The following is a 144,179-nucleotide window of genomic DNA, read 5'->3' as shown; positions in this document are numbered from 1 at the left end:
GAATGGCCTTTCAGAGCCTGCCCCACATGAGGCCCATATATTTACAGCCACCAAAACTATGTAAGATTGATGAAGCTAAAAAATGCATGCTGAAAGGGACCGGATATAGATCGCTCCTGAGAGACATTTCAAGAGCATGTCCAATATAGAGGTCAGTACTAGCAGCAAACCACTGAACTGAGAACAGGACGCCCTTGGGGGAAGTTAGAGGAAGTATTGAAAGGGTTGAAGGAGCTTGCAACACCATAAAAACAACAAAGCCAATACACCAGAGCTTCCAGAGACTAAACCACTACTGAAAGACTATACATGGACTGACCCAGGGCTACAACTGCATGTATAGCGGAGAACAGCCTTATTGGGGCACCAGGGGAAGGGGAAGCCATTGGTCCTGGCAAGGTTGGAACCCCAATGCAGGGGAATATGTGGATGGGGGCAATATGGAGGATGTATAGAGGGAATACCTCTATGGGGGAGGGGGAGTAGAGGAGATGACAGGAAACTCAGATAGGGAATAACATTTGAAATGTAAGTAAAGAAATGTGTCTAATAAAAAATTTTTAAAAAGAAACTAGTGAAGGCGTTTAAAAAGAAATTTGCTTGCAATTGTACTGTAATTGAACATGTAGAATATGGAGAAATAATTCAGCTACAAGATGACCAATGCAAGAATATATGCCAGTTCCTGATAGAAATTGGACTGGCTAAGGACGATCAGCTGAAGATTCATGGATTTTAAGTGCTTGTAGCTCTCTGAAACTTAAGTGAGGATTTCCGTCCAATGAGTAGAATTTCCCTGGTGTCCCTTGTCACAAGTTTAGAAACCTTACAGCTTGTCTAATGTACTCATTTAGGGTCCACTTTTACCTGGAGTAGTGTAACTCCTTCATGCAATAAACTGAAAAAAGCCAGGTCTTGAACCTCATTTACACAGGTTAAGCAATAATCCCTGACAGTTTCTACCCTGAAACAAAGCAATAACAGGGTTTCAGGCAAGACAAGAACCCCCAAATCACAGCTGTGTAATGGGTATGTGTGACCAGAAGTTCCTTGGGACTCCCTTGAGAGAGACCCCAACCCTAGAACAGTATCACCATTTGAACAGCTCAGGTGACTAAGAGTATGGGTAACTAACACGGCTATGTCACTATATAGAGTCTCTGGCCATAAAAAGAACCCCTGGTGTCTGACCAGGTAGGCAAAATTCAGAAAGGGCCACCTTTCCAGAGAAGTCATGGACACTAGCTCACCACTAGGGCATTATATTTAGGCAGATCTATACTAACGAAGGGATGCTGAAACATGAAAGGTAAGACCAGCCTGATATCAGTTAAACTTACAACGAGGAAGCAAAAATCAAGCTGGTGCCATTAACCTTGTGGCTAACTGTAGAGATTTCAACTCAAAACAAGTTGCAGCCCAGTTCCATGTAAACGAACAAACTGGTCTTTTGGTTTTCTTTTCCCTTCCAGTTTCAATGTTATGTAATTTATTTAAATTCTTATTTAAATACAACTGTTTTCAGAAATAATAATAATAATAATAAAAATAGTAATAATAATGACTGTTTCAAAAGATAAAGCAGATGCAGTTCTGCAGTTCTGCTGGTCACATTACATACTACTATTCAGACAGTATCAAAATTATTAACACAAATGCAAAAATATACTGTAATAATGGTTGTGTATTTTGGAGGGCTAAGTGTGTACAGATGAATATTTAAGTACATGCTTTTTCAAGAGATTTCTCTGATGGATTGCCTGGTAAAATTTTCACTCAATACCCATTCATTTATTCTCTATTTCCAAATCTGGGTATTAAGCCCGGAATAATCTCTGGGTGGTTTGTTGTCTGAATAGATTCACTAGTTCACTTGAGTCTTAAAAGGGAACATCTTGTCTTCTTTTGAACAGTATAGACTCATTCTGTATATTTGACAAAGTACCATCTCAGAAAAGGTCAGGGGTAACTCACTTCAGGCCAGATATGAAAGCCCTGTGTAGGATTTCTGATTCTGATCCCGGAGATAGGGGACCACTTGAAACCAATTAGCAAAGTCAGGTGGTAAAGGAGGGAACAATCAGAAGTGATAGGGGAAATCTAACACAGCCTCACAAGCCGAGGCCACCATATGAGAGTGCTCTTAACAACCATTAGTGAATTGCAGATAGGCTCAATGACAATACTCTTCTATCCTTTCATGGAGTAATTGGCAGATTCTTGTGAGAGATATAGATGAAATTTGATTGTGTGTCTATCAAATAAGCCCCACCAGGTTTCAATGAATAATTTGTAACATGTGAATGATAAGACAATCAAAATTAAAAGGTTAAGCATATATTAATAATAAGAAAATCCATGAATGTTGAAGGGGACTTGTATATACGTTAGAAAGGTGACAGGAATTTGAAGTTGAAGAGCAGTTAGAAAACAACAATATACAAAAGTCAGTTTATGTAGTATCTAGATTGCTAGGCCTGACCATCTGTTCTTCAAATATATCTGTAGAAATGGGAGATAAAGGAAATTTTTCTCTTGGTTTCATATTATTATCAGAAAGCCTACTCTGAGAAAACAAACCTTGCTTTGATGTATGTCTGGATGTTGATAGATAGGGTAGATATGCCAATAGGGGTTCTAATTCTTCTCAACATGAACTCAGTCTGCTCTCTTCCTTTGTCATGGAATATAGTGATTTGGTTTTACAGGAACATTTTGAAATTTCGCAGGATACTCAGAAAACTTTACTACCTTTAGGGGACAAATATTACCTGATGCCGGGCTTCAGTAAATAAGGCAGACATGAAAAACTGTTAGGTTGTTGATAAAAAGATGCATAGTGATGGATAAAATACTGCAGAATTCTTTATTTGGCACATGGCAGACACTCCTCTCTTGAAATCAGGAATCTTTGCTGACCCACTGGAGACCTTACACAAGCAAAATCACTCTAGCAGAATAATGAGCCTAGGTTGCATATCACTTTAAGTATAGCAGCAGACGCACAGCCTATGAGGATCTATAAGAGCTCTCTTCTTCAACACTTGATATGACTTTTAGAATTTTGATACAAATATTCCCTCATGGAAAGTGAAGAACATTTTCTTGGTAAACTATGACTGAAAAACTCTCCAAAGTTAGGATGAATATGACAAAGAATGTTCATTAAACAGTTCCTAGCTGTGATGCAAAGACAAGTCAGAAACAGAAAACAAATTCTTCATGTCATATTAATGCAGATGTGAAGGATTAGTCCATTTATCCTATATGGATTTTTCTATTTACCTATCAGTTGTAGACAAAGTTCTGAAAAGGAGATCCAACTATATGTTTACTCATCAACACACGGTACATTTCTGGAAACACCAGAACTTAATGAAAAGCATTAGAATTTTTCAACAAAATAATCAAGAGCCAGAGGTACTGCTGACATTCACTATTAAGTGTAAAATATTACCAACATCATTGATGTCAATATCCAGTGCAAAATATTAAAACAAATGTTCTGAAAGAAAACTCAGATGTAAAAGAGGAGACACTTCAGGTAGAATCTCTTATACAGAGTAATGTAAATTTTATGATTTAACCTACTGATAGTACCTTGAATCATACACTAGAAAGAGAAACAATCATAAATAGAATTAGATTAATACTTTGAATAGTAAACATACATGAATAATAACATACATGAAGATAATTGTGAGAGAAAAAATTGATTTGAGAAATTTTTCCATATACAAGACCTGAGTATATGAGTAAATGGAAAGAGATTTTTGTTTGTGATTGTGTGTACTGAGATCTCCAGAGTAAATTTAATATTACCTGTACAAACAATTTGCTTACAGTGTATAGATGCAACCTTATGTGCAATGAACATCAAAATATAAGGTGAAATTAACAACACATGAAAGATTTTCCGACTTTACAAATCTGGAAAAATAATATGTATATGTCTTTCAGAACACTCCATATTGTTTCATTTATACACTTATATGAAATGGTCAGTAAGATACTGTATGAGAATTATATAATTTTCATCTATTGACAATCAAAATATGTGGCTAAAGGTAATAATAAGCCTTTCTGTCTCTAATTTCTCTGTGGTTTTGTCTTAACAATGAGGGAAGAAACTAAGGTAGAAAATAAGTAGTAAGATAGAAGTTGTAGTTACATTGGTATGATAACTATGAGTACCTGATTCTCAGTCTTTTAAATTTTGTCTATTGACGATATCTGAAGGAGTTTTGAGCTGAAGAATAGAAAAATCATCAGATGCTGTAAAGTGAACTAAATGGTTCATCCTGGAAGCACTTAGTAAAATCTGAATTGTCAGAGAATTATGACCAGTTTAAGACTGGCTCATGGAATATCAAAGCACAAACAGTGTAATATTGAGAAATATTTTAGAGGTAACAATGGCAGAAATATTGTTACAAAAATATTGCTCCATTTTTCTAGGTCCTAGGAATTTTAAAGAAATTGATATTACATGTAATGAATTAATGTGTTAGGCAGAGAAAATATTCATATAAAATATCATTAATTCTATAGCATGGTATTTGTCTGTCACCATTATCCTTGAATTCTACACTGAGAAGGAACAAGAAGAGGTTGAATCATAAAATATGAGATGATTTGTGCTTATTTTTTAAATTTTCAAGAGTGTGGCAATGTAAAACCAAAGCGTGTTCTTGAAGATAAGTGACAAGTACTCCAACAAAACCCCATATTCTGCAGCTGGATCCATGTTAGGTTTTAAGAAGACTCACTAAACAAGGACTTTAATGAAGAAAGTGTGAATGTCTTAGCAAGGAGAGAGATGAAACTGGAAATTCAGCTGCACAGGTTTCTTTCTCAAACAAATAACTACAGAAAATATTTCCAATGATTCAGATCTAAAGGAAAGAGATAATACTGCCACTTTGGCTCAAAAGAGCCAGACAGGAGAAGGACAAGTGTTGTTAGATATAAAGACATGAAAGATATACACTTCAAATATTTTGGTGGTATTTCAGAGAGGAATCAAATAGCTGAATTAGAGCCTAGAAAACTGTTATTAATATGTGAAGAAAAGGCCAAAAAATTACCTACCTATGGTTAAAAGAAGCAAAATCAGAAACAGAAAAAGATTTTTCTCCCATGATCATCATTTCATCATGTATATTATGCAGTTTGTTTCCTCCATTTAGATGATAATTGGTTCCTCTCTATGAAGGTTAGACCAAGCTCCAGAAAAAATAAGATTCACTAATGTGTAACTTTTTCCATCGGCAAAATATTTGGCAAAAATATACATTGTATTGACAATCATTGGGATGTATCTAAGGATAACCAATATTGAGAGCTTTATCTGACTTTTCAATATTAATGATAAGATTTTACAAATGTCAATAAAGTCAATACAACATTACAGTATTTAAATAGCTGTGAGTCGAAATGTTCATGCAATGCTGGTATATATTTAAGTACATATTGTTTCAGGTAAAATCTATATTACATTCCTGATAGATTGTTATTTGAAGCACAAAAATATTCTCCATCTCCAAGTTCTTAGTATTATAGTCTAGACAAACACTGAGAACTGTTGACTAAATGGATTGAACATTGCTCATGATGCATGAAAGTGGAACAAGGTTTCTTTTTCTACCATAGATGATCTCAGTTGATTTGAAAAAGAAATTTCTGTGACAATGGAGAATGCAACTCCCTCCAGCACTGAAATACCTGCACTGCGAAGGACAGGTTATCTTAATCCCAGAGTCAAATGTCAGATCTAAAAATTCAGGACCATACACATTAAAGATAATCTGGGCATATCTTTTCAGGAAGAACACAGCAAGGTTATGTGTGTTTGTGGAAAAAAGATAAAATTGTCATGTTTTAGGAAGCCCAGTCACTTGACAATGTCATATTGAGAATAACCTTAATATTTACAGGAAAGTATAAACTGAAGAATCACAAAAAAGTCAGGAATATTCCAAGGAACAGCATTAATGGAAGGGTTATTTGAGTATTGAAGGATATGTAGAAAGGTTAAAGACACAATGTAGGGGAACAAGAAAGAAAAGTATATTTGAAGGATGGAGCCAGGCTTGCCCAGCGGAATATGGTACAGAATGACCATTCTTCCTTTTCTTGGATCTTCAATCTGTTGTTCTTCTGAAGCTCCAGCTCTGTCTGTGTACAAATCATGACAAAAGTATTTCGAATATCACTGTTATTGTTGGATGCCTTGCTCTGGTTTTGAAATTTTGCAGCCAGAAGTGTACAATATAGACCCATGAGTACCAGAACTGAGAAAAGCCAGAATGAAGGACAAAAGCAGGATATTCTCTAGACCATAGAGACAAAAAGTTAAGACTAAGACCACACTGAAGAAAACTAGACAATAATAATCATGATTTTTACTCAGAAATACCAGTCATCATTACAAACAGATATTACTTCAATAAAAGAATTTGTGAAACTGAGCCCAAGTAAGCTTATATTAATTCATACCATGTAATAGATAAAATTAAGAGCCTGGACCCAGGAAGATTTCAAAAATGTTGCATTCACATTTTTCTTTTATCACCATGTCTTAGATGTTGTACACAAACCTTTAAATTCCTACTGACCTGATAATTCCTTCTAAACATAAAACATTTTTCTCCCTACCTCAGTTGCTGCTTCATCTCTCTAACACCAATAGACTGCATCCTTGTTTGTCTGTTGGACATGATAACAGTTGTATGAATACACTAATGAGTAATACCTATATAAGAAAGGGGTCTTAAGACATTCAGGTGCGCATTGCCTTGTATAAGATAGGCAATCTATAGGAGAAGGATTGTAGGAGAAGTTGACCTGGAAGGGGGCAGTGAGTTAGCTATAAACTGAATAAGTAAAAAGAAAATTAAATTATATAATGTAATATTCAAGAAAAAAGGTATACAATGTAACCTGATGAGGCTCTTCTGAGGTAGCTACTTTTTCTCAGGAAAAATAGTACCATAAGAACAGGGTGCAGAGCCATAATCTCCTAAATTATCCTCTGTCTTACAGGTAAATTGAATCAAAGCAAAGGTGGGATATCATCTTGTCCCATCTTGTCATTTTCCTTAGAAAAGAAATTAAACATGAAAAAGAGCCCATATTATATCTAGAGAAAAGACTCAATAAACCTACACAAATTGATACTCATGGGAAATGTAAGATGGTGAAGGAAAAGAAATTCAGATGTTACTGAACATAGTATAATCTATAACACATGGGAATGTAAATTCTCAGGGGCCATCTAGGAGAGGATAAAGGCTAGCAGGTGATTTTCCAGATATACTTTAACCATGGAATGTGGGCTATGAAGAATGTGATTCTCCTGGAATGAATCAAGAAATGATATTTCCTAATTTGATTCCTGCTACTTTATGCCATTCCTGTCAATATTAAATTAATGTAGAATCTGTCCTCAGCAATCTGCTATATTCTGCTTGCTGGAATTCAATTCTCTCTCTACCAACCTTGATCAGACCTGTGGATCCTGAAGCATATAGGAAAGCTTCCCTTCCCTCATTCATAATAACTACTCACTCAAATCATTAGGATATGCCAAGTTTCCCTGAGATTGCTGATATCCCAGGGGGACCTTCATTCTCCAGCCACATCTCACCCCTCATTCATTAAAAGTGTGATTCTGACTCATACAGATTATCTTCCCTTTTGCCACCCATCTCACCTGCTCTCTGAGTAATTTGGTACACTCCAAGATGCCTTCAGCAGTCTGCTGATACCAGTAAACATTCAGTTTCCTCTTATCACCATGCTAACTTTATCTCATCTGGGAGCCTTAAGCTTTAATATTAGCTTTTCTATCATCACCAAGCTATCTTTTACTTTGAGCCACCCTAAGTGGCTCTGAGTAGTCTACTCTACAAGTAGGACATTCTTTCTGCCACCATTTCTCTGAACACATTCATCAGACCTGCAGAACCTGTACTATAGAAACATGGAGATTAGGAATGACACACTGTAAGGATCTCCATCTGAGGAAGGCCACACATGGACTTCTGGGCTAACTCCTCTTACAATACCTACTAATAGGTACAATAGTAACAGTCTGGGGCAACGGTGATACACATGGCAAAGGCCCTGAAAATAACACAATCTATAACAGCTATGGCCATATAACTACTTCAGTGCAAAGCTATTCTACTACAGCATCCCTGAATAACCTAAAACAACTGAAGAACAAGAAAATGATATTAAATGCAACTAACAAAGATGATGTATGCCTTTTAAGAGCCGATGTATTAAACCCTTAAAGAAATTGAAGAGCTTGTAAAGGTCTTTAAAAAGCAACACACAAAGCCCTTAAATATATATAGGAAAAACAATAAAAACGGAAAAAAATGTATAACACTTAAGTGATGTGAAAATGGAAATAGAAGCAATAAAGAAAACAAAAACTAAGGGAATCCTAAAGATGGCAATCCTAGGGAAGTGAACAGGAACAAAAAATGCAAGCATCAGGAATATAATACAATATATGGAAGAGAGATATTCAGGCATAGAAGATAAAATAGAAAATAAACTATAAATGGTGAATCTAAAAACCATTACACAAACTAAGCAGGAAATCTGGAATACCATGAAAAGACCTAACTTAAAAATGATAGAAGTTGGCAAAAGTGAAGTATTCCAGTCCCAAGGCACAGAAAATGTTTTCAACAAAACCATACAAAAAAACTTTCTCAGTATAAAGAAAAAAATAGTATAAGCATACAAAAAACTTATAGAACACCAGTTAGACTGGGCCACATAATAATCAAAACAGAAAATCTTAAGACCAAAGAAAGAATATTAAAATCAGTGAGGGATAATGGTAAGGTAACATCAAGAGAAGGCCTATAAGAATTACAGCTAATTTCACAAATATTTTCTAAAAGCTAAAAGACCCGGTCAGATATCTTGCATCCTCTAAATACAAAACAAAACAAAACAAAAACACAAATGCCACATAGACTAATACACCGAACCAAATCTCAATCACCATAGAGAAAATGAAAAATTTAAAGACAAGTACAAATTCAAACAATATCAGTCAACAATCCAAGCCCCACATAAAATATTAAATAAAACTACAACCCCAGAAGGATAATTTCTTTAAGAAGACACCTAATTTTATGAACTTTCCTGTTAGCACTGCTATCACTGTGCCAGCATAAAATTGGGTATGTTGTGCCTTCCTTTTCAGTGAATTCTAGAAAGACTTTAGTTTCTATCTTTGTTTCTCCCTGATGCAGAGATTCGAGCAAACACAGGAAATAAGCAATTCCATACCCTGGCAAACAAGGGAAGCACCCACAAACACACATACATAAACACACCCAAATACATTATCCATGATGCATCTGCAATATTTATTGATGAGCAAGTCCTTTAAAGGCCAGTAGAAAGGCCAGTGCTTTCAAAAATGGTATGATATCTGCATATGAGTAAATATATAAAGAAATCATTTAGTTTTTAATAATGGATCATATAGCAACCTTATAAGCAGTATTGATATTTTTATATGTCAGTTATCAAAACAGATCCTTCTCTGTGAACAGCAACACAACTGTCTTCACATAAAAGTGTAGGAAGGGCAGGCTCATCATGATGGAATGAATCTGGCCTTTAGAAATGTTTCTGAACACTACATTGAAAATACAACTGAGTCTCTGACATAATTGTTGGACGAGAACATTAATTAGAGCATATATACCAATAAAGTAACTCAAATGGTTACTAATATAAGCAAAACATCCTTCCCTAAAAAATACTTAGGTATGATGGCTGTAAATTGAATATTACTTAAATCTCTTTAAGCGTGGTTCTTTGAACTCCACAAATTAACTTTCCCATAGTAGATACAAACCTATACTGAGGCTCCCAAACCCCATGGGAGAGAGAGTTCACCACCCAGACAGGTGGGCACTTCTGAGACTACAGAGCAGGAGAGACCACCAATACTGCCCACCCCTGCCCACATCCCTGGTCCAAGAGGAAACAATATAGGGCCTCTGGAAACCGGAAGACAGGGGCACTGGAACAGCAGGTCCCACTCAGTCTGGACACTGCCCAGACGTGAAGGGACTGGATCAACAGTTCTCTGCACCCAAATCTCGTGGGAGGGAGAGCTAAACCTTCAGAAGTGCAGACACACCTGGGAAGCCAGAAGAGACTACACTCTGCCCACATTTCTGACTCCAGAGCTTCCTCCTAATGCCATCTGGTACCCCAGTGCACAGGGGCTCCTGGAAAAGGATGCGCAGGCCATCCTGGTTGCCTCACGGAGAGCTCAAAAGCAGTCCCCCAGGAGCAACTTGAGCCACGGGACCACAGATAAAACAAACTATTCTGCTCCAAACGACCTGCCAGGTCGACTCAGAATACAGGCCCAGAGGAACAGCTGAAGACCAGTAGACAGGAAAGACTACACACCCAAAAGCAGAACACTCTGTTCCTATAACTAACTGAAAGAAAACAGGAAAACAGGTCTAGAGCACTCCTCACACACAGTCCTATAGGACGGTCTAGCCACTGTCAGAAATAGCAGAACAAAGTAACACCAGAGAAAATCTGATGGCGAGAGGCAAGCACAGAAACCCAAGCAACAGAAACCAAGACTACATGGCATGATCAGAGCCCAATTCTCCCACCAAAGCAAACACGGAATATCCAAACACACCTGAAGAGCAAGCTCTAGATTTAAAATCATATTTGATCATGATACTGGAGGAGTTCAACAAAGACATGAAGAACTCCCTTAGAGAAATGCAGGAGAACATAAATAAACAAGTAGAAGCCTATAGAGAGGAATCAGAAAAATCCCTGAAAGAATTCCAGTAAAACACAATCAAACAGTTGAAGGAATTAAAAATGGAAATAGAAGCAATGAAGAAAGTACACAGGGAAACAACACTGGATATAGAAAACCAAAGGAAGAGCCAAGGAGCCGTAGATACAAGAATCACCAAAAGAATTCAAGAGATAGAAGAGAGAATCCCAGGAGCAGAAGATTCCATAGAAATAATCGACACAACTGTCAAAGATGATGTAAAACGGAAAAAGCTACTGGTCCAAAACATACAGGAAATCCAGGACTCAATGAGAAGATCAAACATAAGGATAATAGGTATAGAAGAGAGTGAAGACTCCCAGCTCAAAGGACCAGTAAATATGTAAAACAAAATCATACAATAAAACTTCCCTAAACTAAAGAAAGAGATGCCCATAAACATATAGGAAGCCTACAGAACTCCAAATAGATTGGACCAGAAAAGAAACTCCTCCCGTCCTATAATAATCGAAACATAAAATGCACAAAATAAAGAAAGAATATTAAAAGCAGTAAGAGAAAACGTTCAGGAAACATAAAAAGGCAGAGCTATCAGAATCACACCAGACTTCTCGCCAGAGACTATGAGAGCCAGAAGATCCTGGACAGGTGTCATACGGACCCGAAGAGAACACAAATGCCAGCCCAGGTTACTGTATCCTGCAAAACTCTCAATTAACATAGATGGAGAAACCCAAGATATTCCATGACAAAACCAAATTTACAAAATATCTTTCTACAAATCCAGCCCTAAAAAGGATAATAAATGGTAAAGCCCAACATAAGGAGGCAAGCTACACCCTAGAAAAAGCAAGAAACTAATCGTCTTGGCAACAAAACAAAGAGAAGAAAAGTACATAAACATAACCTCACATCAAAATATGAATATAACAGGAAGCAATAATCACTATTCCTTAATATCTCTCAACATCAATGGCCTCAACTCCTCAAAAAAATGACATAGATTAACAAACTGGATATGCAGTGAGGACCCTGCATTCTGCTCCCTACAGGAAACACGCCTCAGAGACAAAGACAGACACTACCTCAGAGTGAAAGCCTGGAAAACAATTTTCCAAGCAAATGGTAGGAAGAAGCAAGCTTGAGTATCCTTCTAATATTGAATAAAATTGATTTTCAACTAAAATTCATCAAAAAAGATTAGGAAGGACACTTCGTATTCATCAAAGGAAAAATCCACCAAGATGAACTCTCAATCCTAAATATCTATGCTCCAAATACAAGGGCACCTACATACATAAAAGAAACCTTCCTAAACCTCAAAACACACGTTGCACCTCACAAAATAATAGTAGCAGATTTCAACACCCCATTCTCATCAATGGCCAGGTGATGGAAACAGAAATTAAACAGAGATGTAGACAGACTAAGAGAAATAATGAACCAAATGGACTTAACAGATATTTATAGAACATTCTATCCTAAAGCAAAAGGATATACATTCTTCTTAGCTCCTCATGGTACTTTCTCCAAAATTGACCATATAATTGGTCAAAAAAGGGCCTCAACACGTACAGAAAGATAGAAATAATCCCATGTGTGCTATCAGACAACCATGGCCTAAAGCTGGTCTTCAATAACAATAACGGAAGAACGCCCACATATACATGGAAGTTGAACAATGCTCTACTCAATGATAACCTGGTCAAGGAAGAAATAAAGATAGAAATTAAAGACTTCTTAAAATTTAATGAAAATGAAGGTACAAAATACCCAAACTTATGGGACACAATGAAAACTGTACTAAGAGGAAAACTCATAGCTCTGAGTTCCTGCAGAAAGAAACAGGAGAGAGCGTATGTCAGCAGCTTGACACCACACCTAAAAGCTATAGAACAAAAGGAAGCAAATAGACCCAGGAGGAGTAGGAGGCAGGAAATAATCAAACTCAGAGATCAAATCAACCAAGTGAAAGCAAAAGGACCATAGAAAGTATCAACAGAACCAAAAGTTGGTTCTTTGAGAAAATCAACAAGATTGATAAACCCTTAGCCAAACTAACGAGAGGACATAGAGAGTGTGTATTAATTAACAAAATCAGAAATGAAAAGGGAGACATAACTACAGAATGAGAGGAAATTCAAAAAATCATCAGATCCTACTACACAAGCCTATATTCAACAAAACTTGAAAATCTGCAGGAAATGGACAATTTCCTAGACACATACCAGGTACCAAAGTTAAATCAGGAAAAGATAAACCATTTATACCACCCCATAATTCCTAATGAAATAGAAACAGTCACTAAAGGACTCCCAACCAAAAAGAGCACAGATCCAGATAGGTTTAGTGCAGAATTCTATCAGAACTTCATAGAAGACCTCATACCAATACTATCCAAACTATTCCACAAAATTGAAACAGATGGAGTATTAACGAATTCCTTCTATGAAGCCACAATTACTCATAACAAAACCACACAAAGACCCAACAAAGAAAGAGAACTTCAGACCAATTTCCCTTATGAATATCGATGAAAAAATACTCAATAAAATTCTGGCAAACCGAGTCCAAGAGCACATCAAAACAATCACCCACCATGATCAAGTAGGCTTCATCACAAGCATACAGGGATGGGTTAATATACAGAAAACCATCAACATGATTCATTATATAAACAAAGTAAAAGAACAAAACCATATGATCATTTCATTAGATGCTGAGAAAGCATATGACAAAATTCAACACCCCTTCATGATAAAAGTCCTGGAAAGAATAGAAATTCAAGGCCCATATCTAAACATAGTAAAAGCCATATACAGCAAACCAGTCGCTAACATTAAACTAAATGGAGAGAAACTTGAAGCAATCCCACTAAAATCAGGGACTAAACAAGGCTGCACACTATCTCCCTACTTATTCAATATAGTTCTTGAAGTTCTAGCCAGAGCAATCAGACAACAAGAGGAGGTCAAGGGGATACAGATTGGAAAAGAAGAAGTCAAAATATCACTATTTGCAGATGATATGATAGTATATTTAAGTGATCCCAAAAGTTCCATTCGAGAACTACTAAACCTGAAAAACAACTTCAGCAAAGTGGCTGGGTATAAAATTAACTCAAATAAATAAATAGGCTTCCTCTACACAAAACAGAAACAAGACCAGAAAGAAATTAGGGACAGGACACCCTTCATAATAGTCCCAAATAATATAAAATCACTCAGTGTGACTAACCAAGAAATTAAAAGATCTGTACAATAAGATCTTCAAGCCTCTGAAGAAAGAAATTGAAGAAGACCTCAGAAGATGAAAAGATCTCCAATGCTCATGGATTGGCAGGATTAAGAGAGTAAAAATGGCCATTTTACCAAAAACGAACTAGAGATTCAATGCAATCTCCATCAAAATGCCAATCCATTTCTTCAAAGAGTTAGACACAACAATTTCCAAATTCATCTGGAATAACAAAAAACCCATGATAGCTAAAAGTATCCTGAACAATTAAAGGACTTCTGGAGGAATCACTATCTCTGAACTCAAGCAGTATTACGGAGCAATAGTGATGAAAAACTGCATGGTATTGGTACAGAGACAGACAGATAGACCAGTGGAATAGAATTGAAGACCCAGAAATGAAACCACACAACTATGGTCATTTGATTTTTGAAAAAGGAGCCAAAACCATCCAATGGAAAAAAAATATAGCATTTTCAGCAAATGGTGCTGGTTCAACTGGAGGTCAACATGTTGAAGAATGCAGATTGATCCACGCTTATCACCCTGTACAAAGCTTAAGTTCAAATGGAACAAGGACCTCCATATCTAACCATATACACTCAAACTAATAATAGAAAAAGTGGGGAAGCATCTCGAACACATGGGCACTGGAGAAAATTTCCTGAACAAAACACCAGTGGCTTCTGCTGTAAAATCAAGAATCGACAAATGTGATCACATAAAACTGCAAAGCTTCTGTAAGGCAAAGGACACTCTGGTTAGGACAAAACGGCAACCAACAGATTGGGAAAAGATCTTAACAAATCCTACAACAGATAGAGGCCTTATATCCAAAATATACAAAGAACTCAAGAAGGTAGACCACAGGGAGACAAATAACCCTATTAAAAATGGGTTCAAAGCTAAACAAAGAATTCGCAGCTGAGGAATGACGAATGGCTGAGAAACACTTAAAGAAATGTTCAACATCTTTGGTCATAAGGGAAATGCAAATCAAAACAACCCTGAGATTTCACCACACCAGTGAGAATGGCTAAGATCAAAAACTCAGGTGACAGCAAATGCTGGCGTGGATGTGGAGAAAGAGGAACACTCCTCCATTGTTGTTGGGATTGCAGACTGGTATAAAGATTATGGAAATCAGTCTGGGGGTTCCTCAGAAAATTGGACATTGAACTACCTGAGGACCCAGCTGTACCTCTCTTGGGCATATACCCAAAAGATGCCCCACCATATAACAAAGACATATGCTCCACTATTTTCATAGCAGCCTTCTTTATAATAGCCAGGAGCTGGAAAAAAAACAGATGACCTTCAACAGAGGAATGGATACAGAATATATGGTACATCTACAGAATGGACTATTACTCAGCTATCAAATACAATGACTTTATGAAATTCATAGGGAAAGGAATATAATTGGAAAATATCATCCTAGGTGAGGTAACCCAATCACAAAAAAAAAAACACACATGGTATGCATTCATTAATAAGTGGCTATTTGCCCAAATGCTTGAATTGCCCTAGATGCACAGAACACATGAAACTCAAGAGGGATGACCAAAATGTGAATTCTTCATTCCTTCTTTAAAGTGGAACAAGAACACCCTTGGCAGAGAATAGGGAGGCAAAGTTTAGAACAGAGGCAGAAGGAACACCCATTCAGAGCCTACCCCACATTTGGCCCATACTTATACAACCACCCAATTAGATGAAATTGATGAAGCAAAGAAGTGCAGGCTGATAGGAACCGGATGTAGATCTCTCCTGAGAGTCACAGCCAGAATACAGCAAATACATAGGTGAATGCCAGCAGCAAACCACTGAACTGAGAACAGGACCGCTGTTGAAGGAATCAGAGAAAGGACTGGAAGAGCTTGAAGGGACTCAAGACCCCATATGAACAACAATGCCAAGCAACCAGAGCTTCCAGGGACTAAGTAAGCCATTACCCAAAGACTATACATGGACTGACCCTGGACTCCAACCTCATAGGTAGCAATTAATAGCCTAGTAAGAGCACCAGTGGAAGGGGAGCCCTTGTTCCTGCCAAGACTGAACACCTAATGAACGTGATTGTTGGGGGGAGGGTGGTAATGGGGGAGGATGGGGAGAGGAAGACCACATAGAAGGGGAGGGGTAGGGGTTAGGGGGATGTTGGCCCAGAAACTGGGAAGGGGAATAACAATCAAAATGTAAATAAGAAATACTCAAATTAATAAAGATAAAAATAATTAAAAATATCAAAGAGTTAGAAAAAAAGAATACATGGTATTAATAGCATCCAAAAGGGATTATCAGGAATCATGGGTATGTTAAGTAGTTTTAGATGCTATGGAAAGAGAATGTATGGTAAAAACTAATGGTATCCACTGGTTCAAATAATAAAAGTCTTCTAAGTTTGAAAAAAAAATCCAATACTGAATAAAACAAGAAAATCTGGATGAATGCACTATTTTCTAAACAGATACCAAGTACCAAAATTAAATCAGGATCAGAGAACAATCTAAATATTCACATAACCCTTAAAGAAGTACAAGCAGTCATGAAATCTCCTAACCAAAAAATCCAAAGTCCAGTCAGGTTTGGTGCAGAATTCTATCAGACCTTCAAAGAATATCTAATACTAATATATATCAAGCTAGTCCACAAAATAAAGAGGGAACAATACCCAATTCAATCCATGAAGTCACATTTAGGCCTATACCTTAAACACACAAGAACCAACAAAGAAGAAGAACTTCAGACCAATTTTCATATGAATATCAATGGAAAACTACTTAATAAAGTTCTCAAAAACTGATTCTGAGAACATACACAATGATCAAGTAAGCTTCATCCTAGGGATGTAGGGATGGTTCTACATATGGAAATCCATTAACACTATCCACTATATAAACAAACTCATACTAAAAACCTAAATACTCATCTCATTAGATGCTGAGAAAGCATTTGACAAAATCCAGCGCCCATTCATGATGAAAGTTTTGGAAAGAACAGTAATGCAAGCCCGTATCTAAACATAGTAAAAGCAATATATACTAAAAGAGTAGCCAACAACAAACTGAATGGGAAGAAACTTAAAGTAATCCCAGTAAAATCAGGGAGTAGAAAGGATTCCCCCTCTCTCCCTACTTATCCAATATAGGGCTCAAATTTTCTATACAGAGCATTTGGACAACAAAAGGAGCTGAAAGCATCCAGTGGGGAAAAGATAGCATTTAACAAATGGTGTGGTTCAACTAGAACTAAACATGTACAATACTGCAAATTGATCCATTCTTATTGCTTTGTACAAAGTTCAGGGCCAAGTGGCTCAAGGACCTACACCAGATACACTGAAACTAAAAGAAGAGATTGTGGGGCCTTCCAGTTTCTGCCTCCACCTGGAGCTGACCCAGTCCCACAGCTCTCAGTACCCAGATCCAGTGAGGGAGAACTTTCCTCTTGTGACAAGAGTTGACCCTGTGACAGAGCTCTCTGTACCCAGATCCCACTGGCAGGAAGGTGGTCTCCAAAAGTGCTGACACAGGCTTACAGGAGGGTCAAGCAACTCTCAGAGACAGCAAGACCACCTAACACCAGATATAACCAAATGGTGAGAGGTCAGAATAGGAACCTAAGCAACAGAAACCACGACTACTTGGCACCATCAGAGCCCAGTTCTCCAACTAAATCAAGTGCTGGATATCCCAACACAACAAGAAAAGCAAGATTTGTGTTTATATTGACACTTCTTGATGATGATAGAGGACTGTAAGAAGAACGTAAATAGTCCCCTCTAAGAAATACAGAACACAAGTAAACAAATAGAAATCCTTAAAGAGAATACATAAGAACATCTTAAGGACAAAACACAAACACAACCAAAAAACATGAATGAACTGAACAAACCATCAAGGATGCAAGAATGGAAATAGAAAAAATAAATAAATCACAAAGGGAGACAACCTTCGAATTAGAAATCCTAGGAAAGAGATTAGGAGTCATAGATACAATCATTACCAACAGAATACAAGAGATAGAACAGAATCTCAGGGGCAAAATATAAAATAGAAAACATTGAAACAACTGTCAAAGAAAATGTAAAAGTCAAAAACCACCTTACCAAAAACATCAAGGAAATCCAGGCCTTCTGGAGGTCCCTGGTAGACCCCCATAAGGAAACATGTGATTAGCTTTTTTCTTAGCTCAGGTATTGGGTGTATGGCTGCTTGGATGTGTATTATCTTGCTGGTGTTTGAAATAATAGCCTATGACACCTCATTGTCTTATGAGAACCAAGTTATATTTTTAGATGTTTTAGGAACTGAGGGATCCCAGGACATGAGTCAGCAGACATTGACCTCGGTGCCCTCAACCGCAGCATCTGAAGCTACTCCAGGAATAGAATTACAAATAGAGAAGTAATTGTGCTACAATTACTAGAAATGTGATTTTGCCAGCAAATAGTCGCCTGGGAGCATAACTGCTGATTCAAATGTTGTAAACTATTAATGAGACATTTGGGAAAATTATGGACATTTTCACAGAAACTTAGATTAGGATTACAGGGAATTTCTAGAAAGAAAATATCGGAGAAACAGAAGATAAGGATGAATTAGACCAGGAAATGGAGGATTTACAGAATATGGGATTAATTGTTAAGAGGAAGAATGACTCGATAGAGTTTCTTGTGCAAGGAACATGGTGGCAGTCCCCTAGATGGAAAGGCCCTTACAAGTATGATCCTACAGATGCACCTTTACCTTGGACAGGAATTTATGACAATAATTTCGATAGATGAGTGGTGGTTAATGATAAGAGAGTCAAGTGTGGTTCTCTATCTCCCTGGGGGAGGATCAGGCGAGCTCGAGCTCCCTGGTGTGTTCTCTCAGAGGATCAGCAATGACAGCTGAGGTGATAAGTATATAAATTTCTTATTTTTGAAAAAGATGATTCCTTTTATGGGAGAAATATATGAGATCACCAGAGATCCAAAGAAGAAATATTAAGATTATTAATATGGGAAGTTTAGAGAGAGGTTGTGTTGGTTAATAATGAAACTAGTAAATCAGATGTCTGGCAGCATAACCACAGGCAAGCATAAAATAGAAATTCTTTTCCTGTTTAGTCTGTGCTTTAAGCTTCTATATCATGGTGTGATGATTTCTGAATGAGATTGTAATCATTTGAACCTGTGGCAAAGCCCTTGAAATAAATGTATATATACCCTGATGCTCTTAAGTAAAATTTGCAGCAGTACCGAACCTCTCTCGTGTGTTTGACTCTGTCTGTCTCACCGAATTCGTTCCTGACCTGAATATCGGAGCCTGGTCTCTCTGCAGTACGCCAGACCCCTGAGCAGTCTGCAGCACTCCACATCCTCCAAAATGTGTTGTCACCTGAGGTTTTGACCTAAGTCCTTCTGACTGGTGTAAGGTGGACTCTCTGGGTCATTTGGATTTGCAATACTTGAATCATCAAATAACCCTTTCTAAAATGGGGTACAGAATTAAACAAAGAATTCACCACTCAGAAATATGGAATGCCAAGAAGCACCTGAAGAAATGTTCAATATCCTTAATTATCAGGTAATTGAGAATCAAAACAACTCTGAAGGAGGGGAGCAGAGTGTAGAATGTAAATTAAATAAGTTAAAATATAATAAAATCAAGAAAGAAGAAACTGCAAACTTTATATTGGGAGCATAATAAACCTGTTCTGAGGAGAATACTGCATCTAATCAAGACTTCAATAGGGAATGTGTTTGTTTTTTGGAAATAAAGGAACTGAATTTTTAATGTCATTTTGGAGGTTCTCATGTCAAACAACAGGGAAATATATCTGTTGAGTCAAAACAGAAGTGTATACAGTGGATGTTACAGCTTAGGTCCAAGGGATCAATGTTCCACGCAGACATGGCAGTAGAACTAAAAAATATTGTGCATGTTATACTGATGTTAAAGGTACATAGGTGGCAGTTTAATGACATGCTTATCTGTGGTTTTAATTAGTATGAGAGGAAAGGAGTATTGGGTTCCCTGGAAGAAAGCTTCCAGAATTCATTATGTGAAGCTGTGCATGTGAAACATAATTAACTCTGAAGTCTTAGCTGGAAACAATGAATGGTTGTAAACATAAAACAAGTAAAGGTACTGAAAATAAATGATATATGGGTGTCTATTCATATCAGAATCTGTATGGTATGGTAGCCACACAATGGAAATGGGAGGAGAAAGAATGAATGAGTGTGAAGATAAGAAATCATCTGCCAATTATGTCTTTCAGGCAGTACTTAAGATTTCTAAACCTTTCAAAGACGACTAACGTTTGTCTCACAGTTTCAGGATATGCAGACCTTAGACATTTTTCATTTTATTTTTCTTAGATATTTTATGTATTTACATTTCATACACCCCCTGCCCCTCTGTTTCATACCTCCTTTCCCTCCATCAGCTTTTATGAGGAAGTACCTACTCACACACACCCCATCCAACCTTAATGCCCTGGCATTAACCTGCATTGGGGAGACAAGCCTTCACAGGAATGAGGGCTTTTCCTCCTATTGATGCTGGACAATGCGATTCTCTGCTACACATGTGGCTGGAGTCATGGTTTCCTCCATGTACACTCATTGGTTTGTGGTTTAGTCCCTGGGAACTCTGGCAGTGTCTGGTTGCTTGATACTTTTTTGTTCTTCCTATGATATGGCAAACTCCTTCAGTGCCTTCAGTTTGTTCTCTAACTCCTCCATTTGAGTCCCTTTGTTATGTCCAATGGTTAGCTGCAACAAAACGCATCTGTATCAGTAGGCATTTGGCAGAGTCTCTCAGGAGAAACATGTATCTGGCTCCTGTCATCAAGCACTTCTTGGCATCAACAATAGTGACTGCATTTGGTGGCTGCATATGGGATGGATTCCCATGTGGGGCAGTCTCTGGATCAACTTTTCTTCAGTCCCTGCTTCATTCTGTGAGAATTAGTGCTCCTATTACATACCAATATTAAAGTATTCTCAACATCAATATAAAACCTGGAGTACTATACTAAATCTGTGATTTTGAATATTCCAGGTCTATGGGTAAATATTATTTACATATATTTTCAATAATTTAAATTTTAAATGATATCCTCCTTATCAATTACCCCTCTAGTCACAAGCCTTCTCAACATCCCTCACCCTCCTCCCTTTGCCTCTGTGAGAGTGCTCCTCCACCCATTTTTCTAGTCCTGTTTCACTCCTCTAGCATCCCTCTGTGCTTGGGTATCAAGCCTCCCTCCACTACCATTGATGTCAGATAAGGCCATAGTCTGCTACATATCTATTTGGAGTCATGGCTCCCTCCATGTATACTCTTTGTTTGGTGGATTAGACTATAGGAGATCTGGGTGGTCATATTGTTGATATTGTTCTTCTTATAAGGTTGCAATCCCCTTCAGTTCCTTCTGTCCTTCCACTACTTCTTCCACTGGGGTTCCTGGGCTCAGTCCAATATATGCTTGTAAATATCTTTGTCTGTATTGATCAGGTGCTGGTAGAATCTATTGGAACAGCAATAACAGTCTCCTATCAAAAAGTGATTATTGTTATCAGCAATAATGTGGGATTCTCTTGTCTGCAGATGGGATGGATCCCTATTTGTGGTGGTTTCTGGATAGCCTTTCCTTCAGTCTCTGTTCAGTTTCTTGTCTCTGTCTTTCTTTTGGACGGGAATATTTCTGGGTTTAAAATTTTCAGATGTGTGGGGTCCCCATTCCTCAACTGGGGTCCATGTTTATATAATGGAAGTAGTGTCTATAAGTTGTATCTCCCATTTGTTGGTATTTCACTTAAAGCCATTGCCATTGGTTACTAGAAACCTCTCACTTCCCTGGAGCCTGGGATTTTTCTAGTGGCTCCCCCAGTTCCTCATCCCCCACTGCTACCTGTTTTTCTCTTCAATCTCCTGATCCTCTATACTTCTCTCAGGTTCTTTACAAAACCTGTTCTTGCCCCCTTTTTTCTCTTTCTCCTCCCTTCCCCTAACTCCTTTGATTTTTTTGTTCCATGTTCTATGTAGAATTAAAGAATCTATAATTTGTTCTGCCTTCTTCTTATGCTTCACATGGTTTATGGACTGTATCAAGGATATTTTGAGCTTTTAGACTAAGCAACTCATCAGTGAATACATACCTTGTGGGTTCTTTTCTGTATGAGGGATTTCAGGATGATATTTTATATTTTCATCCATTTCCCTGAGAATTTCATAAAGTCATTGTTTTAATGGCTGAGTAGTACTCCATTGTATAAATGTACCGAAACCTCTGTATCCATTATCCTTTTAGGGGACATCTGGGTTTTTTCTAGGTTCTGTATAATATAAATAAGGCTGCTTTAAACATAGTGGAGCATGTGTCCCTATTATTCTTGGAGCATCATTTGGGTATATGCTCAGTAGTGGTACAGCTTCAGGTAGAACTATTTGATTTTCCGAGGAAACACCAAAAGGATTTCCAAAGTGGTTTTAAAAGATTGTGGTCCGAACCTGTGCTCCAACTGCATAGGTAGCAATGAATAGCCTAGTAAGGGCACCAGTGGAAGGGGGGCCCTTAGTCCTGCCAAGACTGAACCCCTAGTGAACAGAATTGTTTGGGGGAGGGCAGTAATGGGGGGAGGATGAGGAGGGGAATACCCATATAGAAGGAGAAGGGAAGGGGTTAGGGGGATGTTGACCTGGACACCAGGAAAGGGAATAACAATTGAAATGTAAATAAGAAATACCCAATTAAATAACGATGGAGAAAAAAAAGATTGCAATCCTCCTAGGAAAGAATGAGTGTCCCTCTTTCTCCAAATCCTTGCCATCATGCGCTATTGTCTGACTTTTTGATCATAGTCATTCTGCTTGGTTTGAAGTGGATCTCAGTTTTGATTTGCATAACACTGATGAATAAGGATGTTGAACATTTCTTTAGGAGATTCTCAGCCATTTCAGATTCTTCAGTTGAGAACTCTTTATCTCTGAATACCACTTTAATAGGGTTATTTGGTTCTCTATAATTTAACTTCTCAAGTACTTTCTATAATTTAGATATTAGCCCGCTATCAGATGTAGGATTAGTAAAGATCTTTTTCCACTGAGAGAGTTTTCATTTTATTTCATTGACAGTGTCCTTTGCCTTGAAGAAGCTTTTCAACTTTATGAGGTCCCATTTGTCAATTACTGTTCTTAGACCACAAGCCATTAGCTTCAGTTCAGGGAATTTTCCTCTGTGCCCAAATATTGACATTCATCCCCAGTTTCTCTTCTATGAGATTCAGTGTATTTGGTTTCATGTGGATGTACTTGATCCTTTGTACAGGGAGATAAGAATGGATCATTTTGAATTCTTCTACTGGCCTAACAAAAATTAAACCAGAGCCATTGGTTGCAAATGCTGTTTTTTTTTTTTTTCCGCAACTGGCTGGTTTTTGCTTCTTTGTCAAATATCAAGAGATGTCAGTTTTATGAGTGGGAAAACAACCAGGAAAGGGGATAACCTTTGAAACATAAATAAAAATATCCAATAAAACATTCTCTTCCATTGATCCACCAGTATGTCTCTCTACCAATACCAAGATGTTTTTTATTGCTATTGCTCTGTAATAGAACTAGAAGCCAAGGATGGTGATTCCCCCATAGGTTCTTTTATTGTGCAGAATTGTTTTCACTCTCCTGGGTTTTTTGTTACTATAGTAGGATTTGAGAATTGTTCTGTCTATCCCTGTGAAGAATTGAGTTTGGATTTCGATGGGGATTGCAATAAATCTGTAGACTCTTTTTGGTAAGATGGCCATGTGTACTGTGTTAATCCTGCCAATCTGTGGGCAGAGGAGAATTTTCCATCTTCTGAGATTTTATTCAATTCATTCTTCAGAGACTTGAAGTTCTTGTCATACAGATCTTTCATTTGCTTTGATAGAGTCACACCAAGAAATTTTATATTATTTGGGACTATTGTGAAGGGTGTCATTTCCCTAATTACTTTCTCAGTCCATTTATCCTTTGAGGAGAGGAAGGCTACTGGTTTCTTTGAGTTAATGTTATATCCAGGCATCTTGCTAAAGTTCTTTATTAGTTGTAGGAGTTCTCTCCTGGATTTATTTTGGCTTTTTCATAAATAATATCCTATCATCTGAAAATAGTGATATTTTGACTTCTTCCTTTACAAATTTTATCCCTTTGAACTGCTCTTCTTACTAATTGCTCTGGCTAGAACTTGGAGTACTATATTGAATAGATGAAAAGACTGAGCATCATTGTTTTGCCCCTAATTTGAGATTGTGTCAAGTTTCTCTCCATTAAGTTTGATGTTGCCTATTGGTTTGCTTGATATTGTTTTTCTTAAGTTTACCTATGAACTTTGAATTGCTAATCTCTCAAATGTTTTTAACATGAAGGGGTATTTTTCAAAGGCTTTTACAGCATTTAACAAGATGATCTTATGTTTATTTTTTCCCTTCACTTTGTTTATGTAATGGATTAAGTTGATAGACTTCCATATATTGAACCATCCCTGTATCGCTAGGATGAAGCCTAACTATTTTATAATGGGGAATGATCATTTTGATATATTCCTAAATTCAGTTTGTGAGGAATTTATTGAGTATATTTGCATCAATATTCATGAGTAAAATTGTTCTGTAGTGTCCTTTATTTGTGGGTCTTTGTGATTTAGGTAACAGTATAAGTTTAGCTTTATAGAAAGTATTGGGTAGTATTCCTTCTGTTTCCCATTGATGGAATAGTTTGACAGGTATTGGTATTAGGTCTTCTTTAAAGGTCTGAAAGAAATCAGCACAAATACCATATGGTTCTGTGCTTTTTTGGTTGGGAGACTTTTAATGACAGCTTCTATTTCTTTAGGAGTTATGGGGTTGTTTAGGTGGTATATCTGATCCTAATTTAACTTGGATACCTAATATTGGTCTAGAAAATCATCCATTTCACCTAGATTTTCCACTATCATGGAGTATATGCTTTTGCAGTAGGATCTGATTTTTTTTTAATTTCTTCAGTTCTGATTTATGTCTTTAGTTACAGTTCTGATTTTATCAATTTGTATATTGTCTCTATGTACTCTACTTAGTTTGACTAATGGCTTATCTTGTTGATTTTCTTCAAGAACCAGCTCCTGGTTTTGTTGATTCTTTGTATAGTTCTAATTGTTTCTTTTTTTTTTCATCAAAATTATGAACTTTTTTTTTATTAACTTGAGTATTTCTTATATACATTTCGAGTGTTATTCCCTTTCCCGGTATCCGGGCAAACATCCCACTCCCCCCTCCCCTTCCTTATGGGTGTTCCCCTCCCAAACCTCCCCCCATTGCCGCCCTCCCCCCACCAGTCTAGTTCACTGGGGGTTCAGTCTTAGCAGGACCAAGGGCTTCCCCTTCCACTGGTGCTCTTACTAGGATATTCATTGCTACCTATGAGGTCAGAGTCCAGGGTCAGTCCATGTATAATCTTTAGGTAGTGGCTTAGTCCCTGGAAGCTCTGGTTGCTTGGCATTGTTGTCTCGAGCCCCTTCAAGCTCTTCCAGTTCTTTCTCTGATTCCTTCAACGGGGGTTCTATTCTCAGTTCAGTGGTTTGCTGCTGGCATTCGCCTCTGTATTTGCTGTATTCTGGCTGTGTCTCTCAGGAGCGATCTACATCCGGCTCCTGTTGGTCTGTACTTCTTTGCTTCATCCATCTTGTCTAATTGGGTGGCTGTATATGTATGGGCCACATGTGGGGCAGGCTCTTGAATGGGTGTTCCTTCAGTCTCTGTTTCAATCTTTGCCTCTCTCTTCCCTGCCAAGGGTATTCTTGTTCCCCTTTTAAAGAAGGAGTGAAGCATTCACATTTTGATCATCCGTCTTGAGTTTCATTTGTTCTAGGCATCTAGGGTAATTCAAGCATTTGGGCTAATAGCCACTTATCAATGAGTGCATCCAGCCACGAGTTTGATTACCTGCCATCTACTCCTCTTGGATGTATTTGATCTTTTTTTCTTCTAAAGATTTCAGATCTATGTCTTCTGGAGTGTGTGGATTAGAGTCCATTGATGTTGAAAGATATTAAGGACCAAAGATTGTTGATTCTTGTTAATATTGTTGTTAGAGGTACAATTATGTTTTTGTAGTTATTTTTGTTCCTTGTCAGAAGTCTAATTTCTTACATATTCTTCTGGGTAGTTCCCCTCCTTGTATTGGACTTTTAGTTCTGTTTATTTTCTGTATGACTGTATTAACAAAGGAAATATATTGTTTAAATTTGGATTTGTCATGGAATATCTTGTTTCTCTATCTGTGATGATTGAAAGTTTTGCTGGGTATACTGGCCTGAGCCTGCATTTGTCTTCTCTTAGGGTCTGTATGACATCTGCCTAAGTTCTTCTGGTTTTTAGAATCTCTGTTTAGAAGTCAGCTGCAATTCTGTAATGTCTGCTTTTATATGTTACTTGATCTTTTTTCCTTACCACTTTCAATAGTCTTTCTTTGTTCTGTTCATTTGGTGTTTTTGTCCTGAGTATGTCAGATTTCCTGTGAGTCATGCTGCCTATGAGATCCTATTATTCTGGTGTGTTTGAGTTACCAGGAGTCAAGCTTCCTCTAAGTTTTATACGAATTGGTGAGGACCCAAATCCCTGGGAACACTCCAGGCACAGCTGCAAACCAGAAGGGATGCATGCCTCTGATTAGGCAATATTCCTGCGTTCTCCATGTCGCAGAGGGACCAAGTTAGACCCAGTATTGGTACAGACGTTGTGGTGTCACCTGTGATCTTGGTGTGTCACAGTACCTGGGGGTCAAGCTTATTCTGGATGCTGTTGTAGTAGGTAGGGAGCAGGAGACCTAGGTTTAATCTGGGCACAAGTGCAAATTGGAAGGAGGGGTAAATATTAATTACTAATTGCTTCAGGTAATATTTCTAGGCGTAATATTTGTGATACCCTCAGATGACCTTCCCTAAGGGCATTAACTGGGGCTGGTATACTCATATTAAGGTTTTTTATTCACCATATTCTCTAAAGTCTTAAGTTAATAGTATAAAACTAATGATAAGATAATTAAGTTTAATTTAAGTAAATTAACCTTTAACTCTCAGATTCTAAACAGGCAAACTATTGTAAAGAATTCGTGAATGAAGGATAATTTAAGTTAAATGAATAAATGAAAATAAAATTTCATTTTTACCACTATGCAAAGCACAACCATTTGAAATTATTCAAAGACATTCCCAGGTGGAGAGCTGATTCTGGTATTATATATTAATATTTTAATATTGTGGACACTATTCCAAACATTATAATATGAAAATAGTTCTATGTTTTAAAATCTCAAGTGCCAAGTTTTAAATAGAAATTACAGGTTTCAAGCAGTGTGTCCTTGGGACTCCCTGATACAATATACCCCAGGGTCTATCATTAGATCCCAGATCTTTGCCCTAGACATATCCTTTAGGACCTTGTGACCTTTGTAATCTAAATTCATAGGGGTCTTTTAGGAGTCCTGCAAAACTAACACTGTAAGCTTTCTACAATAATAGCTACCACAGTAGTTTTAGCAAACAAAATACTTCTCCAGAAATTTGAGAATGAAATCCCTACAGCACATGACAGAAGAGCCAAGGCAGGAATACCAGATATTAAACAAGGGCTCAAAAGTACCCATGAACTATGGTGAAACAGGTAACTCAAAAATGCCATTTAGAATGTTCCAAGGAAAATAAAAATTTAATTTCTACTTTGATATCCAGGTCCAATAAATGTTTTACCACTCGGGATAACAAAAAAAATCAATATTGGAAAGCAGAGGAGGAGAGCCAGGTCTAGTGATGGGAAGGTCTAAGCTGAGAAGTCAGACAAGTGGCAGAAATCCTAAATGGATATACATGAGGTAACAAGTGTACTAGAGGGATTGAAGTTGGCAAGAATCAGGATAGTGAGGTAAACAAAAAGAGGATTCCATTTGGAAGGTGAGGCTAAATAGGAGGTTCAGCATTTAAGATAAAAGAAGTGTACTTACTTCCCAGGCATCTTGAAACCTCTTCCATTCTGAAGCTCCCCTTTCATATCTGAGAAGAAAATGTGCAAAACCCTATGTGGAACACTGCTCCTACTGGCCATCTTTGTACTGTTTCTAAACTTCAGTCATGCAACTGCAAAAAGTACCATGGGAGGTAGGGAATATTTTAAAGGAAACATCATGAAAAAAAAACAAACTAAATGATGTATATGATGTCTTCAAATTTCTGTACAATAAGTACAGTGATGACACATATCTCAGCAACATAAAAAATCAATCATTCATCATGAACATATGGGTAAGTACTTTACCCAGGGTGAGAGACAGTGTTGATTTGTCCATGTGTAGCACTATCCTTTTTTTTTTAGTCTATTACTACAGTCTTTTCTGTAACCATGCTTGCTTATCTCCAATATACAATATTCATTTTCTGAAACAGATGGCTCATGGAAGGTCTTATCACACTACAGATAGAATGACGCATTCTTAGTACTGAAATGCCTTCTCAGAATTGCATTATTCTACCTGATTTCAAAGAACTCCTAAGAGATAGTATCCACACACAGACCAGAAATCCTGTAAAACAAAAAATGCTAGCATACGGTGGGAGCTCTACATCTTATTCTGTTTAAATTTGCTGGAAGTAAATAGGAAACAATATTTTTCTATTTCACAGTTAACATAAGGTGTCCTCTAATTTGGCTAAATGATATTAAACACCAGATGGAAATGTACACTGTTTAATGAAGGACCATACAATAGGACAAACAGAGACACAAACATTTATTATTGAAGAAGGAATGTTTTCATACTCTTTCAAGTATCTCAGTTATGTGTGTGTGTGTGTGTGTGTGTGTGTGTGTGTGTGTGTGTGTGTGTGTGCATCTTTCTGCATGTGTACGCGAGTGTGTGTGTGTCTGTACATGTGTATTGTTTGGAGCCAGTATGTCACTGTATATATGGAAGTCATAGATGCCTTTGGTTAATTAAATATCTTTTTACATTGATGGGAGAACAGGAACAAACTTGGTATTTCTGCCTTATTAATTGCATCTTTCCTTACTGCAATCTCTAGATAGCCTAATTCTAAGTATTATTATGGGAAATGAAGTTTCCCTCATACTACTCATTATGAGTTCACAGCATCCTTGTTGATCCTGCCTCCTTTCTGTCCAGTGTTACATGTGGCCATGTTTGCTTCATCCTCCTCACTGTCATGTAGTGCAAGGGGCTTCTGGTATGTGGGTTTATGTCAATATGTTTTTTCCAAATCTCATGATAATAACTATTTGTGTACTTCAGCAAACTATGGAATTTTCTATATAGTAAATATTTCTTTCTGGAAAATGAAGAGTCATTGTACTTGCTCTGATAATATCATACTTATTTCCTTCTTGTATATGACCACTGACATCGACAACCAGGGCAGACTATGGCTCCCACATTCTCTGTTCAGCTGTGCTTTACATACAGAACCTGAGAAAGTTTTCTAATATAGATATTGAGTAAGATTCTATTCCACAGTGGAAAATGGCCATTTCTTCTAGGCTAGATGCAGATGCTATTAACCCAAAGTTGATTGACAATGGCAAGACACAAAGAATGATACCACTCAGTGATGCTGTAGACTTCTTAGATATTAAATGTGCTAGGTGAGAACCTACAGAAAAAAAACTTAAGGGTATATTTCAAAAGGTGCATGTGTGCCCTTTATAAAAATTCACCATGCGGTCGACACCTCTGTCTCCTGTGCAGGATACGTGTTGGCCCGGAGATCCCCGTAATAGATCTCCATAATAAACCTCGCCTTTGCTTATTATATCCAAAATGGTCTCTCTGTGTCTGGGGTCCACGATTTCCCAAGACTTGAATAAGGGTCTCTCTTCGGGGATCTTTCATTTGGGGACTCGTCCGGGATTGGTGTTTTCTGGGGCGCACCATCCTGAGACTCGAGCTAGGATCTTTCATTTGGGAGCTCGTCTGGGATCTTCGCGACCACCCCAGACTCTGAAGACCCCTTGGAGGTGAGTTGGATGTTTGTCTGAGTGTTTCTGTGTGAGCAGTGCCGCATTGGTCAATCTGTGTCTGTCTGTTTTGGTTCTGCCGTGTGTGTATATGTGTGTGTCTTAGTACCAGTCAGTGTTAAGAGGATGGATGGATATTCCTGCCCTGTGCTGAGAGGGTGGATGGGTATTCCTGCCCTGTGCTAAGAGGGTAGATGTGTATTCCTGCCCTGAGCTAGGAGAGTGGATGTGTATCCCCACTCGGTGCAGCTGCCTTTGAGGTCTGTGAGGATCCTCTGGCTCCCGCAAGCTGAAGCCCCTGGAAGACGTTCCATGGGAGGAGAGCAGTTGGGAGAGCCCGACTGTGGGCAGTCAGGAGGACCTGACTGTGGTTTTCTGAAACAAAGGAAATGGAGTGCTCCTTTTACCTAGGCGGGAGTGGATGAGGAATCCCACTCCGTCAGAGGTCACGTTCGGCTGCCTATTTAAGTATAGGTGCGGACAAGTGTGCTTGGACGTGTTAGTGTCTGTTGTCTGTATTCTGTTTCTGTGTTTGGTGTTCTTTTTCTTTGCCATGGGGCAGACTGTGACAACCCCTTTGTCTTTGATGGTGGACCATTGGACGGACGTTAGGTCAAGAGGACACTCTGGAATCCTCTTGGGAGGTGGAATCAGATGGTCCATTTCATCCCAGAAGTGGCTAAGGTTAAACTGCAGTTTGGGCCAGGTACTGAAGGTACCAGGCATCTGTGGAAATTGGTTATAGGATGCTTTGTCTTGGACTTGTTTGTCTGGTTTGTTTTCTGTGGTATTGTCGAGTGTCTTTTTGGCTTTTGTTTTGTTTTTGAATTTGGACTGACGACTGTGTTTAAAATCTTGGACTGACGACTGTGTTTGAAATCATGGAACTGTTTGCTTTGTTTGTCAAAGAGTTTTACTTGGTCCTCTTGGTGCTTAAGTTAAAAGCTGAAAATAATTTGCTTGAGAGAATTTGTTTTCTGCCAGGAGTTTTATCTTTCTCTCTTGAGCCTCCTCCCCAAGGAGAGATGCTCCAGGTTGGGGGGCAGAGAAGCCCCTAAAATAGTTTCAAAAAGAATCTACAACAAACTGTGAAGAACTTTGTTTTGCCAGTCAAAATTCAGAATTCAGGCTTTGGCTGTGGCCAAAGTCAGGATTAATGTTTTCTTTTCCATGGGCCTTTAGCCAAGTGAGACAGCTTGGTGAAGGACTACTACTGCAGTCCTGGTATTCAGAGACACGGGGAGAGCTATAGTTTTGTTTCGTTTTTTATTAAAGGTTGGTACTATAGTATTAACAATCTCTTTATTAGATGTAAGAGACAGGAAGCCCCAGGTGAACTGGTTACAATTCTTTTGTCAGCTGCTTAGTATCTAGCACCCAGTTTCTAACCATCCCTCCATCCTTTTGTTATTAGTTGTTACTAGAAGCCTAGTGTCATTTGGAGGCTGGTTTACTTGAGAGGCAAAGCCACCAAGCTGACACTGAAGAGAGGTACTCCTTAAGGGAAAATCTAAGTCCAGAGAGACAGCCGGTAACAGATAGGCTACCCCTCTGCTCGCCTTTCTGTTTCATAGACAAAGCTTGTGCTTATATTTACAATGGCCTTTTTGTCCACAAAAGGCCTCCTGGTTTAGCGGTGTGACTAAATGCTATTTGTCCTTTTCAGTGGACCTCTATTCTCTAGATTCCCTTCTTGTTTTCTCACCATCCCACTTGAGAACTGTTACAGGTCTTCTTTACCACTGAGGAAAGACAAAATCCTACTAGAGGCCAGAAAGAATGTTCCAGACATGGATGGAAGGCCCTCACTCCTGACTGTTGACTTCAATACCCCTGAAGGTAGGGAGTGCTCCGGGTCTGCCCCCAGGCTCCAAGGGTGGATCTCCAAGGGGCTGGAAAAAGCCCCACCAATCTGGCTAAGATAAGGAAAGGATATGAAGAGAAAGTTACAGAAATTTAAAGGGTTAAGCTAAGTTGCTGAGAGTTAGTATAAGTTACAGAGAAAGTAAGTTTGAACAGAGAGACTGAGAAAGAGAAAGAAAAAAAGATGAAAAGAACAGGAAGCTAGGGAAAAGAGACAAAAAGAAGAGGAAGTTAGAGAGATAAAGAGAGATAAAAGACAAGAGAGGAACATATACTGGCCACAGTAGTTAGGGACCTAGGAAGAAAGTAGAGAAGAGAATTCCTGGCTAAAGATCAGTGTGCCTAATGCAAAGAAAAAGTACACTGGGTCAAGGACTGCCACAGGAAGAACAAGAGGGGCCTCTCCAGTGACTCCAAAGGCAAGCCTCTTGGTCCTAGAGTGCTGACTATGCACAAAGATGGAAGGAAAGCCTGCCCAGTTGTTTTGTGAATGCAGAGGGCCTAACACTCTGTGCTCCTATGTCCAAATGGACTAGTGTCCAGCAAAAGACCATGAGTACAGGGGACTACCAACAACAAATGATACTTATGGACTGCCCGAAGAACAGTGGACCTTTGCGTGAGCCGGGTAACCCACTAGTTCATGGTCATCCCTGACTGCCCCTATCCCTTGCTCATAAGAAATTTGCTCTCCAAAATGGCTTGTGTGGGCTGAATTGGCTGGGTGAGGCCATGTGTATGCATATCTGCAGACTGTGTATGTGGAGCTTAAGACCTGTCTCAGTGCACCAGTACCTGATGCTGGGAGATGTGTGGCTTAGTGCTGTTCTGCCTGGAACACATCACTCCTGCCAGCCTGGCACTAACAATTATCACCCAATCCAGGACTTAAACTGTGATAGAGTGGCTGATGTTTTGCCTTTGAATAAAATGTCCCAGAGGATGGGACCACTGGTCAGCTGCCATGGACTAGATTCTCCACTGGTTGGGGACAATCTGGTCACCTTGCTGCCCAATCCAGACCTGGAGCCACCATAGCACGAGTGTCAAGTACTGGCAGAAGCCCATAGGTGGAAGAAAAACCTCTGCGACTGGCTAATTGACCCCTGCTGAAAGCCAAGGACCTTGTTCACAGACGGAAACAGTTCTCTTCATGAAGGTCAGAGATAAGTGGGTGCTGCCATGGTGGACAACACAATGTCATCTGGAATGGCCGAACCCCAACCCCCCAGCACATAAGTGCCGCAGATGTCTTTGCCATCTCTTGGATGCCTTGATGAAGCCAACAACCGTGAGTATTATTCATTGCTCAGGATATCAGGAGGGAAGAGATTCAGTGACATGGGGCAGTAACAAAGCAGATCAAGTGGCTCAAGAAATGGCTATGCAGGAGCCTATCCTGGTTACAGGCCTGCAGGAGACAGCCACTGGGAACTGGGATTGGACTAAGGGATGGCCTCACTTATAATGTACAACAGAAAAAAAGGCCCAAATTGCTTAAATGAAAAAAAAAAAGACAATGGCACACTTGAGGGGAAAGCTATACTCCCCAGAGAACAAAAAAAAAAAGACTCACTTTGCCAAATACAGAAATGGACTCACTTAGATAAAAAGTTTGTCCAAATAGTTAAGGTGTATGTAATAGACTTTAAGATTTTAGCCAGAGAGACAGTAAAAAGTATAAGGTATGTCAATAAGTGAATGCGTAGCAAGCAAACAGGGCAAAGAGACCTAGAGAGTTTAGTGAAAAGTCGAAGTGAACTTCACTGAGATAAAACCAGGAAAATATGATCACAAGTATCTCCTAGTGCTTGTAGATACTTTTTTAGGAATAGATAGAAGCCTTCCTCACCAAGCAAGAGATGGCCTCGGCAGTCATCAAGAAGATACTGGAAGAAATCTTCCCCAGGTCTGGAGTGCCCAAGGTAATCTGGTCAGACAACGGCCCGACTTTCGTTGCCAAGGTAAGCCAGGGTTTGGCCAAGTATTTAGAGGTCGATTGGAAATTACATTGTATCTACAGACCTCAAAGTTCAGGACAGGTAGAGTAAATAAATAAAACTCTAAAAGAGACCCTGACCAAATTGACCATGGAGACTGGCGCAGACTGGGTGGCACTCCTTCCCTCTTGCTCTCTTCAGAGCAAGAAATATCCCTTCCAGATTCAGCCTTACCCCCTTTGAGATCTTATATGGGGCCTCAGCTGTATTAGATGATGTTATTGAACCAACATGTCATAGTAATAATGATTTGTATGCCAGGCTAAAAGACCTACAGGTGATACAGAAAGAAGTCTGGTCACAGCTGGCAACAGCCTATACCCCAGGGACCCCTGAGACATCTCATCAGTTCCAGGTCGGAGACTCAGCTACATACGATGACACAGAGCCCAGACACTTGAGCCTCACTAGAAAGGATCGTACCTGGTGCTGCTGACCACTCTGACAGCCGTCAATTCTCAGCCCTCACCAGCCGCATACTAGCTGTTGGGGCTGAGAGCTGGGACCTAGAGGGACACTCAACATGTTTGCCCTGGGTGGTTGATAGGTGGGATAGGTGTGGGAATAGGCTTGACTCCTACAAAAAGATAGAGACACTTAACAAGGTTGGTTTGAGTCTTGGTTCACTCGGTCTCCTTGGATGACTACCCTACTCTCTGCTATGGCTGGCCCATTACTAATAATTTTCTTGGTTTTAGTTTTTGGCCCCTGCATGACAAACACGTTAATTGCTTTTGTTAAATATCGAGTGGGTACTGTTCAGTTGATGGTTCTGAGACAACAGTACCAGTCAATTAGGACAACTGGTGAGACCAAATACGAGACTTGATATCAAAATTCTGAGATTAGAATTACTTAGTAGAAGAAGAGGAGAATGAAAGGAAAATTATACAGATTTAAGTTTTAAAAATATGAAGTTAAAAGAATAAGTTTCAAAATTCACAGACTCAGGGCTAAACACTGTGAAACACAAGTCCAGGCAGCCCCACCCGGACTAACAGACCATAAAGATAAAGAAAAGGAATGCAGGAACCAGCCCGAGTTATTGGGACTGACTCATAAACCATTTGACAGGAGGGCACCTCCCCAAGCTTACTCAGAGCCACACTTTAACCAGATGTCCTTCAAACTCTGATAAGCCCCTGGCTTCTAAAATCGAATGCCCCAGTCAGCACGTACTCTTCTGCTGTGCTGTAATCTCACTGCTATGTTTGAATGAGCCAATCACTTATAGCCGAGCCGACTCTCCCCATCCCCCTGTTCCTCACCCTATAAAAATCCCTTGCTTCTAAAAGTCCAGGTCGACACCTCTGTCTCCTGCACGGGATATGTGTCAGCCTGGATATCCCCGTAATAGATCTCCGTAATAAACCTCACCTGTGTTTATTACATCCAAAAAAAAAAAATTCACCATGCACAATGAGCCAAATTTCAAATTGTATGGAGACCTCTAAAGGACAGGTAAAGTCATCTGAGCAATTCCAAGCATGGAATTTGTAGGCTTGTATTTTCAAATTAACCTGGAGATTATACATCCTTTTTCCTAGTGACCTTGGAATGATCCTGGAGCAGCACTTAGGAACTAGAGTCCTAATTTTGCAAAAAAAAAAAAATACATTAGGACCTATGACCGATGCAACTAGTAACCAACTGTGAAAGATGACCACCTTGTACACTATATCATTCAGCAATGTAGAGTCAACCCCTGAAACATACTACACTCAGCCAATTTGTTAGTCAAGGCACAAATACTAGACTTTCCAAAAACCTGAGTAAATGTTAAAATTATAAAATTACAAAAAAGGAAAATGTGCAATCCAAACACATAACAAAGATGCCTATTGTTCAGTGTATACCTGAGTCGAAATGTAGACACAGGATGAGCATCATTCCAGGGAAGATTGTCCTTACTCATGGTTTCAGAGGACAAATTCTATTATTTTAGCTTGGTTTCTTCCAGGAAATGTATCTGAGATCCCCTCCGCAATGAATATGTAAGTGCCAATTTGTTAACTGCACAAGTGACTAAAATGCCATGAGATATGTTAGTATCAATGATCAAATTTAGAATTGAGACACTCACAGGCTCTATTTATTTGTGATGAAGTTTCCCCTTGTGTGTAGCATTCCAAATTCTCCTGTCCACTGAAGGAACTATAATTAGAAACCAAATGAAAGGGATGCTCTGTGTTAAATGTAGGTACTAATGGTGATCATTAGGTGAACAAACCAACCTGAAACCTTGTTAGAGGTGCAAAGTGTGACTACCTTTTCTCCTGAAATTAATAGGATCATTCAATTCATGCTGCATTCTAAAGCCTTCCCTCCTTCTCAGAGCAGATCATGTATTGGGAATGGTTCTTACCTGTCCTTTTGGTTTCTATTCCAGGCTGGTTCTACCTTATTAACAATATTGAAAAATGTTAGTCACAGACTTCCAACGTTGATGTCCTATTTCTTCTATTTCTTAGAGTAAAGATGTACACAGAAAAAGGTCCTGAAAATCATTCTGTTGGAAGTAGTTTGTGTGTGTGTTCAGATGGCAATAATATTGACATGGATCCAAAATAAAAGTGTTAGCTACAAAAGTAAATTAAAGCATACATGTAAATAAAAATACAGAACTACAAAACAATTGTGCTCCTTTCTTCATAGGAAATTGGAGACATTGAAATGGTTAAAACCACATGTAAAAAGACTGAGTCTGACTTCCACCAATGTCATTTAGAGAGGGAATTCTATGCCATAAAGGTGTGTATTTGGTAATGCCTTGTCTCCTGAGAAGTTGGGCAGGGTGGCAGAGGTACTATGCTCATGCATTGGTATAGATATATGGATATTTTGAGAAAATGTGAGTATTGGAGAGAAATGTGTAGAAATGTAGTTATTTATGAAGGGATAGAGCTGGGGATAAATATACAAGAACTTGTGGGTTAGAGTAAGGGTATGTGCACAAATCATAAACTTGAATTTTGAAGTGTTTTCCATTGAACTCTTCATACTGAGCAGAAAACCTTCTGTAAGTTGGTGTTCCTCTCTGGATTAGAGGACCCTTTTCAACGACACTTCCTTTGGAGATGATAATTAATTAACCTGAGCTTCAACAGCTTTCCATGTGGCCATGAAAGAAAAGAAAAGGACCGGTGTATAATATCTGAGAAGGGTTTTGTGCTAGTATTTTATGCTTGCAGCAAGGTAATATAAATGAAGTGCACAGGAAAAGATCATGTGCAAACTTTTATAGAGAGAAAGTGGGGATGATCAATAAGAAAAATAGATACACTTGTTGAGTGCATCAATTCCTCTAAAGTAGCACTGTGCACAGATGAGGAGGAAAAGTCCATAACAATTATTATTCTCCATTTGCTGGGAACTTTACTTCCAAGGGTATGATTGAATTTTTGCTCATTGACAGAATAAAGTGTTGTGGATATGGTTGCTTGTCAGAAGAGAGTCTCTTATTCCCAACCTCACCATCATTTACAAGGTTTACTTTTAAAAGCCCCACACAGTCATTCAGGTACTGAGGTGTGGTGGTTATAAGCAGACCAAAGCTTCATGACCTCTGGCCTTTAACTATCTCTTACTGTTCTGGTTCCAGAAGCTAATGGTTTCTGACTTTTGATTGCTGATGTTAGGAGAGTATTGGGAAAAGAAACTTAGTTACTTGGCTGCTTTTACTTGGGGATCTCCTGATAGATAGGTAAGAGCCTAGGAATTCATTAACCTTTTGTGAATCATAGAAAATGAAAAAGTGCAAAATTAAAGTCAAGCATACACCACACACACACACACAGACACACACACTCACACACACACACACACACACACACTCACACACTCACACACACACAAATTTGGCTGATGACAACCATTCAACTTCAAAAGTGCACATGTATACATATAGACATACATTTTAATAATAAATATTATTAAGCATACATATGTATGTACATACACACAGACAGACAGATATACATATATACTATATAAAAAGTAAATATAAACATTTTGTGAATAGAGAATATCCCACTACAACTACACGTTACATTTTATTTTTCTCTGAGTATTTTTTAGCTTTTTAGAATATACCTCACAGATGAAATTTCAAAAAAAGGAGTTATGGAAGGTTGTAGATAGTCAGTTCAAAGTAGTGTTTCACTCTATAAACTCATTATAAGTTTAAAACAACAGTTTCACATGTCCTTGCTAAATTCCAGTGCACACTGTTAGCATCATGCCTGGATACTACCTAGAATTAATGTCTTTCATTGATCTAAGGTATGTCTCAAATTTCTTTCTCATCTTACTTGATTTTTAAAGCTCATTTCATTCATTATAATTCATTCATTATTCTATGAGGAGGTGCATGTACTGTTCTTGATTTTAACTTTATTACATCTTTCTGGGAAAATAAAACCTTCTCCTTAAATTTCTATCTAAAATTATTGAATCGAATCAAGAATTCTATAATCATTAATTCATCTAAAAAGCACTATTATTTTTTAATCTTTATTAACTTGAGTATTTCTTATTTACATTTCGATTGTTATTCCCCTTCCAGGTTTCTGGGCCAACATCCCCCTAACCCTTCCTCCTCCCCTTATATATGGGCTTCCCCTACCCATCCTCCCCACAACAATCACGTTAACTCATGGATCAGTCTTGGCAGAAACAAGGGCTTCTCCTTCCACTGGTGCTCTTACTAGGCTATTCATTGCCACCTATGAGGTTGGAGCCTAGTGTCAGTCCAGTCTTTGGGTAGTGGCTTAGTCCCTGGAAGCTCTGGTTGGTTGGCATTGTTGTTCATATGGGGTCCCCAGCCCCTTCAAGCTCTTCCAGTCCTTTCTCTGATTCCTTCAAGGGGTTCCCGTTCTCAGTTCAGTGGTTTGCTGCTGGCATTCGCCTATGTATTTGCTGTATTCTGGCTGTGTCTCTCAGGAGAGATTGTGAGAGTGCGGTTCCAGTCAGCCTGCACTTCTTTGCTTCATCCATCTTATCTAGTTCCCTGACTGTATGTGTATGGGCCAAATGTGGGGCAGGCTCTGAATGGGTGATCCTTCTGACTCTGTTCTAAACTATGCCTCCCTATTCTCTCCCAAGGGTATTCTTGTTCCCTTTTTTAATTATTATTATTAACTTGAGTACTTCTTATATACATTTCAAGTGTTATTCCCTTTCCCGGTCTCCGGGCTAACATCCCCCTAATCCCTCCCCCTCCCCTTCACTATGGGTGTTCCCCTCCCCATCCTCCCCCCATTGCCGCCCTCCCCCTAACAATCTAGTTCACTGGGAGTTCAGTCTTAAGGAGTGAAGCATTCGCATTTTGGTCATCGTTCCTGAGTTTCATGTGTTCTGTGCATCTAGGGTAATTCAAGCATTTGGGCTAATAGCCACTTATCAATGAGTGTATACCATGTGTTTTTTCTATGATTAGGTTACCACACTCAGGATGATATTTTCCAATTCCATCCATTTGCCTATAAATTTCATAAAGTCATCGTTTCTGATAGCTGAGTAATATTCCATTGTGTAGATACACCACATTTTCTGTATCCATTCCTCTGTTGAAGGGCATTTGGGTTCTTTCCAGCATCTGGCTATTATAAATAAGGATGTTATGAACATAGCAGAGCACCTATCTTTGTTATATGTTGGGGCCACTTTTGGGTATATGCCCAAGAGTGGTATAGCTATGTCCTCAGGTAGTTCAATGTCCAATTTTGTGAGGAACCTCCAGACTGATTTCCAGAATGGTTGTACCAGTCTGCAATCCCACCAACAATGGTGGAGCATTCTTCTTTCTCCACATCCTCGTCAGCATTTGCTGTCACCTGAGTTTTGGATCTTAGCCATCCTCACTGGTTTGAGGTGAAATCTCAGGGTTGTTTTGATTTGCATTTCCGTTATGACTAAAGATGTTGAACATTTTTTTAGGTGTTTCTCAGCCATTCAGCATTCCTCAGCTTTGAATTCTTTGTTTAGCTCTGAATCCCATTTTTTAGGAGTGTTATGTGTCTTCCTGCGGTCTAACTTCTTGAGTTCTTTGTATATTTTGGATATTAGCTCTCTATCTGTTGCAGGATTGGTAAAGATCTTTTCCCAATCCGTTGGTTCCCGTTTGTCCTAACTATTGTCCTTTGCCTTACAGAATCTTTGCAGTTTTATGAGAACCCATTTGTCTATTCTTGAACTTAGAGCATAAGCCACTGGGGTTTTCTTCAGGAAATTTTCTCCAGTGCCCATGAGTTCGAGATACTTCCCCACTTTTTCTTCTATTAGTTTGAGTGTATCTGGTTTGATGTGGAGGTCCTTGATCCACTTGGTCTTAAGCTTTGTACAGGGTGATAAGCATGAATCAACCTGCATTCTTCTACATGCTGACCTCCAGTTAAACCAGGACTATTTGCTGAAAATGCTACCTTTTTTCCATTGGATGGTTTTGGATCCTTTGTCAAAAATCAAGTGACCATAGGTGTGTGGGTTCATTTCTGGGTCTTCAGTTCTATTCCATTGGTCTATCTGTCTGTCTCTGTACCAATACCATGCAGTTTTTATCACTATTGCTCTGTAATACTGCTTGAGTTCAGGGATCGTGATTCCCCCAGAAGTCCTTTTATTGTTGAGGATAGTTTTAGCTATCCTGGGTTTTTTGTTATTCCAGATGAATTTGCAAATTGTTCTGTCTGACTCTCTTAAGAATTGGATTGGTATTTTGATGGGGATGGCATTGAATCTGTAGATTGCTTTTGGTAAAATGGCCATTCTTACTATGTTAATCCTGCCAATCCAGGAGCAAGAGAGATCTTTCCATATTCTGAGGTCTTCTTCAATTTCTTTCTGCAGAGACTTGAATTTCTTATCATACAGATCTTTTACTTGCTTGGCTAAAGTCACACCTAGGTACTTTATACTATTTGGGGCAATTATGAAGGATGTCATTTCCCTCATTTCTTTCTCAGCTTGTTTCTCTTTTGTTCAGAGAAATGGTTATCCATTTATTTGAGTTAATTTTATACCTAGCCACTTTGCTGAAGGAGTTTATCAGGTTTAGTAGTTCTCTGGTGGAACTTTAGGGATCACTTAAATATACTATCATATCATCTGCAAATATTGACATTTTCACTTCTTCTTTTCCAATCTTTATCCCCTTGATCTCCTTTTGTTGTCTGATTGCTCTGGCTAGAACTTCAAGAACTATATTGAATAAGTAGAGAGAGAGTGGGCAGCCTTGTCTAGTCCCTGATTTTAGTGGGATTGCTTTGTTTCTACTTGGTTGATTTCAGCTCTGAGTTTGTTTATTTCCTGCCTTCTACTACTCCTGGGTGTATTTGGTTCATTTTGTTCTAGAGCTTTTAGGTGTGCTGTCAAGCTGCTGATATATGCTCTCTCCTGTTTCTTTCCGCAGGCAGTCAGAGCTATGAGTTTTCCTCTTCGCACAGTTTTCATTGTGTCCCATAAGTTAGGGTAAGTTGTACCTTCATTTTCATTAAATTCTAAGAAGTCTTAAATTTCTTTCAAACAGCACTACTACATAAAATATGTTTTCATATTGATATGAAGAATCTGTGCTCAATATTGTGAGATGATGCCCATAAATTATTAAGCAGTAATAGTGGCAGGAAAGCAATATCAGAAGTGAGAAGCTATTTTGGGATTGATCCATGCCTTTCAGAGCACACCAATCACAGCTATGCAAAATGGTGGATCATCTCCAGAAAACCTACTTGCTTGCCATCACCTTTCCTACATGGTTGGTCCCGTGCATCTAAAAGATCTGCCATATGTTCATGACTTTAATCCCTCTTGTTGAAATCCTGTTTCAACTGCCAGATGCTGTCGTACACATTGGATTCCTCTGATACTGTGGGTGGCAGCACTTATCTTCTCCAATATTTGTATCACACCTTATTTTCACATCAATATTCCCTTCTTTGATTTTTTTCCCTGTGCCATGCTTAATGATTGTCAAGGTCTAGAACTAGATGGGCCCTGATCCTGGGGACTCATGTTGTGTAACAGGATTCAGGATCTCATGAGTTCTTGATTGTTCACATAAAATCTTGTGAACTTTAGACAATTGCGTCAATGACCATAGTCCACTGAAGAGTTATGCTGAATATCCAGGGACCCAAGGACACTGGAATGACCAGTGTGTCATTTACATGGTTACCATTTCCATTTCACTTAGCAGGATTATTATACTCTTTTTAATTTTAATATCCCTAACGATCTATATTTCTTTCCATTTTTAGAGAGAAATATGTTACTTTCAACTGTATCCTGATTATTATGAGCAAAATATGAATGCAGTAAGATTCAATTGTTATACTGAATGAGACTCTGAGCCTGACTGAGTCTGCAAGTGGTGGACTGTTACCCACCACTTGCAGACGTTGATTATAGTTCTGGAACTCTAATATGGAATCACCCTTCAGTCTGGATGCCAGAGTCACAGAGACATGCAGTCCAGTTATGTACACCTGAACAATTGTCTTCCTTTTACTTTTCACACACTTCTTTTAAATGAACCATTGTAAGCCTCCCATGAAAAACCTATGCTTTGCTCAATAAAGGTACTCCCAATCCTCTTGAGTTTTGTCTGAGAACAACTGCAATGCGGGTAAATGGAATCAAATGCAAAGAACCCTGAGGCTCTTATCAACAAGTCTGTGTCAAGTATGTTCTATTCTCTGTGATGATATCCAAGTTTCATAGGCACTTGCTGTTCCTCCTGTATAAATGAAGACTCTTACTTTCTACGTAAGAAGATTGAAATATAGTGAATAATCTTCCATCTCAAGGAAGATATGCCCTGTAGTTATAACAGCAAAGTTACAGTAACATCTAACTGAATCATGTGGATGACTAACATTCACAAAAATCACAGCCAGGCCTTTGTTACTATCCTCCTATCTATAGCTCAAAAAATCACTCATAGGGTTGACTTTGTATAAGATCTGTTGTTTTAAACCTTTAAAGAAAAAGAATCATCTCACTTCTGGATAGGAGAATATAAAACTAATGTTCTCTGAGAGAAAATATCAACAGGGGTATGCACAGAACTAATATGCTAGATAGCACATCCCATTTGGTATATATCACACATGTGTTATATATAAATATGCATGCTGATTCTATTTTTAAATTTTAAGAATTATACATTATCTGAGGATGCTGAAGGGAAAACGTATATTCTGTGCTCCTATGGATTTCTAAAATTAAATCATATAATTCAATGTGTTGGAACTATATAAACATTTGTGTATAACTGCATCTGCACCCAGAGATGAGGCTGTCCACAGCCTTTGGATACAAAACCTTCTGGCAGAGAGCTGGTCTGCCAGAAGGGCCCTTCCACTTAAGCTCACAGGTAGGACCCCACTTTCGCTCCACTGACTATCCAAAAAGAAAGCTGCCTAGAGCACAGGGTGGGCAGGAACCGCAGGTCTGCCTAAGACTGTACACCCCTGTCTCCATCAGCTTCCAGAAGTATGCAAGTTACTGGACCCACAGGGAAGATTGTTACAGGACACTTCCTGTCTCCATCTGAGCCCAGAGATAAGGCTGTCTGACAGCCTATAAGACTCAAAACCTGCCCACAGAGAGCAGGTCTCCTGGGAGCTTGCACACGCCTAGGATCACAGGCTCATAGGCTTACAGGCCCACATACGGTAAAAGATCCAGTCAGAGACAGCAAGACCAACAACATCAGAGATTACCAGATGGTGAGAGGCAAGCACAAGAACCTAAGCAACAGGAACCTACACTGCTTGGCATCATCAGAATCCAGTTCTTCTACCACAGCAACTACGGGATATTCCAACACAGTGGAAAGCAAGATTTGGATTAGAAATCACATCTCATAATGATGAGAGTTGTCTTTAAGAAGGACATAAATAACTCCCCTAAAGAAATACAGGAGAAACTTCTTTATATCATTAATAACCTGAGAATAGGAGATTATTTTGATTATTTCAGCAAAGAAGAGTCTCAAGAGACATACTCACTATGGATAGCTACATTCCCTTGCCTGGGTCTTGGAGAGTAAAAATGAAGAAAGTAAGTTGAGCACTTATTATTACTTCGTGTTTTATGACTGTAAATGTAATTGGATCATCTGCCTTGACATTCTTCTGTTATTTTTTTCCTGGGGTCTATGCACTTGGACTGAGTGGCAAAATAAACCATTACTCTCTACAAAGAAAGAAAAAGAAAAAGTAAAAAAAAAAAGACAGGAGAACACATGTAAACAAATAGAAGCCCTTAAAGAAACACAAAAATACCTTAAAGAAATACAAGGAAACTCAACCATTAGACTTAATAAGAAAAGTCCAATCAAGGACTCATAGAAAATACTGAAGGAGATGAAGGTGTTTGTTACCCCATAGGAAGAATAAAATATCAACCAACCAGATGCCACTGGAGTTCCTAGGGACTAAAACACCACCAAATGAGTACACATAGAGGGACCCATGACTCCAGAAAACTATGTTACAGCACATGGCATTGTCCATAATCAATAGGAGGAAAAGCCCTTGGTCTTCTGAAGGGTCACTTCCCCAAAGTAGGGTAAAGCCAGCGTGCTGATGTGGGAGTAGGTGGGTAAGAGTGGGAGCATCCTTGTGGAAGCAGGGAGAAGAAGAGGGGATATGGAATAGAAGGAAAAGAGGATAATATTTATAAAACCATTATGTAATTGCATAAAATATCTGAGAAAAATAAAATTAGAAAATATTTGCATATATAATTATTTACTAATATGAATACTTCATGTGTCTTAATTGTATTCACTGTAATAGATGAGCCAGTCTTTTTCTTAACACACAGCTCATGTCTTATTGAGTCAAGATAGTCAATGATCTTACAGAGTCCCTGGTGTCTACTAGGGTTGCAGATAGGACTGTTACATTGTGTTTACATGGATGCTGGGGATCTTAAATAAGGCCCTGATACTTATATTGCAGTCACTTAACCAGTGAAAAATTTCATCAAGCCTAACATCACGTTTGATGCAGTTGTATGGAGAATTCTCTCCACTAGGGAACAGTTTGTCATTTACTGGAAAACACTTGTGAAAATTAATAATGGAGGACACTCAAAGTTGAAGTATATGTCTCAGTTTTATTTTTAAAAGAGAAGAATGAACCTGACCCCATGAACTTATTTTTGTTTTCTTATAGTGTTTCAATGTGGTATGAGAATCCATTTTACAATATTAGAACTTCATAACTGAAGATGATGTATGCAAATTTACCATCTACCATTCTGAATTGTTGTTAATTCCTGCCAGGAAATCAAATCATCCATGCTCATGATTGTGCATTTTCATCTTCCTGATTGCTTTGAGTGTTTAGGACAATATTACCTATCCCTTCTATTATTACCAATTGAATATCTAATATAGACACTAGTGACTTCTACAAGCAGATACAGCTTTAGGGGTAGGAAAATGCTGCTGTTGCTTCCTTCTTCCACTCTAGTAATTACTTGATCAGGATTGATTATGTTAATCAATTCTGATGATATTATCAGAATGATAGTACCTTCAAGAAAGTACTCACATAAAAAAAAAAGGTTTTCCATGGCACTGAAGCAATTCTCAGTCACATATCATGCTCTAATGGTCCTTCCAGTTCTCGTTCATTTTATAACACTTCAACATTGATGATCTCCTCTGAGTCTTTCATCTCTCCTAAGCATCCACATAAGATATTGATAACTTTCTAAATCCCTCTCATATACATAAATGTCATGTATTTTCATGAAACCCAGATGATGCTACATGGTTTCCGAAGAACTGAATATTTATCCTTGTGTGGTTCTACATGTTATTGGAGATATAAATAGGTATGGGCATTATATCCGAAAAGTCAAGGAAAATGAGATAGGAATAGAAGCCAAATATCCTGAAACTTACTTTGGCTAATAGCCCAATATACTGAGAGATGTGCTGATAGCCTGCAAAGGCTAACAAACCAGGAAGTGACGCACTGTGATTCCTTTAGTTATGGGCTCTTTAAAGCTGGTAAATTCAACATCAACAATACTATTAGAACCATCTCCTACTAACAAGAATATGAACCATGCTTATAGTAAATTTACCCAGAATTCCTTGGAATCTATGCCTGTTAATAATTACTTGAGGTTTTTTATCTTTTTTTAACTATTCTGTATGATTTTATTTTTTTAATGTATGAAATGTTCTTTATAAAGAATTTTGTACTCTTATTTTAAATATATGTATTTGTATATACATATATATATTTTCACATATCTATGTTTTGTTTGTGTAATATATATATATATATATATATATATATATATGAAGAGAGGGAGAAATATTTTACATAAATTTTTAAAGTTCATGGAGATTTTATTAGAATTTTAAAAAGTTATGAATATATGAATGTAAGAAGCTTCTGAGGCTAGTACCTCATTGCAAAGAACGGAATTTAGAGAGCCTATGAGGAAACCCCAAAATGTTAGAGAAATATGAGTAGTACAGGGATCATATGAAGAATCAAGAAAAGTTCGGCTTTGGAAAATAATTCCATTAAGCACTCAAGGTTACAAGCCACATGGCTGAGTCCAGGTCAGAAATGTCTTGCTTAATATTTTGAGCTCAGATATGCATTACATGATTAAAATACTGTGACCTAATAAGAATTGTTTCATTATTTCACCTATACACAGAAGCACATTGCTCTGATCAATCAAACTGTAGATTTGCATCTTTATTGTTGATAGATCCCAGCACCTTTTTATAATAAATTGTTCTGATATTCTTTATTATGATGAATGTGAAAGTCTTGTATACCCAGTTCTTTCCTTTCCCTATGAAAATGACTATTTGTATGTGTTATTGAGACAAAGAAAGAAAGATAATGAGATGAATAGAGATACAGATTCTGTAAGGATTCACTCATTTAATCTCCACTGCACCAGTATCACTCCATCTTCTGGTAACTTACTGTGAAATAACAGTTTTAAAAGAAGTTGCTAGGAGCTCACCGCATAGACAGGTGGGCACTGCTGAGACTGCTGAGCAGGAAAGACCACCAATACTGCCCAACACTGCCCACATCACTGGCCCAAGAGGAAACTGTATAGGGCCTCTGGGAAACGGAAGATAGGGGCACTCAAGCGGCAGATCCCCTGCGGTCCAGACACTGCCCAGACAACAGTTCCCTGCACCCAAATCCCATGGAAGGAAGAGCTAAACCTTCAGAGGGGCAGACACGCCTGGGAAGCCAGATGAGACCACACTCTGCCCACATTTCTGACTCCAGAGGAAAACATCTAACACCATCTAGGACCCTGGTGCATGGGGGCCCTGGGAAAAGACAGCACAGGCCCTCCTGGTTGCCGCCCTCACTGAGAGCTCAAAAGCAGAACTCTAGGAGCAACTTTAGCCAGAGGACCACAGGTAAGACCAACTTTTCTTCTCCAAGTGACCTGCCTGGTGGACTCAGGACACACGCCAACAGGCACAGCTAAAGACCAGTAGACAGGAAAATCTACATGCCTGAAAGCAGAACACTCTGTTCCCATAACTGGCTGAAAGAAAAGAGGAAAACAGGACTACAGCAATCCTGACACACAGGCCTTTAGGACAGTCTAGCCACTGTCAGAAATAGGTGAACAAGGCAACACCAGAGACAACCTGATGGCGAGAGGCAAGCACAGGAATGCAAGCAACAGAAACCAAGACTACAGAGCATCATTGGAGCCTAATTTCCCCACCAAAGCAAACAAAGAGTATCCAAACACACCAGTAAAGCAAGATCTAAATTTAAAATCACATTTGATCTTGATGATGGAGGACTTCAAAAAAGATATAAAGAACTCCCTTAAAGAAACACAGGAGAACATAAATAAACAAGTAGAAGCTTATAAATAGGAATCACAAAAATCCCTGAAAGAATTCCAGGAAAATACAATCAAACAGGTGGAGGAATTAAAAATGGAAATAGAAGAAATAAAGAAAGCACAAAGGGAGACAAACCTGGATATATAAAACCAAAGGAAGAGACAAGGTGCCATAGATACGAGCATCACTAAGAGAATGCAAGAGATAGAAGAGAGAGTATCAGGAGCAGAAGATTCAATAGAAATCACCGACACAACTGTCGAAGATAATGTAAAACAGTAAAAGCGACTGGTCCAAAACATACAGGAAATCCAGGACTCAATGAGAAGATCAAACCTAAGGATGATAGGTATAAAAGAGAGTGAAGACTCCCAGCTCAAAGGACCAGTAAATATCTTCAACAAAATCATAAAAGAAAACTTCCTTACCTAAAGAAAGAGATGCCCAGAAACATACAAGAAGTCAACAGAACTTCAAAAAGACTGGGCCAGAAAAGAGACTCCTCCCATCACATAATAGTCAAAACATAAAATGAACAAAACAAAGTAAGAATATTAAAATCAGTAAGGATAATGGTCAAGTAACATATAAAGGCAGACCTATCAGAATCACACCTGACTTCTCACGAGAGCCTATGGAAGCCAGAAGATCCTGTACAGATGTAATACAGACACTAAGACAACACAAATGCCAGCCCACGTTATTGTACCCAGGAAAACTCTCAATTAGCATAGATGGAGAAACCAAGATATTCCATGACAAAAACAAATTTACACAATATCGTTCTATAAATCCAGTGCTACAAAGGATAATAAATGATAAGCCGAACATAAGGAGGCAAGCTACACCCTAGAAAAAGCAAGAAACTAATCGTCTTGGCAACAAAACAAAGAGAGGAAAAGCACAAAAACATAATCCCACATTCAAATACACATATAACAGGAAACAACAATCACTATTCCTTAAAATCTCTCAATATCAACGGACTCAAATCCCCAATAAAAAAACATAGATTAACAAACTGGATATGCAATGATGACCCTGCATTCTGCTGCCTACAGGAAACACACCTCAGAGACAAAGACAGACACTACCTCAGAGTGAAAGCCTGGAAAACACCTTTCCAAGCAAATGGTCTGAAGAAGTAAGCTGGAGTAGCCTTTCTAATATCAAATAAAATTGATTTTCAACTAAAAGTCATGGAAAAAGATAAGGAAGTACAGTTGATATTCATCAAAGGAAAAATTGACCAAGGTGAACTCTCAATCCTAAATATCTATGCTCCAAAAAAAAGGCAACTACATACATAAAAGAAACCTTACTAAAGCTCAAAGCACACGTTGTACCTCACACAATAATAGTAGGAGATTTCAACACCCCACTCTCATCAATGGACAGATCATGGAAACAGGAAATAACAGATATATAGACAGACTTTCAGAAGTCATGAACCAAATGTACTTAACAGATATTTAGAGAATATTCTATCCTAAAACAAAATGATACACTTTCTTCTCACAACCTCATGGCATTTTCTGCAAAATTGACCATATAATTGGTCATAAAACAGGCCTCAATAGATACAGAAAGATAGAAATAATCCCATGTGTCCTGTCAGACCAAAACAGGCTAAAGCTGGTCTTCAATAACAATAAGGGAAGACCGCCTACTTATACATTGAAGTGGAACAACGCTCTACTCAATGATAACCCAGTCAAGAAAGGAATAAAGAAAGAAATTAAAGATTTTTTAAAAATTTAATGAAAATGAAGGTACAACATACCCAAACTTATGGGACACAATGAAAGCTGTGCTAAGAAGGAAAACTCATAGCTCTGAGTGCCTGCAGAAAGAAACAGGAGAGAGCATATATCAGCAGCTTGACAGCACATCTAAAGCTCTAGAACAAAAAGAAGCAAATACACGCAGGAGGAGTAGAAGGCAGGAAATAATCAAACTCGGAGCTGAAATCAACCAAGTAGAAACAAAAAGGATCATAGAAAGAATAAACAGAACCAAAAGTTGGTTCTTTGAGAAAATCAACAAGATAGATAAACCCTTAGCCAGACTAACGAGAAGACACAGAGAATCTGTCCAAATTAACAAAATCAGAAATGAAAAGGAAGACATATCTACAGAATCAGAGGAAATTCAAAAAAAATCAACAGATACTACTACAAAAGCCTATATTCAACAAAACTTGAAAATCTGCAGGAAATGGACACTTTCCTAGACAGATACCAGGTACCAAAGTTAAATCAGGAAAAGATAAACCATTTAAACCACCCCATAATTCCTAATGAAATAGAAAGTCACTAAAGGACTCCCAACCAAAAAGAGCCCAGATCCAGATGGGCTTAGTGCAGAATTCTATCAGAACTTCATAGAAGACCTCATACCAATACTATCCAAACTATTCCACAAAATTGAAACAGATGGAGTACTACCGAATTCCTTCTATGAAGCCACAATTACTCTTATAACAAAACCACACAAAGACCCAACAAAGAAAGAGAACTTCAGACCAATTTCCCTTATAAGTATCGATGAAAACATACTCAATAAAATTCTGGCAAACTGAATCCAAGAGCACATCAAAACAATCATCGACCATGATCAAGTAGGCATCATCCCAGGCATGCAAGGATGGTTTAATGTACAAAAAACCACCAACGTAATCCATTATATAAACAAACTGAAATATAAAAACCAGATGATCATTTCATTAGATGCTGAGAAAGCATTTGACAAAATTCAGCACCCTTCATGATAAAAGTCCTGGAAAGAATAGGAATTCAAGGCCCATACCTAAACATAGTAAAAGCCATATACAGCAAACCAGTAGCTAACATTAAACTAAATGGAGAGAAACTTGAAGCAGTCCCACTAAAATCATGGACTAGACAAGGCTGCCCATGCTTACCGTACTTACTCAATATAGTTCTTGAACTTCTAGCCAGAGCAATCTGACAACAAAAGGCGATCAAAGGATACAGATTGGAAAAGAAGAAGTCAAAATATCACTATTTGAAGATGATATGATAGTATATTTAAGTGATCCCAAAAGTTCCACCAGAGAACTACTAAACCTGATACACACCTTCAGCAAAGTGGCTCTATATAAAATTAACTCAAGTAAATCAGTAGCCTTCCTCTACACAAAAGAGAAACAAGCCGAGAAAGAAATTAGAGAAACAACACACTTCATAATAGTCCCAAATAATATAAAATACCTCGGTGTGACTTTAACCAAGCAAGTAAAAGATCTATATGATAAGAACTTCAAGCCTATGAAGAAAGAAATTGAAGATCTAAGGAGATGGAAAGATCTCCCATGCTCATGGATTGGCAGGAATAATATAGTAAAAATGCCCATTTTACCAAAAGCAATCTACAGACTCAATGCAATCTCCATCAATATACCAAACCAATTCTTCAGAGAGTCAGATATAACAATTTGCAAATTCATCTGGAATAACAAAAAACTCAGGATAGCTAAAACTATCCTCAACATTGAAAGTACTTCCAGGGGAATCACTATCCCTGAACTCAAGCAGTATTACAGAGCAATAGTGAAAAAACATGCATGGTATTGGTTCAGAGACAGACGGATAGACCAGTGGAAAAGAATTGAAGACCCAGAAATGAACCCACACACCTATGGTCACTTGATTTTTGACAAAGGAGCCAAAACCATCCAATGGAAAAAAGATAGCATTTTCAACAAATGGTGCTTGTTTTACTGGAGGTCAGCATGTAGAATGGAGATCGATCCATGCTTATCACCCTGTACAAAGCTTAAGTCCAAGTGGATCAAGGATCCCACATCAAACCAAATACACTCAAACTGATAGAAGAAAAAGTGGGGAAGCATCTCGAAACCATGGGCACTGGAGAAAATTTCCTGCAGAAAACATCAATAGCTTATGCTCTAAGATCATGAATGGACAGATGGGGTCTCAAAAACTGCAAAGCTTCTGTAAGGACACTTTCGTTAGGACAAAACGGCAACCAACATATTGGGAAAAATCTTAACCAATCCTACAAAGAACTCAAGAAGTTAGACAGCAGGGAGACAAATAGCACTATTAAAAAGTGGGGTTTAGAGCTAAACAAAGAATCACAGCTGAGGAATGTCGAATGTCTGAAAAACACCTAAAGAAATGTTAAATATCTTTAGTCACAAGGGAAATGAAAATCAAAACAACCCTCAGATTTCACCTCACAACAGTTAGAATGGCTAAGATCAAAAACTCAGGTGACAGCAAATGTTAGTGAGGATGTGGAGAAAGAACACTCCTGCATTGTTGGTGGGATTGCAGACTGGTACAACCATTCTGGAAATCAGTCTGGATTTTCCTCAGAAAATTGGACATTGAACTACCTACGACCCAGCTATACCTCTCTTGGGCATATATCCAAAAGATGCCCCAACATATAACAAAGATAGGTGTTCCACTATGTTCATAGCAGCCTTATTTATAATAGCCAGAAATTGGAAAGAACCCAGATGCCCTTCAAAAGAGGAATGGATACAGAAAATGTGGTACATCTACACAATGGAATGTTACTCAGCTATCAAAAAATTGATCTTATGAAATTCATAGGCAAATGGATGAAACTGGAAAATATCATCCTGAGTGAGGTGACCCAATCCCAGAAAAACATACAATGAATGGTATACATTCATTGATAAGTGGCTATTAGCCCAAATGCTGAAATTACCCAGACTCAGCAAACTTTGATTCCTGCCCACACCTAGAGCTGAAAGATAGTCTCAAGGAATGCCATCACACCTGAAATCAGAGCACCTGTTCTCAAAAGGCTGAAAGAAAATAAGGAAACAGTTCTACAGGAGTGATGACACAGAGGCATACAGCAGGGTCAAGTCACTCTCAGAAACAGCAAGCCAGCACACACCAGAGACAACTCAATAGCTAGAGGCAAGTGCAGCAACCTAAAGCAACAGGATCCAAGACTATTTGTCATCAGCAGAACCCAGTTCTTTCACCAAAGAAAATACTGGATATCAAAACAAACCAGAAAAGTGAGATTTAGATTTAAAAATCACATTTTTTGATAATGATGAAGGACTTTAAGAAAGACATAAAGAAATTCCTTGGAGAAATGCAGGAAAACACAAGTAAACAAGTAGAAGATTTTAGAGAGGAAACAAAAAATCCAGGAAAGAATTACAGGAAAACACAATCAAACAGGTGAAGGAATTGAAAATGGGAATAGAAAGAATAAAGTACGCACAAAGGTAGACAAACCTGGATATAGAAAACCTAAGGAAGAGACAAGGAGCCATAGATACAAGCATCACCAACAGAACACAAGAGATAGGAGAATCTCTGGAGCAGAAGATACCGTAGAAAACATTGACACAACTGTCAAAGATAATATAAAACACAAAATGGTCCTAGCCCAAAACATACAGGAACTGCAGGACAAAAGGAGAAGATCAAACCTAAGGCTAATAGGTATAGAAGACAGAGAAGACTTCCAATTTAAAGGGCCAATAAATTTATTCAACAAAATTATAGAAGAAATCTTCTCTAACCTAAAGAAAGAGATGCTCATGAACATACAAGAAGCCTACAGAACTCCAAATAGATTGGATCAAAAGAGAAATTCCTCCTGTTACATAATAGTTAAAACACCAAATGCACAAAACAAAGAAAAAACATTAAAACAGTAAGGGAAAAAGGTCAAGGAACATATAAAGGCATACCTACCAGAATTACACCAGACTTCTCACAAGAGACAATGAAAGTCAGAAGATCTTGGTCATACAGACCCTAAGAAAACATAAACGCCAGCCCAAGTTACTGTATCCAGCAAAACTTTCAATTAGAGTAGATGGTGAAACCAAGATATTCCATTACAAAACCAAATTTACACAATATCTTTCTCCAAATCCAGCCCTACAAAGGATCATAGATGGAAAACTCTAACACAAGGAGTGAACCTACACTTTACAGAAAGCAAGAATATAATTTACTTCCAAAGAAACCAAATAGTGACAGACAAACAAAATTCCACCTCTAACAACGAAAATAACAGGACAATCCCTATTCCTTAATATCTCTCAATATCAACAGTCTCAAATCCCCAATAAAAAGACATAGATTAACAGACTGTATATGTAAAATGCTCCTCCTGGATAGAGGAACCAGCATTTTGCAGCACGCAGGAAACACACCTCAGAGACAAAGATAGCCACTACCCCAGAGTTAATGACTGGAAAACAAATTTCCAAGCAAGTGGCCTGAAGAAATAAGCTGGAGTTGCCTTTCTAATATCAAATAAAATTGACTTTCACCCAAAAGTTATTAATAAATAAGAAAGGGCATTTCATATTCATCAAAGTAAAAACCAACCAAGATGAACTCTCAATCCTAAATATCTATGCTCCATATGTAAGGGCACCAACATTCATAAAACAAACCTAACTAAAGCTCAGAGCACACAATGCATGTCACATGATAATAGTAGGAAATTTCAACACCCCACTCTCATCACTGGACAGATCATGGGAACAGAAATTAAACAGAGACTTATAGAAAATAACAGAAGTTATAAAACATTGGATTTAACATATATTTAGAGAACATTCAGTCCTAAAACAAAAGGATATACATTCTGCTCAGCACCTCATGGAATCATCTCGAAAATTGACCATATAATTGGTCATGAAACAGGTCTCAACAAATACAGAAACATAGAAATAATCCCATGCATCCTACCAGATCATCACACTCTAAGTCTGTTTTCAATAACAGCAATAATTAGAGAAACCCCACAGATACATGGAAGTTGAACAATCCTCTACTCAGTGACAACTTGGTCAGGGAAGAAAGAAAGAAATTAAAGACTTCTTAAACTTTAATAAAAATGAAGATACAACATTCCCAAACTTATGTCACACAAGGAAAGCGGTGGTAAGAGGAAAACTCGTAGCACTGAGTGCCTGCAAAAAGAAACAGGAGAGAGCCTATGTCAGCAGCTTGGCACCACAACTAAAAGCTCTAGAACAAAAAGAAATAAATAAACACAAGGGGAGTAGAAGGCAGGAAATAATCAAACCCAGGACTGGAGTCAACCATGTAGAAAGGAAAAAGACTATACAAAGAACCAACATACCAGGAGCTGATTCTTTGAGAAAGTCAACAAGGTAGATAACCCCTTAGCCAGACTAACAAGAGGTCACAGAGAGTGTATCCAATTTAACAAAATCAGAAATGAATAGGGAGACATAAAAACAGAATCTGAAGAAATTTTAAAAAAAACATCAGATCCTACTACAAAAACCTATATTCAACAAAACTGGAAAACCTGGAGGAAATGAACAATTTTCTAGACAGATACTAGGTAACAAAGTTACCATCTAAACAATCCCATAATTCCTAAAGAAATAGAAGCAGTTATTAAAGTCTCACAACCAATATTAGCCCAGGTCCAGATGGGTTCAGTGCAGAATACTATCAGACCTTCATAGAAGAACTCATACCAACACTGACCATACTATTCCACAAAATAGAAACAGACAAAGCACTAAGAAATTCCTTCTATTAAACCACAATTACTCCTTTACCGAAACCACAGAAAGACTCAACAAAGAAATAGAATTTCAGGTCAATTTCCCTTATGAATATTAATGCAAAAATACTCAATAAAATTCTTACAAACCGAATCCAAGAAGACATCAAATCAATCATCCCTCATGATCAAGTACGTTTCATCCCAGGGATGCAGGGATGGTTTAATAAACAAAAATCCATCAATGTAATCAACTATATAAACAAACTCAAAGACAAGAACCACATATTCATTTCAATAGATGCTGACAAAGCATTTGACAAAATTCAACACCCCTTAATGATAAAAGTCGTGGAAAGATCAGAAATCTAAAGCCTATATCAAACCTTACTAAAAGCAATATATGGCAAACCAGTATCTAACAACAAATTTGATGGAGAGATACTTGAAGCAATCCCACTAAAATCATGGACTAGACAAGGCTGCCCGCTCTCTTCTTGCTTATTCAATGTAATACTCGAAGTCCTAGCCAGAGCAATCAGTCTCTGAAAGGAGGTCAAAGGGATAAAAATTGGAAAGAAAGATATCAAAATATTACACGTTGCACATGATTTGACAGTGTACTTAAATGACCCCAAATTTTCCACCAGAGAAATAGCCTAATAAACAACTTCAGAAAAGTGTTGGGCACAAAATTAATTCAAACAAATCAGTAACCTTGCTCTACTCAAAGGATAAACAGGCTGAGAAAGAAAATAGGGAAAGAACACCATTCACAATAGTCTCAAATAATATAAATTATCGTGCTGTGACTTTAACCAAACAAGTGAACGATATGTATAACAAGTACTACAAGTCTTTGAAGAAAGAAACTAAGAAAGATCTCAGAAGACAGAAAGATTTTCCACGATCATGGATAGGCAGGATTCATATAGTAAAGATGACTATTTTGCAAAAGCAATCTACAGATTCAATGCAGTCCCCATCAAAAGTACTATTCAATTCTTTATATAGAGAGAAAAACCAATTTGCAAATTCATCTGGAATAAAAAAAAAGAATAGCAAAAACTACCCTCAAGAATAAAAGAACTTCTTGTGGACCCATCATCCGTGACTTCAAGCAGTATTACAGAGCATTAGTCATAAAAACTGTATGGTATTGGTACAGAGACAGGCAGATAGATCAGTGGAACAGAATTGAAGACCCAGAAATGAACCCACACACTTAAGTCCATTTGTCTTTAACAAAGAAGCTAAAACCATCCAATGGAAGAAAGAGCACTTTTCAACAAATGGTGCTGGTTCAATTGGACGTCAGACTTTAGAAGAATGCAAAACTACCTATTCTTATCAACATGTACAAAGCTTAAGTCCAAGTAGATCAAGGATGTCCACATCAAACCAGATAGACTCAAACTAATAGAATAAAAAATGGGAAGAGTCTCAAATGCATGGGCCCTGGGGAAAATTTCTGGAAGAAAACACCAATGACTCATGCTCTATGATCAACAAATGGGACATCACAAAACTGCAAAGCTTTAGTAAAGCAAAAGACACTGTCACTAGGACAAAACACCATCCAAAAGATTGGGAAAAGATCTTCAATAATCCTACATCTGATAGAGGTCTATTATCCAAAATATAACTCAAGAAGTTAGACTCTGGAGAGCCAAATAACACTATTAAAAAATGGGGTGCACAGTTAAACAAAACATTCTTAGCTGAGGATTATTGGATGTCCAGAAAGCACCTAAAGAAATGTCAACATCCTTAGTCAACAAGGAAATGCAAATCAAAACAACCCTGAGATTCCACCTCACATGAGTCAGAATAGCTAAGATCAAAAATTCAGGTGGCAGCAGATGCTGGCGAGGATGTGGAGAAAGAGGAACACTTCCCTAGTGTTAGTGGGATGGCAAACTGGTACAAACACTCTGGAAATCAGTCTGGAGGTTCCTCAGAAAATTGGACATTCCTCTACCTGAGGACCCAGCTATAGCTCTCCTGCGCATATACTGAAAAGATGTCCAACATACAACAAAGACACATGCTCCACTATGTTCATAGCAGCCTTATATATAATAGCCAGAAGCTGGAAAGAACCCAGATGCCCTTCAGCAGATGAATGGATTCAAAAAATGTGGTACATCTACACAATGGTGTACTATTCAGCTATCCAAAACAATTACTTCATGAAATCCGTAGGCAAATGGAATGAACTAGAAAGTATCTTCCTGAGTGAGGTTACTCAATCATAGAAAAAAAAACATTTGGTTTGCATTCATTGATAAGGGGATATCAGCCAAAATGCTCGAATAGCACAAGATGCAATCCACAGACAACAGGATGCTCAACAAGAAGGATGACCGAAAGTAGGATGCTACAAGTGCTTCTCAAAAGGGGGGAAAATCCATAGGCAGGGATATGGAAGCAAAGTTTAGAGCAGCGACACAAGGAATGCCCATTCAGATCCCAACTCACATGTGGCCCATATATATACAGCCACTAAAACTAGATAAGATTGATAAAGCTAGAACATGCATGCTGAAAGTGACTGGATATAGATCTCTCCTGACAGATACATCCAGAGCATGTCCAATACAGAGATCAATGCTAGCACCAAACCCCCAAACTTAGAATAGGACCCCCTTGGGGGGAATTAGAGGAAATATTGAAAGATTGAAGGAGCTTGCAACCCCATAAATAGAGCAATGTCAACCAACCAGAACTTCCAGGTACTAAACCACTACTGAAAGACTATACATGGATTGACCCAGGGCTCCCAATGAATATGCAGCAAAGAATAGACTGGTTAGGCCACCAGTGGAAGGGAAAGCTCTTGGTCCTGCCAAGGTTGGACCCCCAGTGCAGCGGAATATGTGAGTTGCAATAAGGGGGATGTATAAGGGGAAAGGGGCTTATGGACAGGAAACTGAGAAGGGGAATAACATTTGAAATGTAAGTAAAAAAATACATCTAATAAAAATTAAAAATAAATAAATACATAAGCACACTTTAACTATATTTGACTTGAGCAGCAGGTCATTTTTCAGTGGTAATAACTAACATGAAAGAGTGATGTGGTAAGGACATGTAGATAAAATACTTATGGCAGAAATTCTTGCACCCACTGATAACTTACACCAAGTAAATTTATTATGACACACAGCATTAGATAAGTACATGATAGATGATTAGATAGATGATAGATAGATAGATAGATAGATAGATAGATAGATAGATAGATAGATAGATAGATTGTTAGATTGATTCATTAGGGGTAAATAAAAGCAAATAAATAGAAAAGTGTGACACAATAAGATGAGACTAAACAATCAACGTTAAACAAATAAAACATAGGATGTTTGTAGTGTGGGAAAATTTTCTCTTGAAACTGGTATGTATAGCACATTAGGTTAAGGAGAGTTTGGTTATCAAGATGTGCAGGCATAGGTTTCCTAAAGACCTGTTTCCTGACCATAACTAATTTTGCCAAACATATTTCTGGTTATAAAGAAGGAACTAAGTTCCTTATCCATACATTGGGATATGAAAAACCTCCTTGGATTATGCTGGTCCTCAACAGTTTCCCTTCTCCTATTAATTTTTGAAAATGAAGATGACTTACTTGTGTCTGAGTTTCCAGGAACTTTCCACGTCTCCAAAGCCAACAAAGTTTCCTAACTCCATCAAATCTTTACTTGCACAGATATTTTGAGCATAATACAAAACAGATGTTGAAGGCTCTAAAAAGGTTATTAAATCACCATAACTTATAAAATATTGTGGCAGTTTGGAAGAGAAATAGAAAGCACAGCTTAACTCAATAACTAATTACTTGAGAGTTAGTAATCCCAAATTAAATTCTCATGATAAGAGGTCTAATAACTCTACATTTAATAAAGGATACAGGGCTCTGTGTAGACCTTGGGTGGTGGCTTCACACCCAGTCTCACAACACCCAGAGGAAGTTCAAAACCCAGGTGCTCTAACATACCCAGGATCTCAGGTAAGGAGGCTACAACAACTGGCCAAGCACCCAGAGTATTTAGGTCCCACAGGATCCAGGGATGCAAGAACCCTTACCCAACCAGGGCATGGGTCCCTTCCAGACTGAATTACTGCACTGAACAGACCTTGGCGACAAGTTTGGCACACAGTCTCAAAACACCCAGAGGAAGCTCTACTCCCATGTGCTCTAACAGGCCCAGAAACACAATTCCACAAAACCCAGAAGAGGCTTGACTTACAGCTGCTCTGAAATGCCCAGGATAACAGATCACAGAGGAAGCTTGACTCCCAGGAGACAAGACAAAACTAGAAGCACTGAAGCTCTGACACTCTCAAGATCACAACTGAGACCACAACAGCTTTCTGAACAACCAACATAACTGGGAACACCACAGGAACCAGGAAAACACAAACAACTGCCCAGCCAGAGGCACCAGTTCACTACAGCTTGCAACTGTGCCTGGAGCATAGCCAGGGCTCTGGCTCCCCACCCACCCCTGCCACAACCTAAGAAAGCTTGATTATCAATAACTCTGATACGAAAGGATCTCAGGATCACAGGATCCCAGAATCACAGTTATCACAGGGACACCTGAATGCTGATGTGTTGTGACACAACCAGAATCAGAGAAGGGACACTCTCTTGTCAGAGAAAGCAAGGGCAGGTAGAATGAGAGATAATCAGGTGGCAAAAGGAAAGCAGACGAACATAAGAAACAGAAACAAAAGCTCCGTGGCATCATCAAAACCCAGTTTTCCCAGTACAGGAAGTCATATTCACACGAGAAAAGCAAGATTTGGATTTAAAATCAGACAACCAAACAGGAGAAGGATTCAACAAAACAAAACAGGATTTAAAACAGGAAATAAAAACAATAAGAAATCACAATGGGAGACAATCCTAGAGACAGAAAATCTAGGAAAGAGATCAGGAGTCATAAATGCAAGCATCGCCAACAGAATACAATTCATAGAGGAGAGAATCCCAGTGGCAAAAGATACCATAAAAACCATTGACACAGTAGTAAAAGAAAATGCAAAAAGTAAAACGCTCCTTACCTGAAAAATCCAGGAAACCCAGGAAACAATAAGAAGACCAAACCAAATGGTAATAGGTATAGAAGAGAGCAAACATTCCCAATGTAAAGGGATAGTTAATACCTTCAACAAAATTATAGAAGAAAACTTACCTAACCTAAGAAAAGAGATGACCATGAACACAGAAGAAGCCTACAAAATTCCAAATAGACTGGACCAGAAAAGAAACTCCTTCTGTCACATAATAATCAAACCACCAAATGCACAAAACAAAGAATATTGTGAAAATGTGAAACAACACATAAAGGCAGTTCTATCAGAATTGCACCAGACTTCTCACCAGAGAGTGTGAAAGCAAGAAGATCCTGGGAAAATATCATTTAGACACTAAGAGAACATAAATGCCAGCCCAAGCTACTATACCCAACAAAACTCACAATTAACATATATGGAGAAACGAAGATATCTCATGACAAAACCAAATTTATATAGCATCTTTTCACAAACCCATCCATAAAAAGGATAATAGATGAAAAACTTCAACACAAGGAGAAAAACTACATGCTTAAGAAAGCATGAAAGGAATCTAACTGCAACTCACCTAAAAGAAGATAGCCACACAAACAATTCCACCTCTAACAACAAAAATAACAAGAAACAACAATCATTTATCCCTAATATATTTCAATATCAATGGACTCAATTCCCCAATAAAAAACATAGAATAACCCATGCGATAGGTAGAGAAGACCCAATATTTTGCTGCATAGTGGAAATACACATCAGTGACAAAGACAGACACTACCTAAGTGTAAAAGGCTGAGAAAAAAAATTCCAAACTAAGGGTTCCAAGAAACAAGCTGGAGTACTTATTCTAATATCAAATAAAATCATCTTTCAACCAAAAGATATCAATAAAGGTAAGGAAGGACACTTCATACTCATCGAACGAAAATTTACCAAGTTGAACTGGCAGTTCTGAAAATCTATGCTCCATATACAATGGCAGACACCCACAATCGTCAAAGAAATTTTACTAAAGCTCAAAGCATATAATGCAACAAACAGAATAATAACAGGAGACTTCAACACCCCACTACCATGAAAGGAGAGATCATAAAAACAGAAACTAAACAGAGCACAATGAAATTATCAGAAGTTATAACCAAATGGGTTTAACAGATATCTATGAACATTTCATGATAAAACAAAAGAATATAACTTCTTCTATGCAGCTCATGAAACCTTCCCCAAAGTTGACCATATAATCAGTCACAAACAGGCCTCAATAGATACAAGAAGTCTGAATAATCCCAAGCATCATGTCATATCAGTCCAGACTAAGGCTGATCTTCAATAAGAACAACAATGAAAAGAACATGAGAAAACCCACATACACATGGAAATTAAACAACACTCTACTCAATGATAACTTGGTCAGGGAAGAAATAAAAAAATTTCAGACTGTTTAGAATTTAATGAAAAGAAGGCACAACAAACCAAAACTTATGGGACACAATGAAAGCAGTGCAAAGGGGAAAACACATATCTATGAGTGCCTCCAAAAAGAAACAGGACAGAGCATACACTAGGAACTTGACAGCACATCTGAAAACTCCAGAACAAAATAAGCAAAGATACTGGAGAGGATTAGCAGGCAGAAAATTATCAAATACAGGGCTGAACTCAACCAAACAGATAAAAAGAGAACTATACAAAGAATCCTCCAAACCAGGAGATGGTTCTGTGAGAAAATCAACAAGGTAGATCAACACACAGAGATAGAATCCAGATTAACAAAATCAGAAAGCAAAAATGAAAAGGCCAACATAACAACAAAATGTGAAGAAATTCAGAAAGCTAACAGATCCTACTAAAAAGCCTGTATACAACAAAATTGGAAAATCTGGAGGAAATTAAAATTTTTCTAGACAGATATCAGGTACCAATGTTACATCAGGATCAGATAAAGCATCTAAACAGTCCCATAATCCCTGAAGAAATAGAAGCAGTCATTAAAAGTCACCCAACCAGGCAAAGTTTAGAGCAGAGACTAGGCAAAATTTAGAGCAGAAACTGAAGGAACGGCTATTCAAAGCCTGCCCCACATGTGGTCCATATATATATATAGTGTGTGTGTGTGTGTGTGTGTGTGTGTGTGTGTGTGTGTGTGTGTGTGTGTGTGTGTGCTAGATAAGATGGGTGAAGCTAAGAAGTGCATGGTGACAGGAACCTGATATAAGTCTATCCTTAGAGATATAGTCAGAACATATCAAATACAGAGGCCATTGCCAGCAGCAAACCACTGAACTGAGAACAGGATCCCCTTTGGAGGAATTAGAGAAAGGACTAAAAGAAGGGGGTTGTGACCCCATAAGAACAACAGTGCCAACAAACAGAGCTTGAGGGACAAAAACCACTACCAAAAGGCTATACATGGAATGACCCTGGGCTCTAACTGAATGTTTATCAGTGAATAGCCTTGTTGTGGCACCAGGGGAAGGTGAAGCCCTTGGTCCTGCCAAGGTTGGGCCCCCAGTGTATGGGATTTTTGTTGGACAGTAATGGGGGGTGGATGGTGAGGGGAACACCCATAGAGAAGGGGAGGGGAAGAGGAGGAGGCTGATGGACAGGAAACCTGGAAAGGAATAACATTTCAAATGTAAATAAGAAATACCCAATTTAATAAAAATGGGGGAAAAAGTCTCCCAACCAATAAAAGCCCAGGACCAGATGAATTCAGTACAGAATTCTATCAGACCTTCAAAGAAGACCTAACACCAATACTCTTCAACCTAATCCACAAAAAAGAAACAGAAGGAACTTTACACAATTGTTCTATGAAGCCACAATTACCCTCATACCTAAACCACACAAAGTACCTATGGAGAAAGAGAACTTCTAACCAATGTCCCTCATGAATATTGATGCAAAAATACTAAACAAAATTCTCACAAACCAAAACCAAGAACACATCAAAATGATCATTCACCATGGTCAAGAAGGCTTCAACACAGAGATGTAAGAATAGTTCAATATATAGAAATCTATCAATGTGGTTCACGATATAAACAAACTCAAAAAACAAACAAAAAAAACCCTCCACATGATCACCTCATTAGAGGCTGAAAAAGCATTGACTAAAGTCATTCATGAGCCCATATTATATCAAGAGAAAAGATTTAAAGCAACTGTGCAAAAAAATTGGTACTCATGAGAAATGTAAGATGATGAAGGAAAAGAAATTCAGGTGATACTCAACATAACCTCTTGAGTATAATCTATACTACCAGGGAAGATAAAATGTCAGGACCATCTAGGAGAGGCTAAATGCTAACAAGTGATCTTCCTGAAATAGTTTTACCATTTAATATCGGCTGTGAAGAATGAGCTTTTACTGACAAGGATCAAGAAATGATATTTACTGACTTGATTCCTGTTATTTCTATGGCATTCCTGTTATTATTAAATTAATATACAATGCATCCTCTGCAGTCTGCTATACTTTCTGGAACTCAGTTCTCTCTCCAGCAAATTTCATCAGACCCGTGTTTGCTGAAACATACAGGAAAGCTTCCTTTGCCACACTGATAATCTCTACTCACTGAAAACTTTAGGCCAAGCCAAATTTCCCCTAAGCACCCTGCTATCCCAGAGCGACCTTCATTCTCCAGCCATATCTCACCCCATATTCATCAAACACGTGATTCTGAATAATACATATTATCTTTCCTTCTGCCACCAATCTCCCCTGCTCTGTGAGTTCTGTGGTACACTCCAAGCTGCTTCAGCAGTCTGATGTCCCCAGTAGACCCCATGTTCCTCCTATCACCACTCCACCTTTATCAGACCTGGGAGCCTGAACAATTCATGATAGCTTTTCTTCTCTCGCCTATTTCCCTTTCTCTATGAGACCTCTGGTACACGCTATGATGCCCTGAACAGTCTGCCCTCCAAGTAGGACTTTCATTTTTTGACCATCCCTCTGACTGCCTTCATCTGACCTGCAGAACCTGAACCATAGAAACATACTACTTTGGAATCACATTGTAAGGATACCTGTTCAAGGCCTGCCACATATGGACTACTGTGGCTAACTCTCTTCCCAATACCTACTACAACAGGAACATTCAGGAAAAAAGGCCACCTGATTGGTTAAAGGCCCTGAGAACAGCACAATCAATAAGAGCTATGGCAATATAAAAACTTCATACCAAAGCTAATCTACTACAGCAGCCCTGAATAACCCAACACAACTGAAACACAAGAAAATGATGTTAAATACAGTATAACAAAGATGATGTAGGCCTCTTAAGAGTAGATGCATGAATCCCTTAAAGAAATAGAGGAAAATACAATCAAACTTGTAAAAGTCTTCAAAGAAGGACACAAATCCATTAAATGTATACTGGAAAATTCAATAAAAATGAAGCAATAAATAAAACTGGTCATGATGTCAAAATAGAAATAGAAGCGATAAGGAAAACAAAAACTGAGGGAATCCTAAAGATGGAAGTCCTAGGGAAGTGAACAAAAAGAAGAGATACAAGCATAATGAGTATAGGAAGAGAAATGGAAAAGAGACATACAGGCATAGAAGATACAATAGAAAAAATATACATTAGTCAAAAAAGGTAAATCTAAAATTTCCTTACTCAAAACATGCAGGAAATCTGGAATACCACAAAAAGACCTAAGTTAAGAATAAAAGGAATTGGCAGAAGTGAATCATTTCAGCTCAAAGGCACACAAAATACTTTCAACAAAGAAGAAAATTTTCTCAAAGTAAAGAAAAATATGCCAGTAAACATACAAATGTTTATTGACCACAAATTAGACTAGACCAGAAAAGAAAATCCTCCTGCCACATAATAAACCAAACAGAAAAACATCTTGAGAACAAAGAAAGAATATTAAAAGCAGTGAGGGATTGCGATGAGGTGGCATCAAAAAGAAGACCTACAGGAGTTAGTTATTTTATCAAGAAAGAGTCTAAAAGATAAAAGATCCTGGTCAAACATCTTGCATCCTCTTAAAAATGAAAAACAGATCCGTCCTAGACTACAATAACCAAACACATTCTCAATCACCATATTTTGAGAAAATAAGATATTAAAAGACAAATACAAATTCAAAAAATATCTATTCACAAACCAAGCCACACAGAAAATTGGGTGCTTGAAATGGGAGCAAACACATAGAAGCAGGGTGAGGGGGAAAGGGGAATAACATTTTAAATGGTAATATTTAAATTATCCAACAAAAATAAAATTTAAAAAATTACTGTCTAAAGAGGATAATTTCTTAAAGGAGGGACATAATTTTATGAACTTTGCTCTTAGTACTGCTATAACTATGCCCCATTAAAAGGAGTAGGCTTTGCCTTCATTTTCACTAAATTCTAGAAAGTCTTTATTTATTTCTTTATTTCTTCCTTGACTCAGAGATCCAAGCAAACACTTGGAAATAAGCAATTCGATATCATGAAAAACAAGGGAAACACACAGAAACACACAAACATACATACACTCAAACACACACACACACACACATACACATACACACACTATCACTGATGCATTTGCAATATTTATTGATGAGCCAATCCTTAAAAGGCCAGGAGAATGGCCAGTACTTTCAAATAGGATTGTATGATAGCTGAATACAAATTTAAAAATTTAGAATACTTTGTTTTTATAATGGGTCATATAGTAACCTGACATGCAATATTGGCATTTTCAAATGTCACTTGTAAGAACAGATGTTTTCTATCAACAGCAATGCAACTATCTTCCCATAAAAGTGTATGAAAAAGTGGGCCTACCATAATGGAATGCATCTGGCCTATTTCTTCTTATTATTACAGAGCTTTCTAGAAGTCTTTTCCTTTTTACTATGTTTTTTGTTTTGAAGCATCAAATTACTTCTATAATGCTTTACATTTCAAAGGTTATCCCTTTCCCAGTTTCCTGTACATAAACTCCTATCCCAATACTTCCCCTCTTCCACTTCTTCTATGAGGGTATTATCTCCCCAACCAACCAACTCTTCCTGCAACCCCAACCTGACATTCCCCTACATTGGGGAGTCCAGATTTGGCAGAACCAAGGGCTTCTCCCATTTGTGCCCAACAGGATCACCCTCTGCTACATATGCAGCTGGAGCAATGGGTCTGTCCATGTGTACTCTTTGGGGGTGTTGATTAGTCCCTGAGAGCTTTGGTTGGTTGGTATTTTTCTTCTGGGGTTGCAAACCCCTTAAAATCCTTCAATGCTTTCTCTAAAAGACTTTTCTATATTCATAAACTCTACCTCTCAAATCCAAAGCCATAGACTGGAATTTCCTGAATTCTTTACTGTGGGTTGCTTGTAGCATATCAAGTTCAGTGTTGAGGCCCACACTATGGCTTAATCATGTATGTAGTCTTCATAAGGACACCATTGAAGGGTAATGGCAAGAAGCAGGTTTTTGTTAACTAAAGGAATTGTAAGAGCACAAATAACTCACTTGGACATCATAATCTGTAAGAAAGAGCAAGATCGAGGGTTTAAAAACCTCTGCTAGTAAGTGAAAATAGCACCAAATCTATTTTTAAAGAATAGTAATACATAATACTTGTATTTTCAGGCTGACTGGAAAGCTTCTTATCATCTCCATTTTTCCAGATAAAGAAACTTAATTTCAACAAACAGATTAATGAAGTTTAGATATGTCTCAAACTACTGTTGAATGCTCAGTAATTTCTTAATATTTCACATTTATAAAGTGTGGGTGGTTTTCAACACTGATGTCCTTGCTTCCCAATTTTGCAATCCCCTTTCTGATTCTGCAACACGGTTCAGTAAGCATAGCTTATTGTCAACATCGAGGGTCATAGTTTCTATACATAAAATTGAAGATGCTGAATGATCTCTAATATCTCTTGAGGTTTTGAAATCCTATTGCAGATGTCCAGATATATTTTTAAGCCTGTCTAACACTTTTAGTAAAGGGAAAAAATGTCTGCCAGCAGTATCATGTGCTCAAGACAATATGAGGGACGGATTGGATATTTTTCATTTACATTTCAAATGTTATACCCTTTCCTGTTTTCCCATCTGTAAACCTCCTAGGCCATCATCCCTAACCCTTCTTTATGAGGATATTCCCCCACCCCAACCACCCACCCCTTCCTGCCTCCCCACCCAGGCATTCCCCTACACTGAGGGGAGGGTGCAGCCTTTAATGGACCAGGTGCTTCTCCTCCCATTGGTACCCAAAAAGGCAATCACCTGCTACATACGCAGCTGGAGTCATGGATCTGTCCATGTACTCTTTGGTACACTTTGGGTAGTGGTTTAGTCCCTGGGAGCTCTAGTTGGTTGTTGTTCGTATGGGGTTACAAGACTCTTCAGCTCCTTCAACTATTTCTCTAACTCCTCCAATGAGTACCCCATTCTCAGTTTAATGGTGTTCTGCTAGCATTCACCTCTGCAATGGTCATATTCTGGTAGAGCCTCTCAGGAGATTGCTATATCAGGTTCCTGTCAGCATGCTTTTCCTGGCATCAGCAATATTATCTGGGATTGGTGGCTGTATGTACATGGGCTAAATCCCCAGGTAGGGCAGTTTTTGAATGGTCATTCTTTCATGTTCTGCTCCAAACTTTGTGTCCATGTCTCCTCCTATGAATATTTTTGTTCTACCTTCTAAGAAGAACTGAAGCATCCACACTTTGGTCATCTGTCTCCTTAAGCTTCATGTGTTCTATGAATTGTATCTTGGTTCGTTCAAGCTTTTGAGCTAATATCCACTTATCAGTGAGTGCATAAATTCTGTTATTTTGTGATTGGGTTACCTCACTCATGATAATTTCTAGATCCATCCATTTGCCTAGAACACTAGATTGAAAGAATGGCTGTGTCTCTGCCATAATTGCTGATGAAGGACATTAATTTGAGCATATACACAAATCAAGTAACTCATTTGGTTACTAATACTAGCAAAATATCCTTCCCTACAAAGACCTAGACACTGATGGCTGTAAATTGAATATTACCTAAATATATTTAAGCAGGATTTTTGCACTCCACAAATTGACTTTCCCATAATATATAAATCCTTTAACTTAATTAAGTCTCTGCAAAACTATACCAACTTGGGACAGGATCTATGACACAAGACAACCTTAGGGGGGCACAATAAAACAATAAGTGGAACTTCCAACATGGATTGTTTAATTGCATTAAATAAGATAGCCTAATAAACATTATTACGTGGAAGCTGGTAAATGACCTGAAACTGGGAATATCCTGAGGTATCTTCACTCACTCTTTGCCTGAAAATCCATTATAATGATGACAAATGAGAGAACAAATTAAATTTTCACTGTAAAATGTTTTACATGAGGATCAGCATAACTAGAGAGACCCAATAAAAGTTAAAAAGTTTTAGTGGGTGATTTACTAATACTACATGAAAAAAGGGATGGGGAACTTGACACATTTAAATGAATAAGAACCAAATTCATTAACCTCATAAATGCAACAGCAAAAATAAAATTTATCCTTCTAAAGGAAGAAATAAAATAATGAAGCAAATATAATTAAAGCAATGAAGCCGATTCCTAGCCCTCAGAGCCTTTATACCAATTTCCTAAAAAAATTTTTTCTATTTTGTGCTCAACAGTAGGTTTGAGGGTAGGCAGACTTGGTTATAGGGCTACTGAACTACATGGATTCAACTTTGTGCCAGGCATCTAAAATTTTTTATAATAAAATATACGACACAAGTCAACATGAACTAACATGGCAATCATGGTAAAACACTGTTTTAAAACATTCACCTTCATCTTTCCATATCTGAGATTTGCAGAACCATCAAGAAAGTAAGGACAAATTATTGTTTTTAATTAAGGTAAAATAAATTTCTAAGTACTTTGGTGATATAAAAGTGAAATATAAGGTGAAACTAAGCATTTATAGAAATAGAAAATGCTATTTAGAAAGTAAATGTCTAATGAATTATTTCCACCTGCTCTATCCAATCCTTCTTCTTGATGGCATCCTAGGTTGTCTTCTACTATTGCTATATATTGCTGCCACATTTAGACTTCATTCCCTACTTTGTTCACTATCAAACTTGGAATACCCAGTATGTTATCAGTGTTTGATCTAAATGAGGAAGAAGGTAAATAAGAAGAAAAAAAGATTGAAGTATATCCAGGCATTGTTTTACAAGTTAAATCTACTGCCAAATCAAAAGACCTGAAAACTGTAAGCCAAGAAGAAAGTCTGGACAAGCAGGAAGTGGCAGATCTGAGGAACCTGAAGATGTGGTAGGTTCATTTAGAGGATAACTTGAGATGAGGGGTAGTTTTGGTATAGACAGAGATTTGAGGATGATGGCTATAAGAAATAGAAAAAGAAAAGATAAGATGGGAATATTTGGATCATGTATCTAGCCTAGCTCATCATTATAAGGGGTGGCCCCTTTTGCTTGCTAAGTATATTAATTTCTCTGTTGAAGCTCCAACATCATGTCTGAACAAACCAAGAACATTTTCTTAGCAAAGCTCTGCTATTTCTGGATGCCTTCAACTTGGCTTTGTACTGAAGCCATTATACAACAATTGTTCCCCAGAAACAAACAAACAGCAGTTCATTCTACCTACTTTTCTGTTGAAAAAATGTTTTGGATGGTAGTGAACCTCTCTAAAGTCTCCAGACTTCACTCATATATGTCTGTGTGGGAGCATTAGCACAGTTGTAGCAAACTCCTAAAATACATAAAATGTGTTGAAAAAGGACACCTAAGACATATTACATGTTATACGGCTGATGTCATTTATAATATGATATTTAACTTAAGTGTGTAATTTTGATCAAAAGGAGTTTGCTTGTGTAGGGAACCACAAGAACAAAAGAGGATAATTCATCTTCTTTTTCTATCTTCTGACTTGAAGCTAAATTCAATAAAAGATTAGACATGTACAGTAGTTTACCATCTGAAAGTTTAAAAGACAGCTCATATAAATCTGTGGTAAAGATCCCATACTAGAATCCAAACAACTTAAGACACATGAGAAAAATCAGACTGTGAAGATAGAGAAGTTTGGATGTGACAGAAGACAGTTCAGTCTAACCTTTTACACAGAGGAATTCAAATTTCTGTGACTCAGCTTGCAGAAGTTAACATGAAGTGCAGAATGGTGTATAAAACCATAGTATGATAAATTTGGAAGGACAAGTGTTATAAACAGAAAAGTGGATTTGAGGGACACTGAATAGAGTGTGATGAAATAGCCATGTTTAATGAAGATTACATAGAGAAAAACAAAAATGCCGTAAAGAAAACACTATTGCTGTGTTAGAGAAGATGTGTCTGAAACAGAAAATAACTTTAATAATAGGTAAAAGACTATGGCAAACTCATTAGAGAATTCATGAAACATAGCTACATACATACAACATACACAAAAGAGAATGTTGTTGTGATAAATACACATTAAAATGGTACCTTGAGAAAGTAATATGTGTGCTGGCTAATTATATTGAAACTTGGAACAAATTGATTTTACTGGAGAGAGGGAAGCCCCAGTACAGAAAAATGTCTCTTTAATAAGATCAGGCTAAATGAAATTTTGCAGGATATTTTATTTATAACAGCATGAAGAGAAAACAACTATCCCTTTGAGGATGTACCCACAACTACCTGCAGGATCATGGATTCTATAAGAAGCAGATTAAGCAAGCCACTGCTTGCAAGTTACAAAACATCACCTCTCCATAGTCTATTCATTACCTCTTGTATTCGTGTACCTTTACTGTTTGTGTTTCTGTTCTGCTTTTCTGACAATGGTGGATGATACTATCAAAGTATACATCAAATAAAGCCTTTTCTTCTCAAGTTACTTTTGATCTAGTTCATTCACCATAGCAATAGTAGCCGTAAATAAGAACATTAGTATCTGGAACATCAGCCAATATCAAAAGAAATAATTCTTGAAACACTTGATTTCAGAAAGTTTCTTGTACACGTGTTCTGAATACAGAAACTGAAAGCACTTTCTTGTTATTCTCATCATTGTTACTATTGTGATTGTTGTTTAGGTACACAATGACCCAAGATTAAATTCAGGATACACTATAATTTTTATTATATAATACAGAGACAGCCTCTGTGTAATGAATCACCATAGAAGATGGAATTATCAAACCATTGATCAACTTCAGAATTTACCATTCCAGTGAAGAGGAGAGCAATATGATGCTGATGGCAATATACACAGTGATAACATACTGAAGGTTCTTTGTATGTTAACTAGTGTACCAGCCTTGACTATCTGCTCTGCACATGCATTTGAAGAAAAGGGAGCTTAAGAAAGTTGTATATCTTGGCCTAGTATTTCTTTCAAAACTACCACTATGACACTATAGGAAACAACATACTGACACTATCCATTGCAATAGCTTTCACAACTTATCTTGCAGGATGTGTCTGCTTGTTGTTGGCTGATGGGATAAATATGGTACTCTTCTGTGTTCTGATACTCCTTCAGATTAACTTCTCTTACTTTGCCATTGAGTGTAGTATATTGATTCTAAAGGAACTGTTTGAAATTACAAAGGAATCATGTAAAATGTTATTACCTTGGATTTTAAGGTTTGTAATTTACTGGGAATCACTAATCAAAGCAGTCACTGAAAGCCACTAGGTTTGTAGACAGGGCAAAATCCTGATACAAGGTTACAGGGTAATGAATGAAAATAAGTGTTTAATTTGTTTATCTGTAAATTCCTGCCTTAAAATCAGAAACCTGTGGCTACCCAGTGGAGATTTTAATGAGATTTCCCCCAAATATTCCCTCATCAAGAGTCAAGATAATTCATTTGGTAATGTATAAACTGATAATCTGTCCAGTGTAAGGATTAATAAAACAAAGTACATCAAGTAGATCTTAATTGTGACTAAAGGAAAACATAAACAGAAACAATAAAAGAAGTTTTCTACATGAAGTTATGATGATGCAGATAGAGTTGGACAATGTCTTTCACATGAACTTACGTATCAATTGCAGACTGTATTTAGAAAGAAATCCAAATATGTATGATTCACAAATACGGCTATATATCTACAAACTCAGAAGCATTAGGATTTCTTCTTCAAAATAAGTCACAGACAGTGTTGTTTCTGACATTAAATATTAACATTAAAATATTAAGATCATTAAAGCCAGTATAAAATGTACAGTATTAAAAGTTATATGCTTCAGAATTTGCAGAATACATTGAAGTATATTCTAGTACAAAAATATTCAGGAAATATCTTTTCTAGCTTTCCTGATGCAATGTTAACCAAGGTCGTATTAAATCTCAAGGCCCTTGGTGTTAGAACTAGGATGAACTCTGAACAATGTTTAAAAAAATTGGGGCTGATATTGATGAATCCAGAAAGTAGAACATTCCTTTCTATGTTGTCTATTGAAGATTTAAGAAAGAGTTTTGAACAGTCAAAACCTGACTCATAGAATGTCAGAAGAGAAAAATGCTAACAATAAGAAATGTTTTAGTGGCCACTGTAATTATACTCTGGCAATAATACTGCTGTATTTGTTCTGAGTACTAAGAACTTCAATGAGATTAATTGTGGGTGTGATAACTTAATTTATTTGGCAGAAAAAAATCCATACACAATGCAAATACTCCAATAATATACTTACTACTTGCCACAATTATTGTTGATGTCTAAACTGAAAAGGGAAAAGTTGTTCAATACTAAACTATGAAAGGATGTGTGAAGTTTGTAGGAATCTGCAAACCATATCTAATGTCTAATGAAAGTATCTCCTAGAAAACAACAATTGCTCCAAGAAATCTCATTTTCTGTATTGAAACATTGTGAAAATACTCAGAGGTCTAGTCTCCACCAAGACAAGATTTCCACTGTTCATAATTCTCTGGCACTTCTTGTTTTCCAAAAACTTCCAGGATGAAATGGGCATGTCTTAGAAAACAGACAGCTGAAATTTAAAGTTCGGATGTGTGTCTTTGTTTCTCAAAGGAACAGGAGGGAAATAGTTCCAATGATTCACAGCCAAGAACAGAGATAACACTATCACTTGGCAATAGAAGTCAAGTCTCAATGGACAGATGGCAACAGAATGGAAAAGCATGAATCAAGCTAGATTTACAGGTATGTAATATGTACAAATTTGGACATTTTAGAGAGTGATTCTATTGTTCAAGAGAGAGTTGAATAGGAAAACAATGGCCTAGACAACTGTCTACAGAAATGATTAGTATGTGAAAGAAAGACCAACAAATATTTCCTAAGTATGGTTAAAAGAAAACAAAGGCAGAAAGAGGAAAAGAATTGTATCTTCTCAAACTTATCATCATGTACATATAAAGAGTTTAACTCCTCCCCTTAAATGAGAATCCCTAACTCTAGGAAATATTTACCAAAGCAGATAATGTAAGGACATGTATTGAGACTGTATGGATGCATAATGGAGATCCAGATCTCAAAATTAGTACTAAAAATACTGTCAATGCCATTGATATCAATACAAAAAGTACAGGATTAAGACATTTGAGAGTTTGAAATATTCACCTTGTACTAGTGAATATTTAATTTTCAGTTAAAATATCTTCTGACTTCACTGATGAGATATCACCAAAAGCCCAAGTATCTGCCCTGCATATCTGGGCGCTAAGGAGTTATGCTTTGGAAGAACTTTAGGTAATGTTGACTAAAGGGATTGGTGCTCATGAGTATTGAAATGGGAACACTTTTTATTTTTCTACCATAGATAAATTCTCGGTTGATTTGGCAAGAATTACAGAACAAGATGGGACTTCTGCTAGCCTAAGATATAATAGCACTGCAAAGGACTAGAATTTTTGATCAATGTGTCAAGGTGATACATCTAAACAATTAAGACCCTAGGCATTAAATCCAAGTCTTCAAATGTTTTCCCTAAAAACAAAGTGAGGTTATAAGCCATAGAGGATAGACATTTAGTTGCTGTATTTACAGAAGCATTTTTACTTGAACTTTGTATGTAGCAAAGAATGGCATGCACATTTGGGAAAGTGCCCAGGCTGAGAAACCAGAATAAGTGCTAAGAATCCTTTAAGGAATGACATGAAAGGAAAGATTCTTTGGTTATGGAAGGATATCTGGAGATGATGGGATAACAGGATAGGAAAATAACAGAAAACAGGGTTATATTTGGCACGTGTATCTAGGATTGGCCAGAAAACTATAGTATTGAGGAGACAATTTTAATTCCCTTAAGATGTAGTGTCCTTGGTTCTGCCAAAGCTTTCTGAGCAAATCACAACTAAAGTATTTTGTAGTTCACTTCAGCCATACAGCCAAAACTTATCAACAGACACACATGAACACCAGTACTGAGAATTAATACTGAACACCAGTACTGAATTAATAGCAGAAGCAGGATATTCTATAGATCATTAAAGATGGTTGTAATAGCAACAACAAAATGAGATTCAGACAGGACAGTCCTGACTAAGAAGTTCCAGACATCAGCACAACTAGATATTACACCAAATATTTTTTTGAAAATTATCCCACAACCGACTTTGGAATAACTGATCCTATGTGTTAGATACAAATCAAACCTTCAGCCTTGAAAGATGTCACTGAGTTTGCAATTCAAAACGTTTTCCTTTAGCATCATCTTTAGCAAATGGACACCATGCTAATGTATCTTATTTTCTAAAATCCCAACAGTGGAGGAGTTTTCCTCTTTTTCACATCCTTGCCAGCATCTGTTGTCACCTGACATTTTGATCTAACCATTCTGTCTGGTGTGAAGTGGAATCTCACTGTTGTTTTGAATTGCATTTTCCTGATGTTGAACGTTTCTTTAGATACTTCTCAGTCATTCAATAGTCCTCTGCTGAGAATTCTTTGTTTAGCTCTGGACCCCATTTTTACTAGTGTTATTTGATTCTCTGGTGTTTAACCTTCTTGATTTCTTTTCTTTGGATCTTAGCCCACTATCAGGTGTAGGATTGGTGAAGATATTTTCCAAATCTTTTAGTTGCCGTTTTGTCCTAGAGACATTGTCCTTTGCCTAACAGAAGCTTTGCAATTTAAGGAAGTACCATTTCTCAATCCTGATCTTAGAACATAAGTCACTATTGTTCTCTTCAAGAAATTTTCACCAGGGCACATGTGGTCAAGGCCCTTCCCCAAATTACTGTATTTATTTGAGTGTATCTGGGTTTTATGTGGAGGTCCTAGGTCGACTTAGACTTAAGATTTGAAAATGGAGATAAGGATGGACCAATGTGCATTTTTTTCCATGCTGAGAGCCTGACCCAGCATCATACATAGAAAATGCTCTCTTTTATCCACTAGATGGATTTAGCTCTTTGTTGAAGAGCAAGTGACCATAAGTTTGTGGGTTCATTTCTGGGTCTTCAAATCTATTCCAATGATCTAACAGCCTGTCTCTGTACTGACTCTTTAAAGTTATTATCACTATTGGTCTGCAATGCAGATTGAGATCGAGGATTTTGATTTCCCCAGAAGTTGTTATATTGTTGATGATAGTTATAGCTATTCTCGGTTTATTTGTTTAGTTTTTTTTTTGGTTGTTGTTATTTTGTTATTCCAAATGAATATGCAAATTGCTCTTTCTTACACTATGAAAACTTGATTTGGAATTTTGATGGACACTGCATTGAATCTGCAGATTTTTTTTGCCAAAAGTCCATTTACAAAATATTATTCCTGCCAATCCATGGACATGAGAGATCTTTCCATTTTCTGAGATCTTCTTCAATTGCTTTCTTCAGCAACTTAAAGTTTTATCATGCATATCTTTCACTTGATTGGTTAGGGTCACATCAAGTAATTCATATTATTTATGAATATTGTGCAGGGAGTCGTTTCTCTAATTTCTTTTCCAGCTTGTTAATCCTTTGAGTGATGAAGGCTACACATTTTTTGAGCAAATATTATATCCAGCCAATTTGCTGAAGTTGTATATCAAGCTTAAGAGGTCTCTAGTTAGACTTTTGTGGACACTTAAGTATACTCTCATATCATCTGCAAATAATGATTTTTTTTGACTCCTTCCTTTCAGATTTGCATCCTGTTGACATGAGTTTGTTCGCTGATTGTTCAGACTATGACGTCTAGTACTATGATGAATAGGTAGGGAGAGAGTGGGCAGCCTTGTCTAGTCCCTAATGTTAGTGATATTGCTTCAAGTTTCTCTCCATTTAGTTTGATGTTGCCTACAGGTTTGCTATATATCACTTTTACTATGTTTAGGTATAAGCCTTAATTTCCTTATATTTCCAAGACTTTTAACATGAAGGGGTGTTGAATTTTGTCAAATGCTTTCTCTGCATCTGATGAGAGGGTCATGTGGTTTTTCATTTGTATTTGTTTATATACTAGATTACTTTGATGGATTTCTGTATATTTAAACATCCGTGCATCCCTGGGATGAAGCCTCTTTGATAATGGTGGATGATCATTTTGATGTGTTCTTGGATTCTGTTTGTGAGAATTTTTAAAATTTTTTATTATATATTTCTTTACTTACATTTCAAAGATTATTCCCTCTCTCAGTTTCCTGTCCATAAGCCCCCATTCCCTCCCCTCACCCTCCCCCATATGGATATTTCCCCTATAAAAACCCCTTATTGCCCTACCCAATATTCCCATGCACTAGGGGACCAACTTTGGCAAGACCAAGGGCTTTCCCTTCCACTGGTGCCCAACAAGGCTATTCTATGCAACTTATCCAGTTGGAGCCCTGGATCAGACCATGTATAGGCTTTCGGTAGTGGTTTAGTCCCTGGAAGTTCTGTTTGGTTGACATTGTTGTTTTTATGGGGTTGCAAGCTCCTTCAACTCTTTCAATACTTCCTCTATTTCCTGCCAAGGGGATCCTATTCTCAAATCGGTGGTGTGCTGCTAGCACTGACCTCTGTATTGGACATGCTCCGGATGTGTCTCTCAGGAGAGACTTATATCCAGTCCCTTTCCTAATGCCTTTTTAGCTTCATGAATCTTAACTAGTTTTGGTAGATTATAAATATAATATATATATATATATATATATATATATATATATGCCCCACATGTGTCTCAGGCTCAGAATGGCTATTCCATGTGTCACTGCTCTAAACTTTGCTTCTATATCCCCTCTTATGAATATTTTCCCTTTTTAAGAAGGATTGGGAGCATCTGCATTTTGGGCATCTTTCTTCTTGAGCTTCCTGTGATCTGTAAATTGCATCTTGTGTAATTTGAGCTTTTTGGATAATATTCAATTATCAATGAGTGCATACCAAGTGTGTTTTTCTGTGATTGAGTAACCTCACTCAGGATGATATTTTCTAGTTCATTCCATTTGCCTATGAATTTTATTGAGTACTTTTACACAAGTATTCATAAAGGAAATTGGCCTAAAGTTATTGTGTCTTTGTGTGGTTTAGGTATAAGCGTAATTGTGGCTTCATAGTAGGAATTATATAATGTTCCTTCTGTTTCTATTTTACAGAGTAGTTGGTTAAGTATTGGTATGAGTCCTTCTATGAATTTCTGAGAGCATTTGGCACTAAGCATACGTGGTCCTGGGTTTTTTTGCTGGGACATTCTTAATAACTGCTTCTACTACTTTCTTAGCTATGAAACTGTTTAGATGCTTTATCTGATTCTGATTTAACTTTGGTATCTGGTATCTGTGTAGAATATTGTCCATTTCATCCGGAGTCCAGTTTTGTTGAATATGGGCTTTTGCAGTAGTATATGATGATTTATAAATTTCTTCAGTTTCTGTTAAGTCTCCCTTTCATTTCTCATTTTGTTAATTTGGATTTTCTCTCTCTGTGTGAGCTCTGGTTAGTCTGGCTGAGGGTTTATCTATCTTGTTCATGTTCTCAAAGAACCAGTTTCTCATTTTGCTCATTCTTTGTATAGTCCTTTTTGCTTCTACTTGGTGAGTTTAACACTGATTTTGATTATTTCCTGCCTTCTACTCTTCTTGGGAATATTGGCTTCTTTTTGTTCTAGAGCTTTTATACGTTCTGTCAAGCCACTTGTGTAAGCTTTCTCATTTTTAGAGGCATGTAAAGCAATGAACTTTCCTCTTTTTTCATTCTTTCATTGTGTCCCATGAGTTTGGGTATGTTGTACATTCATTTGCATGAAATTCTAAAAAGGTTATAATGTCTTCCCAAAGTTATCATTGAGTATAACATTGTTCAGCTTCCATGTGATCATGATCTTTCTGTTGTTTCTGTTGTTATTAAAAAAATTCAGTCCATGATAATTTGAAATGATGCATGGCATTACTTCAATCATCTTGTATTGGTTGAGGCCTATTTTATCACCAATTATATGGTCAATTTTGGAGAAGATATTATGAGTTGCTGAGGAAAAAAGGATATCCTTTTCTGTTAGGATGAAAAGTGTTATAGATGTCTGTTGAATCCATTTGGTTCATAACTTTTTTAGTTTATCTATGTCTCTGTTTAGTATCTAGTTCCAGGATCTGTCTATTGCTGGAGGTGGTGTGTTGAAGTCTCAAACTATTTTAGGTCCTCACAATGTGTACAATGTGTGCTATGAGCTTTACTAAGTTTTCTTTTATATTATAGATGCCCTTTTGTCTGGAGCACAGATATTCAGTACTAAGAGTTTATCTTAGAGGATTTTTCCTTTGATGAATATTAAGTGTCCTTCCTTATCTTTTATTGAATATTAGAATGGCTACTCCAGCTTGTTTCTTAGGACTACTTGCTAGAAAATTGTTTTCTTGCCTTTTACTCGGAACACTGTCTGTCTTTGTCACTAAGGTGTGGTTTCTCTATGCATCAAAATGTTGTGTCTCTTTATATCCAGACGGTTAGTCTATATCTTTTTATTGTGAAATTGAGTCCATTTATGTTCATTATGTTTGTAGAGATTGTTGTCTCCTGTTATGTGTGTTGTTAGAAGTTGAGTTATGTTTGTGTAGCTCACTTCTTTGGGGTTTGTTGCAAGAAGATTATTCTCTGGATTTTCCTAGGATGTAGTTTCCCACCTTGTGTCAGAGTTTTCCATTTATTATTCTTTGTAGAGAGGGATGTGTGGATAGATATTGAGCAAATTTTGGTTTTTCTTAGAATATCTTGGTTTCTCCATCTATGTTAAATGAGAGTTTTTCTAGACATAGTAGCCTGGACTGGCTTTTGTCTTCTCTTAGGGTCTTCATGATGTCTGCCCAGGAACCTCTGACTCTCATAATCTCTGCTGAGATTTCTGGTAGGTCTGCCTTCATATGTTACTTAACATTATTCTCTTACTACTTTTAATATATTTCTTTGTTTTATGCATTTGCTGTTTTGATTAATGTGTCAAGGGAGGAATTTCTTTTCTGGTCCAATCTATTTGGAGTTCTGTTGGTTTCTTGTATATCTGTGGGCATCTTTCTGAAGGTTAAGGAAGTTTTTTCCTATAATTTTGTTAAAGATATTTCCTGGATGTTTTGGGTTAGCTATTGCAATTTACATTATTGTTGATGGTTGTGTCAATGTTTTCTAAGGTACATTCTGCCCCTGAGATTCTGTCTTCTATCTTGAATTCTGTTGCTGATGTTTGCACCTATGTCTCCTGATCCCTTTCCTAGGTTTTCTAGATCCAGGGTTGTCTCCTTTGTGTTTTCTTTATTGTTTCTATTGCTATTTTAAATCCTGTACGGTTTTCTTCAATTCCTTCACCTGTTTGATTTTTTTCCTAACATTCCTTAAAGGATTTTTGTGTTTCCTTTAAGGACTTCTACTAGCTTACCTGTGTTGTCCTGTATTTCTTTATGAGAGTTATTTATGTCCTACTTAAAGTCCTCTATCTTCATCATGAGATATGATTTTAAATACAGTGGAGATATCCAATATTTGCTCTGGTGGGCGAACTGTGTTCTAATGTTCCCAAGTAATGTTGATTTCTATTCTTTATGCTACTATACATGCCTCTTGCCATCTGGTTATCTCTGCTGTTAGCTGGTCTTGCTATCTCTTAATATAGCTTCACACTCATGTAAGCCTCTGTTCTAGTACTCCTGGAGACTGACTTTTTCAAGTGAGATCTGGGTATAGAGAGCTGTGTCACAATGTCAGATGTGGGCCCAGGCAGAAACCAGAAGTATCCTATCCAAGACTGTTGTTTGGTGCCTCTGTCCAAATGGCTCCAGGCTGATTCCTCTAGGCCCAGAAAGGGGGGGGCAAAAGTGGTGGTTTCATCTGTGCTCTCAGGATTGTCCTCATTTTGGAGAGTCCAGCTCTCTCCCCAGGGGAGATATGTAACCAGGTCAGCTCTGAGAGAAAGCACAATGTGGAGGGATCCTTTCCCAGACTGCTTTTCAATTCCTGTGTTCTGAAGTCTCCAGACTGGTCCCTCAGAGCAGAAGTGGTGGTCTTACTTCTGCTCTCATACTTGTCAGTGCTCCTGGAGACCAGCTTTCAGCTCCAGGCACAAGCATAAACAAGAGACAACCTGTCCCTGATTGCTCCTAGGTTCCTACATCCAGACCACTTCAGGCTGGTTCCTCTTAGGCCAGAAATGTGAACAGAAGTGGTCATCTCCCCTGTGCACTTCTGAGAGTTCATCTCTCCCGCCCCAAGGAATCTGAGTATAGTGTGCTGTGGGGCGAGGTCAGTTCCAAATTTTACCTTCTTGAATGTATCATCATGTACATACAAAGAGTTTATATACTCCCATTAACTGGGTATCCCTACCAGGAAATATTTAGAAATCACACAACTTAAAGACAACTATTAAGAATGTAAGTATGGATAATGCACATTTAGTGCTTTATCTGACATAAAACAATTAGTACAAAAATACTATCAATGCTATAATGTGAATACAAAAATACAGGACTAAACGATTTGAGAGATTGAAATATTCATCATTAACTAGTAAATATTAAGTATATATTGTTTCAGTTAAAATATCTTCTGACTTCCCTCATGAGGTATTACAAAATCCCAATTACCTTTCCTTTGCATCTGGGCCCTGTTCGGTTAGTCTCTGGAAGAACTCTAGGCAAGGTTGACTAAAGAGTTTGGTGCTCATGAATACTGAATGGGAACATTACATTTTCTATGATAGATATACTCTCAGTTGATTTGACAAGAAAAATTGGACAGAGGAAGTTGGTACTTCCTATAGCTCCTGATATAATAGCACAGTGAGGGACCGAAATATTTTGATCCGGGTGTCAAAGGGTTTGATTTCACAGTGTGCATTTGATTATCCCTGTATCTGTTGAGTCTTGTTTTGTGTCCAATTTTACGGACTATTTTAGAGAAGGTACCATAACGTACTGAGAAAAAGGTATATTCTTTTATTTTAGGATGAAATGTTTTATAGATATATGTTAAATACACTTGGTTCATCACTTCTTAGTTTCTATCTGTTTCTGTTTAGCTTCTGTTTCCATGATCTGACCATTGATGAGGGTAGGATGGTGAAGTCTCCGTCTATTATGGTGTGAGGTACAATGGGTGCTAAGAGCTTTATTAAGGTTTCCTTTATGAATGTAGTTGACCTTGCATTTGGAACATATTCAAGACTGAGAGTTCAACTTGGTGGAATTTTTTGATTAATATGAAATGTCATTCATTTTGTTTTGGTTGAACCTCAATTTTATTTGATATTAGAATGGCTACTGCAGCTTGTTTCTTTGAACCATATGTGTGGAAAGTTTTTTCGAGTCTTTTACTCTGAGGTAGTACCTCTCTTTGTCTCTGAAGTTGTTTCCTGTATGCAGCAAAATGCTAGGTCTTCTTCACATACCATATCTGTTAGTCGATATCTTTTTATATGGGAATTGGTTCCATTGGTCTTAAGAAATATTAAGGAATAGTCATTGTTCCTTCCTGTTATTTTCCTTGTTAGAGGTGAAATTATGTTTGTGTGACTCTCTTCTTTTGGTTTTGTTGCAAGAAGATTAGTTTCTTGCTTCTTCTGGGGTGTAGTTTTCCTCACTGTGTTGGAGTTTTCCATGTATTATATTTTGTAGGGCTGGATTTGTAGAACGTTATGGTACCAATTTGCTTTTCTCTTTGATTATCTTGGTTTCTCCATCTATGTTATTTGAGAGTTTTGCTAGACATAGTAGCCTGGGCTGGTATTTGTCTTCTCTTGGCATCTGGATGACATCTGCCTAGGATTTTCTGGCTTTCATAGCCCCTGTAAGAAGTCTGGTGTAATTCTTATAGTTCTGCCTTTGTACATTACCATCATCCCTTACAGCTTTAAATATCTTTCTTTGTTTTGTGCATTAAGGGTCTTGACTATTTTGTGATGTGAGGAATTTCTTTTCTATTCCTAAGTATTTGGTGTTCTGTATGCCTTGTTGGGCACCAATGGAAGGAGAAGCCCTTGGTCCTCCCAAGACTGTATTCTCGATGTAGGGGAATGTCAGGATTGGGAGGCCAGAAGGATTTGGGGTTTTCAAAGCAGGAATACCCTCATAGAAGAAGGGGGATGGAAGATGAGAAGGGGGCATGAGGGCTATGGATGGCAAACCAGGAAAGGAAATAACATTTGAACTATAAATTAAAATTTGAATAAAAATATTTTTAAAAAATCCAAAAAGAAGAAAAACAGTATCTATGGGAAAGCATCAAGAAAGAAAGAAAGAAAGAAAGAAAGAAAGAAAGAAAGAAAGAAAGAGAGGCACAGAGTTATTTTAAAAAGAAAAGGAAATACTAAAAGATGTTTTGCTATGACTCTATGACCAATCAGATGTAAACTGTTTGTCTTCCACTCTTCAATGAGTATTTTGATACCTTTATGAAAATTAGACAAGAATCTGAAAAAAGTATCTACCTATATTTGGAGTCTACAACACCTCAATTTTGTCAATACCCAGACCTTAAAAATTATAATTATAGACCCTAGTCACTGAGCTGCTGCAGAGGACTTAGCTGCCTCTCCCTCACACCCATGCTTCCCAACATTATGCCCCACCCCCAACTCCCAACCCCAACCTGCCTTCTCCCACAGCTGCCTTCAGCATGAAATTCCCACGAAGGAAAAGAATCATATTGTAGGTCTGCTATACAGAACCTCCACTCTTTCAACCACTTTGATGATGCAAGTGTGGGTGATGACCTGTTTCCTGCTGGAACTGAGTATTATTTCCATATAAAAATTCAACAGAGAAACAGGAAGACCCTTACAACTGTCCAAGGGATCACTGGTGATTACAATAAAAAGAAACTAGTTAAACAACTTCACCAAAGTGTCAGGGTATAAAATTGATGCAAACAAATCAGTAGCCTTCCTCTACTCAAAGGATAAACAGGCTGAGAAAGAAATTAGGGAAATGACACCCTTCACAATAGTCCCCAGTGATATAAAATATCAAGTGAAATATCTGTATGACAAGAACTTAAAACAACAGAAGAAAGAAAGAAGAAGAAGAAATTGAGGAAGATATCAGAAGACAGAAAAGCTTCAATGCTCATGGATTGGTAGGACTAATATAGTAAAGATGAACATTTTGCCAAAAACAATATACATATTCAATGTAATTCCCATCAAAAGTCGTCCTCAATTCTCTATAGAGATAGAAAGAGCATTTTGCAAATTCATCTGGAATAAAAAAAAACCAGGACGATGAATAATATCCTCAAAAATAAAAGAACTTCTCTGGGACTCAACATCCATGACTTCAAGCAGTATTACAGAGCAATCGTCACAAAAACTGCATGGTATTGGTACAGCAACAGGCAGATAGATCAGGGGAAGCGAATTGAAGATCCAATGAACCCTCATACCTATGGTCACTTGATCGTTGAAAAAGAAGTTAAAACCATACAATGTAAGAAAGATAGCATTTTCAACAAATTGTGCTGGTTAAATGAGGGTCAACATGTAGAATATTGCAAATCGATTCGTACTTATCACCATGTACAAAGCTTAAGTCCAAGTGGATCAAGTACTTACATAACAAACAAGATACACGAAAAATAATAGAAGAAAAAGTGGGAAACAGTCTTGAACACATTGGCACTGGAGAATATTTCCTGAACAAAACACCAATGGCTTATGTTCTAAGATCAAGAATCGACAAATGGGACCTCATAAAGCTGCAAAGCTTCTGTAAGCCGAAAGACACTATTGTTAGGACAAAATCGCAACCACCACATTTGGAAAAAAAGCTATCAATCCTACATCTGATAGACAGCTAACATCCAAAATATACAACAAATTCAAGAAGTTAGACTCTGGAGAGCCAAATAACTCTATAAAAATATGTGGTACAGAACTAAACAAATCAGTCTCAGCTGAGGGTTATTGAATGGCCAAAAAGCACCTAAAGAAACATTCAACATCCTTAATCATCAGGGAAATGCAAATCAAAACAACCCTGAAATTCTACCTCACACCAGTCAGAGAGGCTAAGACCAAAAACTCAGATGACAGCAGATGCTGGTAAGGATGTGGAGAAAGATGAGCACTCCTCCATTGTTGGTTGGATTGTACACTGGTACAACCACTCGGGAAATCATTCTGGAGGTCCCCCGAAAATTAGACATTTCACTTACTGAGGACCCAGCTCCATTTCTCCTGGGCATATTCCTAAAAGATACTCCAATATACAACAAAGACTCATGGTTCACTATGTTCATAGAAGCCTTATTTATAACAAGCAGAAGCTGGAAAGAACCCAGATGCCCTTCAACAGAGGAATGGATTCAAAAAAGTGTGGTATATCTACATAATGGAGTACTACTTAGCTATAAAAAGCAATGACTTCAGGAAAATTCATAGGCAAATGGAATGAACTAGAAAGTATCATCCTGAATGAGGTTACTCAATAACAGAAAAACACACATGGTATGCACTCATTGATGTGTGGATATTAGCCCAAATGCTCAAATTACCCTAGATGCACAGAACACATGAAACTCAAGAAGGATGACCAAAATGTGAATGCTTCACTCCTTCTTTAAAAGGGGAACAAGAATACCCTTGGGAGGGAATAGGGACCCAAAGTTTAGAACAGAGGCAAAAGGAACACCCATTCAGACCCTGCCCCACTTGAGGCCCATAAATATACAGCAAACAAACTAGATAAGATGGATGAAGCAAAGAATACAGGCCGACAGGAACCAGATGTAGATCTCTCCTGAGAGACACAGCGAGAATACAGCAAATATATAGGCGAATGCCATCATGAAACCACTGAACTGAGAACAGGACCCACGTTGAAGGAATCTTAGAAAGGACTGAAACTGCTTGAAGGTGCTTGATAGTTCATATGAACAACAATGCTAACCAACCAGAGCTTCCAGGTACTAAGCCACTACCCAAAGACTTGACGTGGACTTACCCTGGACTCTAACCTCATAGGCAGCAATGAATAGCCTAGTAAGAGCACCAATGGAAAGGGAAGCCCTTGGTCCTGCCAAGACTGAACCCCCAGTGAAAGTGATTGTTGGGGGGAGGGGGTAATTGGGGTAGGATGAGGAGGGGAACACACATAGATAAGGGGAATAGGAGGGGTTAGGGGGGTGTTGGCCCAGAAACTGAGAAAGGGCATAACAATAGAAATGTAAATAAGAAATACTGAAGTTAATAAAGATGAAAAAAAAAAAAGAAAGTATCATCCTGAATGAGGTAACTCAATCACAGAAAATAACAATTGGTATGCAAGTGTTGTTAAGTGGATATTAGCCAAAAAGTTCGAATTACCCAAGATGCAATCCACAGACCACAGGAAGCTCAAGAAGGAGGACAAAAATACGGATGATCACACCCGCGGATCCCGGCCCGCAGCAGCTCTCTGCTCCCAGACCCAGTGAGAGAGAGACCCAACCGCCTGGTCAGGTGGGCACTCCTGAGGCTGCAGAGCGGAAGAGACCACCAACACTGCTCACCCCTGCCCACATCCCTGGCCCAAGAGGAAACTGTATAAGGCCTCTGGGCTCCCGTGGGTGAGGGCCCAGGAGCGGCAGGACCCCTGCGCCTGAGACACCGCCGGAACCTGAAAGAAACAGACCGGATAAACAGTTCTCTGCACCCAAATCCCGTGGGAGGGAGAGCTAAACCTTCAGAGAGGCAGACAAGCCTGGGAAACCAGAAGAGACTGCTCCCTGCACACACATCTCGGACGCCAGAGGAAAAAGCCAAAGACCATCTGGAACCCTGGTGCACTGAAGCTCCCGGAAGGGGCGGCACAGGTCTTCCTGGTTGCTGCCGCTGCAGAGAGCCCCTGGGCAGCACCCCACGAGCGAACCTGAGCCTCCGGACCACAGGTAAGACCAAAATTTCTGCTGCACGAAAGCTGCCTGGTGAGCTTGGGACACACGGAAGCAGAATTTCTCTAGGACCGGGCACGTTCTGTGTTTAGCGGAAGTCCCACACCCGCGGATCCCGGCCCGCAGCAGCTCTCTGCTCCCAGACCCGGTGAGAGAGAGACCCAACCACCTGGTCAGGTGGGCACTCCTGAGGCTGCAGAGCGGAAGAGACCACCAACACTGCTCACCCCTGCCCACATCCCTGGCCCAAGAGGAAACTGTATAAGGCCTCTGGGCTCCCGTGGGGGAGGGCCCAGGAGCGGCAGGACCCCTGCGCCTGAGACACCGCCGGAACCTGAAAGAAACAGACCGGATAAACAGTTCTCTGCACCCAAATCCCATGGGAGGGAGAGCTAAACCTTCAGAGAGGCAGACAAGCCTGGGAAACCAGAAGAGACTGCTCCCTGCACACACATCTCGGACGCCAGAGGAAAAAGCCAAAGACCATCTGGAACCCTGGTGCACTGAAGCTCCCGGAAGGGGCGGCACAGGTCTTCCTGGTTGCTGCCGCTGCAGAGAGCCCCTGGGCAGCACCCCATGAGCGAACTTGAGCCTCAGGACCACAGGTAAGACCAAATTTTCTGCTGCAAGAAAGCTGCCTGGTGAACTCAAGACACAGGCCCACAGGAACAGCTGAAGACCTGTAGAGAGGAAAAACTACACGCCCGAAAGCAGAACACTCTGTCCCCATAACTGACTGAAAGAGAGGAAAACAGGTCTACAGCACTCCTGACACACAGGCTTATAGGACAGGCTAGCCACTGTCAGAAATAGCAGAACAAAGTAACACTAGAGATAATCTGATGGCGAGAGGCAAGCGCAGGAACCCAAGCAACAGAAACCAAGACTACATGGCATCATCGGAGCCCAATTCTCCCACCAAAGCAAACACGGAATATCCAAACACACCAGAAAAGCAAGATCTAGTTTCAAAATCATATTTGATCATGATGCTGGAGGACTTCAAGAAAGACATGAACACACTTAGGGAAGCACAGGAAAACATTAATAAACAAGTAAAAGCCTACAGAGAGGAATCGCAAAAATCCCTGAAAGAATTCCAGGAAAACACAAACAAACAGTTGAAGGAATTAAAAATGGAAATAGAAGCAATCAAGAAAGAACACATGGAAACAACCCTGGATATAGAAAACCAAAAGAAGAGACAAGGAGCTGTAGATACAAGCTTCACCAACAGAATACAAGAGATGGAAGAGAGAATCTCAGGAGCAGAAGATTCCATAGAAATCATTGACTCAACTGTCAAAGATAATGTAAAGCGGAAAAAGCTACTGGTCCAAAACATACAGGAAATCCAGGACTCAATGAGAAGAACAAACCTAAGGATAATAGGTATAGAAGAGAGTGAAGACTCCCAGCTCAAAGGACCAGTAAATATCTTCAACAAAATCATAGAAGAAAACTTCCCTAACCTAAAAAAAGAGATACCCATAGACATACAAGAAGCCTACAGAACTCCAAATAGATTGGACCAAAAAAGAAACACCTCCCGTCACATAATTGTCAAAACACCAAATGCACAAAATAAAGAAAGAATATTAAAAGCAGTAAGGGGAAAAGGTCAAGTAACATATAAAGGCAGACCTATCAGAATCACACCAGACTTCTCGCCAGAAACTATGAAGGCCAGAAGATCCTGGACTGATGTTATACAGACCCTAAGAGAACACAAATGTCAGCCCAGGTTACTGTATCCAGCAAAACTCTCAATTAACATTGATGGAGAAACCAAGATATTCCATGACAAAACCAAATTTACACAATATCTTTCTACAAATCCAGCACTACAAAGGATAATAAATGGTAAAGCCCAACATAAGGAGGCAAGCTATACCCTAGAAGAAGCAAGAAACTAATCGTCTTGGCAACAAAACAAAGAGAATGAAAGCACACAAACATAACCTCACATCCAAATATGAATATAAAGGGAAACAATAATCACTATTCCTTAATATCTCTCAATATCAATGGCCTCAACTCCCCAATAAAAAGACATAGATTAACAAACTGGATACGCAACGAGGACCCTGCATTCTGCTGCCTACAGGAAACACACCTCAGAGACAAAGACCGACACTACCTCAGAGTGAAAGGCTGGAAAACAACTTTCCAAGCAAATGGTCAGAAGAAGCAAGCTGGAGTAGCCATTCTAATATCAAATAAAATCAATTTCCAACTAAAAGTCATCAAAAAAGATAAGGAAGGACACTTCATATTCATCAAAGGAAAAATCCACCAAGATGAACTCTCAATCCTAAATATCTATGCCCCAAATACAAGGGCACCAACATACGTAAAAGAAACCTTACTAAAGCTCAAAACACACATTGCACCTCACACAATAATAGTGGGAGATTTCAACACCCCACTCTCATCAATGGACAGATCAGGGAAACAGAAATTAAACAGTGATGTCGACAGACTAAGAGAAGTCATGAGCCAAATGGACTTAACGGATATTTATAGAACTTTCTATCCTAAAGCAAAAGGATATACCTTCTTCTCAGCTCCTCATGGTACTTTCTCCAAAATTGACCATATAATTGGTCAAAAAACGGGCCTCAACAGGTACAGAAAGATAGAAATAATCCCATGCGTGCTATCGGACCACCACGGCCTAAAACTGGTCTTCAATAACAATAAGGGAAGAATGCCCACATATACGTGGAAATTGAACAATGCTCTACTCAATGATAACCTGGTTAAGGAAGAAATAAAGAAAGAAATTAAAAACTTTTTAGAATTTAATGAAAATGAAGATACAACATACTCAAACTTATGGGACACAATGAAAGCTGTGCTAAGAGGAAAACTCATAGCGCTGAGTGCCTGCAGAAAGAAACAGGAAAGAGCATATGTCAGCAGCTTGACAGCACACCTAAAAGCTCTAGAACAAAAAGAAGCAAATACACCCAGGAGGAGTAGAAGGCAGGAAATAATCAAACTCAGAGCTGAAATCAACCAAGTAGAAACAAAAAGGACCATAGAAAGAATCAACAGAACCAAAAGTTGGTTCTTTGAGAAAATCAACAAGATAGATAAACCCTTAGCCAGACTAACGAGAGGACACAGAGAGTGCGTCCAAATTAACAAAATCAGAAATGAAAAGGGAGACATAACTACAGATTCAGAGGAAATTCAAAAAATCATCAGATCTTACTATAAAAACCTATATTCAACAAAATTTGAAAATCTTCAGGAAATGGACAATTTCCTAGACAGATACCAGGTATCGAAGTTAAATCAGGAACAGATAAACCAGTTAAACAACCCCATAACTCCTAAGGAAATAGAAGCAGTCATTAAAGGTCTCCCAACCAAAAAGAGCCCAGGTCCAGACGGGTTTAGTGCAGAATTCTATCAAACCTTCATAGAAGACCTCATACCAATATTATCCAAACTATTCCACAAAATTGAAACAGATGGAGCCCTACCGAATTCCTTCTACGAAGCCAGAATTACTCTTATACCTAAACCACACAAAGACACAACAAAGAAAGAGAACTTCAGACCAATTTCCCTTATGAATATCGACGCAAAAATACTCAATAAATTTCTGGCAAACCGAATTCAAGAGCACATCAAAACAATCATCCACCATGATCAAGTAGGCTTCATCCCAGGCATGCAGGGATGGTTTAATATACGGAAAACCATCAACGTGATCCATTATATAAACAAACTGAAAGAACAGAACCACATGATCATTTCATTAGATGCTGAGAAAGCATTTGACAAAATTCAACACCCCTTCATGATAAAAGTCCTGGAAAGAATAGGAATTCAAGGCCCATACCTAAACATAGTAAAAGCCATATACAGCAAACCAGTTGCTAACATTAAACTAAATGGAGAGAAACTTGAAGCAATCCCACTAAAATCAGGGACTAGACAAGGCTGCCCACTCTCTCCCTACTTATTCAATATAGTTCTTGAAGTTCTAGCCAGAGCAATCAGACAACAAAAGGAGATCAAGGGGATACAGATCGGAAAAGAAGAGGTCAAAATATCACTATTTGCAGATGACATGATAGTATATTTAAGTGATCCCAAAAGTTCCACCAGAGAACTACTAAAGCTGATAAACAACTTCAGCAAAGTGGCTGGGTATAAAATTAACTCAAATAAATCAGTTGCCTTCCTCTATACAAAAGAGAAACAAGCCGAGAAAGAAATTAGGGAAACGACACCCTTCATAATAGACCCAAATAATATAAAGTACCTCGGTGTGACTTTAACCAAGCAAGTAAAAGATCTGTACAATAAGAACTTCAAGACACTGAGGAAAGAAATTGAAGAAGACCTCAGAAGATAGAAAGATCTCCCATGCTCATGGATTGGCAGGATTAATATAGTAAAAATGGCCATTTTACCAAAAGCAATCTACAGATTCAATGCAATCCCCATCAAAATACCAATCCAATTCTTCAAAGAGTTAGACAGAACAATTTGCAAATTCATCTGGAATAACAAAAAACCCAGGATAGCTAAAGCTATCCTCAACAATAAAAGGACTTCAGGGGGAATCACTATCCCTGAACTCAAGCAGTATTACAGAGCAATAGTGATAAAAACTGCATGGTATTGGTACAGAGACAGACAGATAGACCAATGGAATAGAATTGAAGACCCAGAAATGAACCCACACACCTATGGTCACTTGATTTTTGACAAAGGAGCCAAAACCATCCAATGGAAAAAAGATAGCATTTTCAGCAAATGGTGCTGGTTCAACTGGAGGGCAACATGTAGAAGAATGCAGATCGATCCATGCTTATCACCCTGTACAAAGCTTAAGTCCAAGTGGATCAAGGACCTCCACATCAAACCAGACACACTCAAACTAATAGAAGAAAAACTAGGGAAGCATCTGGAACACATGGGCACTGGAAAAAATTTCCTGAACAAAACACCAATGGCTTATGCTCTAAGATCAAGAATCGACAAATGGGATCTCATAAAACTGCAAAGCTTTTGTAAGGCAAAGGACACTGTGGTTAGGACAAAACGGCAACCAACAGATTGGGAAAAGATCTTTACCAATCCTACAACAGATAGAGGCCTTATATCCAAAATATACAAAGAACTCAAGAAGTTAGACCGCAGGGAGACAAATAACCCTATTAAAAAATGGGGTTCAGAGCTAAACAAAGAATTTACAGCTGAGGAATGCCGAATGGCTGAGAAACACCTAAAGAAATGTTCAACATCTTTAGTCATAAGGGAAATGCAAATCAAAACAATCCTGAGGTTTTACCTCACACCAGTGCGATTGGCTAAGATCAAAAACTCAGGTGACAGCAGATGCTGGCGAGGATGCAGAGAAAGAGGAACACTCCTCCAGTGTTGGTGGGATTGCAGACTGGTAAAACCATTCTGGAAATCAGTCTGGAGGTTCCTCAGAAAATTGGACATTGAACTGCCTGAGGATCCAGCTATACCTCTCTTGGGCATATACCCAAAAGATGCCTCAACATATAAAAGAGACACGAGCTCCACTATGTTCATCGCAGCCTTATTTATAATAGCCAGAAACTGGAAAGAACCCAGATGCCCCTCAACAGAGGAATGGATACAGAAAATGTGGTACATCTACACAATGGAATATTACTCAGCTATCAAAAACAACGAGTTTATGAAATTCGTAGGCAAATGGTTGGAACTGGAAAATATCATCCTGAGTGAGCTAACCCAATCACAGAAAGACATACATGGTATGCACTCATTGATAAGTGGCTATTAGCCCAAATGCTTGAATTACCCTAGATCCCTCGAACAAACAAAACTCAAAACGGATGATCAAAATGTGAATGCTTCACTCCTTCTTTAAATGAGGAAAAAGAATACCCTTGGCAGGGAAGGGAGAGGCAAAGATTAAAACAGAGACTGAAGGAACACCCATTCAGAGCCTGCCCCACATGTGGCCCATACATATACAGCCACCCAATTAGACAAGATGGATGAAGCAAAGAAGTGCAGACCGACAGGAGCCGGATGTAGATCTCTCCTGAGAGACACAGCCAGAATACAGCAAATACAGAGGCGAATGCCAGCAGCAAACCACTGAACTGAGAATAGGTCCCCTATTGAAGGAATCAGAGAAAGAACTGGAAGAGCTTGAAGGGGCTCGAGACCCCAAAAGTACAACAATGCCAAGCAATCAGAGCTTCCAGGGACTAAGCCACTACCTAAAGACTATACATGGACTGACCCTGGACTCTGACCCCATAGGTAGCAATGAATATCCTAGTAAGAGCACCAGTGGAAGGGGAAGCCCTGGGTCCTGCTAAGACTGAACCCCCAGTGAACTAGTCTATGGGGGGAGGGCGGCAATGGGGGGAGGGTTGGGAGGGGAACACCCATGAGGAAGGGGAGGGGGGAGGGGGATGTTTGCCCGGAAACCGGGAAAGGGAATAACACTCGAAATGTATATAAGAAATACTCAAGTTAATAAAAAAAAAAAATACGGATGATCCTACTCCTTCTTAAAAGGGGAACAAATTATCCATGGGAGGGGATGTGGAAGCAAAGTGTAGAGCAGCAACTGAAAGAACTTCCATTCAGAGCCTACCCCACATGTGGACCATATATTTACAGCCACCAAAACTAAGTAAGATTGATAAAGCTAAAAAATGCATGCTGGAAGGGACCAGGTATAGATCTCTCCTGAGACACATTTCAAGAGCATGCCCAATAAAGAGGTCAATGCTAGCAGTAAACCAGTGACTTGAGAACAGGACGCCCTTTGGGGAATTTAGAGGAAGTATTGAAAGAGTTGAAGGAGCTTGAAACCCCATAAAAACAATGCCAATATACCAGAGCTTCCAGGGACTAAACCACTACCAAAAGACTATACATGGACTAACCCAGGGTTCCAACTTTATATTTAGCAGAGAATACCCTTGTTGGGGCACCAGGGGAAGGGGAAGCCATAGGTCCTGCCAAGGTTGGAACCCCAGTGCAGGGGAATATGGGGGTGGGGGCAATAAGGGCGATGTATAGAGGGAATACCTGTATGGGGGAGGGGGAGTGGAGGAGATGGGGGTTTATGGACAGGAAACTCAGACAGGGAATAACATTTGAAATGTAAGTGAAGAAATATATCTAATAAAAATTTAAAAAAAGAAACTAGTAAAGGCATTTAAGAAGAAATTTGCTTGCAATTTTACGTAATTGAACTTGCAGAATATGAAGAAATATTTCAGCTACAAGATGACCAATGCAAGAATATATAATATGCCAGTTCCTGTTAGAAATTGGACTGGCTAAGGATGATCAGCTGAAGATTTATGGATTATAAGTCTCTGAAGTTGAAGTGAAGATTTCCTTGCAATGAGTAGAATTTCCCTTCTGTCCCTTGTCACAAGTTTAGAAACCTCACAGCTTGCCTAATGTACTCATTTAAGGTCCACTTTTAACTTGGACTAGTATAACTCCTTCATGTAAAAAACTAAAAAAAGCCAGGTCTTGAAGTCCCTCATTTACACAGGTTAAGCAGTAATCCCTGACAGTTTCTACCCCGAAACAAAGCAATAACATGGTTTCAGGAAAGACAAGAACCCCCAGAGGCTATGTCTGATCTGAAGTTCCTTGGGACTCCCTTGACAGAGACCCTTACCCTAGAAGAGTATAATCATTTGAACAGCTCAGGTGACCAAGAGCATTGGTAACTGCCCCAGCTATGTCACTAGATGGAGTCTCTGGCCATAAAAAGAACCCCTGGTGTCTGACCAGGTAGGCAGAATTCAGAAAGGGCCAGCTTTCCAGAGAAGGCATGGACATTACCTCACCACTAGGGCACTCTTTTTAGGCACATCTATATTAATGAAGGGATGCTGAAACATGAAGGGTAAGACCAGCTGGATATCACTTAAACTTACAAGGGAGCAAAAATCAAGCTGCTGCCATTGACCTTGTGGCTAACTATAGAGACTTCAACTCAAAACAAGTTGCAGCCCAGTTCCATGTAAAGGAACAAACTGGTCTATTGGTTTTCTTTTCCCTTCCAGTTTCAATGTTAGGCAATGTATTTAAATTCTTATTTAAATACAGCTTGTTTTCAGAAATAATAATAATAATTAATAATAATAATAATTAATAATGATAATGAGGACTGTTTCAAAAGATAAAGCAGATGCAGTTCTGCATTCCTACTGGTCACATTAAACATTACTATTCAGATATTATCAACGTTCTTAAAACCAATGCAAAAATATACTGTAATTAATGTTGTATATTTTGGAGGGCTAAGTATGCACAGATGAATATTTAAGTACATGCTTTTTCAAGTGATTTCTCTGATGGATTGCCTGGTAAATTTTCATTCAATACCCATTCATTTATTCTCTAGTTCCAAATCTGAGTATTAGGCCTAGAATAATCTCTGGGTGGTTTGTTGACTGAATAGATTAACTAGTGCTCTTGAGTCCTAAAAAGGGAACATCTTGTATTCTTTTGCACAATATGGATTCATTCTGTATATTTGACAAAGAACCATCTCAGAAAAGGTCAGGGGTAACTCACTTCAGGCCAGATACGAAAGCCCTGTGAAGGACTTCTGATTCTGATCCAGGAGATAGGGTACAACTTGAAACGAATTAGGAAAGTCACATGGTGAAGAAGGGAACAATCATATGACAGAAAAATCTAACACAGCCTCACAACCAGAGGCCACCATATGAGAATGCTCTTAACAATCATTAATGAATTGCAGATAGGCTCAATGATAATACTCTTCTATCCTTTCATAAGTAATTGGCATATTCTTGTGAGAGACATAGATGGAGTCTGATGGTGTGTCTATCAAGTAAGCCCGACCTAGTTTCAATGAATAATTTGTAACCCGTGAATGATAAAACAATCAAAATTAAAAGGTTAAGCATATATTAATAATAAGAAAAATTCATGAATGTTGAAGGGGACTTGTATATAGTTTAGAAAGGTGACAGAAATTTAAAGTTGAAGAGAAGTTAGAAAACAATAATATACAAAAGTCAGTTTATGTAGTATCTAGATTGTTGTCCTGACAATCTGTTCTTCAAATATAATTGTATAAATAGGAGATAAAGGAAATTGTTTCTCTTGGTTTCATATTACTATCAAAAAGCCTAGTCTGACAAAACACACAGAAAACAAACATTGTTTTGATGTATATGTCTGGATGTTGATAGATAGGGTGGATATGCCAATAGGGGTTCTGATTCTTCTCAATATGAATTCAGTCTGCTCACTTACTTTGTCATAGAATATAGTGATTTGGTTTTATAGGAACGTTTTGAAATTTCACAGGGTACTCAGAAAACTTCACTACATTTGTGTGTCAAATGATACCTGATGGCGGGCTTCAGTAAATAAGGCAGACATAGAAAACTGTTAGGTTGTTGATAGGAAATCCACCTGATAAAAAGATACATAGTGATGGATGAAAATAACTGTAGAATTCTTTATTTGGTACATGCTGTACACACTCCTCTCTTGAAATCAGGACCCTTTGGTAATCCACTGGAGACCTTGCAGAAGCAAAATCACTCTGAAGAACTATGAGCCTAGGTTGCATATCAATTTAAGTATAGCAGCAGACACACAGCCTATGAGGATCTATAAGAGCTCTCTTCTTCAACACTGGATATGACTCTTAGAATTTTGATACAAATATTCCCTAATGGAAAGTTAAGAACATTTTCTTGGTAAACTATGAACTGAAAAACTCTCCAAAGTTAGGATGAATATGACTAAGAATGTTCATTAAATAGGTCCTAGCTGTGATGCAAAGACAAGTCAGAAATAGAAAACGAATTGTTCATGTCATATTAATGCAGATGTGAAGGATTAGTGCACTTCTCCTGTATGGATTTTTCTATTTAACTATCAGTTATAGACAAAGTTCTGAAAAGGAGATCCAACCATATGTTTTCTCATCAACCCACAGTACATTTCTGGAAACACCAGAACTTAATGAAAACATTAGAATTTTTTCAACAAAGTAATCAAGAGCCAGAGGTATTGTTGACATTCACTATTAAGAGTAAAATATTACCAACTCATTGATGCCAATATCCAGCACAAAATATTAAAACAATTGAGTGCTTTTGGAATGCTAAGGGTATATTGATATATTTCAGTACTAAAAAAACTCTTTCAAGAACTATATATGATCAACTCCCAGTTGCCAAGTCACTGTAGATACCTTCACATGTTCTGTTTCTCAAGGTCCTTGGTATTACACCAACAAATAATTCTGAAAAGTGTTGAGAGAATTGTTGTACTGTGTTCATGGGTCCTGAAAATGGAATCCTGTAACTTTTTCAGAATAAAGGCTAACCTCTTAAATCTGTCAAATAAACTTCTCAGGAAATGTTGCATGGAATTCTCTCCATCAAATGATATAATAAAATGTGAAGGACTCCAGATAATGAACCATGTGCAAACCTCAATACCGGACAAGGAGGACCCTAGGCATTAATGCTCACTCTTCATACGATTTTTGAGGAAAAGAGTGAAGTTAGATGCATGGAGTAAGAGATATGTTTGACATGTTATAAATATGAGAGTCAAGGTGGCCAGAACTTGGCAAGGAAAGAATGACCCGTTTAGGCAAGGCAGGTTCTGAGAAGAGGAAACAGAAAAATTGTCAGAATTCATAAGAAAGTGGACATGAGATGATAGATTACTTGATTTGTTTATTTCTTTACATATGGAGGCATATGTAAACTGAGAATAGGACATGTAAGAGTAGTGCATTTAGAAAATGTAGCTACTTTGCCCAGCAAGATATAGTGCAGAATTGTTACTCGTAGCACCTAGATACACATGAAAATTAGAACTGTGTACAAATGCAAGGAATAGAAGTTGGAGAGCATTCTGTAGATCATGGAAAGTTTATTGTTGTTGTTGTTCTTTGTTCGTTTGTTTGTTGTACTTGTTTTCCTTGTTCTTATTTGGTTGTTTGGTTTCTTGGTTTGGTTTGTTACATTTTGCTTTGTTTTATCTTGTCAACAAAAATATATTAAAATAGGACACAAATAATTTAGGCAAGTTATAGGGGGAATCTGCTAGAGTTTGCCAGCCATCTGGTCAAACACACATTATATCAGTAAATTCAGCTTTTGACACTTAGCGACTGAATGTGAGAACTTTGTAATAATTCATCCCATGTGTGAGATGAAAATCAAGAGACAGATCTTGAAATCAAGAGAAAGCTCTTGCTGAGCTTATACTTCAAAACTTGTTCCTTTAGCACAATTTTTAGTCCCCTTACACTGATGGTTGATTGTGAACTTTCATGGAAACTTCTGAACACATGACATTTTCCTTCCTTTTTTACTAAAAATGTGTTGTTTGCTAGTGTATCTCCATGGGATGTGTGTAGTTCATATTATGCTACCTATCTGGCTCAGCTATACTGATTAAACAAATGCTCCAACATACACATACACACACACACACACACACACACACACACACACACACACACACATGATAATCTCAAAGGCAGCAGGGGGCTTAAGAGATTTAAGGCATACCAAAAGGTCTGTGGCTCAAAATATTCAATATAAGCTGGTAAGTTGCTCTAAGCAAACGTGCTAGTGTAAAAATAGGAAACACTGTGAGAAAAAAATCATAGAGCAGAATATGGTGATTTAACCTCTGATTTGCAATTAAATTAAATAAAATCAATGATGAGATGGCAGCAAAAGTTTTGCATTTGATTTGGTTGAGAGCCCAAAAATAAATGATTGCTATTATTTGATCTGTGGCTAAATCCCATGAGGAAAGTCAGAGTGTTCAGATAGAGAATATCAGATGTAAGAGAGGATACAGTTCACATAGAACCTTAATAAAGAGTAATGTAAAGATTATGGTTTAACCTACTAATAGTACCTTGAATCATGTACTAGAGAGAGAAACAGTCATAACTAGAATTCGATTAATTTTTTGAAAAGAGGAAGAACATGAGTAATAAACATACATGAATAAGAAACATACATGAAGATAATTGTGAGAGGAAAAATTGATTTGAGAAAATTTTCCATATCCAAGACCTGAGTATATGAATAAATGGAAAGATTTCTGTTTGTGAGTATGTGTCCTGAGATAAATTTAGGATTACTTCTAAAATAAATTTGCTTACAGAGTCTAGAGGCAAACTTATCTGCAATGTACATCAAAATATAAGATGGAATTAACAATACAGGAAAGATTTTCAGACTTTACAACTCTGGAACAATAACATGCATATGTTTTCCATGAACATTCCATATTGTTTCATTTATACTCTTATATGAAATGGTCACTCAGATATTGTATGACATTTATGTAATTTTCATCTATTGACAACTAAGACCTGTACCTGAAGGTAATAATAAGCCTTTCCTTCTCTAATTTCTCTGTGGTTTTGTCCTAACAATGAGGGAAGAAACTAAGGTAGAAAATAAGTAGTAAGATAGAAGTTGTAGGTACATTGGTATGATAAATATGAGTACCTGATTCTCAGTCTTTTAAATGTTGTCTATTGACGATATCTGAAGGAGTTTTGAGCTGAAGAATAGAAAAGCCCTAAGATGTTGTAAGGTGATCTAAATGGTTCATCCTGGATGCACTTTGTAAAATCTGACTTGTCAAAGAATTATAAACAGTTTAAGACTGGATCATAGAATATCAAAGCACAAACAGGCTAGCATTGAGAAATATTTTAGAGGCCATAATGGCAGTTATATTCTGACAAAATATTTCTCCATTTTTCTAGGTCCTAGGAACTTTAAAAAGATTGATATTATATGTAATGAATTAATGTGTTAGGCAGGAAAATTGTTCATATAAAATAGCATTAATTCTATAGCATGGTATTTGTCTGTCACCATTATCCTTGAATTCTACACTGAGAAGCAACTAAAAGAGTTTGAACTATAAAATATGAGATGATTTGTGCTTTTGTTTGAAATTTTCAAGAGTGTGTTAATGAATAACCAAAGCGTGTTCTCAAAAATAAGTGACAAGTACTCCAACAAAATCCCATATTCTGCAGCTGGATCCATGCTAGCTTTTCAGAGGACTCACTAAACAATGACTTTAATGGGGAAAGTGTGCATGTCTTAGAAAGTATAGAGATGAAAGAGATGAAACCGGGAATTCAGCTGCATAGGTTTCTTTCTCAAACAAATACCTACAAAAATATTTCCAATGATTCAGAGCCAAAGGACAGAGATGATACTGCCACTTTTACCCAAAGAGTCAGACAGGAGAAGCACACGTGTTGCTAGATATAAAGACATGAAAGATATACAATTCAAATATTTTGGTGTTATTTCAGAGAGGAATCAAATAGATAAACTAGGGCCTAGAAGACTGTTATTAATATGTGAAGAAAAGGCCAAAAAAATTCCTAACTATGGTTAAAAAAAGCCAAATCAGAAACATAAAAAGAGGTTTTCTCCCATGATCATCATTTCATCATGTAGATTATATAGAGTTTGTATCCTCCATTTAGATGATAATTGGTTCCTCTCTATGAAGGTTAGGCCAAGCACCAAAAAAATAAGATTCACTAATGTGTGACTTCTTCCATCAGCAAAATATTTGGCAAAAATACACATTGTATTGACAAGCATTGGGAAATATCTAAGGATAAGCAATATTGAGAGCTTTATCTGACTTTCAATATTAATGATAAAATTTTACCAATGTTATAAATGTCAATACAAAATTACAGTATTTAAGTAGCTGAAAGTTTGAAATGTTCATTGTGTGCTGGTAAATATTTAAGTACATATTGTTTCAGGTAAAATCTATACTTTTTACTAATAGAATGTTATTTGAAGCCCAAAGACATATTCTCCATCTCCAAGTTTTTAGGATTATAGTCTAGACAAACACTGAGAAGTTTTGACTGAATGGATTGAACATTGCTCATGATGCATGAAATTGGAACATGGTGTCTTTTTCTACCATAGATGATCTCAGTTGATTTGAAAAAGAACTTTCTTTGACAGTGGAGAATAGCACTCCCTCCAGCACTAAAATAACTGCACTGTGAGGGACAGGTTATCTTAAACCCAGAGTCAGATGTCGGATCTAAAAATTCAGGACCCTACACAATAAAGATAACTTTGGGCATATGTTTTCAGGAGGAACACAAAGCAAGGTTCTAAGTGTTTGTGGAAAAAGATAAAGTTTTCATGTTTAAGGAAGCCCAGTTACTTGACAATGGCATATTGAGAATAGCCTTAATATTTATAGGAAAGCCTAAACTGAGGAATCAGAAAAAAGCCAGGAATATTCCAAGGAACAACATTAAAGAAAGGGTTCTTTGGGTACTGAAAATAGGTAGAAAAAATAAAGACACAATGTAGGAGAACAAGAAAGAAAAGTATATTTGCAGGATGGAGCCAGGCTTGCCCAGCAGGAAATGGTACAGAATGACCATTCTTGCTTTTCTTGGATCTTCAGTCTGTTATTCTACTGAAGCTCCAGCTGTGTGAGTGCAAATTATGACGAAAATATTTCGAATATCACTGTTATTGTTGGATGCCTTGCTCTGGTTTTGAAATTTTGCAGCCAGAACTGAATAATATAGACCCATGAATAACAGTACTGAGAAAAGCCAGAATAAAGGAGAAAATCAGGATATTCTCTAGACCATAGTGACTGGTATATCAAAAATATAAGACTAAAAAAACACCATGGCCCACACCCGCGGATCCCGGCCCGCAGCAGCTCTCTGCTCCCAGACCCCGTGGGAAAGAGACCTCACCGCCTGGTCAGGTGGGCACTCCTGAGGCTGCAGAGCAGAAGAGACCACCAACACTGCCCACCCCTGCCCACATCCCTGGCCTAAGAGGAAACTGTATAAGGCCTCTGGGCTCCCATGGGGGAGGGCCCAGGAGCGGCAGGACCCCTGCCTGAGACACCACCGGAACCTGAAGGAAACAGAGCGGATAAACAGTTCTCTGCACCCAAATCCCATGGGAGGGAGAGCTAAACCTTCAGAGAGGCAGACAAGCCTGGGAAACCAGAAGAGACTGCTCTCTGCACACACATCTCGGACGCCAGAGGAAAACACCATAGGCTATCTGGAGCCCTGATGCCCTGAGGCTTCCGGAGGGGGCGGCGCAGATCTTCCTGGTTGCTGCCACAGCAGAGAGCCCGTGGGCAGCACCCCGCGAGCAAACTTGAGCCTCGGGACCACAGGTAAGACCAACTTGTCTGCTGCAAGTGACCTGCCTGGTGAACTCAAGACACAGGCCCACAGGAACAGCTGAAGACCTGTACAGAGGAAAAACTACACACACGAAAGCAGAACACTCTGTCCCCATAACTGGCTGAAAGAAAACAGTAAAACAGGTCTACAGCACTCCTGACACACAGGCTTATAGGACAGTCTAGCCACTGTCAGAAATAGCAGAACAAAGTAACACTAGAGATAATCTGATGGTGAGAGGCAAGCGCAGGAACCCAAGCAACAGAAACCAAGACTACATGGCATCATCGGAGCCCAATTCTCCCACCAAAACAAACATGGAATGTCCAAACACACCAGAAAAGCAAGATCTAGTTTCAAAATCATATTTGATCATAATGCTGGAGGACTTCAAGAAAGACGTGAAGAACTCCCTTAGAGAAACACAGGAAAACATTAATAAACAAGTAGAAGCCTACAGAGAGGAATCGCAAAAATGCCTGAAAGAATTCCAGGAAAACATAAATAAACAAGTAGAAGCCCATAGAGAGGAGACACAAAAATCCCTGAAAGAATATCAGGAAATCATAAATAAACAATTAGAAGTCCATAGAGAGGAGTCACAAAAATCCCTGAAAGAATTCCAGGAAAACACAATCAAACAGTTGAAGGAATTAAAAATGGAAATAGAAGCAATCAAGAAAGAACACATGGAAACAAACCTGGATATAGAAAATCAAAAGAAGAGACAAGGAGCTGTAGATACAAGCTTCACCAACAGAATACAAGAGATGGAAGAGAGAATATCAGGAGCAGAAGATTCCATAGAAATCATTGACTCAACTGTCAAAGATAATGTAAAGTGGAAAAAGCTACTGGTCCAAAACATACAGGAAATCCAGGACTCAATGAGAAGATCAAACCTAAGGATAATAGGTATAGAAGAGAGAGAAGACTCCCAGCTCAAAGGACCAGTAAATATGTTCAACAAAATCATAGAAGAAAACTTCCCTAACCTAAAAAAAGAGATACCCATAGGCATACAAGAAGCCTACAGAACTCCAAATAGATTGGACCAGAAAAGAAACACCACCTGTCACATAATAGTCAAAACACCAAACGCACAAAATAAAGAAAGAATATTAAAAGCAGTAAGGGAAAAAGGTCAAGTAACATATAAAGGCAGACCTATCAGAATCACACCTGATTTCTCGCCAGAAACTATGAAGGCCAGAAGATCCTGGACTGATGTCATACAGACCCTAAGAGAACAGAAATGCCAGCCCAGGTTACTGTATCCTGCAAAACTCTCAATTAACATAGATGGAGAAACCAAGATATTCCATGACAAAACCAAATTTACACAATATCTTTCTACAAATCCAGCACTACAAAGGATAATAAATGGTAAAGCCCAACATAAGGAGGCAAGCTGTACCCTAGAAGAAGCAAGAAACTAATCGTCTTGGCAACAAAACAAAGAGAATGAAAGCACACAAACATGACCTCACATCCAAATATGAATATAACGGGAAGCAATAATCACTATTCCTTAATATCTCTCAACATCAATGGCCTCAATTTCCCAATAAAAAGACATAGATTAACAAACTGGATACGCAACCTGGTCAAGGAAGAAATAAAGAAAGAAATTAAAAACTTTTTTAGTATTTAATGAAAATGAAGGTACAACATACCCAAACTTATGGGACACAATGAAAGCTGTGCTAAGAGGAAAACTCATAGCGCTGAGTGCCTGTAGAAAGAAACAGGAAAGAGCATATGTCAGCAGCTTGACAGCACACCTAAAAGCTCTAGAACAAAAAGAAGCAAATACACCCAGGAGGAGTAGAAGGCAGGAAATAATCAAACTCAGAGCAAAAATCAACCAAGTAGAAACAAAAAGGACCATAGAAAGAATCAACAGAACCAAAAGTTGGTTCTTTGAGAAAATCAACAAGATAGATAAACCCTTAGCCAGACTAACGAGAGGACACAGAGAGTGTGTCCAAATTAACAAAATCAGAAATGAAAAGGGAGACATAACAACAGATTCAGAGGAAATTCAAAAAATCATCAGATCTTATTATAAAAACCTATATTCAACAAAACTTGAAAATCTTCAGGAAATGGACAATTTCCTAGACAGATACCAGGTACCGAAGTTAAATCAGGAACAGATAAACCAGTTAAACAACCCCATAACTCCTAAGGAAATAGAAGCAGTCATTAAAGGTCTCCCAACCAAAAAGATCCCAGGTCCAGACGGGTTTAGTGCAGAATTCTACCAAACCTTCATAGAAGACCTCATACCAATATTATCCAAACTATTCCACAAAATTGAAACAGATGGATCACTACTGAATACATTCTACGAAGCCACAATTACTCTTATACCTAAACCAAACAAAGACACAAGAAAGAAAGAGAACTTCAGACCAATTTCCCTTATGAATATCGACGCAAAAATACTCAACAAAATTCTGGCAAACCGAATCCAAGAGCACATCAAAACAATCATCCACATCTACATCTTCTACATGCTGACCTCCAGTTGAACCAGCACCATTTGCTGAAAATGCTATCTTTTTTCCATTGCCTGATTTTGGCCCTGGGATTGCTTCAAGTTTCTATCCATTTAGTTCACGATTAGCTACTGGTTTGCTATATATGCTTTTACTATGTTTAGGTATGGGCTTTGTTTTTATCATGCAGGGGTGTTGAATTTTGTCAAATGTTTTCTTAGCATCTAATGAAGTGCTCATGTGTTTTTTATATCTCAGTTTGTTTTTATAGTGGATTCCGTTGATGGTTTTCCATATATTAAACCATCCCTACATGCCTGGGATGAAGCCTACTTGATCATGGTGGATGATTGTTTTGATGTGCTCCTGGATTTGGTTTGCAAGAATTTTATTGGATATATTTGTATCAATATTCATAAGGGAAATTTGTCTGAAGTTCTCTTTCTTTGTTGGGTCTTTGTGTGGTTTAAGTATAAGAGTGATTGTGGCTTCAAAGAAGAAATTCTGTAGCGCTCCTTCTGTTTTAATTTTGTGGAATAGTTTGGATAGTATTGGTTTGAGGTCTTCTATGATAAAATTCTGAAATGAACCCATCTGGACCTGGACTCTTTTTGGTTGGGAGACTTTTAATGACTGCTTTCATTTCTTAAGGAATTATGGGGTTGTTAAAATGGCTTATCTGTTCCTAATTTAACTTTGGTACCTGGTATTTGTCTAGGAAATTGTCCATTTCCTGCAGATTTTCAAGTTTTGTTGAATATAGGCTTTTATAGTAGGATCTGATGATTTTTTGAATTTCTTCTGATTCTGTAGTTATGTCTCACTTTCTTTTTTTTTTAATTAACTTGAGTATTTCTTATATACATTTCGAGTGTTATTCCCTTTCACGGTTTCCGGGCAAACATCCCCCTCCCCCTCCTTTTCGTTATGGGTGTTCCCCTCCCCATCCTCCCCCCCTTGCCGCCCTCCCCCCAACAATCTAGTTCACTGGAGGTTCAGTCTTACCAGGACCCAGGGCTTCCCCTTCCACTGGTGCTCGTACTAGGATATTCATTGCTACCTATGAAGTCAGAGTCCAGGGTCAGTCCATGTATAGTCTTTAGGTAGTGGCTTAGTCCCTGGAAGCTCTGGTTGCTTGGCATTGTTGTACATATGGGGTCTCAAGCCCCTTCAAGCTCTTCCGGTTCTTTCTCTGATTCCTTCAACAGGAGTCCTATTCTCAATTCAGTGGTTTGCTGCTGGCATACGCCTCTGTGTTTGCTGTATTCTGGTTGTGTCTCTCTGGAGAGATCTACATCCGGCTCCTGTTGGCCTGCACTTCTTTGCTTCATCCCTCTTGTCTAATTGGATGGCTGTATATGCAGAGGCCACATGTGGGGCAGGCTCTGAATGGGTGTTCCTTCTGTGCCTGTTTTAATCTTTGCCTCTCTATTCCCTGCTAAGGGTATTCTTGTTCCCCTTTTAAAGAAGGAGTGAAGCATTCACATTTTGATCATCCGTCTTGAGTTTCATCTGTTCTAGGCATCTAGGGTAATTCAGGCATTTGGGCTAATAGCCACTTATCAATGAGTGCATACCATGTGTGTTTTTCTGTGATTGGGTTACCTCACTCAGGATGATATTTTCCAGTTCCGACCATTTGCCTACGAATTTCATAAAGTCATTGTTTTTGATAGCTGAGTAATATTCCATTGTGTAGATGTACCACAATTTCTGTATCCATTCCTCTGTTGAAGGGCATCTGGGTTCTTTCCAGCTTCTGGCTATTATAAATAAGGCTGCAATGAACTTAGTGGAGCACCTGCTTTTTTATATGTTGGGGCATCTTTTGGGTATATGCCCAAGAGAGGTATAGCTGGATCCTCAGGCAGTTCAATGTCCAATTTTCTGAGGAACCTCCAGACTGATTTTCAGAATGGTTGTACCAGTCTGCAATCGCAACAACAATGGAGGAGTGTTCCTCTTTCTCTGCATCCTCACCAGCATCTGCTGTCACCTGAGTTTTTGATCTTACCCATTCTCTCGGGTGTGAGGTGAAATCTCAGGGTTATTTTGATTTGCATTTCCCTTATGACTAAAGATGTTGAACATTTCTTTCGGTGTTTCTCAGCCATTCAACATTCCTCAACTGTGAATTCTTTGCTTAGGTCTGAACTCCATTTTTAATAGGGTTATTTGACTCCCTGCGGTCTAACTTCTTGAGTTCTTTGTATATTTTGGATATAAGCCCTCTATCTGTTGTAGGATTGGTAAAGATCTTATCCGAACTGTTGGATGCCGTTTTGTCCTAACCACAGTGTCCTTTGCCTTAAAGAAGCTTTGCAGTTTTATGAGATCCCATTTGTCGATTCTTGATCTTAGAGCATAAGCCATGGGTGTTTTGTTCAGGAAATTTTTTCCAATGCCCATGTGTTCCAGATGCTTCCCTAGTTTTTCTTCTATTAGCTTCAGTGTATCTGGTTTGATGTGGAGGTCCTTGATCCACTTGGTCTTAAGCTTTGTACAGGGTGATAAGCATGGATCAACCTGCATTCTTCTACATGCTGACCTCCAGTTAAACCAGGATCATTTGCTGAAAATGCTATCTTTTTTCCATTGGATGGTTTTGGCTCCTTTGTCAAAAATCAAGTGCCCATAGGTGTGTGGGTTCATTTCTGAGTCTTCAGTTCTGTTCCATTGGTCTATCTGTCTGTCTCTGTACCAATACCATGCAGTTTTTATCACTGTTGCTCTGTAATACTGCTTGAGTTCAGGGATAGTGAGTCCCCTGAAGTCCTTTTATTGTTGAGGATAGTTTTAAATATCCTGGGTTTTTTGATATTCCAGATGAATTTGCAAATTGTTCTGTCTGACTCTTTGAAGAATTGGATTGGTATTTTGATGGGGATTGCATGGAATCTGTAGACCACTTTTGGTAAAATGGCCATTTTTACTATGTTAATCCTACCAATCCATGAGCATGGGAGATCTTTCCATCTTCTGAGGTCTTCTTCAATTTCCTTCTTCAGAGTCTTGAAGTTCTTATTCTACAGATCTTTTACTTGCTTGGTTAAAGTCACACCGAGGTACTTTATATTATTTGGGTCTATTATGAAAGGTGTCGTTTCCCTCATTTCTTTCTCGGCTTGTTTCTCTTTTGTTCAGAGAAATGGCTACCCATTTATTTGAGTTAATTTTATACCCAGCCACTTTGCTGAAGTTGTTTATCAGCTTTAGTAGTTCTCTGGTGGAACTTTTGGGATCACTTAAATATACTATCACATCATCTGCAAATAGTGATATTTTGACTTCTTCTTTTCCGATCTGTATCCCCTTGACCTCCTTTTGTTGTCTGATTTCTTTGGCTAGAACTTCAAGAACTATATTGAATAAGTAGGGAGAGAGTTGGCAGCCTTGTCTAGTCCCTGATTTTAGTGGGATTGCTTCAAGTTTCTCTCCATTTAGTTTAATGTTAGCAACTGGTTTGCTGTATATGGCTTTTACTATGTTTAGGTATGGGCCTTGAATTCCTATTCTTTCCAGGACTTTTATCATGAAGGGGTGTTGAATTTTGTCAAATGCTTTCTCAGCATCTAATGAAATGATCATGTGGTTTTGTTCTTTCAGTTTGTTTATATAATGTATTACATTGCTGGTTTTCCATATATTAAACCATCCCTGCATGCCTGGGATGATGCCTACTTGATCATGGTGAATGATTGTTTTGATGTGCTCTTGGACTCGGTTTGCCAGAATTTTATTGAGTATTTTTGCGTCGATATTCATAAGGGAAATTGGTCTGAAGTTCTCTTTCTTTGTTGGGTCTTTGTGTGGTTTCGGTATAAGAGTAATTGTGGCTTCATAGAAGGAATTCAGTAGTGCTCCATCTGTTTCAATTTTGTGGAATAGTTTGGATAATATTGGTATGAGGTCTTCTATGAAGGTCTGATAGAATTCTGCACTAAACCCGTCTGGACCTGGGCTCTTTTTGGTTGGGAGACCTTTAATGACTGCTTCTATTTCCTTAGGAGTTATGGGGTTGTTTAACTGGTTTATCTGTTCCTGATTTAACTTTGGTACCTGGTATCTAGCTAGGAAATTGTCCATTTCCTGAATATTTTCAAGTTTTGTTGAATCTTAGTGAGATCTGATGATTTTTTGAATTTCCTCTGAATCTGTAGTTATGTCTCCCTTTTCATTTCTGATTTTGTTAATTTGGATACACTCTCTGTGTCCTCTCGTTAGACTGGCTAAGGGTTTATCTATCTTGTTGATTTTCTCAAAGAACCAACTTTTGGTTCTGTTGATTCTCTCTATGGTCCTTTTTGTTTCTACTTGGTTGATTTCAGCTCTGAGTTTGATTATTTCCTGCCTTCTACTCCTCCTGCCTGTATTGGCTTCTTTTGTTCTAGAGATTTTAGGTGTGCTGTCAAGCTGCTGACATATGCTCTTTCCTGTTTCTTTCTGCAGGCACTCAGAGCTATGAGTTTTCTTCTTAGCACAACTTTCATTGTGTCCCATAAGTTTGGGTATGTTGTACCTTCGTTTTCATTAAATTCTAAAAAGTCTTTAACTTCTTTCTTTATTTCTTCCTTGACCAGGTTATCATTGAGTAGAGCATTGTTCAATTTCCACGTATATGTGGGCATTCTTCCCTTATTGTTATTGAAGACCAGTTTTAGGCCGTGGTGGTCCGATAGCACGCATGGGATTATTTCTATCTTTCTGTACCTGTTGAGGCCCGGTTTTGACCAATTATATGGTCAGTTTTGGAGACAGTACCATGAGGAGTTGAGAAGAAGGTATATCCTTTGCTTTAGGATAGAATGTTCTATAAATATCTGTTAAGTCCATTTGGCTCATGACTTCTCTTAGTCTGTCTACGTCTCTGTTTAATTTCTGTTTCCATGATCTGTCCATTGATGAGAGTGGGGTGGTGAAATCTCCTACTATTATTGTGTGAGGTGCAATGAGTGTTTTGAGCTTTAGTAAGGTTTCTTTTATGTATGTAGGTACACTTGTATTTGGGGCATAGATATTTAGGATTGAGAATTAATCTTGGTGGATTTTTCCTTTGATGAATATGAAGTGTCCTTCCTTATCTTTTTTGATGACTTTTAGTTGAAAATTGATTTTATTTGATATTAGAATGGCTACTCCAGCTTGCTTCTTCTGACCATTTGCTTGGAAAGTTGTTTTCCAGCCTTTCACTCTGAGGTAGTGTCTGTCTTTGTCTCTGATGTGTGTTTCCTGTAGGCAGCAGAATGCAGGGTCCTCGTTGCGTATCCAGTTTGTTAATCTATGTCTTTTTTGGGGGGGGGAGTTGCGGCCATTGATGTTGAGAGATATTAAGGAATAGTGATTATTGCTTCCTGTTACATTCATATTTGGATGTGAGGTTATGTTTGAGTGTTTTTCTTCTCTCTGTTTTGTTTCCAAGATGATTAGTTTCTTGCTTCTTCTAGGGTATAGCTTGCCTCCTTATGTTGGGCTTTACCATTTATTATCCTTTGTAGTGCTGGATTTGTAGAAAGATATTGTGTAAATTTGGTTTTGTCATGGAATATCTTGGTTTCTCCATCTATGTTAATCGAGAGTTTTGCAGGATACAGTAGCCGGCATTTGTGTTCTCTTAGGGTCTGTATGACATCTGTCCAGGATCTTCTGGCTTTCAAAGTTTCTGGCAAAAAGTCTGCTGTAATTCTGGTAGGTCTGCCTTTATATGTTACTTGACCTTTTTCCCTTGCTGCTTTTAATATTCTTTCTTTATTTTGTGCGTTTGGTGTTTTGACTATTATGTGAAGGGAGGTGTTTCTTTTCTGGTCCAATCTATTTGGAGTTCTGTAGGCTTCTTGTATGCCTATGGGTATCTCTTCTTTTAGGTTAGGGAAGTTTTCTTCTATGATCTTGTTGAAGATATTTACTGGTCCTTTGAGCTGGGCGTCTTCACTCTCTTCTATACCTATTATCCTTAGGTTTGATCTTCTCATTGAGTCCTGGATTTCCTGTATGTTTTGGACCAGTAGCTTTTTCCACTTTACATTATCTTTGACAATTGAGTCAATGATTTCTATGGAATCTTCTGCTCCTGAGATTCTCTCTTCCATCTCTCTTATTCTGTTGGTGAAGCTTGTATCTACAGCTCCTTGTCTCTTCTTTTGGTTTTCTATATCCAGGTTTGTTTACATGTGTTCTTTCTTGATTGCTTCTATTTCCATTTTTAATTCCTTCAACTGTTTGATTGTGTTTTCCTGGAATTCTTTCAGGGATTTTTGTGACTCCTCTCTATGGGCTTCTACTTGTTTATTTATGATTTCCTGGAATTCTTTCAGGGATTTTTGTGATTCGTCTCTATGGGCTTCTACTTGTTTATTTATGATATCCTGGAACTCTTTGAGGGATTTTTGCGATTCCTCTCTGTAGGCTACTACTTGTTCTCTAAGGGAGTTCTTCACGTCTTTCTTGAAGTCCTCCAGCATCATGATCACATATGATTTTGAAACTAGATCTTGCTTTTCTGGTGTGTTTGGATATTCCGTGTTTGCTTTGGTGGGAGAATTGGGCTCCGATGATGCCATGTAGTCTTGGTTTCTGTTGCTTGGGTTCCTGCGCTTGCCTCTCGCCATCAGATTATCTCTAGTGTTACTTTGTTCTGCTATTTCTGACAGAGGCTAGACTGTCCTATAAGCCTGTGTGTCAGGAGTGCTATAGACCTGTTTTCCTGTTTTCTTTCAGCCAGTTATGGGGACAGAGTGCTCTGCTTTCAGGCGTGTAGTTTTTCCTATCTACAGGTCTTCAGCTGTTCTTGTGGGCCTGTGTCTGGTGTTCACCAGGCAGGTCACTTGCAGCAGAAAAGTTGGTCTTTCCTGTGGTCCCAAGGCTCAAGTTTGCTCGTGGGGTGCTGCCTACGAGCTCTCCACGGCGGCAGCAACCAGGAAGATCTGTGCTGCCCTTTCCGGGACTCTCCGTGAACCAGGGTTCCAGATGGCATTTGGTGTTTTCCTCTGGCGTCAGAGATTTGTGCAGAGTGCAGTCTCTTCTGGTTTCCCAGGCGTGTCTGCCTCTCTGTAGGTTTAGCTCTCCCTCCCACAGGATTTGGGTGCAGAGAACTGTTTATCCGGTCTGTCCCTTCAGGTTCTGGTGGTGTCTCAGGCGCAGGGGTCCTGCCGTTCCTGGGCCCTCCCCCACGGGAACCTATGTCTCACTTTTCATTTCTGATTTTGGTAACTTGGACACACTTTCTCTCTCCTCTCGTTAGTCTGGCTACGGGTTTATCTATCTTGTTGATTTTCTCAAAGAACCAACTCTTGGTTCTGTTGATTCCTTTTATAGTCTGTTTTGTTTCTTCTTGGTTGATTTCAGCACTGAGTTTGAATATTTCCTGCCCTCTACTCCTCCTGGGTGCATTTGCTTCTTTTTGTTCTAGAGCATTTAGGTGTGCTGTCAAGCAGCTGACTTATGCTCTCTCCTGTTTCTTTCTGCAAGCACTCAGAGCTACGAGTTTTACTCTTAGCACAGCTTTCATTGTGTCCCATAAGTTTGGGTATGTTGTACCTTCATTTTCATTAAATTCTAAGAATTCTTTAATTTCTTTCTTTATTTCTTCCTTGACCAGGTTATTTCTGAATAGTGCATTGTTCAACTACCATGTATATGTGGGTGTTCTTCCCTTATTTTTATTGAAGATGAGCTTTAGCCCGTGGTGATCTGATAGGATGCATGGGATTGTTTCTATCTTTCTCTATCTGTTGAGGCCAGTTTTATGACCAATTATATGGTCAATTTTGGAGAAAGTGCCATGAGGTGGTGAGAAGAAGGTATACCCTTTTGTTATAGGAGAGAATGTTTTACAAATATCTGTTAAGTCCATTTGGTACATGACTTCTCTTATTCTGCCTATGTCTCTGTATAATTTCTGTTTCCATGATCTGTCCGTTGATGAGAGTGGGGCATTGAAATCTCCTACTATTATTGTGTGAGGTACAATGTGTGCTTTGAGCTTTAGTACGGTTACTTTTACATATGTAGTTGCCCTTGTATTTGAAGCATAGATATTTAGGATTGAGAGTTCATCTTGGTGGATTTTTCCTTTGATGAATATGAAGTGTCCTTCCTTATCTTTTTGATGACTTTTGGTTGGAAATTGATTTTATTTGATAATCAAATGGCTACTGCAGCTTGCTTCTTCAGACCATTTCCTTGGAAAGTTGTTTTCCAGCCTTTCACTCTGAGGTAGTGTCTGTCTTTTTCTCTGAGTTGTGTTTCCTGTAGGCAGCAGAATACAGGGTCCTCATTGTGTGTCCAGTTTGTTAATCTATGTCTTTTTATTGGGGAACTGAGTCCATTGATGTTGAGAGATATGAAGGAATAGTAATTATTGCTTCCTGTTACATTCATATTTGGATGTGGGATTATGTTTGTGTGCTTCTCTTCTCTTTGTTTTGTTGCCAAGATGATTAATTTCTTGCTTTTTCTAGGGTGCAACTTGCCTCCTTACGTTGGGTTTACCATTTATTATCCTTTATAGGACTTGATATGTAGAAAGATATTGTTTAAATTTGGTTTCGTCATGGAAAATCTTGGTTTCTCCATCTATGTTAATCGAGAGTTTTGTTGGATACAGTAACCTGGGCTGGCATTTGTGTTCCCTTAGGGTCTGTATGACATCTGTCCAGGATCTTCTGCCTTTCATAGTCTCTGGTGAGAAATCTGGTGTAATTCTCATAGGTCTGCCTTTATGTGTTACTTGACCATATTCCCTTACTGCTTTTATTATTCTTTCTTTGTTTTGTGCATTTGGTGTATTGACTATTATGTGAAGGGAGGAGTTTCTTTTCTGATCCAATCTATTTGGAGGTCTATAGGCTCCTTGTACGTTTATGGGCATCTCTTTCTTTAGGTTAGGAAGTTTTCTTCTATGATTTTGTTGAAGATATTTTCTGGTCCTTTGAGCTAGGAGACTTCACTCTCTTCTATACCTATTATCCTTAGGTTTGATCTTCTCATTGAGTCCAGGATTTCCTGTATGTTTGGGACCAGTAGCTTTTTCTGTTTTACATTATCTTTGATAGTTGTGTCGATGATTTATATGGAATCTTCTGCTCCTGAGATTCTCTCTTCTATCTCTTGTATTCTGTTAGTGATGCTTGTATCTACAGCTCCTGTCTCATCCTTTGGTTTTCTATATCCAGGTTTGTCTCCCTTTGTGCTTTCTTTGTTGCTTCTGTTTCCATTTTTAATTCCTTCACCTGTTTGATGTGTTTTCCTGGAATTCTTTCAGGGATTTTTGTGATTCCACCCTATAGGCTTCTACTTGTTTATTTATGTTTTCCTGCATTTCTTTAAGAGAGTTCTTTATGTCTTTCTTGAAGTCCTCCATCATCATGATCAAATGTGATTTAAAATCAAGATCTTGTTTTCTGGTGTGTTTGGATATTCAGTGTTTGCTTTGGTGGGACAATTGGGCTCCGATGATGGCATGTAGTCTTGGTTTCTGTTGCTTGAGTTCCTGCGCTTGCTTTTACTGTCAGTTTGTATGTTGTTACCTTGTTCTGCTATTTCTGACAGTGGTTAGACCGTCCTATAGGCCTGTGTGTCAGGAGTGCTGTAGACCTGTTTTCTTTCAGCCAGTTATGGGAACAGAGTATTCAGCTTTCAGGCATGCAGTCTTTCCTGTCTACTGGTCTTCAGCTGTTCCTATGGGCATGTGTCCTGAGTCTACCAGGCAGGTCACTCAGAGCAGAAAAGTTGCCCTTACCTCTTGTCCTGGGGCTGAAGTTGCTCCCGGGTGGAGAACTTTTGAGCTCTCCATGACGGCAGTAACCAGAAGGACATGACTCACTTTTTCCCGGGGCCCCAGTGTACCGGGGTCCAAGATGGCATTAGGTGTTTTCCTCTGGAGTCAGAAATGTGGGCAGAGTATAGTCTCTTTTGGCTTCCCAGGATGTCTGCCCCTCTGAAGGTTTAGCTCTCCCTCCCATGGGATTTGGGTGCAGGGAGCTGTTGACATGGTCCCTTCAGATCTGGGCAGTGTCTGGACCGCAGGGGACCAGCTGATTGAGTGCCCCTATCTCCCTGTTCCCAGAGGCCCTATACAGTTTCCTCTTGGGCCAGGGATGTGGGCAGGGGTGGGCATTATTGGTGGTCTCTCCCACTCTGCAGTCTCAGGACTGCCCACCTGTCCGTGCGGTGAGCTCTCTCTCCCATGGGGTTTGCGAGCAGGGAGCTGTGGCTCTGTATTTCTTTTTTATTGGTTAATATCCACTAATTGGTGAGAACATATTATGCATGTTCTTGTGGGTCTGATTCACCAAACTCAGGATGATATTTTCTAGTTCCATCCATTTGCCTGCAAATCGCAGAATGTCCTCATTCTTAATAGCTGAGTAGTATTCCATTGTGTAAATGAACAACATTTTCTGTATCCATTCTTCTGTCGTGACTCATTTCTTGCTATCACAAACAAGGCCATTATGAACATCGTTGAACATGTGCCCCTGTGGCATGCTGAGGAATCTTTTCAGTATAATCCCAAGAGTGAGTTTCCTCATCTTTATGTAGGTCTGTTTCCAATTTTCTGAGGAATCTCCAAATTGATTTCCATACTGGTTGTACAAGTTTAATATCCCACCAGCACTGTAGGTGTCTTCCCCTTTCTCCACATCCTTGCCAAAATGTGTTATCATCTGAGGTTTTAACCTAAGTCCTTCAGACAGGTGTAAGGTGGACTCTCTGGGATATTTTGATTTGCAATACTCGGGTCATCAAATAACCCTTTTTAAAATTGGGTAGAAAAGGAAACAAATAATTCTCCACTCAGGAATATGGGATGGCCAAGAAGCATCTGAAGAAATGTTCAATATCCTTATTCATCAGGGAATTGAGAATCAAAACAACTCTGAGGGATGGAGCAGAGAGTAGAATGTAAATTAAATGAGTAAAAAATATAATTAAATTAAGAAAAAGGAAATTTTCACACACATATGGTCATGTGATTTTTGACAAAGGAGCCAAAACCATCCAAGGGAAAAAAGATAGCATTCTCAGCAAATGGTGCTGGTTCAACTTGAGGTCAGCATGTAGAAGAATGCAGATCGATCCATGCTTATCATCCTGTACAATGCTTAAGTACAAGTGGATCAAGGACCACCACATCAAACCAGATCAACTCAAACTAATATAAGAAAAACTGGGGAAGAATCTCGAACACATGGGCACTGCAGAAAATTTCCTGAACAAAACACCAATGGCTTATACTCTAAGATCAAGAATCCACAAATGGGATCTCATAAAACTGCATAGCTTCTGTAAGACAAAGGATACTGTCGTTAGGATAAAATGGAAATCAACAGATTTGGAAAAGATCTTTTCCAATCCTACAACTGATAGAGGACTTATATTCAAAATACACACACAAAAAAAAAAAAAACTCACGAAGTTAGACTGCAGAGAGACAAATAAACCTATTAAAAATGGGATTAAGAGCTAAACAAATAATTCACAGCTGAGGAATACAGACTGGCTGAGAAGCAACTAAAGAAATGTTCAACATCTTTAGTCATAAGGGAAATGCAAACCAAAACAACCCTTAGATCCAACTCACACCAATCAGAATTACTAAGATCAAAACCCCGGAGACAGCAGATGCTGGCAAAGATATAGGCAAAGAGGAACACTCCTCCATTGTTGGTGGGATTGCAGACTGGTACAACCATTCTGGAAATCAGTCTGGAGGTTCCTCAGAAAATTGGGCATTGAACTACCTGAAGACCCAGCTGTACCATTCTTAGGCATATAGCCAAAAGATGCCCCAACATAAAACAAAGATATATGTTCCACTATGTTCATAGCAGCCTTATTTATAATAACCAGAAGCTGGAAAGAACCCAGATGCCCTTCAAAAGAGGAATGGATACAGAAAATGTGGTACATGTTCACAATGCAATACTACTCAGCTATCAAAACCAATGAATTTATGAAATTCATAAGCAAATAAATGGAACTGGAAAATATCATCCTGAGTGAGGAAACCCAATCACAGAAAAACACACATCATATGCACTCATTGATAAGTGGATGTTACCCCAAATGCTCTAATTACCCTAGATGCACAGAACATATGAAACTCAAGAAGGATGACAAAATGCGAATTCTTCACTACTTCTTTAAAAAGGGAACAAGAATACCCTTGGCAGGGAATAGGGAGGCAAAGTTTAGAACAGAAGCAGGAGGAACGGCCATTCAGAGCCTGCCCCACATGTGGCACATACAACTACAACCACCAAACTAGATAAGATGGATGAGGCAAAGAAGAACAGGCTGACACGAACAGGATGTGGATCCCTCCTGAGAGACACAACCAGAATACGACAAATACATAGGTAAAGGCCAGCAGCTAACCACTGAACTGAGAACGGGACCCTTGTTGAAAGATTCAGAGGAAGGACTGAAAGACTTTGAATGGGCTTGTGACCCTATATGAACAACAATGCCAACCAACCAGCTTCCAGGGACTAAGGCACAACCCAAAGACTATACCTGGACAGACCCTGGGCTTCAACTGCATACATAGCAATGAATAGCCTAGTAAGAGCACAAGTGGAAGGGGAAGCACTTGGTCCTGCCAAGTCTTGGTAATGGGGGGAGGATGAAGAGGGGAAGATGCATGTAGAAGGGGAGGGGGGAAGGGTTAGGGGAATGTTGACCGGAAAACTTGGAAAATGAATAACAATTGAAGTGTAAATGAGAAATACACAATTTAATAAAGATGGAGGGAAAAAAGAAAGAAGAAATTGCAAAATTTATATTGGGAATATAATAAACCTGTTCTGAGGAGAATACTGCACCTAATCAAGACTTCAACAGGGAACGTGTTTGTTTTTTAGAAATAAAGGAACTGAATTCATAATGTCATTTTTGAGGTTCTCACGTCAAACAACAGGGAAATTTATCTGTTGAGTCAAAACTGAAGTACACAGTGGATGTTACAACTTAGTTCCAACGGATCAATGTTCCACCCAGACATGGCAGTACAATTAAGAAGTATTGTGCGTGTTATACTGATGTTAAAGTTACATAGGTGGCAGTTTCATGATGTGCTTATCTATGGTTTTAAATAGTCTCAGAGGAAGGGAGTATTGGGTTCCCTGGAAGAAAGCTTCCAGAATTCATTATTTGAAGCTGTGCATGTGAAACAGAATTAACTCTGAAGTCTTATTGAAAACAATGAATCGTTGTAAACATAAAACTAGTAAAGGTACTGAAAATAATAATATATGGGTGTTTATTCTTATCAGAATCTGTATGGTAACCACATAATGGAAATGGGAGGAGAAAGAATGAATGAGTGTGAAGATAGCAAATAATATGCCAAATTATGTCTTTCAGGCAGAACTTAAGATTTCTAAACCTTTCTAGGAAGATTAACGTTTGTCTCACAGTTTCAGGATATGCAGACCTAAGTCATTTTTCATTATATTTTTCTTAGATATTTTATGTATTTACATTTCATACACCCCCTAACCCTCTGTTCCATACCACCTTTCCCTCCCCCTGCTTTTATGAGGAAGCACCTACTCCCACCCACCCACTCCAACTTTAATGCACTGGCATTAACCTACATTGGGGAAACGAGCCTTCACATGACCGAGGGCTTTTCCTCCTATTGAGGCTGGGCAATGCCATTCTCTGCTACATATGTGGCTGAGTCATGTTTCCTACCATGTACACTCATTGATTTGTGGTTTAGTCCCTAGGAACTCTGTCAGGGTCTGGTTGCCTGATATTTTTGTTCTTCCTATGATGTTGCAAACACGTTCAGTACCTTCAGTTTGTTCTCTAACTCCTCCATTTGGGTCCCTTTGTTGTGTCCAATGGTTAGCTGCAAGAAACCTCATCTGTATCAGTAGAGCTTTGGTAGAACCTCTCATGAGAAACGTGTATCTGGCTCCTGTCATGAAGCATATCTTGCCATCAGCAATAGTGATTGCATTTGGTGGCTGCATATGGGATGGATTCCCAGGTGGGGCAGTCTCTGGATCAACTTTTCTTCAGTCCCTGCTTCTTTCATTGCCTCTGTGAGAACTAATGCTCATATTACGTATCAATATTAAAGTATTCTCAACATCAATATAAAACCTAGAGTATTATACTAGATCTGTGATTTTGAATATGCCAGGTCTATGGGTAAATACTATTTACATATATATTTATTAATTTAAATTTTAAATGATATCCTCCTCATCAATTTCCCATCCACCCACATGCCTTGTCAACACACCTCACCCTCCTCCCTTTGCCTCTGTGAGCATGCTCCCCCCATTCTTCCAGTCCTGCCTCACACCTCTAGCATGCCTCTATGCTGGGGCATCAAGCCTCCCTCTCCTCCCACTGATATCAGATAAGGCCATCTACTGCTACATATCTATTTGGAGTCCTGGCTCCCACCATGTTTACTCTTTGGTTGGTGGTTTAATCCCTAGGAGATCTGGGTGGTCCAGTTAATATTGTTCTTCTTATGAGGTTGCAATCCCCTTCAGCTCCATCCATCCTTCCACTACCTATTCCACTGGGGTCCCTGGGCTCAGTCCAATATATGCTTGTAAATATCTGTGTCTGTATTGATCAGGTGCTGGTAGAATCTCTTGCAAAAGCAATATCAGTCTCCTAACAACAATTGATTATTGTTATCAGCAATAATGTGGGATTTTGTTGTCTGCAGATGGGATGGATCCCTATTTGTGGCGGTCTCTGGATAGCCTTTCCTTCAGTCTCTGTTCCATTTCTTGTCCCTGTCTTTCTTTTGGAAAGGAATATTTCTGGGTTTAAATTTTTCAGATGTGTGGGGTCCACATTCCTCAACTGGGGACCATGCTTATATACTAGAAGTAGTTTCTACAAGTTGTATCTCCCATTTGTTGGTATTTCACTTAAAGTCATTACCATCGGTTCCTGGAAACCTCTCACTTCCCTGGAGCATGGGATTTTCTAGTGGCTACCCCAGTTCATCATCCCCCTCTGCTACCTGTTTTTCTCTTCAATTTCCTGATCCTCTGTATTTCTCTCAGGTCCCTTACAAACCTGTTCTTGCCCTCTTTATACTCCCCCTCCTCCCTCCCTGGTCTGTCCCTCCCCCTAACTCCTTAGATTTTTTGTTCCATGTTCTATGTAGAATTAAAGACTCTATAATTTGTTCTGCCTCCTTCTTATGTTTCATATGGTTTGTGGACTGGATCAAGGGTATTCTGAGCTCTTATAGTATAAGCAACTCATCAGTGAATACATACCTTGTGGGTTCTTTTCTGTGTGAGGGACTTCAGGATAATATTTTATATTTTCATCCATTTCCCTGAGAATTTCATGAAGTCATTATTTTAATGGCTGAGTAGTACTCCATTGTATAAATGTACCAAAACTTCTGTATCCATTTTACTCTTAAGGAACATCTGTTTTTTTCTAGGTTCTGGATATTATGAATAAGGCTGCTTTAAACATAGTGGAGCTTGTGTCCATATTATACTTGGAGCATCATTGGGGTATATGCCCAGTAGTGGTATAGCTTCAGGTAGAACTATTTCCACTTTCTGAGGAAACACCAAAAAGATTTCCAAAGTGGTTTTAAAAGATTGAAGTCCTACTAGGACAGAATGAGTGTCCCTCTTTCTCCAAATCCTTACGAGCATGTGCTGTTGCCTGACTTTATGATCATAGTCATTCTGATTGGTTTGAAGTGGAATCTCAGGGTTGTTTGATTTACATAACACTGATGAATAAGGATGTTGAACATTTCTTTAGGAGATACTCTGCCATTTTAGATTCTTCAGTTGAGAAGTCTTTATCTCTGTACACTACTTTAATAGGGTTATTTGGTTCTCTTGAATTTAACTTCTCAAGTTCTTTGTATATTTTAGATATTAGCCTACTATCAGACGTAGTATTTGTAAAGATGTTCTTCCAATGTGTGAGTTGTCATATTATTTATTTGACCTGAAATTTCCCGTTGTTTGAAGCATTCCAAATTCTGCTGTCCACTGAAGGAAGTAAAGTAGGAAAACAAATGAAACCAATGCTCTGTGTTAAATGTAGCTACTAATGGTGATCATTAGGTGATAAAACAAGCCTGAAACCTTTTTAGAGTTACAAAGTGTGACTAACTCTTATCCCAAAATCAATAGGATCATTCACTTCATGCTGCATTCTAAAGTCTTCCCTTCTTCTCAGAGCAGATCATGTACTGGCAATGGTTCTTACCTGTCCTTATGGTTTCTCTTACAGGCTGATTCTACCTTACTAACAATATTGAAACATGTTAATCCCAGCCTTCACCTTGGGTGTCCCATTCCTTCTATTTTATAAAGATGTACAAAGAAAAAGGTCCTGAAAATGATCCTGTTGGAAGTAGTTTGTGTGTGTGTGTGTGTGTGTGTGTGTGTGTGTGTGTGTGTGTGTGTGTGTTCAGATGGCAATCATATTGACATGGATCCAAAATAAAAGTGTTAGCTACAAAAGTAAATTAAAGCATACATGTAAATGAAAATACAGAACCACACAACAATTGTGCTCTTTTCTTCATAGGGAGTTGGTGAAATTAAAGTGGTTAAAACCAAATGTAGAAAGATTGAGATTGACTTCTACAAATGTAATTTCCAGAGGGAATCCTATTACATAAGAGTGTGTATTTGATAATGCCTTGTTTCCTGACACGTTGGGTAGGGTGGCAGAGGTACTATGGTCATGCATTTTTATAGATATGTGGATATTTTGAGAAAATGGGTGTATTTGAGGGAAATATGTAGAAATCTAATTATTTATGAAGGAATAGAGCTGGGGATGAATATACATGAACTTGTGTGTTAGAGTAAGGGTATGCACACAAATCATAAACTTAAATGTTGAAGTGTTTGCGATTGAATTCTTCATACTGAGCAGAAAACATTCTGTAAGTTGGTGTTCCTCTCTGGACTGGAGGACCCTTTTCAAAGACACTGCCTTTGGAGATGATAATTAATTAACCTGAGTTTCAGAAGCTTTCCATGTGACCATGAAAGAGCCGCAAACAGGACAAAGGTAACCAGAGCTGCCCCTTAAACTTTTCCATATGTATAGAGTTATTTCTGGCAACACCATAACTCTCAGACATAATCCTTTCATTCCTAACTCCACTGAATGGATTTTATTCTTCTCTTTTGTCCTGTTTCCTTCTTCTTCAACAGCACAAAACAACTCATAAAAGATGGCCATAAATCAAACAATCAGTAGGGCAGGCATCAATTTTTATAAAGATGAGTTATTTATTGTGTGAGGAATAATCCATGAAGCTAAAGAATGCTGAAACAAATGATAAACAAATTAATTATTTCAGTTACAAAGGGTTGCTGAAAGAGAAACTTCCAATGAGAAGGGATGCAATTAATCCTGTTTCTTTTCTAAAGCGGACTCCTAGAGTAACAATATACTATATAACATTGCCTGGAAGCATCAGATGCAGGAAGCTCCTATCTAAACTGGCCGACTGTCCCTTCGAAGAACAAACAGAACAGTTAAAGGTATGAACACTAAATGACCCCTCTTGTTGAAAGAATCTTGTGAAAATTAGGACCAATGTATAATATCTGAGAAGGGTTTTGTGTTAGTGTTTTATGCTTTTGGCAAGAGCCCATAACAATATTCTCTTTTACTGGGAACTTTACTACCAAGGGTATGATTGAATTTTTGCTCATTGACAGAATAAAGAGTTGTGGAGATCGTTGCTTGTCAGAGGAGAGTCTTTTACTCCCAACCTCATCCTCATTTGCAGGGTGCACTTGTAAAGGTCCCATCCCATCATTCAGGTACTGATGTGGGGTGGTTATAAGACTACAAAGGGTTCATGACCTCTGGCCATTAGCTATCTCTTACTGTTCTGATTCCAGAAGCTAATGGTTTCTGACTTTTGATTTCTGATGTTAGGAGAGTATTGGGAAAAGAAACTTAGTTTCTTTGGTGCTTTTACTTGGGGACCTCTTGATAGATTATGAATTCATTAACCTTTTGTGAGCCACAGAAAATGAAAAAGGGTAAAAATAGAGTCAAGCATACACACACACACACACACACACACACACACACATATGAATTTGGCTGATGCCAACCATTCAACTTCAAAAGTGCTCATGTCTACATGGAAACATACATGTTAATAATCAAAATTATTAAGCATACATGTGTATATAAACACAGACAGAGAGAAAGATATACATATATACTATCTAAAAATATAAACATTTTGTGAATAGAGAAGATTCAATAACAGCTACACACTACACTTTACTTTTCTCTCAGCATTTTATAGCTTTTTAGACAAAAGGTGTATAAGAATTTACCTCACAGATAAAATTTCAAAGAAAGGAGTTACAGAAGGTTATAGATAGTCAGTTCAAAGTAGTGTTTCACTGTATAAACTCATTATAAGTTTAAAACAACAGTTTCACATGTCCTTGTTAAATTACAGTGCCCATTGGTAGCATCATCAATGGATATTGCCTATTATTAATGTCTTCCATTGATCTAAACTATGTCCCAAATTTATTTCTCTTCTTATTTCAATTTTTAAAGTTTGTTTCATTCATTATAATTAACTAATTATATTATGAGGAGATGCATGCTCTATTCTTGATTTTAACGTTATTACATCTTTCTGGGAAAACAAAACCATCTCCTTAAATTTCTTTCTTAAATTATTGAATCAAATCAAGAAATCTATAGTCATTATTAATCTAAACAGCACTATTATATAAAAGTATGCCTACATATTGATTTGAAGAATCTGTGTTCAATATTGTAAGATGATGCCCAGAAATTATTAAGCAGTAATAGTGGCGGGAAAGAAATATCAGAAGTGAGAAGCTATTTTGGGATGGACCTATGCTGTTCAGAGCACACCAATCATAGCTATGAAAAATGGTGGGCCATCTCCAGAAAACCTATTTGCTTGCCATCAACCTACATGGTTGGTCCCGTGCCCTTAAAAGGTTTGCCACATGTTCCTGACTTTAATCGCTCTTGCTGAAACCCTGCTTCTACCACCAGATGCTGTCTTATACATTGGGTTCCTGTGATACTACATTCTGGGGTGGCAGCGCTTATCTTCTCAAATATTTGTATCACATCTTATTGACACATCAATATTCCCGTCTTTGATTTTTCCATGTGCCATGCTTAATGACTTGTCAATGTCTAGAACTAGATGCGCCCTGACCCTGTGGACTCCTGCATGTGTACCAGGATTCAGGATCTCATGAGTTCTTGATTGTGCACATAAAATCTTGTGGACTATAAACAATTGGGGTAATGATCATTGTCCACTGAAGAGTTATGCTGAATATCCAGGGACCCAAGGACACAGGAATGACCAGTGTGTCATTTGCATGGTTACCATTTCCACTTCAGTTATCAGTATGATTATATTCCATTTAATTTTAAGATCCCTAATAATCTATATTTCTTTCCATTTTTAGAGAGAAATATGTTACTTTCAACTGTATCCTGATTATATTGAGCAAAATATACATGATGTAAGATTCTATTGTTATACCAAATGAGACTCTGAGACTGGGCTGTTTCTGACCACTTGCAGACACTGATTCTAGTTCTGGAACTCTAATATGGAATCACCCTTCAGTATGGATGCCAGGAGTCGCAGAGACATGCAGTCCAGTTATATACACGTGAACAATTGTCTTCCTTTTACTTTTCACACACTTCTTTTAAATAAACCATTGTAAGCCTGCCATGACAAACCTATGCTTTGCTCAATAAAAGTACTGCCATTCATCTTGAGTTGTTGTGTGAGAACAACTACCATGTGGGTAAATGGAATCAAATGCAAAGAAATGTGAGGTTCTTATCAACAAGTCTGTGTTAAGTATGCTGTATTCTCTGTGATAATATCCGCATTTCATAGGTACATGTAGTTTTTTCTGTATAAATGAAGATTCTGACTTTCTATATAAGAAGATCAGAATATAGTAGATAATCTTCTATCTCAAGGAAGATATGCACTGTAGTTATAACAGCAAAGTTAAAGTTACATCTAACTGACTCATGTGGATGACTAACATTCACAACATCACAGCCAGCCCTTTGTTACTATCCATCTCTCTATATCTCAAGGAATCACAGTGAATACCTCACAGGGTTGACTTTGAATCAGATCTGTTGTTTTAAACATGTAAAGAAAAAAATAATCTCTCTTCTGGATAGGAGAATGTAAAACTAGTGTTCTCTGGGAGAAAATCTCAACAGGTGTATGCAGAGAACTAATGTGCTAGATAGTACATCCCATCTAGTACATATCACAGTTATATATAAATATGCATCCTGATTCTATTTTTAAATTTTAAGAATTATACATGATCTGAGGATGCTGAAGGGAAAATTTTTATTCTGTGCCCATATGGATGTCTAAAATAAAATCTTATAATTCAATGTTTTTGAAATATATAAATACTTGTGTATAGCTCCATCTGCATCCAGTGATGAGGCTGTCCACAGCCTTTGGATCCAAAACCTGCTAGCAGAGAACTGGGCTGCCAGAAGGGCTCTTCCACCTAAGCTCACAGGTAGGAACCTACTTTCTTTCCACTGACTATCCAAAGAGAGAGCTGCCTAGATCACATGGTGGACAAGAGCTGCAGGTCTGCCTAAGACTGTACAACCCTGTCTCGATCAGCTTCCAGAAGTATGTAGGATACTGGACCCACCGGGCTGATTGTTACAGGACACTTCCCATCTCCATCTGAGTCCAGAGATAAGGCTGTCTGGCAGCTCTTAAGACCCAAAACCTGCCCACAGAGAGCAGGTCAGGCTTATAGGCTTACAAGCCCACATAAGGGACAAGATTCACTAAGAGACAGCAAGACCAACAAACATCAGAAATTACCACATGGTGAGAGGCAAGCACAAGAACCTAAGCAACAGAAACCTAGACTACTTGGCGTCATCAGAATTCAATACTCCCACCACAGCAACTATTATATATTCCAACACACTATAAAGCAAGATTTGGATTTAAAATTACATCTCATGATGATGAGAGATGTCTTTAAGAAGGACATAAATAACTCCCTTAAAGAAATATAGGAGAAACTTTTTTATATCATTAATGTCCCAAGAAATAGGACACTATATTGATTAGTTCAGCAAAGAAGAGAGTTAAAGACATACTCACTCTGGATAGCAACATTCGCTCACTTGTGTCTTGGAGAGTAAAAAAGAAGAAATAAGTTGAGCACTAATTATTACTTCATGTTTTATGACTGTGAATATAATCGGATCATCTGCCTTGACATCCTTCTGTTATTTTTTATGTGATATGTACACTGGGTCTGACAGGCAAAATAAACCCTTTCTCTCTAAAAAAAAATTAAATAAAGAAAGGAAATACAGGACACAGGTAAAGAAATGGAAGCCCTTAAAGAAGAAACACAAAAATACCTTAAAGAAATGCAGGAAAACACAACCGTTGGACTTAACAAGAAAACCCCAACAAAGGACTTAGAGAAAATACTGAAGGAGATGAAGGTGTTGGTAACCCCATAGGAAGAAAAAAATATCAACCAACCAGACCCCACTGGAGCTTCCGGGGACTAAACCACCACCAAATGAGTACACATAGAGGGATGTATAACTCCAGCAAAATATGTCACAGCAGATGCCATTGTCCAGCATCAATAGGAGGGAAAGCCCTTGGTCTTGTGAAGGGTCACTTCCCCAATGTAGGATAAAGCCAGTGTGCTGAGGTGGGAGTAGGTGGGTGAGAGTGAGAGCATCCTAGTAGAAGCAGGGAGAGGAAGAGAGGATATGGAACAGAAGGAAAAGAGGATAACATTTGTAAAACCATTATGTAATTGTATGAAATATCTGACAAAAATTAAAAAAACATTTGTGCATATAATTATGTACTAATATGAATATATCATCTGTCTTACTTAATTGTATTCACTGTAATAAATGAGCCAGTCTCTTTTTTAATGCAGCTCTCATGTCTTATTGAGTCAAGATAGTCAATGACCTTCCATAATCTCCTGGGGTCTACTAGGGTTGCAGATAGCACTGCTGAACTGCTATTTACACGGATGCTGAGGATCCTAAATAAGGCCCTGATTCTTGTATTGCAGTCACTTAACCGTTGAAAGATTTCATCAAGCCTAACATCATGTTTCATGCAGTTGTATGGAGAATTCTCTCCACTAGGGAACAGTTTGTCCTTTACTGGTAAACACTTATTTATAATACTCTAGACTTATTCTACCTTACCTTTTTTTAACATGGAAATGGTGTCATATCTGACACTTTGTGGCTCAGTCAATAAGGATGAATCCTTACTTCTCCTACAAATCACTACAGCCACAATGGGAGAAATTTGATCCCATTCTAGATGTTTACTCATACACTTAAGTGACATACAGAACTCAGCAAAGCACTTATGTTTAACCACTGTGCATGAAGAATGTCCTTAGCACAGTTCTCAGCTAGTAATGACATTGTATTAGGTAACAGAAATATAGACAAGGCCAAAGAAATCTAAATAGGTAAACTGTAGTTTCACAGTAGATGTTAGTATTTTACTTCAACAACATTATAGTGGATGCATTATCTAATAACATAAAGTCTAAATATTATTTCAAATAATAGATTTAATACAAAAGTCTATAATATTCTAATGCATTAAATTTGAACATTTATCTGGTAATGATTTTGATGCTATAAACAGGCTACAGAAAATTAATAATGGAGGACACTCAAAGTTGAAGTATATGTCTCAGTTTTATTTTTAAAAGATAAGAATGAACCATATCCCATGAACTTATTTTTGTTTTCTCAAAATGTTTCAGTGTGGTATGAGAATTCATTTTACAAAATTAGAACTTCATAACTGAAGATGATGCATGCAAATTTACCATCTACCATTCTGAATTTTTGTTAAGTCCTACCTGGATATCAAATCATCCATGATCATGCTTGTGCATTTTCATGTTCCTGATTGCTTTGAGTGTTTAGAGCAACATTACATATCCCTTCTATTATTACCAATTGAATATCTAATATAACCACTAGTGACACATAAAGTAGATACAAATTTAGGGGGAGGAAAATATTTCTGTTGCTTCCTTCTTCCACTCTACTAATTACTTGATCAGTACCTTTAATCAATTCTAATGATATTATCAGAATGATAGTACCTTCAAGAAAGTACTCAGAAGAAAAAAATAAATAAAAGTTTTCCAAGGCACTAAAACAATTCTCAGTCACATACGCTCTAATGGTCCTTCCAGTTCTCATTCATTTTACACCACTTCAAGATTGATGATGTCCTCTGAGTCTTTCATCTATCCTAGGCATCCACATGAGATATTGATAGCCTACTAAATTCCTCTCATATATATAATTTTCATGTATTTTCATGACACTCAGATGATGCTACATGGCTTCTGAAGTACTGGATTCTTATCCCTGTGTGGTAGTACATGTTATTGTATGTATAAGCATGTGTAGGCATGATATTGGAAAAGTCAAGGAAAATCAGATAGGAAAAGAAGACAAATATCCTGAAACTTGATCAAGACTTACTGTAAAGAGCTGCAACGTGCTGCGCCTCAAAGATGGCTCTGGTTTCCGCCTTCCACCCTCCCAATGATGGGTGAGCGCTCCTTGCAGTAAACAAGTCCTTATTTGTCTATGTCTGCCTGGCCTGCTAGCTTCCGCATAGTGACAGCCTATCTACATGACCACATGGCTTGCTAGGACTGGCCAGTGCTAGCTACTTAAGTGTGGTGCAGGGCATTCCCCAGGGAGAGAGAGTCAGAAGAGATAGAGGTCAGAAGATTGTATCAAGGTTCCTGAGTAAAACTGCTTGAAGAAGATCTTCTGTGGTCGTGTCTTCCTTGCTGGTCGAGGTTGGGCGTGGCAACTTACTTTGCATAATATCCGATATACTGAGAGACATGTTCATAGCCTACAAAGGCTAAGAAACCAGGAAGTGACTCACTGTGATTCCTTTTGCTATGGTTTTTTTTTCCCATCTTTATTAACTTGAGTATTTCTTATTTACATTTCGATTGTTATTCCCCTTCCCTGTTTTCAGGCCAACATCCCCTTAACCCATCCCCTTCCCCTTCTCATGGGTGTTCCTTCCCTATCCTCCCCCCATTACCAGCCTCACCCCAACAATCAAATTCACTGGGGGTTCAGTCTTGGCAGGAACAAGGATTCCCTTTCCACTACTGCTCTTACTAGGGTATTCATTTCTACCTACATGGTTGGAGCCCAGGGTCAGTCCATGAATAGTCTGTGGGTAGTGGCTTAGTCCTGGCAGCTCTTGTTGGTTGGTATTGTTGTTCATATGAGGTCTCAAGCTCCTTCAAGCTCTTTCAGTCCTTTTTAAGATTCCTTCAATGAGGGTCATATTCTCAGTTCTGTGGTTTGCTGCTGGCATTCACCTATGTACTTGCTGTATTCTGGCTGTGTCTCTCAGGAGAGATCTACATCTGGTTCCTGTCAGCCTGCACTTCTTTGCTTCATCCATCATTTCTAATTGGGTGGCTGTATATGTCTGGGCCACATGTGGGGCAGGCTCTGAATGGGTGTTCCTTCTGCCTCTGTTCGAAACTTTGCCTCCCTATTCCCTGCCAAGGGTATTCTTGTTCCCCTCTTAAAAAAGGAGTGAAGCATTCACATTTTGGTCATCCCTCTTGAGTTTCATATGTTCTGTGCATCTAGGGTAATTCAAGCATTTGGGCTAATAGCCACTTATCAATGAGTGCATACCATGTGTGTTTTTCTGTGATTGGGTTACCTTACTTGGAATGATATTTTCCAGTCCCATCCATTTGCCTATGAATTTCATGAAGTCATTGTTTTTGATAGCTGAGTAATATTCCATTGTGTAGACATAACACATTTTCTGTATCCGTTCCTCTGTTGAAGGGCATCTGGGTTCTTTCCAGCTTCTGGCTATTATAAATAAGGCTACTATGAACATAGTGGAGTACGTGTCTTTGTTATATGTTGGAGCATCTTTTGGGTATATCCAAGAGAGGTATATCTGGGTCCTCAGGTAGTTAAATGTCCAATTTTCTGAGGAACTTCCAGACTGATTTCCAAAACAGTTGTAACAGTCTGCAATCCCACCAACAATGGAGGAGTGTTCCTCTTTCTCCACATCCTCACCAGCATTTGCTGTCACCTGAGTTTTTTATCTTAGCCATTCTCACTGGTGTGAGGTGAAATCTCAGGGTTGTTTTGATTTGCATTTCCCTTATGACTAAAGATGTTGAACATTTCTTTAGGTGCTTCTCAGGCATTTGGCATTCCTCAGTTGTTAATTCTTTGTTTAGCTCTGAACCCCATCTTTTAATAGGGTTATTTGTCTTCCTGTGGTCTAACTTCTTGAGTTCTTTGTATGTTTTGGATATAAACCCTCTATCAGTTTTAGGATTGATAAAGATCTTTTCCCAATCTGTTGGTTTCTGTTTTGTCCTAACAAAAGTGTCCTTTGCCTTCCAGAAGCTTTGCAGTTTTATGAGATCCCATTTGTCGGTTCATGATCTTACAGCATAAGCCATTGGTGTTTTGTCCAGAAAATTTTCTCCAGTGCCCATGTGTTCGAGATGTTTCCCCACTTCTTCTTCTATTAGTTTGAGTGTATCTGGTTTGATGTGGAGGTCCTTGATCCACTTGGACTTAAGCTTTGTTTTGTTGTTGTTGTTGTTGTTGTTGTTGTTGAATGGTTTTAATCTTATTGAATTTAATTCCAGTTACACATCTCTTGTTTATCACCAAGGTATACATTCCACTACTGCATTCTTAGGGTTACCATGCCATGCTCCTGCTTGTGGTTCATAGGCATCATGGCTGGATAGGACTCAAGGTTGCTTCCCTTCTTTGGAAGCTTAAATGGCACCATTTGGTGCCAGGGAATCGAGTCCTCAGTGAGGAATGAAGTGGGAACTTCTGGTTTCGTTGGGAAGTCAGTTATATCAAATGGTGTTTTGTTGGGGAACACAGGGGAAAGTATGTCTTGCTGAAGCAGACACGTGAAAGGATGAGTAATAGTTAGAAATATTAAGTTTTGTTCTTTAAAGTTGGTATACTCAACATCAAGAATACAATTAGAACCATCCCCTACTAACGAGAATATGAACCATGCTTATAGCAAATTTACCCAAAATTCCTTGTAATCTATGCCTGTTAATAGTTACTTGAGGTTTTTGACCTTTTTTTAACTTTTCTGTATGATTTTATTTTTTAAATGTGTGAATTTTCTATATAAAGAATTTTGTACTCTGATATATATATACATGTTTGTGTGTATGTGTATGTGTGTGTGTGTGGTTTTGTGTGTATATATATGTTTGTATATATATATATGTTTGTAAGAATATATATATATGTATGTATATATATCAAGAGAGGGAGAAATATTTTACATACATTTTTAAAGTTCATGGAGATTTTATTAGAGTTTTAAAAAATTCAGCACAGGCAAGATATGAATGTAAGAAGGTTCCGAGGGGGGGTTGGGGATTTAGCTCAATGGTAGAGCACTTGCCTAGAAAGTGCAAGGCCCTGGGTTTGGTCCCCAGCTCCGAAAAATAGAAAAGAGAAAAAAAAAAAAGAAGGTTCCAAGGCTCGTACCTCATTGCAAAGAAGGGAATTTAGAGAGCCTATGAGGAAATGCAAAAATGTTAGGGAAATATGAGGAATATAGGGATCATATCAAGAATCAAGAAAAGTTGTGCTTTTGAAAATAATTACATTAAGCATTCAAGGTTATGAGCCACATGGCTGAGTCCAGGTCATTTATTGTCTTGCTTAATATTTTGATCTCGGATATACATTACATGATGAAAAATACTGTGACCTTATAAGAATCAAATCACTTTTTTACCTATACACAGAAGCACATTGCTCTGATCAATCAAACTATAGATTTGCATCTTTATTGTTGATGGATCCCAGCTCCTTTTTATAATAAATAGTTCTGATATTCTTTATTATGATGAATATGAGAAGTCTTGTATATCCAATTATTTGCTTTCCTTATGAAAATGACTATTTGTGTGAGTTTTTGAGACAGATAAAGAAAGTAAATGAGATGAATAGAGATAAAGATTGTGTAAGGGTTCATTCAGTTTAATCTCCACTGCACCAGGATCACTCAATCTTCTGGTAATTTACAGTGAAATAACATTTTTTAAAGAAGTGCCTAAATAGGTAACTTAAGCAGTAAGCAGGTTGGCTCCTCTGCACTTCTATTCTTCCCTTTGCCATGGCAACATACTATATATATATATATATATATATATATATATATATATATATATATATATATATGTGTGTGTGTGTGTATATATATAGATGTATATATAGATATATAGATGTATATATAGATGTATATATAGATATATATATATATAATGTGTGTGTGTGTGTGTGTGTGTGTGTGTGTAGATTCCTCAATAAAGGTATATTGAAGAAAAAGGAAGACATTGACCTATCTGACTTATTACCAGGGACCACTAGTGAAAATGCAGACTACAACCCTGACATCCATGAAACAAGTCTATAGTGGGAGGAAATGATAATAATCTAATGGTTATCTGACTGATCACTGTCTTGAGAATAAATATTGGGTGTATGTTCTCTCTACTACACGTAAAGTAAAGATCATGGGAGTGATTCCTCAATTTTAACACTTTTACTATGTTTGACTTTGACCAGCATGTCATTCTTCAATGATAATAAGTAACATGAAAGATTGATGTGGTAAGACCCTATAAATAAAAAATTTATGGCAGAAAATCTTGCACATACTGATAACTTACAAAAAGTATATTTATTAAGCACAGCATTAGATAAGTATGTGATAGATACATAGATAGATAGATAGATAGATAGATAGATAGATAGATAGATAGATGATAGATAGACAGATTGATTGTTAGATTGATTCATTTAGAGGTAAATGAAAATAAATAAATATGGAAGAGAGCAGACCACCCAGGAGTACAGACATCCTTAGTCCTGAAGAAAGACTACCACCTCTGCACACCTCAGCCCACACATCTGGTCCAAGGGGAAACTGCACAGTGCCTCTGGACACAGGGATACAGGAACAGACAGCACCCAGTACCCGAGGTTCTGGTCTGTACCCAGAAACAAACAGAACTAACCAAACAGCTCCTTGCACCCAAATCCCATGGGGGGAGAGAGCTGGAACCACAGAAGTGTGGATATTCCTGAGAAATCAGAGGAGAATACCCTCTGCCCAAAGCCCAGACCCAAGAGAGAATCGTATAGTGCCAACTATGTCCATGGGGTGCATGGACCTACACTAGCAACCAGGAGCATGATCTTTTGATTTCTGCCCATGGCTGGAGTTGAAAGACAGTCTCCAGAAGCACGGCCATAGCTGAGAACAGAGGTAAGACCCACTTTACTGCTACCAAAGGACCTGCCTGCTGGACTCAGGAAATGCAGAGACAGAAGTGCTCTGGGTAGGGCACTTCCCGTTTCTGGCTCTGCCAGAAAGTGAGCTGATACCATTCCACAGTTCCCCGCACCCAAATCCCATGGAGAAGTGAGTGGACCACCAAGGAGTCCAGACATCCTGAAGCCACAGGACAGAATGTCAACACTGCACACCTCGGTTCACATCCATGGTCCAAGAGGCAACTGCACAGTGCCTCTGGACACAGGGATATAGGAACAGACAGCCATGGGTGCCCACAGAATTGTTCTGTGCCCAGGACCAAACTGAACTGGTCAAACAGCTCCCTGCACAAATCCCGTGGGGGAGAGAGCAGGACCTTCAGAGGTGTGGACACTCCAGAGAAGTCAGAGGAAACTACACTCTGCCCACAGTCCAGACCCAAGAGGGAATCGCAGAGTGCTATTGTGCCCACTGGGAGCAAGGACCTAAGAGTAATCAGAGGCAGGACCCTTTGAATCCTGCCCTCGCCTAGAGCTGAAAGATAGTCTCAACGAGGGCTGACACACCTGAAATCAGAGCACCTGTTCTCAGGAAAGGCTGAAAGAAAATAAGGAAACAGTTCTGCAGGAGTGCGGACACAGGATCAAGACACTATCAGAAACACCAAGCAAGCAAACACCAGAGACAACTCAATAGCTAGAGGCAAGCATAGGAACCTAAAGAAATAGAATCCAAGACTACATGCCATCAACAGAACCCAGTTCTTCCACCAAAGAAAATACAGGATATCAAAACACTCCAGAAGAGCAAGATTTAGATTTAAAATCACATTTTTTGATAATGATGAGGGACTTTAAGAAAGACATAAAGAACTCCATTAGAGAAATGCAGGAAAACACAAGTAAACAAGTAGAAGCCCTTAGAGAGGGCTAACTCTCTAACTAACTAACTAACACAAAAATCCAGGAAAGAATATAGGAAAGCACAATCAAACCGGTGAAGGAATTGAAAATGGAAACAGAAAAAATAAAGAAAGCACAAAGGGAGACAACCCTGAATATAGAAAACCTAAGAAAGAGCCAAGGAACCACAGATACAAGCATCAACAACAGAACAAAAGAGATAGAAAAGAAAATCTCAGAAGCAGAACATACCATAGAAAACAGTGACACAACTGGCAAAGATAATATAAAACACAAAATTATCCTAGCCCAAAATACACAGGAATTGCAGGACAAAATGAGAAGATCAAACCTAAGGATAATAAGTACAGAAAACATAAAAAGTCCCAATTTAAAGGGCCAGTAAATATATTCAACAAAATTATAGAAGAAAACTTCTCTAACTTAAAGAAAGAGATGCTCATAAACATAAAAGAAGCCTACAGAACTCCAAATAGATTGGACCAGAAGAGAAATTCCTCCAGTTACATAATAGTTAAAACACCAAATGCACAAAACAAAGAAAGAACAGTAAAAGCAGTAAGGGAAAAATGTCAAGTAATATATAAATGCATACCTATCAGAATTACACCAGACTTCTCACCAGAGACTATGAAAGTCAGAAGATCTTGGACAGATGTGATACAGACCCTAAGAAAATACAAATGCCAGTCCAACTTACTGTATCCAGCAAAACTTTCAATTAGCATAGATGGAGAAACCAAGATATTCTATTACAAAACCAAATTTATACAATATCTTTCTACAAATCCAGCCTTACAAAGGATATTAGATGGAAAACTCTAACACAAGGAGGGAACCTACACCGTACAGAAAGCAAGAATGTAATTTACTTCCAAGGACACCAAAATAGAGACAAACAAACAAAATTCCACCTCTAACAACAAAAATAACAGGAAGTGACAATCTTTTCTTACTATATCTCAATATCAACAGTCTCAAATCCCCAATAAAAAAAGACATAGATTAACAGACTGGATACATAAAGAGGAGCGAGCATTTTGCAGCAAGCAAGGAAAACACCTCAGAGACAAAGACAGATACTACCCCAGAATTAATGGCTGTAAAACAAATTTCCAAGCAAATGGCACGAAGAAACAAGCTGGAGTTGCCATTCTAATATCAAATGAAATTGACTTTAACCCAAAAGTCATTAAAAAAGATAAGAAAGGACATTTCATATTCATCAACGGAAAAAACAACCACGATGAACTATCAATTGTAAATATCTATGCTCCAAATGCAAGGGCACCAACATTCATAAAAGAAACCTTACTAAACTCAAATTACACATTCCATGTCACATGATAATAGTAGCAGATTTCAACACCCCACTCTCATCACTGGACAGATCATGGGAAGAGAAATCAAACAGAGACATAGAGAAACTAACAGAAGTTATAAACCAAATGGATTTAACAGATGTTTATAGAACATTCTTTCCTAAAACAAAAGGATATACCTAATGCTCATCACCTGATGAACCTTCTCTAAAACTGACCATATAACCGGTCATAAAAGAGGCCTCAACAATCACAGGAACACAGAAATAATCCCATGCATCCTATCAGATCTCCACACTCTAAGACTTGTCTTCAATAACAAAATAACTACAGAAACCCCACAGATACATGGAAGTTGAACAATGTCCTACTCAGTGACAACATGGTCAGCGAAGAAATAAAGAAAGAAATTAAAGACTTCTTAGAATTTAATGAAAATGAAGATACAACATTCCCAAACTTATATTACATAATGAAAGCAGTACTAAGAGGAAAACACATAGCTCAGTGTGCCTGCAAAAAGAAACAGAAAAGAGCATATGTCAGTAGCGTGACAGCACACCTAAAAGCTCTAGAACAAAAAGAAATAAATAAACACAAGAGTAGAAGGCAGGAAATAATCAAACTCAGAGCTGAAATCGACCAAGCAGAAATGAAAAGGACTATAAAAAGAATCAATAAAACCAACAGCAAATTCTAAAAAAATTAAGGTGATAGACAAGCCCTTAGCCAGACTAACTAGACATCAAAAAGAATACATCCAAATTAGCAAAATCAGAAATGAAAAGGGAGACATAACAACAGAATCTGAAGAAATTTTAAAAAGTATATCAGATCCTACTACAAAAGCCTATATATAGAAGAACTGGAAAATCTAGAGGAAATGGACAATTTTCTAGACAGATACTAGGTAATATTTTAAATCAGGAACAAATAAAACATCTAAACAGTCCCACAATTCCTAAAGAAATAGATGCAGGTATTAAAAGTCTCCTAACCAATAAGAGCCCAGGTCCAGATGAGTTCAGTGAAAAATACTATCAGTCCTTCACAGAAGAACTCATACCAACAATGACCAAACTATTCCACAAAATAGAAACAGATGGAGCACTAAGAAATTCCTTCTATGAAGCCACAGTTACTCTTTTACCAAAACCACACAAAGACCCAACAAAGAAAGAGAATTTCAGGCCAATTTCCCTTACGAATATTGATGCAAAAATACTCAATAAAATTCTTACAAACCAAATCCAAGAAGACATCAAATCAATCATCCCTCATGATCAAGTAGGCTTCATTCCAGGGATGCAGGAATGGTTTAAGAAACAAAATCCATCAATGTAATCAACTATATAAACAAACTCAAAGATAAGAACCACATGGTTATTTCAATTGATGCTGAGAAAGCATTTGACAAAATTCAAACCCCATCATTATAAAAGTCCTGGAAAGATCAGAAATCCAAGGCACATATCAAAACTTAGTAAAAGTAAACCAGTACCTAACAACAAATTAAATGGAGAGAAACTTGAAGCAGTCCCACTAAAATCAGGGACTAGACAAGGCTGCCCACTCTCTTCCTACTTATTCAATATAGTACTTGAAGTCATTGCCAGAGCAATCAGACACTGAAATGAGGTCAAACAGATACAAATGAAAAGGGAAGATATCAAAATTATCTGTTGCAGTTGATTTGATAGTGTACTTAAGTGACCCCAAAAGTACCACCAGAGAAACAGTAAACCTGCCGGTTGTGGTGGCGCACACTGGTAGGATTTGCTGAAGGAGAAACAGTAAACCTGATAAACAACTTCAGAAAAATATCGGGCACAAAATTAAATCAAACAAGTCAGTAGCCTTCCTCTACTCAAAGGATAAACAGTCTGAGAAAGAAATTAGGGAAATGACACCCTTCACAATAGTCCCAAATAATGTGACTTTAACTAAGAAAGTGAACAATCTGTATGACAAGAACTACGAGTCTTTGAAGAAAGAAAGTAAGGAAGATCTCAGAAGATGGAAAGATCTTCCATGTTCATGGATTGGCAGGATTAATATAGTAGAGATGACCATTTTGTCAAAAGCAATCTACAGATTCAATGCAGTCCCCATGAAAAGTCCTACTCAATTCTTTATAGAGATAAAAAAGGCAATTTGCAAATTTGTCTGGAATAAAAAAAAAACCCAGAATAGCAAAAACTGTCCTCAATAATAAAAGAACTTCTGGGGAACAAAACATCCCTGACTTCAAGCAGTATTACAAAGCATTAGTCATAAAAACTGTATGGTATTGGTACAGAGACAGGCAGATAGATCAGTGGAACAGAATTGAAGACACAGAAATGAACACACAAACCTATGGTCACTTGATCTTTGACAAAGAAGCTAAAACCATCCACTGGAAGAAAGATAGCATTTTCAACAAATGGTGCTGGTTCAACTGGAGGTCAACATGTAAAAGAATACAGGTCAATCCATTCTTATCACCATGTACAAAGCTTAAGTCAAAGTGGATCAAGTACCTCGACATCAAACCAGATACACTCAAACTAACAGAAGAAAAATGGGAAGAGTCTCAAATACATGGGCCCTGGGGAAAATTTCTGGAAGAAAACACCAATGGCTCATGCTCTAAGATCAAGAATCGACAAATGGGACATCACAAAACTGCAAAGCTTTTGTAAAGCAAAAGACACTGCCATTAGGACAAAATGGCAACCAACAGATTGGGAAAAGATCTTTAATAATCCTACATCTGATAGAAGTCTAATATCCAAAATAGACAAAGACCTCAAGAAGTTAGACTTCAGAGAGCCAAATAACACTATCAAAAATGGGGTACACAGCTAAACAAAACATTCTTAGCGGAGGATTATCAAATATCCAGAAAGCACCTAAAGAAATGTTCAACATCCTTAGTCATCAGGGAAATGCAAATCAAAACAAGCCTGAGATTCCACCTCACAAGAGTCAAAATGGCTAAGATCAAAAACTCAGGTGACAGTAAATGCTAGCTAGGAAGTGGAGAAAGAGGAACACTTCCCCATTGTTGGTGGGATGGCAAACTGGTACAACCACTCTGGAAATCAGTCTGGAGGTTCCTCAGAAAATTGGACATTCCTCTACCTGAGGATCCAGCTATACCTCTCTTGTGCATATACACAAAAGATGTCCAACATACAACAAAGACACACGCTCCACTATGCTCATATCAGCCTTATTTATAATAGCCAGAAGACAGAAAACACCCAGATCCCCTTCAACAGAGGAATGGATTCAAAAAATGTGGTACATCTACACAATGGTATACTACTCAACTATCCAATACAATGACTTCATGAAATCCATACACAGATAGAATGATCTAGAAAATATCTACCTAAGTGAGGTTACTCAATCATAGAAAAAAATTGGTGTGCATTCATTGATAAGGGGATATTAGCCAAAATGCTCAAATAGCACAAGATGCAATCCACAGACAACAGGATGCTCAACAAGAAGGATGACCGAAAGTAGGATGCTACAAGTGCTTCTTAAAAGGGGGAAAAATCCATAGGAGAGGATATGGAAGCAAACTTTAGAGCAGCGACACAAGGAATGGTCATTCAAATCCCGACCCACATGTGGCCCATATATATACAGACACCAAAACTAGATAAGATTGGTGAAGCTAGAAAATGCATGCTGAAAGGGAGTAGATAAAGATCTCTCCTGACAGATACATCCAGAGCATGTCCAATACAGAGATCAGTGGTAGCAGCAAACCCCAGACTTAGAATAGGACCCCCTTGGGGGGAATTAGAGGAAGTATTGAAATACTTGAAGGAGCTTACAACCCCATAAAAACAACAATGTCAACCAACCAGAACTTCCAGGGACTAAACCACTACTGAAATACTATACATGGATTGACCCAGGGCTCCAAATGCATATGTAGCAGAGAATAGCCTTGTTGTGCACCAGTGGAAAGGAAAGCGCTTGATCCTGCCAAGGTTGAACCCCCAGTGCAGGGGAATATGTGAGTGGCAATAAGAGGGATGTATAAGGGGAAAACCAGTATGTGTGAGGGGGAGTGGAGGGGATGGGGGCTTATGTACAGGAAACTGAGAAGGAGAATAACGTTTGAAATATAAGTAAAGAAATATATCTAATAAAATTAAAAATGAATAAAAAGATAAATACATAAATAAATAAATAAATAAATAAATAAATAAATAAATAAATAAGCACACATTAACTATGTTTGACTTTGGCCAGAAGGTCATTCTTCAGAGGTAATAAATAACATGAAAGAGCGATGTGGTAAAAACATGTAGATAAAAAATTTATGGCAGAAAATATTGCACCCACTGATAACTTACACTAAGTAAAATTATTATGAAGTACAGCATTAGATAAGTACATGATAGATGATAGATTAGATAGATAGATAGATAGATAGATAGATAGATAGATAGATAGATAGATAGATAGATAGATAGATAGACAGACAGACTGGTAGCTTATTAGATTGATACATTTAGAGGTAAATAAAAGTAAATAAATAGAAAAGCATGACACAATAAGATGAGACTAAACAATCAACGTTGCACAAGTAGAACATGGCATGTTTGCAGTGTGGGAAAATTCTCTATTGAAACTGGTATGTATGGCACATTAGGGTAAGGTGAGTTGGGTTATCAAGATGTGCAGGCATAGGTTTTCAAAAAACCTGTTAGCTGACCATAACTCCTTTTGCCAAACATATTTCTGGTTTTAAAGAAGGAACTATATTTCCTATCCATACACCCATTCTCACAACACCCAGAGGAAGTTCAAAACCTAGGTGCTCTAACATACCCAGGATCTCAGGTAAGGAGGCTACAACAACTGGCCAAACACCCAGAGTATTTAGGTACCACAGGATCCAGGGATGCAAGAATCCTTACCCAACCAGGGGCACGGGTCCCTTACAGACTGAATTACTGCACTGAACAGACCTTGGGGACAAGTTCGGCACACAGTCTCAAAACACCGAGATGAAGCTCTACTCCCATGTGCTCTAACAGGCCCAGGAACACAGTCCCACAAAACCCAGAAGAGTCTTGACTTACAGCTGCTCTGAAATGCCCAGGATAACAGGATCACAGAGGAAGCTTGACTCCCAGGAGACAAGACAAAACTAGAAGCACTGGAGCTCTGACACTCTCAAGATCACAACTGAGGCCACAAAATATTTCTGAACAACCAACATAACTGGGAACACCACAAGAACCAGGAAAACACAACCAACTCCCCAGCCAGATCACCAGTTCACTACAGTTTGCAACTGTGCCTAGAGAGAAACCAGGGCTCTGGCTCCTCATCCACCACTGCAACACCCTAAAAAAGCTTGATTATTAATAGCTCTGATACAAAAGACTCTCAAGATCACAGGATCATGGAATCACAGGTATCACAGTGAGAGCTGAATGCTGATGAGTTCTCACACAACCAGAATCAGAGAAGGGACAGTCTCTTGTCAGAGACAGCAAGGGCAGGTAGAACTAGAGAAAATCAGATGGCAAAAGGAAAGCAGAAGAATATAAGCAACAGAAAAAAGGCTACTTGGCATCATCAAAAGAAAGTTCTCCCAGTACAGCAAGTCTTAGATAACCAATCACAGGAAAAAAGCATGATTTGGATTTAAAATCACTCAACCAAAGAGGTGAAGGAATTCAACAAAACAAAACAAAACAGGATTTAAAACTAGAAATAAAAACAACAAAGAAATCACAATGGGAGACAATTATGGAGATAGAAAACTTAGGAAGGAGATCAGGAGTCATAAATGCAAGCATCACCAACAAAATACAATACACAGAGGAGAGAATCTCAGTGGCAAAAGATACCATAAAAAAACATTGACACAGTAGTAAAAGAAAATGCAAAAAGTAAAACGCTCCTTACCTGAAAAATCCAGGAAACCCAGGAAACAATAAGAAGACCAAACCAAATGGTAATAGGTATAGAAGAGAGCAAAAAATCCCAACGTAAAGGGATAGTTAATACCTTCAACAAAATTATAGAAGAAAACTTAACCTAACCTAAGAAAAGAGATGACCATGAACATAGAAGAAGCCTACAGAATTCCAAATAGACTGGACCAGAAAAGAAACTCCTTCTGTCACATAATAATTAAAACACCAAATGCACAAAACAAAGCACAAAGGGGAAAATGTGAAATAACACATAAAGGCAGTTCTATCAGAATTACACCAGATTTCTCACCAGAGATTGTGAAAGCAAGATCAGGGGAAGATATCATATGGACACTAAGAGAAGAGAAATGCCAGCCCAGGCTACTATACACAGCAAAAATCACAATTAACATATATGGAGAAACAAAGATATTTCATGAAAAAACCAAATTTACATAGCATCTTTTCACAAACCCATCCATAAAAAGGATAATAGATGGAAACCTACAACACAAGGAGAGAAAGTACATGCATGAGACAGCAAAAAAGTAATCTAATTGCAACTAACCTAAAAGAAGATACCCACACAAACATAATTCCAACTCAAACAACAAAAATAGCAGGAAAAAACAATCATTTGTCCCTAATATATTTCAACATCAATGGACTAAATTCCACAATAAAGAGACATAGACTAACAAATGAGATGGGTAGAGAGGACCCAACATTTTGCTGCATAGAGGAAATACACATCAGTGACAAAGACAGAAACTACCTAAGAGTAAAAGGCTGAGAAAAAATTTCCACACTAAGGGTTCTAAGAAACAAGCTGGAATACTCATTCTAATATCAAATAAAATCAACTTTCAACTAAAATATATCAATAAAGATAAGGAGGGACACTTCATACTCATCAAAGGAAAATCTACCAAGATGAACTGTCAGTTCTGAAAATCTATGCTCCAAATGCAACGGCAGAAACCCACAATCATAAAAGAAACTTTACTAAAGCTCAAAGCATATATTGCACCAAACGGAATAATAACGGGAGACTTCAACACTCCAGTATCATAAATGGACAGATCATAAAAACAGAAACTAAACAGAGCTCTATGAAATTATTGGAATTTATAACCAAATGGGTTTAACAGATATCTATAAACATTTCATCCTCAAACAAAAAAACATAACTTCTAACCAGCTCATGAAATCTTCTCCAAAATTGACCATATAATCAGTCACAAAGAGGCCTCAATAGATACAAGAAGACTGAATAATCCCATGTATCATGTCAAATCAGCCTGGACTAAGGCTGATCTTCAATAACAACAATGAAAAAAACATAAGAGAAAGCCCACATACACATAGAAATTTAAAAAAAAAAAAAAAAAAAAACTTGTAGAGGGCCGCAATAACATTCGCCACCACTAGGTGGCGCTGGCTTCCACTGCACCCCACGTGGAAAGCCAGGATAGCCTCTGCCATTACAAGATGGCGCTAGCCTTCACCGCGCCAGCCGACTCCCTTTCAGGAAGTTATCTGTGTGAGCATGTGCAAGAGTGTCTTCGTGCCAGGTCTTTGCCCACTCCGGGGCGTGCCTTATGAGATCATGGGTAAGCAACCAATCAGGTGTGGATGCGCCACGCTAGGGTGTATATAAGCGCACCATGTTGGCGGGCCGAGGCTCTCCTTAAGATTAAAATAAAAGTTTGGTCACAGCAAGGATTTCTATGTCCCCGCGTGTTTCTTGCCAGCGAGAGGTCGCAAGTGGGACATTTGGTGCTGAGAACCCGGGACAAAAGCCTCATCATCGCCGGCGCCAAGGGGAGCCTCCGTTTCACTGAAGAAATCCAGAAGCTGGGATGCAGGTAAGACTCTGAGAGACTATGTTTAGCCTTGATCTGTTCCAACTCACTCCTCTGCTGGATGCGGCAGGAGCCTCGATGGTTGTTCTGGCCACCCTAGGGTTGTTTCTATTAGCCTTTGGGTTTCTAGTTACTGCCAGACAATGTCAGAGGTAGCGTGGGAACTGCACAGCTGTAACAGCAAAGTGGAGAGTGTTGGGGGAAGGGCAAGGCGGCGGCGTGTCAGAAACAGAGTGTAGTGAAAGGTTGCAACGAAGAAATGATACTGATCGATCTCAAGCACCAGGCCCCTCTGCGGTCTTACCACCGCCAGAGGCGAAAGGTTGGGGAAAGAACGCCCCGGGTGAGAAAAAGGGAGGAGATAAAAGGAACACAGCATTTTGGGAGAAAAAATTTGTCTTTGTGCCTGTAAAGGGTGTGCTTAAGCTCCGGCGCCGGCTCTCGGGACGCCGCAGCATCCGTGCGCCGACGCGACAGCTTTGCGGATTCATACTGATCAGATTTGATAGAAGCAGACTGCCTGAAAATTTATTCAGGAGAATCAAACAAAAGGACATCTCAATGCCCATGCACGGCTTGATGGAGTTAATGTAATTGGGTTGTGAGTGGAAATACTCAGGACTGTATTTCACTTCCATACCATTTGTGAATGTCAGTCGTGCTGCTCAGATAATATATCTCAGTATCTTACAGGAATTTGGTTTCAACACGTTGATGGACTAGTTCAGGAATTGAGACAATCCATCATCCATATCGACTCCACTCGAGTGGATAGTCACCGTGAACACCATCTGGTTTTTTCCCTCTTTGTCTATTGTTTGTCCCTGGTGCACCAGGATGTCCCCATGTCTGTCAGTGTATGTCTGTGGTTTTTGTTTCTCGTTGTTTAAATGTTTTATGTTTCATGTTCAAAAGAAAAAATGGTAAAAACTTTATCTGCCGGTCGTTCACACCTTGACTTGGTTTTAACTCGTTTCAAAAAGGAACAAATGAATAAAAAACAGTTTCAATCAGGCCTTTGGAGCCCTGTGCCTGTAGCCAGGTGTCTAGGTTAGCTGGAGAAGCTGCCCTGAGGCTAAGCGTCTGCACGAGCTGATCTTAAAGGCACCAGCAGCTTCTCAGCTTCTTTGGTACAAGAGCTGAGAGCTGTTTCTCTTAGAGAAATCCCTGACTTATTATTTGACTCAACAGGTGACAAGGTGCTTCTCTT

At 38.3% G+C, this 144,179-nt stretch overlaps 1 pseudogene; it reads left to right on the top strand.

The window, feature by feature from the left end:
* The first annotated feature begins 28,131 nt into the window (after positions 1 to 28,131).
* Positions 28,132 to 124,232, top strand: P22k15-ps1 (cystatin related protein 2, pseudogene 1; annotated as a pseudogene).
* Positions 124,233 to 144,179: the final 19,947 nt, after the last annotated feature.

Source organism: Rattus norvegicus, chromosome 3 (genome assembly GCF_036323735.1).
Source record: "Rattus norvegicus strain BN/NHsdMcwi chromosome 3, GRCr8, whole genome shotgun sequence".
Classification (NCBI taxonomy): Eukaryota; Metazoa; Chordata; class Mammalia; order Rodentia; family Muridae; genus Rattus; species Rattus norvegicus.
Note: the sequence above shows the minus strand (reverse complement) of the source record. Positions and strands in the feature narration are given on the sequence as shown.